Source organism: Felis catus, chromosome X, assembly GCF_018350175.1.
Source record: "Felis catus isolate Fca126 chromosome X, F.catus_Fca126_mat1.0, whole genome shotgun sequence".
Lineage (NCBI taxonomy): Eukaryota > Metazoa > Chordata > Mammalia > Carnivora > Felidae > Felis > Felis catus.
The window spans coordinates 78,669,900-78,814,078 of record NC_058386.1 but is presented as its reverse complement, the minus strand read 5'-3'; positions in this window follow the sequence as shown (position 1 = coordinate 78,814,078).

Here is a 144,179-nt window from a genome sequence, read left to right as displayed (position 1 = left end):
AATTCTGTATGGCTTTTTGTGCTTTTTCCCACAGTTATGATCTCCAATATTTATAATAGGTTCAGATAGACTGCAAGTTGGGAAGTTCAGCATTCATGAGTTGCTAGTACCCAATGGCTGATGATTTGGAGATTCTCTCCTAACTTTAAATTACTACCCAAGGTAACTTCTCTCTTTTCAAAAATTTCAAATCCTTTCATAATTTCATAATTCTGTAAAACACAATTAAGGCACCACCAAGCGACATTTTTTTTTTCAAACCAGAATAACCTCAATTCCCTTAAGCTATCATTATTACATATACCCTTGAACTATTTGGAGACAGAGTGATATATACTAAGTTAAGCATAAGTGTCATTCCCATGGAACAATGTAAGTAGGAACAGAATTTGACAGAGTCTAATTGGTACTTTCCAGAAAGGGAGAATCATATTTGCTATTCTGCTCTTTATTTCCATTGTTTCAATTATTTATGATATTCTAATGTATACAATTTTTATTACTTTTCAAAATGCAGTAGCATTGCTTAGATCATAATCAATTCCATTATTTAAATTCAAAATAGTAGTTTTATAAACTGTATTACTAATATATTAAGGTTACAGGGTATCTAAACATAGGAAACAAGATATGCTTAATACTCAAATTTACTATTAGTATGCAGTAAATTTTCTAAATTCTTTTTAATCAGCTGAAAATGCTAGAATATCGGTCTAAGGGGAACAAACTAATTGGTAATAATAATAGCAGCTGAATGCATAATTTGAAGTTGTTTCTGTTTCTGTCAATACCTTCCCTCCAAAATTATGGTATCTTGATAAAGATAGCTTAGACGGTTTTCATACTCTTTGGACCAGAAGCAAAAAAATATATATTACTAATTGTGTAGTTACAGACAAGAAGCAGTGAATAACTCTTATGAGAAATTTATTTACATGAAATAATTTTCTACTTTTGGTCATGTGTTTGTTAGGCCACATAATTTTGAAGATTGTCACTGATCAACAGCCAACTTTAAAGTGAAAGATCTGTATATGCTAGATAAAAATTTGACAAACCTGAAGAATCATTGTGAATATTTATTTCCATTTATTGTTGGGCAAGATAAATCTTGAAATATCATCCTCCCCCAGAAAAGTGGAGTACATTTTGTAAAAATTAAGCACCATCATTTTAAATGTTATGTAGAGGGAGGGGTCCAAGTTGGCAGCATAGGAATATCCTAAAATCACCTCCTCCCATAGTACACAAAATCCCTAGCTATATATGGATCATTTCTTGAAAAATAATTCTGAAAACCTGAAAAGTAGAACTGATTCTTCACAACAAAGAAGTCCACATCATAACAGGTAGGAGAGGCAGAAATATGGTCCCACCAAAAACCCTACCCCAGATGAAGTGACACACAATAGGTAAGGATCTCACAAGTACAGCACTTCTCTCAGAGGAGTTAAGGGATTTCTGCCCCACATTAACCCCTCCAACCCTTGGGATCTGCACTGAATAGACAAGATCGCCAAAATTCTTCATTTAGAAAAACAATGGGGCTGACATCCATAGGGCCCAAAGTACTATAGGACACTGAAATTCTTCCATTCACCTGACGATGCATCAATTTGAAAAGCTTCTGGACTGTATGTAAAGGAGACTCATTTGGTAGTTTGGGGGCGTATTCCATATGGGCAGATGAAGTTTGAGACTTTCTCTGGAGATGGAGGAACAAGAATATGCCATTTGTGAACTATCCACGAGTACAGGCGGGCATGCTTAGATATGACACCATCTTTCTGCCTTACTGGGACAGGACAAGACAGTCACATCACTGTCTTATTTTTGTGGTGAGGTTGGAGAGCCTGGGAAGTTGCAGAGATTCCCAACTCCCAAGCTGAGGCTGGTGAGTGGTCATGAAATTGTCCCAATCCCTTGCTCAAATTGGGGGCAGAGGGAGTTGTGACACTCTCCCAAACCTTGGCTAGGACTGATAAGCATGAGTGGTCATAGATTTCCCATTTCCCCAACCTGGGACTGGCATACATGCATTGACATGGCACTCTCCTACAGCATTGCTGAAGCCTCTGGATGCTGGTAGTCCAGAAATTTCTTGTTGCTTTTCTAAAACTACTTGTCATGCTCAACCCCCTATACTTGCCAGCTTCCTTGCTAAAGCCAGCAAATGCACACAAACACACAGGAGATGCCTCTTGTTTACCTGACCCTGTGAGTAAGGTGGCTGGCATTCCTGAGATCCAAGGGACTATAACATTTGGAAAGACAGTTCTTGGCAGACCAAAACCCCCAAGGAACTGCACTGAGAGCTGACTGAAATATACACTCAGTCCTCCTGTGAAAAAGCCTATTTACTTATCCTGGAGCTTCAACCTGAGGATAGACTTCAGATTTCCAACACATCTCAAGGCTAAAGAGGTATTCCAGGGAACATAAAGAAGGATACATTTTTGTGTACCCCCTTCACCTTAGCCTTGCTATAGCTTGACAAGCCTTCCCAGAAAAGAGCTTATACATTATCTGAACAACCAATTTTTGCAACTGTTGCTCAAGGAATACCTCTAGATCTCCCAATCTGGAGATCAACAAATTTACAATAGTGACCCCCAAGGGCTGTATATATATTTGCATACTTTAAAAGCTGCTGCCAGGAGACTTTTTTTAATCAGCCTAAAATTAAGTGCTAAATGAAATTCCTTCCTTTGGAACATTGACAGGTCTTGACAAACCCTCAACAATGAGCATACATGAAAAAGGTGTTTAGACAATGACAAACCTTTAAAAGACAACCAAAAACTAGAGCAAAGTGAACAAGAAGTTTCATCACCCACACAACGCCACTCGTTGAAGACTGAAAGAGGTGGCTGTGTTTCAACTAATATGTAAAATACAAGCACAGATAGCCCAGGAAAATAAGGAAACACAGAAATATGTTCCAAATGAAGAACAAGACAAAACGTCAGTAAAAGACCTTAATGATACACAGATGTGCAATCTACCTGATAAATAATTCTAAGTAATTTGTTATTACAAAGATGCTCACTGAAATAAGGAGAACGGAAGTACACAAAGAGAACTTTAACAAAGAAATATAAAGTATAAGAAAGTACCAAACAGAAGTAACAAAGCTGAATAATACAATAACTGAACTGAAAAATACACTAGAGGGGTTTGACAGCAGAATATACGAAACAGAAGAATGGGTTGACAAGTTATAATGCAAAGCATTGGAACTCACACAGAAGCACCAGCAAAATTACAAAAAAATGAAGATAAATGAAGATAATTTTAAAAACCTAAATGTTATGCAGAACAGTATCCACAGTATAGAAGTCCCAGGAGGAGAGAAGAAAGATGAAAATGTATTTGAAGTAATACCTGAAAACTTCCATAACCTGGGTAAAGAAACAGATGTCCAGGTCTAGGAAAGCCAGAAAATTCCAAATAAAATGATTCCCAAGAGAGACACACCAAGAAACCTTATGATTGAAATGTCAACCATTAAATATAAAGAGTCTTAAAGGCAGCAAAGAGAAAAACAACATCCCATACTAGGAAATCCCATAAACCTATCAGCATAATTTTCAGCAGAAACGTTGCAGGCCATAAGGGAGTGAAATGACATAATCAAAGTACTGAAAGGAAAAAGTTCAATCAAGAATACTATGCCCAGCAAGGTTATCTCTCAGAATTAAAGAAGAAGAAAATAAAAGGCTTTCCAGGTAAGCAAAAGCTAAAGGAATTCATCACCATTAAACCAGATTTACAAGTAATGATAAAGAAGTGTTAAGCTGAAAAGGAATGGCACTAGTTAGCAGCAAGAAAACATATGAAAGTAAAAAAAAAAAAAAGTCTCACCAGAAAAGTGTGTGTGTGTGTGTGTGTGTGTGTGTTTGTAAGGGTAGTAAATAAATCATTTATAAAACTAATATGAAGGTTAAAAGACAAAAGTAGTAAAATTCAAAAGATCTACAATAATCAAAGAATAAGTAAAGAGGTAAAATGTGACAGTAAAAATAAAATGTGTGATGAGTAGTAAAATATTAAAGGCTTGGAATGTGTTTTAACTTAAGTTGGTCTAAACCTAAAATATAATATATGTATATGTACATATATATAGTATTATACAATAGTATATATAACATATATTACATAACATATAAATGATGTAGGATTTGTACTTCACAGTAACCACAAAATAAAAACATAGTAAAATACACAAAAGCAAATGAGAAAGAGATAAAAACATAACACTAAAGAAATACACCATACCAAAAGCAAAAGGAAAGGAACAGAAAATAATTACAATAACAGACAGAAAACAACAAACAAAATAACAATAATTACATACCTATAAATAACTACATTAAATGTAAATCAAATACATTGTGCAATCAAAAGACATAGAGTTGAGGAGAACAAGATGGTGGCACAGTATGAGGATCCTAGGCTTGTCTGGTTCCACTAACACAACTAGATCACTATCAAGTCATCATAAATACATGAGATATCAAACTTAAAACTGACGGAACAAACTCAACACCAAAAGGGAGAGAAGAGGCCACATCAAAGAAAGGAGGCATAGAAATGTGGTATAGGGGAGAACAAGATCACAGGTCCTATGGAGGGAAGGGAGCTGTGGTTTCAAAGAAGGGCAAATAAATACGCAGAATAAACACAGCCACCAGATGGAAGCATCACAATGCCAACACAACCTGCTTAACATGCTTAACCAAGCCCCATCCCCTTGCACTTAAGCAGGATTGCCTTTGTTGGTCAAGCCTCCCTCAGTTCTAACATGGTGGGCCTCTCCTCAAGAAGACTAACAAACCCCCTGCCCAAACCACATCTTCCAACGAGAGAGTTCTTCAGGGCTCCAGTTCTGGTGGAAATGGTGTCAAGATTCATTTCACAAGCAGATAAGAGCAAACCTAGTTAAAATTTACCACATCCAAGTGAAGGACCAAACACTGCCACAGAAGATAAGAAAGCCTCTAAAAATTACTGACCTGAAGGGTAGAGCAGCCATGACACAACAGTTCAGTACATGCAGAACACACCAGAGACACTTCCTGGAACATAATGGCCCTGGGCATTACATGACATCTTCTTCATAAGGCTATGATTTTAAGGAACAGGAGATATACCAGACCTTCCTAACACAGAGAAGTTCGAGACTTAGACAAAATGCCAAGATGGGGGAATTTATCCCAAATGAAAAAAAACAAGATCAAGCCATGGTGAGAGATCAAAATGAAATAGATAAAAGTAACATACATAATGGAAAATGTAAAGCAACAATAATAAGAATAATCACAGGGCTTGAGAAAAGAATAGAAGACATCAGTGAGACACTTACCATAGAAATAAAAGAGTTTAAAAAAAGAATCAATAAGAAATGAAGAATACAGTACGTGAGATTAGAAACTGACTTGATGCAATTAACAGCAGACTGGAAAAAGCAGGGGAATGAATTAGGGACATAGAAGACAAAATAATGGAAAAAAATAAAGTCAAACAAAAGAGAGAAAGAATTATGCAACACGAGAATAGATTTAGAGAACAGAGTGACTTCATCATATTTAATAGCATACATATTATAGGAGTCCCAGAAAATGAAGAAAGAGAAAATGAGGCAGAAAATTTATTTCATGAAGTGATAGCAGAAAACTTCCCTAATCTGGGGAAGGAAACAGACCCCAAATCCAGGAGTCACAGAGAAATCCCATCAAAATTAACAAAAGCAGGCCAACACCAAGACATATTTCAATTAAATTTATAAAATATAGTGATGAACAGAAACATATTAAAATTATCAGGACAAAAGAAGTCCTTAACTTACAAGGGAAAACCTAAAAGACTAGTGGGGGATTTCTCAACAGGAACTTGGCAAGCCAGAGGGGGATAAGTATGATATATTCAAAGTGATAAATGGGGAAAATGTTCAACCAAGAACATTCTATCCAGCAAGGCTATAATTCAGTAAAAGGGGAGATGAAGTTTCCCAGAAAAAAAAAAAACAACACAAAAACTAAAGGAGTTGATGACCACTAAAGCAGCCCTGAAATAAATAGTAAAGGGAAGTCTTTGAGTGCAATGGAGAGGCGAAAAGTGACAAAGACAAGAAAGTATCACAGAAAATCTCCAAAAACGATAGCAAAACCTGTAATAAAATGGCACTAACTACATATCTAACAATAATTTCTTTGAATTTAAATGGACTAAAAGCTCCAATTAAAAGACATAGGGTCAGGGCACCTGGGTGGCTCAGTCGCTTAAGTATCCAACTCTTAAATTTGATTCAGGTCATTATCTCATGGTTCATGAGTTTGAGCCCTGTGTCAGGCTCCAAACTGAGAGTGGGATTCTCTCCCTCTCTCTCTGCCCCTCCCCTGTTCACTCTCTCTCTCTATGAAAATAAATGAACTTAAAAAAAAAAAGACATAATATGTCAGAATGGATAAAAAAAAACAAAACCCATCTATATGCTGTCTACAAGAGACTCATTTTAGACCTAAAGAAACTTGCATATGGAAAATAAAGGGATGGAGAAAATATTTATCATGAAAATGGGTGTCAAAAGAAAGCTGGCGAAGCAATACTTATATCAGAGAACCTCGATTTTGAAAGAAAGACTATACAAAGAGACAAAGAAGGCCATTATATAATAAAGGATGACAACCAAGCAAGAAAATATAACAATTTCAGATATTTATGCACCCAACATAGAAACACACAAATATTTAACATAATTAACAAGAAATATAAAGAGCTCATTGATAATAATACAATAATAGTAGGGGACACTAACAGTCCACTTAAATCAATGGACAGATCATTTGAACAGAAAATCAACAAGGAAATAATGGCTTTCAATGGCAAACTGGAACATATGGACTTCACAGATATAATCAGAACAATCCATCATAAAACAGCAGAATGCATATTCTTTTCGGGTGCACATGGGACATTCTCCAGAATAGATTACATATCAGGTCACAAAACAGGCAACACAAATACAAAAAGATTATAATTATATCATACAACTTTTCAGACTACAAGACTATGAAACTAGAAGTAAAACAAAAGAAAAAAAATTGGAGGTTAAACAAGATGCTATTAAACAATGAATATGTCAACAAAGAAATAAAGGAAGAGATAAAAAATATCCATGGGAAAATGAACATGAAAACACAACAGTGAAAAACCTTTGGGATGAGGCAAAAAAAATGATCCTAAGATGGAAGTATATACAGAAGATCCTAAGATGGAAGTATATACAGGCCTAACTCAAGAGCAAGAAAAATCTCAGATAAACAACCTGACTTTACATGTAAAGGGACTAGAAAAAGAAAAATAAACAAAGCCTAAAACCACAGAAGGAAAGAAAAAATAATGATTAGAACAGAAAGAAATAATAAAGAAACTAGCAAAACAATTGAGTATGTCAATGAAACCAAGAGATGCTTTCTTTAAATAGTTAATAAAATTTATAAGCCTATAGCCAGACGTACCAAAAAGAAAAAAAGAAAAGCCCCAATAAATAAAATCACAAGAATTAGAAGATAAATAACAACCAACATCACAGAAATATAAACAATTATAAGAGAATATTATGAAAAAAATATGCTTACTAATTGGAAAACCTGGAAGAAATGTGCAAATTCTTAGAAACATATAAACTACCAAAAACCAAAACAGGAAGAAATACAAAATCGAAGAGACCGATAACCAGCAAAGAAATTGTGGTGTACCCAGAAGATGGCGGCGTAGGAGGACACTGGGCTCACCGCGCATCCTGCTGATCACTTAGATTCCACCTACATCTGCCTAAATAACCCAGAAAACTGCCAGGAGACTAGAAGAACGTATTCTCTGGAGCCAAGCATAGACAAGAGGCCCAGGGAAGAGGGTAGGAAGGGCAGAGAGGCAGTGCAAGCTACACGGACTGGCGGGAGGGAGCTGGTGTGGTGGAGGGGTAGCCTGCCCAGCAAAGCAGAGCCCCTGAAGTCTAGTTTGCAAAAAGCAGAGGGGCCGGACTGAGGGAGTTCTGACAGCCAGCGGGACTCGACATCTGGAATGTTAAAAGTCAACAGCTCTGCTCTCAGACAGCAGCGAAGGTGAGAGGACGCTGGGAGAGAGAATTGTTAAGCTCCAGAAGATAGAGTTCAGCTCAGCAGGGGAACAAAGGAGCTGGCGAGTGCCATCTCCCTCTCCCATCCCCCAGCCAAAATGGGAACCAGTTACCATCACTGAACTTGCTTGTACCATGCAAATGCCCAACGCTGTGCTTCTGTGGACCCATCCCTCTGACAGGTCTGCCTCCCTTCTGGTGCTGCAAGGCCTCTCCCACAGGGGACCACTGACTGCAAACTGAGCTAAGCCTACCCTTCCCACCCTTGTGCACCTTGCATATCCACCCTGGCTAATATGCCAAATGACATCAAAGCAGCACCACAAGCCTAGCAGTGTGCAAGTAGCCCAGACAGGGGCCACCCACAGTGAGTCCTGCCCCTGGGAGAGGGGAAGATGAGGTACACACCAATCTGACTGTGGCCCCAGTGGTGGGCTGGGGGCAGACATCGGGTCTGACTGAGGCCCCGCCCACCAACACAAGTTACTGAGGCCCCTCCCACCAACACAAGACAGCACAGGGAAAGTGGCCTGCAGTTTGGAGCCACTGCAGGGACTACCCAAAATGATGAAACGGAAGAATTCTCCTCAAAAGAATCTCCAGGAAGTAACAACAGCTAACAAACTGATCAAAAACTATTTAAGCAATATAATGGAATAAGGATTTAGAATAATAGTCATAAAATTAATCACTGGAGTTGAAAAAAGCATAGAGGACAGGAGAGAATCTATTGCTACAGAGAAAAAGAGATTAAGAAATAGTCATGAGGAAATAAAAAATGCTATAAATGAGATGCAAAATAAAATGGAGGCGGCCATAGCACGGATTGCACTGGCAGAGAATAGGTGAAGTAGAAGATAAAATTATGGAAAAAGAGGAAGCTGAGAAAAAGAGAGATAAGAACATCCAGGAGTATAAGGGGAGAATTACAGAACTAAGTGATGCAATCAAACAGAACAATATCCGTATCATAGGAATTCCAGAAGAAGAAGAGAGAGAGAAAGGGAATGAAGGTGTACTTCAACAAATCATAGCTAGGAACGTCCCTGATCTGGAGAAGGAAAAAGGCATTGAAATCCAAGAGGCACAGAAAACTCCCTTCATCCCTAACTTGAATCGATCTTCTGCATGACGTATCATAGTGAAACTGGTAAAATACAAGGAAAAAGAGAAAATTCTGAAATCAGCTAGGGATAAACATGCTCTAACTTATAAAGGGAGACCCATAAGACTAGTGGCAGTCTTATCTATTGAAACTTGCCAGGCCAGAAAGGAATGGCAGGAAATCTTCAATGTGATGAACAGAAAAAATATGCACCCAAGAATCCTTTATCCAGCAAGTCTGTCATTCAAAATAGAAGGAGAGATAAAGATCTTCCCAAACAAAAACTGAAGGAATTCATCACCGCTAAACCAGCCCTACAAGAGATCCTAAGGGGGATTCTGTCAGTGAAATGTTGCAAGGACCACAAAGTAACAGAGACATCACTACAAGCATGAAACCTACAGATATCACAATGTCTCTAAACCCATATCTTTCCATAATAACACTGAATGTAAATGGACTAAATGCTCCAACCAAATGACATAGGGTATCAGAATGGATTAAAAAAAAAAAAGACCCATCTATTTGCTGTCTACAAGAGACTCATTTTAGACCTGAGGACACTTTCGGATCAAAAGTGAGGGGATGGAGAACTATTTATCATGCTACTGGAAGTCAAAAGAAAGCTGGAGTAGCCATACTTATATCAGACAAACTAGACTTTAAATTAAAGGCTGTAACAAGAGATGAAGAAGGGCATTAAATAATAATTACAGGGTCTATCCAATAGGAAGAGCTAACAATTATAAATGTCTATGTGTCGAATACAGGAGCCCCCAAATATTTAAAACAATCACAAACATATGCAACCTATTGATAAGAAGGTGGTAACTGCAGGGGACCTTAATACCCCACTTTAATATCCACAACAATGGATAGATCATTGAGACACAGGATCAATAAAGAAATAAGGGCCCTGAATGATACATTGGATCAGATGCACTTGACAGATATATTTAGAACTCTGCATCCCAAAGCAACAGAATATACTTTCTTCTCAAGTGCACATGGAACCTTGTCCAAGATAGATCACGTACTGGGTCACAAAACAGCCCTTCATAAGTATACAAGAATTGAAATCATACCATGCATACTTTCAGACCACAATACTATGAAGCTTGAAATCAACCACAGGAAAAAGTCTGGAAAACCTCCAAATGCATGGAGGTTAAAGAACACCCTACTAAAGAGTGAATGGGTCAACCAGGCAATTAGAGAAGAAATTTAAAAAAATATATGGAAAGAAATGAAAATGAAAAGACAACAATCCAAATGCTGTGGGATGCAACGAAGGAAGTCCTGAGAGGAAAGTACATTGCAATCCAGGCCTATCTAAAAAACAAGAAAAATCTCAAATACAAAATCGAACAGCACACCTAAAGGAAATAGAAGCAGAGCAGCAAAGACACCCCAAACCCAGCAGAAGAGAAATAAGAAAGATCAGAGCAGTAATAAACAATATAGAATCTAAAAAAAACTGTAGAGCAGATCAATGAAACCAAGAGATTTTTTTTTAAATAAACAAAATGGATAAACCTCTATCCAGGCTTCTCAAAAAGAAAAGGGAGAGGACTGAAATAGATAAAATCATGAATGAAAATGGAATTATTACAACCAATCCTTCAGAAATACAAGCAATTGTCATGGAATACTATGAAAAATTACATGCCAACAAACTGGACAACCTGGAAGAAATGGACAAATTCCTAAGCACCCCCTCCTTCCAAATCACAAACAGGAAGAAATAGAAAACTTGAACAGACCCATAACCAACGAAGAAATTGAATCAGTTACCAAAAATCTCCCAACAAATAAGAGTCCAGGGCCATATGGCTTCCCTGAGGAATACTACCAGACATTTAAAGCAGAGATAATATCTATCCTTCTCAAGCTGTTCCAAAAAATAGAAAGGGAAGGAAAACTTCCAGACTCATTCTACGAAGCCAGCATTACTTTGATTCCTAAACCAGAGACCCAGCAAAGAAAAAAGAGAACTACAGGCAAATATCCCTGATCAATATGGATGCAAAAGTCTCAATAAGACACTAGGAAATCACATTCAACAGCATATAAAAAGAATTATCCACCATGATCAAGTGCAATTCATTCCTGGGCTGCAGGCCTGGTTCAACATTTGCAAATCAATCAACATGATACATCACATTAATAAAAGAAAAGAACAATATGATCCTGTCAAACGGTGCAGAAAAAGCATCTGACAAAATTCATCATCCTTTCTTAATAAAAACCCTTGAGAAAGTCGGGATAGAAGGAACATACTTAAACATCATAAAAACCACTTACAAAAAGCCCACAGCTAACATCATCCTCAATGGGGAAAACTTAAGAGCTTTCCCCTGAGATCAGGAACACGACAAGGATGTCCACTCCCACACTGTTGTTTAACATAGTGTTGGTAGTTCCATCATCAGCAATCAGACAACAAAAGGAAATCAAAGGCATCAAAATAGGCAAAGATGAAGTCAAGCTTTCACTTTTTGCAGATGACATGATATTATACATGGAAATTCCGATAGACACCACCAAAAGTCTGCGAGAACTGATACATGAATTTAGCAAAGTTGCAGGACACAAAATCAATGTACAGAAATCAGTTGCATTCTTATACACTAATAATGAAGCAACAGAAAGACAAATAAAGAAACTGATCGAATTCACAATTGCACCAAGAAGCATAAAATACCTAGGAATAAATCTAACCAAAGATGTAAAAGATCTGAATGCTGAAGACTATAGAAAGCTTATGAAGGAGATCAAAGAAGATACAGAAGAAATGGAAAAGCATTCCGTGGTCATGGATTGAAAGAATAAATATTGTTAAAATGTCAATACTACCCAAAACAATCTACACATTCAATGTAATCCCAACCAAAATTGCACCAGCATTCTTCTCAAAGCTAGAACAAGCAATCCTACAATTTGTATGGAATCACAAAATACACAAAGAGCCAACGTAATGAAGAAGACCAATGCGGGAGCCATCATAATCCTAGATTTTAGCCTCTACTACAAAGCTGAAATCATCAAGACAGCATGGTATTGGCACAAAAACAGACAGACCAGTGGAATACAATAGAGTATCCACAATTGGACCCACAACAGTATGGCCAACTAATCTTTGACAAAGCAGGAAAGAATATCCAATGGAAAAAAAAACCAGTCTCTTTAACAAATGGTGCTGGGAGAACTGGACAGCAACATGAAGAAGATTGAAACTAGACCACTTTCTTACACCATACACAAAAATAAACTCAAATATGGAAAAAGGACCTGGATGGGAGACAGAAAACCACCAAAACCCTAGAGGAGAAAGCAGGAAAAGACCTCTCTGCCCTCAGCTGCAGCAATTTCTTACGTGACACATCCCCAAAGGCAAGGGAGTTAAAAGCAAAAATGAACTATTGGGACCTCATGAAGATAAAAACTTCTGCACTGCAAAGGAAACAATCAAAAAAACTAAAAGGCAACCGGGGCGCCTGGGTGGCGCAGTCGGTTAGGCATCCGACTTCAGCCAGGTCACGATCTTGCGGTCCGGGAGTTCGAGCCCCGCATCAGGCTCTGGGCTGATGGCTCTTAGCCTGGAGCCTGTTTCCGATTCTGTGTCTCCCTCTCTCTCTGCCCCTCCCCCGTTCAGGCTCTGTCTCTCTCTGTCCCAAAAATAAATAAACGTTGAAAAAAAAATTTTTTTTTTAAAATAAAAAAAAAAACTAAAAGGCAACCAATGGAATGGGAAAAGATATTGGCAAATGACATATCAGGGCTAGTATCCAAATCTATAAAGAACTCACCAAACTCCATACCTGAAATACAAATAATACAGTGAAGAAATGGGCAGAAGACATGAATAGACACTTCTGTAAGGAAGACATCCAGATGGCCAACAGGCACACGAAAAGATGCTCAACATCACTTCTCATCAGGGAAATACAAATCAAAACCACACTGAGATACCACCTCACTCCAGTCAGAGTGGCTAAAATGAACAAATTAGGAGACTATAGATGCTGGAGAGGATGTGGAGAAATGGGAACACTCTTGCACTGTTGGTAGGAATTAAATCTGGTGTAGCCACTCTGTAAAACAGTGTGGAGGTTCTTCAAAAAATTAAAAATAGATCTACCCTATGACCCAACAATAGCACTTCTAGGAATTTACCCAAGGGATACAGGACTGCTGATGCATAAGGGCACTTGTACCCCAATGCTTATAGCAGCACTTTCAACAATAGCTAAATTATGGAAAGAGCCTAAGTGTCCATCAACTGATGAATGGGTAAAGAAATTGTGGTTTATATACACAATGGAATACTACTTGGCAATGAGAAAGAATGAAATATGGCCTTTTGTAGCAATGTGGATGGAACTGGAGAGTGTAATGCTAAGTGAAATAAGTCATACAGAGAAATAAAGATACCATATGTTTTCACTCCTATGTGGATCCTGAGAAACTTAACAGAAGACCATGGGGGAGGTGAAGGAAAAAAAAGTTGGAGAGGGAGGGAGCCAAACCATAAGAGCCTCTTAAAAACTGAGAATAAACTGAGGTTTGATGGGGAGTGGGAGGGAGGGGAGGGTGGTTGATGGGTATTGAGGAGGGCACCTGTTGGAAGGAGCACTGAGTGTTGTATGGAAACCAATTTGACAGCAAATTTCATATTAAAAAAAAGAATTTGAATCAGTTACCAAAAATCCTACCTCCCCCACAATACTTCTGGTACAGATGGCTTCACAGAGAAATTTTACCAAATGTTTAAAGAAGTAATACTTATTTTCCTTACACTACTCCAAATTCATTCTATGAAGCCAACATTACCCTGATACCAAAACCAGATAAGGACTGCCTTAAAATAGAGAACTACAGGGCAATATCCCTAAAGACAGGGAAGCAAAATTCTCAACAAAATAAGACCAAACTGAATCCAACAATACATTAAAAGAATCATTCACTATAATCATGTTGGAGTTATTACTGAATAGCCAGAGGGGATATATATTTGCAAATCAATGTAATACCACACATTAATAAAAGAAAGTTTAAGAACCAAACGATCCTCTCAGTAGAGACACAAAAAACATTTGACAAAGTATAATATCCATATGTGATAAAAACCCTCAACAATGTATGTTAAGAGTGTACATATCTCAAAAAAGTATACAGACCATATACAAAAAACCCACAGGTAATATCATCCTTAATGGAGAAAATATGAGAACCTTTCCTCTCTGGTCAGGAACAAGACAGGGAAGTCCATTCTCACACCTGTTATTTAACATACTACTGGAAATCCTAGACACAATAATTACACAAGTAAAAAGAATCAATGCCATCCAAATTGTCAAGGAAGAAATCTAACTTTCACTATTTACATATTACATGATACTCTATATAGAACCCCAAGAATCCACACAAAAAAACTGCTTGAACTCATACACACATTGCTTAAAGTCACAGGCTACAAATTCAACATACAAAAATCTGTTGGATTTCTATACACCAGTAATGAAGAAGCAGAAAATGAAATCAAGAAACTGATCCCATTTACAATTGCATTAAATGCCATAAGATACCTAGAAATAAACCTAACCAAAGAAGGAAAATATCTGCACTCTGAAAACTGCAAACAAGGATGAAAGATATTGAAGATGACACAAATAAATGGAAAAATATTCCATGCTCTTGGATTGGAAGAACAAATGTGTTAAAATGCATATATTACCCCAAAATATCTATACATTCAATGCAATCCCAAAGAAATACCACCAGCATTTTTCACAGAGCAAGAACCAATAATCCAAAAATTTGTATGGAAAAACATAAAACCATGAATAACCAAAGCCATCTTGAAAATAAAAGCAAAGCTGGAGGCATCACAGAGCTGGACTGCAAGTTATATTACAAAATTATAGTGATCAAGATGGTGTGGTACTAGCACAAAAATAGATATAAATCAATAGAACAAACTAGAAAACCCAGACATGCACACAGAACTATATGGTCAACTAATCTTTGACAAAGGACAAAAGAATATGCAATGCAAAAAAGACAGTCTCTTCAACAAATGGTGTTGGGACAACTGAACAGCAACATGGAAATAATGAAACTGGACCACTTTCATACACCATACACATAAATTCAAAATGGATGAAAGGCCTAAATGTGAAAAAAGAAATTATCAAAATCCTAGAGAACAGGGACAGCAACCTCTTAATTATTTTTCTCCCCATCACCAAGAAGGAAGGGCTTCAGGGAACAGAACAACAAACACCAGTAGAGGCAGGACCTGCTTACACAAAACCCCGCCATTCTGTACCTTGCAACTGCTTATCTACTGGATTGAGACTGACACTGAGAGAACCACATGACCTCTGCTCCAGACCAGCAGAGCCACTGGTTCCAGGCACCAACAGACAATTGCCCAGTGTTTTTGTAATTTAGTCTCTCTTTTTTCTCTTTTCCTTTCTTTTTTTCTCTTTTGTTTTGTTTTATTTTCTTTTATTTACCTTTTCTTTTCTTCTTTTCTTTTCTTTTTTTTAAATTTCTTTTCCCTCTTCTCTTCACTCCTCTTTTTATTTCTACCCAAAACTTTTTTTATTCTTCTCTTTCCTTAGTAATCAGGCTCACATTTTCTGATTTGCTTTTTGGTCAAGTCTTATTATATACAATATAATAGATAGATTACATATTAGGTCACAAAACAGACCTCACAAATACATATACACACATATATATATTATATATATATATTATATATTATATATATATATTATATATTATATATATATGTATACTTCTCTGTTTTGCTTGTTTGTTTAATCAAAATTTTACTCTTTTTTTATGATTTTTCTGTATATCATTTTTATTTGCTTCCCTTTTCCTCACTCTGGATGAAGGCTTCTAGTTACTTTGATGCTCTGCAGGACTTTTTCTTTTTCATTTCTTTCATTTTTCTCTTTGTACAGGACCATATACGTTGCCCTTTCCTTTTCTTCAGGGTTACTCCACGGAACAAATAAAAACACACTTGGTGGAAGGTCCAAGCACTCCACCACTATGAGCAAAGATGATGTTTACAGAGGACTGACCAGTGGGATAGAGCAGCCAAATATGCAACAACAGAGAGCATGAAACACACTCCAAAACACCTCCTGTAGTGCCAATCCCTGGGCAGTGTATGATCATTTTTAATATAGTAGTACTCACAGGTGCAGGACACATAAAAAGCTATCAAAAACAAGTAAAAGACAGAAATGTAGCCAAAATGATGAAACGGAAGAATTCTCCTCAAAGGAAAATCCAGGGAAGAAATGATAGTCAGAGAATTGCTCAAAAGAGATATAAACAATATATGTGAACAAGAATTTAGAATAACAGTCACAAGACTAATAGCTGGGCTTGAAAAAAGACTACAAGACAGCCTAAAATCTATTTCTGCAGGGATCAAAGATCTAAGAAATAGTCATGATGAATTAAGAAATGATACAAACGGGATATAAAATAAACTAGATACAGTGAGAGTAGGATGGAAAGAGAGGAGAGCATAGGTGAAATACAAGATAAAATTATAGAAAATGATAAAGCTGAAAAAAAAAGAGGGAAAAGAAATTACTACACCATGAGGGGAGAATTAGAGACCTCAGCGATTCCAAGAAATGAAACGATATCTGTATCATAGGAGTTCCAGAAGAAGAAGAAGACAAAGAAAGGAGCAGAAGGCTTATTTGAATAAATTATAGCTGAGAACTTCCCTAACTTGGGGAAGGAAACAGAGATCCAAGTCCAAGAGAAACAGAGAACTCACTTCAGAATCAACAAAAACAGATCATTACCACGAGATATAATGAAACCGGCAAAATACAAGGATAAAGACAGAATTCTGAAAGCAGCTAGGGGAAAATATGCCTTAACCTACAGGGGTGGACACATGAGGGTAGTAGCAGACCTTTGCACTGAAACTTGGCAGGCCTGACAGGAGTGGCAGGAAATATTCAATGTACTGAATAGGAAAAATATGCAGCCAAGAATCCTTTAGCCAGAAAAGCTGACACTCAGAATAGAAGGACAGATAAAGGCTTTCCAAGACAGACAAAAACTAAAGGAAATCATGACCACTAAACCAGCTTTGCAGAGGATCCTAAGGGGGACTCTGTGAGTGGGAAGTAGAAAAGACTACAAAGGGCCAGAGACATCACCAAAAACACAAAACCTACAGATAACACAATGATTCTAAATCCATATCTTTCAATAATCACTCTGAATGTGAATGGACTAAATGCCCCAGTCGAAAGACATAGAGTATCAGAATGGATGGGAAAAAGAAAAGAAAGAAAAGAAAAGAAAAGAAAAGAAAAGAAAAGAAAAGAAAAGAAAAGAAAAGAAAAGAAAAGCACAAGGTCCTTCTATATGCTGCCTACAAGAGACTCATTTTAGACCTGAGGACACCTGCAGACTGAGAGTGAGGTGATGGAGGACCACCTATCATGTTAATGGACGTCAAAGGAAAGCCAGAGTAGCCATACTTATATCAGACAAACAATATTTTAAAACAAAGACTGTAACAAGAGATGAAGAAGGGCATTATGTCATAATTAAGGGGTCTATCCATTAAGAAGAGCTAACAAGTGCAAATGTTTATGCCCCCAATGTGAAGAAACTGAAATCTATAAATCAATTAATCACAAACGTAAATAAATGTATAGACAATAATACCGTGATTGTAGGGGAATTTAATACACTGACAGCAAAGGACAGATCATCTAGGCATAAAATCAATAAGGAAACAACGGCTCTGAATGACACATTGGACCAGATGGACTTAATAGCTATATTCAGAACTTTACATCCAAGAGCAGCAGAATACACATTCTTCTTGAGTGCACATGGAACATTTTCCAAACTATATCACATACTGGGTCACAAAACAGCCCTCAACAAGTATAAAAGGATTGAGATCATGCCATGCATATTTTCAGATCACAATGCTATGAAACTTGAAATCAACCACAAGAACAAATTTGGAAAGCCCCCAAATACATGGAGGTTAAAGAACATCCTACTAGAGAATGAATGGGCCAACCTGGAAATTAAAGAAGAAATTTAAAAATATATGCAAGCAAATGAAAATGTAAGCACTACAGTCCAAACCCTATGGGATGCAGCAACGGCTGTCCTAAGAGGAAAATACCTTGCAATTCAGGCCTGTGTCAAGAAGCAAGAAAGGTCGCAAATACACAACCTAATGTCACACCTAAAGGAGCTAGAAAGACAGCAGCAAAGAAAGCCCAAAGCGAGGAGAAGAACAGAAATAATAAAGATTAGAGCAGAGGTAAACACTAAAGAATCCAAAAGAAACAGTAGAACAGATCAATGAATCTAAGCGTTGTTTTTTTGAAAGAAGAAACAATTAATAACCCCATAACCAGACTTCCCAAAAGAAAAGCGAGAGGACCCAAAGAGATAAAATCACGAATGAAAGAGGAGAGATCACAACCGACACCACAGAAATACACACAATTATTAGAGAATACTATGAAAAATCATATGCCAACAAACTAGACGATCTAGAAGAAATGGACAAACTCCTAGACACTCACACACTGCCAAAACTCAAATGCAAAGAAATGGAAAATATGAACAGAACTAAAACCAGGGAAGAAATTGAATCGGTTATCAAAAGTCTCCCAGCAAATAAGAGTCCTGGGCCAGATGGCTTCCCAGCGGAATTCTACCAGACATTTAAAGCAGAGTTAATACCTATTCTTCTCAAGCTGTTTCAAACAATAGAAACAGAAGGAAAGCTTCCAGTCTCATTCTATGAATCCAGCATTATCTTGATTCCCAAACCAAAGACCCCCACTAAAAAGGAGAATTACAGGCCAATATGCCTGATGAACATGGATGCAAAACTTCTCAACAAGATACTAGCAAATCGAATTCAAGAGTATATTAAAAGAATTATTCACTATGATCAAGTGGGATACATTCCTGGGCGTCAGGGCTGGTTCTATTCACAAATCAATCAACATGACACATCACATTAGTAGAAGAAAGAATAAGAACTGTATGGTCCTGTCAATTCATGCAGAAAAAGCTTTTGACAAAATACAGCATTCTTTATTAGTAATCAAGAAAGTCTGCATAGAAGGAACATAGTCTAACATTGTAAAAACCATATATGAAAGGTCCACAGCGAATATTATCCTCAATGGGGAAAAACAGAGCTTCCTCCCTGAGATCAGGAATAGGACAGTGATGTCCAATTTCACCACTGTTGGTTAACATAGTTTTGGAAGTCCCAGCCTCAGCAATCAGATAACAAAACAAAATAAAAGGCACCAAATGGCCAAGAAGAAGTCACACTTTTACTCTTTGCAGATGACATGATACTCTACATGGAAAACCCAAAAGATCCCATGCAAAAAAACCTGGCTAGAATTAATACATGAATTCAGCAAAGTCACTGGATACAAAATCAATGTTCAGAAATTGGTTGTATTTCTACACACCGTAGTGAAGTAGCAGAAAGAGAAATCAAGGAGTCGATCCCATTTACAATTGCAGCCAATGGGTAAGATACCTTGGAATAAACCTATCAAATTGGTAAAAGACCTGTACACTGAAAACAATAGAAAGTTTGGAAAGAAATTTAAGACACAAAGAAATGCAAAAACATCCCATGCTCATGGATTGGAAAGCAATTATTGTTAGTAGATCAATACTACCCCAAGCAATCTTCACATTCAAAGCATTCCCTACCAAAATAGCCCTAGCATCCTTCACAGAGCTAGACCAAACAATCCTAAAATTTGTATGGAATCATAAAGACTCCAAATAGCCAAGGTAATGTTGAAAAAGAAAACCAAAACTGGAGACATCACAATCCTGGACGTTAGCCTGTATTACAAAGCTGCAACCATCAAGACAATATGGTATAGGCACAAAAACACACACAGAGACCAACTGAATAGAATAGAGAGCCCAGAAATGGATGGCCAACTTATCTTCGACAAATCAGGAATGAGTATCCAATGGAAAAGAAGAAAGTCTCTGTAGCAAATGATGCTGGGAGAACTGGACAGCGGCATGCAAAGGAATGAACCTAGACCACTTTCATAAACCATACACAAAATAAATTAAAAATGGATGGGAGACCTAAGTGTGAGACAGGAAACCATCAAAATACTAGAGGACAATACAGGCAGCAACCTCTTTGACCTCTATTGCAGCAACTTCTTACTTGACATGTCTCTGAATGCAATGGAAATAAAAGAACATATAAACTATTGAAACACCATCAAGATAAAAGTCTTCTGCACAGCAAAGAGGAAAAAATAAACTTTTGCTTCTGCACAGCAAAAAAGGAAACAATCAACAAAACTAAAAGACAGTCTAAGGAATGGGAGAAGACCTTTGGAAATGATATACCTAATAAAAATTTAGTATCCAAAACATATGAAGAACCTATAAAAGTGAATAACCAAAATCACATAATGCACCTTAAAAATGGGAAAAATAAATGAATCGACGTTTTTCCAAAATAGAAATCCAAACAGCTAACAGATCAATGAAAAGATGTCCACCATCACTCATCATCTAGGAAATACAAATCAAAACCACAATGAAATACCACCTCCCGTCTGTCAGAATGGCTAAAATTAACAACTCAGGAAACAACAGATGTTGGTGATGATGTGGAAAAAGGGAACCCTCTTACATTGTTGGTGGGAATGCAAACTGGTGCAGTACTCTTTTTTTTAACTTTTTTTTAAAATTTTTTTTCAACGTTTATTTATTTTTGGGACAGAGAGAGACAGAGCATGAACGGGGGAGGGGCAGAGAGAGAGGGAGACACAGAATCAGAAACAGGCTCCAGGCTCTGAGCCATCAGCCCAGAGCCCGACGCGGGGCTCGAACTCACGGACCGCGAGATCGTGACCTGGCTGAAGTCGGACGCTTAACCGACTGCGCCACCCAGGTGCCCCAGTACTCTTGAAACAGTATGGAGTTTCATGAAAATTTTAAAAATAGACTACCCTATGACCCAGAAATGGCACTATTAGGTATTTATCCAGCAGATGCAAAAATTATAATTCAAAAGGATACATGCACTCTTATGTTTAGAGCAGTATTGTCAATAATAGCCAAATTATGTGAAGGGCCAAAATGTCCATCAACTGATGAATGGATAAAGAGAAGTGGAGTTAAGATAGTGACTTAGTAGGGCGACCCTGGGCTTTTCTGGTCCCTCTAACACAGCTAGATCAACATCAAATAATTTTGAACACCTACAAAATATATCTGAAGATTAAGAGATAAGTGTGCATAACTTGAAAGAGAGAACATGGAAGGTAAGTAGTGCAAAGTGGAGATTTTTGGGATAGAAAATCTTCAGTGCTGCATAGGTTTGGGAGCCCGTTTCACAGAGAGGTTAGAGAAGGCAGTGCATTGGGTTCACACAAGAAAAGCACTCCCCCCAAACCATTGATGGGGGAATCGTAAGGAACTGAATATCGCAAGCTTTTGCAAATAGTGGGGCTGAAATTCTGAGTTCCTGGAAGTCTGCACATTTACCCAAGTAGACCCAGGTGGGCGTCAATGCTCCTTGGGAGAAGAAGGAGAAGCCTGGGAGCACACAGTGGGAAGTATGGGGCAGGAAACCCCTGGGTTGCACTGGGAGAGAAAGTTTCCTTCCCTGAGTGCATTTGGAAGAGGGTATATTGCCTCTCCTAGGATAAAAGACCTACCTGGTGGATTTGAGCAGCAGCAGTTCAATAGCAGGGGATAGAGGCAAGAGCAGAGGGTAGATAAAGTGGTTACAGCTTTCTACTGTGCTTCACCATAAATTATAGACACCTTTGTAGACAAGGGACTGCTTTTCTGGGGAAGAATGGCTCCAGGCTCAATGCTATGATGCTCTCCTCCAGAGTGAGTGGAGCATGTCAACACATTCCCAGGTCCTTTAAGATTTGGAATTTTGAATCCCAATAATGCACCAGAGATAAAACACAGGATAGCTGTGGCACCAGGTGAGTTGACAGTCCTGGGCACAGAAGGGTCAAGGGAAGGCATCTGACAGAAACTTGGGACACAGAATGGGAGAATGTTTGCTTGTCTATCTGAACAGCAGCAGGTACCAGTTCCCCTACCCAGGGATGAGACAGCGGGTTGATGCCACCTTCCCCTGACTAGCCCTACCTCAGTGAGTAACACTGACCCCAGTTGAGTCTGGAGCCACTTACACCAAACCCTGCTCCCATATACCCTAGATGATCATCTTGACAAGGGCATGTCTGATTGTGAGCTAGCACTAAGGACTTCTTCCCCAAAGGACCAACACAGTCCTCCACCCCCCACATGCATCAAATCTACTGATCAGAGAGTGCTCCAAAGCGTTAGCTTCAGTTCTTCAGTTCTGATGGAAATAGGACCAGGATTTTTTTTTTAAATCAGGCTTACAGTTTATTTTTGTTTCTTTTTTTTTAATTTCCTTTTATCATTTTTTGAATAGGCTTCTTTTCCTTTATTTTTTTCTTCATTTTTTCCTTCTTTTTCTTTGGAATCAGGCGTATAGATTTTGTTTCTGTTTGGTTTTTGTTCTTGTTATTGTTGTCATTGTTCCTTCAACTTTTTTCCCTTTTTGGATAAGGCTTTTTTTTTAATAGGTCTTATTTTAACAAAAAAAATCAAAGCACATGTAGTTAAATGTCCAAACACTCCTCACTGCAAGTGAGGAGGAGCTCTACAGACTACTGACCTAGGGACACAGCAGCCAAATCACAACAACAAAGTGCCTACAGCATACACCAGAAACACTTCCTGAAGTGCCAGGCCCTGGAAAGTTTAAAACACCTTCTTGATATATCATTACTCTCAGGAACAGGAAAAATAATAAGCTTTTATAACAGGCAAAACACAGAAACCTAGAAAAAAATAACAAGGCAAAGGAATTCACCAAAGAAAGATCAAGAAGAAACCCCAACCAGGCATTTGCTCAAAACAGATAGAAGTAATATATCTGAACAAGAATTTAGAACAACAGTCATAAGACTACTAACTGGGATTAGAAAAAAGAAAAAGCATAAAAGACTCCAGAGAAACCCTTGCTGCAGAAATAAAAGACCTAAAAATTAGTGAGGCCAAAATTTTAAAAAAATGGTATAACTGAGATGCAAAATTGGATGTAATTTTACAATAAGGACGGAGGAAGCAGAGGATCAAATAGGTGATATAGAAGACAAAATTATGGAAAATAATTAAGCTGAAAAGGAGACAGAAAACTATTATATAACAACATAGACTTTGGAAAAAAAAATCAGTGATTCTATAAAGCATAATAGTTTCTATATCAGGAGTCCTAGAGGAAGAGTGGTAAAGAGGGACAGAAGGTTAATTTGAAAAAAATATAGCTGAGAATTTCCTTAATCTTGGGAAGAGAACAGGAATTAAAGTCCAACAGGCACAGAGAACAGCTCAAAAGATCAATAAAAAGAGGTCATCACCAAGGCATAGCATAGTGAACCTTGCAAAATACAAAGATGAAGACAGAATTCTGAAAGCAGCTAGGGACAAAAGGTCCTTACAAGGGTAGACACATAAGGTTAGCAGCAGACCTCTCCACAGAAACTTGATAGGCCAGAAGAGAGTGGCATGATAGATTTAACATGCTAAACAGGAAAAAAAAATGTAGCCATGAATACTTTACCTAGTAAGGCTGTCATACAGAAGAGAAGGAAACACAGTTTCCAAGGCAAACAAAAACTAAAGAAGTCTGTGAACACTACATCAGCACCTCAAGAATTATTGAAGGGGACACTTTTAGTGTGAAAGAAGATCCAAGAGCAAAAAGACTAAAAGGAAACAGTGGCAAAGTTTAGGAACAGCAATTTTACAAGTAATACAATGGCACTAAATTCATATCTATCAATAATTAATCTGAGGGGCGCCTGGGTGGCGCAGTTGGTTGGGCGTCCGACTTCAGCCAGGTCACGATCTCGCGGTCCGTGAGTTCGAGCCCCGCATCGGGCTCTGGGCTGATGGCTCAGAGCCTGGAGCCTGTTTCAGATTCTGTGTCTCCCTCTCTCTCTGCCCCTCCTCTGTTCATGCTCTGTCTCTCTCTGTCCCAAAAATAAATTTAAAAAAACGTTTAAAAAATTTTAAAATAAAAAAAAATAATAATAAATCTGAATGTAAATGACCTAAGTGCTCCAATCAAAAGACATAAGGTATTAGAATAAATGAAAAAAATCATCAATATGTTGCTTACAAGAGAAGCATTTTAGACACAAATCACCTCCAGATTGAAAATGAAGGATTGGAGAACAATGTATCATGCTAATTGATATAAAAAGAAAGCTGGAGTAGCCATTCATATATCAGACAAACTAGATTTTAAACCAAAGTCTGTAATAAGAGATGAAGAAGGACACTATATCATCATAAAGGGGTCCATCCAAAAAGAAGATCTAATGATTATAATAATCTAGGCCACAACCTGGGAGCAGCCAAGTATATAAATCTAATAATAATACACTTAAAGAAACTCAATGATAATAGTACAAAAATAGTAAAAGATTATGCATTTTTAAAGTTTATTTATTGATTTCAAGAAGGAGAGAGACAAACAGAGAACAAAGGCAGGGGAGGGGCAGAGAGAGAGGGAGAGTGAGAATCCCAAGCAGGCTCCATCCTGGCCTGATATGGGGCTAGAATTCACAAACTGTGAGATCATGACCTGAGCTGAAGTCAAGAGTTGGATGTTCAACCGACTTAGCCACCCAGATGCACCATAATAGGGGACTTTAACACCCAACTTACACCAATGGACAGATCATCTAAGCAGAAAATCAGCATGAAAACAATGGCTTTGAATGAAACACTGGACCAGGAAAGATGAACTTAACAGATATATTCAGAGCATTTCACCCTAAAGCATCAGAATACACATCTTTTCGAGTACACATGGAATATTCTCCAGAATAGATCACATACTGGATCACAAACCAGGACTCAACCAATACAAAAGACTGAAATCATACCATGCATATTTTCAGAAGACAATACTAGAAATTTGAAGTAAATCACAAGAAAAAAATTGGAAAGCCCACAAATATATAGAGATTAAAGAACATCCAACTAAAGAATGAGTGAGATAACCAAGAAATTACATAATAAATTTTAAAAAAATACACGGAAGCCAAGCAAAATGAAAACATGACAGACCAGAACCTTTGGAATGTAGGAAAGGCAGTCATAAGAGGGAAGCACATAGCAATATAGGCCTTCCTAATGAAGGTTGAAATGTCTCAGAAATACAACCTAAGCTTACATCTTAAGAAGCTGGAAAAATAACAGTAAATAAAGCCCAAAATAAGCAGAAGAGGGAAATAATGGAGGTTACAGCAGAATTAATGATATAGAAATAAAACGGATGGTGGAACAGATAAAAGAAAGTAGGAGCCAGTTCTTTGAAAGAATTAATAATTCTTTCTAGCCAAACTAATCAAAGGAAAAATGAGTGGTACTTAGATGGGTCAGTAGGTTAATAATCTGACTCTTGATTTCAGCTCAGGTCAAGATCTCATGGTTCGTGAGATCTAACCCCACATCAGGCACTCTGCTGACAGCATGAATCTTGCTTTGAATCCTCCCTCTCCCTTTTTCCTCTTCCCCCCACCTCACTTGCTTTCTCTCTCTCAAAACAAATAAATAAACTTAAAAAAATAAATCTCACTTAAAATAAGAAAAAGGAAAGGACTCAACTAAATAAACTCATGAATGAAAGAGTTGAGATCAAAACCAACAATGCAAAATTCAAAAAATTATGAGATATTATGAGCAAGTATATACCAACAAATTGGGAAATTGGAAGAAATGAATAAATTCATATAAACATATAAACTACCAAAACTGAAACAGGAAGAAATAGAAAATTCGAACAGACCCATAACATATAAAGAAATTGAATCAGGAATAAAAAAATCTCCCAACAAAGAATAATGCAAGGCCAGGTGGCTTCCCAGAGGAATTCTACAAAGCATCTAGAGAAGAATTAAGCCTATTCTTTCGAAAATAGAGAGAGAGAGAGAGAGAGAGAGAGAGAGAGAAATGGTAATAAAACTTCCAAATTTATTCTTTTTTATTTTATTTATTTATTTATTTATTTATTTATTTATTTATTTTTCAATGTACGAATTTAATTGTCAAATTGGTTTCCATACAACACCCAGTGCTCATCCCAAAAGATGCCCTCCTCAATACCCATCACCCACCCTCCCCTCCCTCCCACACCTCATCAACTCTCGGTTTGTTCTCAGTTTTTAAGAGTCTCTTATGCTTTGGCTCTCTTCCACTCTAACCTCTTTTGTTTTCCTTCCCCTCCCCCATGGGTTTCTGTTAAGTTTCTCAGGATCCACATAAGAGTCAAAACATATGGTATCTGTCTTTCTCTGTATGGCTTATTCCACTTAGCATCACACTCTCCAGTTCCATCCATGTTGCTAAAAAGGGCCATATTTCATTCTTTCTCATTGTCACGTAGTACTCCATTGTGTATATAAAGCACAATATTTAATCCATTCATCAGTTGATGCACATTTAGGCTCTTTCCATAATTTGGCTATTGTTGAGAGTGCTGCTATAAACATTGGGGTATAAGTGCCCCTATGCATCAGTACTCCTGTATCCCTTGGATAAATCCTTAGCAGTGCTATTGCTGGGTCATAGGATAGGTCTATTTTTAATTTTTTGAGGAACCTCTACACTGTTTTCCAGAGTGGCTGCACCAATTTGCATTAGCACCAACAGTGCAAGAGGGTTGGTTCCCTGTTCTCCAGATCCTCGCCAGCATCCATAGTCTCCTGATTTGTTCATTTTGGCCACTCTGACTGGCGTGAGGTGATACCCGAGTGTGGTTTTGATATGTATTTCCCTGATGAGGAGCAACGTTGAGCATCTTTTTGTGTGCCTGTTGGCCATCCAGATGTCTTCTTTAGAGAAGTGTCTATTCATGTTTTCTGCCCATTTCTTCACTGGGTTATTTGTTTTTCGGGTGTGGAGTTTGGTGAGCTTTTTATGGATTTTGGATACTAGCCCTTTGTCCGATATGTCATTTGCAAATATCTTTTCCCATTCCTTTGGTGCCTTTTAGTTTTGTTGGTTGTTTCCTTTGCTGTGCAGAAGCTTTTTATCCTCATAAGGCCCCAGCAATTCATTTTACTTTTAATTCCCTTGCCTTTGGGGATGTGTCGAGTAAGAGATTGCTACGGCTGAGGTCAGAGAAGTCTTTTCCTGCTTTCTCCTCTAGGGTTTTGATGGTTTCCTGTCTCACATTCAGGTCCTTGATCCATTTTGAGTTTATTTTTGTGAATGGTGTGAGAAAGTGGTCTAGTTTCAACCTTCTGCATGTTGCCGTCCAGTTCTCCCAGCACCATTTGTTAAAGAGACTGTCTTTTTTCCACTGGATGTCCTTTCCTGCTTTGTCCAAAATTAGTTGGCCATACATTTGTGGGTCTACTTCTGGGGTTTCTATTCTATTCCATTGGTCTATGTGTCTGTTTTTGTGCCAATACCATGCTGTCTTGTTGATTACAGCTTTGGAGTAGAAGCTAAAGTCTGGGATGGGGATGCCTCCTGCTTTGGTCTTCTTCAAAATTCCTTTGGCTATTCGGGGCCTTTTGTGGTTCCATATGAATTTTAGGATTGCTTGTTCTAGTTTCGAGAAGAATGCTGGTGCAATTTTGATTGGGATTGCATCGAATGTGTAGATAGCTTTGGGTAGTATTGACATTTTGACAATATTTATTCTTCCAATCCATGAGCACGGAATGTTTTTCCATTTCTTTACATCTTCTTCAATTTCCTTCATAAGCTTTTATAGTTTTAGGCATACAGATCTTTTACAACTTTGGTTAGATTTATTCCTAGGCATTTTATGCTTCTTTATGCAATTGTGAATGGGATCAGTTTCTTTATTTGTCTTTCTGTTGCTTCATTGTTAGTGTATAAGAATGCAACTGATTTCTGTACATTGATTTTGTATCCTGCAACTTTCCTAAATTCATATATCAGTTCTAGCATGTAGCAGTTCTAGTTCGGATTTTCCATGTATAATATCATGTCATCTGCAAAAAGTGAAAGCTTAACTTCATCTTTGTCAATTTTGATGCCTTTGATTTCCTTTTGTTGTCTGATTGCTGATACTAGAACTTTCAACACTATGTTAAACAACAGCAGTGAGAGTGGACATCCCTGTCGTGTTCCTGATCTCAGGGAAAAAGCTCTCAGTTTTTCCTCATTGAGGATGATGTTAGCTGTGGGTTTTTTATAAATGTCTTTTCTGATGTTTAAGTATGTTCCTTCTATCCCGACTTTCTCGATGGTTTTTATTAAGAGAGGATGCTGAATTTTGTCAAAGGACTTTTCTTCATCGATTGACAGGATCATACGGTTCTTATCTTTTCTTTTATTAATGTGATGTATCACATTGATTGATTTGCGAATGTTGAACCAGCCCTGCATCCCAGGAATGAATCCCACTTGATCATGGTGAATAATTCTTTTTATATGCTGTTGAATTCGATTTGCTAGTATCTTATTGAGAATTTTTGCATCCATATTCATCAGGGATATTGGCCTGTAGTTCTCTTTTTTTACTAGGTCTCTGTCTGGTTTCGGAATGAAAGTAATCCTGGCTTCCTAGAATGAGTCTGGACGTTTTCCTTCCCTTTCTATTTCTTGGAATAGCTTGAGAAGGATAAGTATTATCTCTGCTTTAAATGTCTGGTAGAACTCCCCTGGGAAGCCATCTGGTCCTGGACTCTTATTTGTTAGGAGATTTTTGATGACTGATTCAATTTATTCTCTGGTTATGGGTCTGTTCAAGCTTCCTATTTCCTCCTGATTGAGTTTTGGAAGAGTGTGGGTGTTCAGGAATTTGTCCATTTCTTCCAGGTTGTCCAATTTGTTGGCATATAATTTTTCATAGTATTCCCTGATAATTGTTTGTATCTCTGAGGGATTGGTTGTAATAATTCCATTTTCATTCATGATTTTATCTATTTGGGTCATCTCCCTTTTCTTTTTGAGAAGCCTGGCTAGAGGTTTGTCAATTTTGTTTGTTTTTTCAAAAAACCAACTCTTGGTTTTGTTGATCTGCTCTACAGTTTTTTAGATTCTATATTGTTTATTTCTGCTCTGATCTTTATTATTTTTCTTCTTCTGCTGGATATAGGCTGTCTTTTCTGTTCTACTTCTATTTCCTTTAGGTGTGCTGTTAGATTTTGTATTTGGGATTTTTCTTGTTTCTTGAGATAGGCCTGGATTGCAATGTATTTTCCTCTCAGGACTGCCTTCACTGCATCCCAAAGAGTTTGGATTGTTGTATTTTAACTTTCTTTTGTTTCCATATATTTTTTTAATTTCTTCTCTAATTGCCTGGTTGACCCACTCATTCGTTAGTAGGGTGTTCTTTAACCTCCATGCTTTTGGAGGTTTTCCAGACTTTTTCCTGTGGTTGATTTCAAGCTTCATAACATTGTGGTCTCAAAGTATGCAAGGTATGATTTCAATTCTTGTATACTTACGAAGGGCTGTTTTGTGACCCAGTATATGATCTATCTTGGATCTATGTTCCATGTGCACTCGAGAAGAAAGTATATTCTATTGCTTTGGGGTGCAGAGTTCTAAATATATCTGTCAAGTCCACCTGGTCCAATGTGTCATTCAAGGCCCTTGTTTCTTTATTGAACGTATGTCTAGATGATCTATCCATTTCTGTAAGTGGAGTGTTAAAGTCCCCTGCAATTACCACATTCTTATCAATAATCTTGCTTATGTTTGGGACTAATTGTTTTATACATTTGGGGGCTCCCGTATTTGGCGCATAGACATTTATAATTGTTAACTCTTCCTCATGGATAGATGCATGATTATTATTTAATGCCCTTCTTCATCTCTTGTTACAGCCTTTAATTTAAGTCTAGTTTGTCTGATATAAGTATGTCTACTCCAGCTTTCTTTTGACTTCCAGTGTCATGATTAATAGTTCTCCATCCCCTCACTCTCAATCTGAAGGTGTCCTCAGGTCTAAAATGAGTCTCTTGTAGACAGCAAATAGATGGGTCTTGTTTTTTTTTATCCATTCTGATAACCTATGTCTTTTGGTTGGTGCATTTAGTCCATTTACATTCAGTGTTATTATAGAAAGATATTGGTTTAGAGTCATTGTGATGTCCGTAGGTTTCATGCTTGTAGTGATGTCTCTGGTACTTTGTCTCACTGGATCCCCCTTAGGATCTCTTGTAGGGCTGGTTTAGTGGTAATGAATTCCTTCAGTTTTTGTTTGTTTGGGAAGACCTTTACCTCTCCTTCTATTCTAAATGACAGACTTGCTGGATAAAGGATTCTTGACTGCATAATTTTTCTGTTCTTCACATTGAAGATCTCCTGCCATTACTTTCTGGCCTGCCAACTTTCAGTAGAGAGATCAGTCTCGAGTCTTATAGGTCTCCCTTTATATGTTAGAGCACGATTATCTCTAGCTGCTTTCAGAATTTTCTCTTTATCCTTGTATTTTGACAGTTTCACTATGATATGTCATGCAGAAGATCGATTCAAGTTACTTCTGAAGGGAGTTCTCTGTGTCTCTTGGATTTCAATGCCTTTTTCCTTCCCCAGATCCGGGAAGTTCTCAGCTATGATTTCTTCAAGTTCACCTTCAGCACCTTTCCCTCTCTGTTCCTCCTCTGGAATACCAATTATGCGTAGATTATTTCTCTTTAGTGCATCACTTAGTTCTCTAATTTTCCCCTTATACTCCTGGAATTTTTTTTAACTCTCTTTTTCTCAGCTTCTTCTTTTTCCATACTTTTACCTTCTAGTTCACCTATTCTCTCCTCTGCCTCTTCAATCCGAGCCGTAGTTGTCTCCATTTTATTTTGCAGCTCATAGATAGCACTTTTTAGCTCTTCTTGGCTGTTCCTTAGTCCCTTGATCCCTGTAGCAAGAGATTCTCTGCTCTCCTTTATACTGTTTTCAAGCCCAGCGATTAATTTTGTGACTATTATTCTAAATTCACTTTCTGTTATTTTGTTGAAGTCATTTTTGATCAGTTCATTAGCTGTTGTTATTTCCTGGACATTTTTCTGAGGGGAATTCTTCCATTTGGTCGTTTTCGACAGTCCCTGGAGTGGTGAGGCACTGCGCGGCCCTTCCCCTGTGCTGTCTGGAATAACTGCGTTGGTGGGCCAGGCCACAGTCAGAACTGATGTCTGCCCCCAGCCCACCACTGGGGCCACAGTCATACTGGTGTGTGCCTTCTCTTCCCCTCTCCTAGGGGCAGGATTCACTGTGGGGTGGCGTGGGCCGTCTGGGCTACTTGCACACTGCCATTCTTGTGGTGCTGGGGATCTGGCATATTAGCTGGGGTGGATGGGCAAGTTGCACGGGGGCGGGAGGGCAAGCTCAGGTCGCTTCTCCTTTGTTCATCCGCTTTGGGAGGGTCCCTGTGGCACCAGGAATGAGTCAGACCCACCACAGAGATGGATCCACAGAAGCACAGCTTTGGGTGTTTGCGTGGTGCAAGCAAGTTCACTGGCAGGGACTGGTTCCTTTTGGGATTTTGGCTGGGGTATGGGGGAGGGAGATGGCGCTGGTGAGCGCCTTTGTTTTCTGCCAAGCTGAGCTCTGTCATCCGGGGCTCAACAACTCTCCCTCCCGTTGTCCTCCAGCCCTCCCATTCTCCGAGCAGAGCTGTTAGCTTATAACCTTCCAGATGTCTATTCCCGCTTGCTGTCGGAACACAATCCATGGGCCCCTCCGCTTTTGCAAGCCAGACTCGGGGACTCTGCATGGCAGCTGGGCCGCCCCTCCATCCCAGCTCCCTCCCACCAGTCAGTGGAATGCGCACCGCCTCTCGCCCTTCCTACCCTCTTCCGTGGGCCTCTTGTCTGCGCTTGGCTCTGGAGACTCTGTTCTGTTAGTCTTCTGGCAGTTTTCTGGGTTATTTAGGCAGGTGTAGGTGGAATCTAAGTGATCAGCAGGATGGGCGGTGAGCCCAACATCCTCCTACGCCACTATCTTCCCAGACTTCCAAATTTATTCCAAGAGGCCAGCATTGATTTCAAAACCAGACAAACAACCCACTAAAAATGAAATATAGAGACCAATTTCCCTGTGAAATTCCCTGATCCAGTGGAACAGTATATTAAAATAATTATTCATCAAGTGGGATTTATTCCTGGTCGGCAGGGGTGGTTTATATATATGCAAATCAATCAACATGATGCACCATATTAATAAAAGAAAGGGTAAGAATCATATGATCCTCTCAATAGATGCAGAAAAATCATTTAGCAAAATACAGCATCCTTTCTTGATACAAATCCTCAAAATATTAGAGATAGAAGAAACATACCTCAATATCATAAAGGTCCACAGTTAATATCATCCTCAATGGTGAAAACCTGAGGACTTTTCCCCTAAGTTCAGGGACACAACACAATGTCCACTCTCATTATTGTTGTTCAAGACACTACTGGGTGTCCTAGCCTCAGCAATCAGAAAACAAAAAGAAATAAAAGACATCCAAATCGCCAAGGAAGGAGTTAAAATTTCACTCTTCACAGATGACATAATACTCTATTTGGAAAACCTAAAAGACTCCACCAAAAAAATCTAAAGTGATACATGTATTCAGCAAAGTCACAGGATATAAAATCAATGTACATAAATTGGTTGCATTTTTATACACCAATAATGCAGTAGAAGAAAGAGAAATCAAGGAGTCAATCCCATTTACAATTGCAGCGAAAACCATAAGATACCTAGGAAGAAACCTAACCAAAGAGGTAAATGACTTGTGGTCTGAACTCTATAAAACTGTATAAAACTCAATCCATGTCTTTGCAAATGTCAAGCTTTCATTCTTTTATAGAGCTCAGTAATATTCCCTTGAATATACCACATCTTTTTCTTTTTATTTTTTATTTACTAATTTTTACATTTATTTTTTTCAAAGTTTTCATTTAAATTAAATTCATTTAACATATAGTGTGGTATTGGTTTTAGAAGTAGATTATATCACTTACATATAACAAGCACCCAGTGCTCACTCATCCCAACAAGTGCCTTCCTTAATGCCCATCACCCATTTAGCCCATGCTCCCATACAATACCCCACCAGTAACCCTCAGTTTGTTCTCTGTATTTAAGAGTCTCTTATGGTTTGCCTCTCTCTTTGTTTTTATCTCATTTTATTTTTCCTTCCCTTCCACTATGTTCATCTGTTTTGTTCTCAAATTCCACATATGAGTGAAATAATATTGTATTTGTCTTTCTCTGTCTTACTTATTTCACTTAGCATAATACATTCTAGTTCCATCCATGTTGCACAAATGGCAAAACTTCCTTATTTTTCATTGCTGAATGATATCCTATTGTACATATTTACCACCTCGTCTTTATCTATTTGTCAGTTGATGGACTTTGGGATCTTTCCATAGTTTGGCCATTGTTGATAGTGCTGCTACAAACAATGGGGTACATGTGTCATGTCAAATCAGCATTTTTGTATCCTTTAGATAAATACCTAGTAGTACAAGGGGGTCATAGGATAGCTCTATTTTTTTTTAATTTTTGAGGAACCTCCATACTGTTTTCTAGAGTGGCTGAACCAGTTCGCATTCCCACCAACATCTGTTGTTTCTTGAGTTATTAATTTTAGCTACTCTGACAGGTGTGAGGTGTACTTTCATTTGGTTTTGATTTGTATTTCCCTGATGATGAGTGATGTTGAGCATTTTTTCATGTGTCTGTTAGCCATATGGATATCTTCTTTGTAAAAGAGTCTGTTCATGTCTTTTGCCCATTGCTTTACTGGATTATTTGGTTTTTGGGTGTTGAATTTGGTAAGTTATTTTTTGATTTTGGATATTCACCCTTTATCCAATATGTCACATGAAAATATCTCATCCCATTAGATATATTGTCTTTTAGTATTGTTGATTGTTTCCTTCACTGTGCAGAAGATTTTTATCTTTATGAGTTCACAATAGTTCATTTTTTTCCTTTTGTTTCCCTTGCCTCCTGAGATAGGTCTAGTAAGAATTTCCTGCAGCAGAGGTCAAAAAGTTATTGTCTGTTTTCTCCCCTAGGATTTTGATGGCTTCCTGTCTTACATTTAGGTCTTTAATCCATTTTGAGTTTATTTTTGTGTATGGTGTAAGAAAATGGTCCAGGTTCATTTTTCTTCATGTTGCTGTCCTGTTTTCCCAAGAACACTTGTTTAAGAGAATATTCTTTCCTGCTTAGTCAACAATTACTTGGTCATCCATTTGTGGACCCATGCATTCTCTGTTCTTTTCCATAGACATGTGTCTGTTTTTTGTGCCAGTAACATAGTGTCGATGATTACAGCTTTTTAATACAGCTTGAAATCCAGAATTGTGATACCTCCAGCTTTGCCCTTTTTTTAACATTACTTTGGCTATTTGGGGTATTTTCTGGTTTCACACAAATTTTAGAGTTATTTGTTCTAGCTCTGAAAAAATGTTGTTGTAATTTCCATGGTGATTGCAGGGAATGTGTAGATTGCTTTGGGTAATATAGACATTTTAACAATATTTTTTCTTCAAATCCATGAGCATGGAGTATGTTTCCATTTATTTGTGTCTTCTTCCTTTTCTTTCATAAACATTCTATAATTTTCAGCATACAGATCGTTTACCTCTTTGGTTAGGCTTCTTTCTAGGTATATTATGGTTTCTGGTGCAATTGTAAATGGGCTCGGTCCCTTGATTTCTGTTTCTGCTACTTCCTTATTGGTGTATAGAAATTCAACCGATTTCTATACACTGATTTTATATTCTGTGACTTTGCTGAATTCATATGTCAGTTCTAGCAGGTTTTCGTGGAGTCTTGGGTTTTCCACGAAGAGTATCATGTCATCTGTAAAGAGTGAAAGTTTGATTGCTTCCTTGCCACTTTGTGTTGCAGATTTTGAGTCTGGAGTTCTCTCTTGTACAGTAAGAGAGTGGACACAGAGTTGAATACAAGAGAAGCTGATGTCCAGGAGGAGACAAGAGTCCCAAGCAAGTGTTCTTGCTCCATATTTATTAGGATTAGAAGGCTAAAAATGTGATGAACGTGCAGAAAGAGACAATAAAATAGTGATCATTAACTCATCTGTGTGAAATAAAAGGGAGTTTTGAAGGTATGTAGTATTAGGGGTTTGGGTCAATACAAAACAAAATCCTAGCACTGAACAGATGGACATTTACTGCAGGCACCAGGCGCTGTGTCTGTTTATCTTGTCTAGGTGAAAAGACAGATATAGCATGCTACCTCAGGGTAACGAGGTTTTCAAGGTTTTTGGGGGTTTTTTCTTCCAATTAGCTCTGAGCAATTTCTCCCTAATGCAGTGGTCTTTCACCCTGTTTACTTGTTTACCTATTCTCAGGTTTCGTACTGTGGAAGCATTCCACTATACACTTTGTTCTATGCTGAGGGCGCTTCCACCCTGTTTACCTATTCTTACTTATTTCATCCTGTGGAAGGGGCTTTCTGCTCTGTGCTATGCTCTATGCTGGAGGCGCTTTCACCCTGTGGCCGCATTCCATTCTAAGCCTTGTTAAACCATTGTTGCAAGTTCAGGAAATCCTTAAAATTATTTCCCACAATTTTGGATTCCTTTGATTTCTTTTTGTTATCTGATTGCTGAGGCTAGGACTTCCAAAACTATGTTAAACAACAGTGTTGAGAGTGGACATTCTGCCCTGTTCCTGAACTTAGGAGGAAAGCTCTGTTTTTTCCCCATTGAGGATGGTATTAGCCATGTGTCCTTCATATATGGCATTTATGATGTTGAGGTATGTTCATTCTATCCCATTTTCTTGAAGGTGTTTATCAAGAAAGTATGATGTATTTTGTCAAATGCCATTTCTGCATCTATTGAGAGGATCATGAGTTTCTTATCCTTTATTTTATTAAGGTGATGTATAATGATTCACTTGCAGATATTGAACCAGTCCTGTAGCCCAGGAATAAATCCCGCTGGATCATGGTGAATAATTCCTTTAATATAATGTTGGATTCATTTTTCTAGTATCTTGTTGAGAATTTTTGCATCCATTTTTATCAGAGAAATTGGTCTCTACTTCTCCTTTTTGTGTGGTCTTTGTCTGGCTTTGGAATCAAGGTAATGCTGGCCTCATAGAATCAGTTTAGAAGTTTTCCTTCCATTTATATTTTTGGAACATATTTAAAGGAATAGTTATTAACTCTTCTCTAAATGTTTGGTATAATTGCCCTGGAAAGACATCCAACCATGGACTTTTGTTTGTTGGGAGATTTTTGATTATTGACTCAATTTCTTTCATAGTTATGGTTATGTTCAAATTTTCTATTTCTTCTTTTTTAAGTTTTGGTAGTTTATATGTTTCTAAGAATTCATCCATTTCTTCCAGATGGCCCAATTTGTTAGCATAGAATTGCTCATAATATTCTCTTATTATTGTTTGTATTTCTATGGTGTTGTTTGTGATCTCTCCTCCTTAATTCGTGATTTTATTTATTTGGATACTTTTCTTTTTCTTTTTGATAAATCTGGCTAGGGGGTTATCAATTTTGTTAATTCTTCCAGTGAACCAGCTCCTGGTTCCCTTGATATGTTCTACTGTTCGTATGTGTGTGTGTGTGTGTTTGTGTGTGTGTGTGTGTGTGTGTGTGTGTTTATTTCAATATCATTGATTTCTGCTCTAATATTTATTATTTCCAGTCTTCTACTGTTTTGGGGTTTTATATGTTGTTCATTTTTCCAGCTCCTTTAAGTCTAAGATTAGGTTCTGTATTGGAGACATTTCATCCTTTTTTTAGGAAGGCCTGGCTTGCTATAAACTTTCCTTTTATGACCGGCTTTGCTGCATCCCAGAGGTTTTAGATTGTCGTGTTTTCATTTCATTGGCTTTCATGTACTTTTTAATTTCCTCTTTAATTCCCTGGTTAACCCATTCATTGTTTAGTAAGATGTTCTTTAATCTCCAAGTATTCATGGTCTTTACAATTTTTTTCTTGTGGTTGATTTCAAGTTTCATAGCATTTTGATCTGAAAGTATGCATGGTATGATATCTTTTTATACTTCTTGAAGGTTGATTTGTGACCCAATATGTGACTTATTCTAAAGAATGTTCCATGTGCACTTGAGATCTAGAGAATGTTCCATGTGCACTTGACAAGATGTGTGCTCTGCTGCTTAGGATGAAATGTTATGAATGCATCTCTGTTATGTCCATCTGGTCCAGTGAGTCATTCAAAGCCATTGTTTCCTTGTTGATTTCCTGCTTAGATGATCTGTCCATTTCTGTAAGTGGAGTGTAAAGGTCCCCTACTATTATGGTATTATTATCAATGATTATTAATATTATGCTATTATTATCAATGATTATTAACTCTTTTTTATTTGTTTAGTTTTAATTTAAGTTATGGTTAGTTAACCTACAGTGTAATATTAGTTTGATGTATACAATATAGTGATTCAACTCTGCCATATAACACATGGTATTCATCATAACAAATGCCCTCCTTAATCCCAATAACCTATTTATTTAACCCATACTCTCTTCCACCTTCCCTTTGGTGACCATCAGTTTGTGCTCTATTATTAAGTCTTCTTTAAGTGTTTCATAAAAATCACTTATAAAGCCACCTGGTCCTGGACTTTTGTTTGTTGGGAGTGTTTTGATTACTGACTCAATTTCTTTGCTGTTTATCAGTCTGTTCAAATATTCTATTTCTTCCTGTTTCAGTTTTTGTAGTTTAAATGTTTTCAGGAATTTAACCATTTCTTCTAGGTTGTCTAATTTGTTGGTATATAGTTTTTCATAATATTTTCTTATGAGTATATTACAATGGTGTTGGCTGTTAATTCTCCTCTCTCATTTAAATTTTATTTATTTGAGCCTTTTTTCTTTCTTGATAGGTATGGCAAGAGGTTTATCAATCTCATTGATTTTTTTTCAAAGAATCATCTCTTGGTTTCATTGATCTGTTTTATTGTTTTGTTGTTGTTATTGTTGTTTCCAAATCATTTATTTCTACTCTAATCTTTATTATTTCCTTTCTTCTGCTGGTTGTAGATTTTGTTTGTTTTTCTTTCTAGTTCCTTTTAGGTGCAGATCTAGGTTGTTTATTTGAAATTTTTCTTGCTTTCTGAGGTAGAACTGATTTTGATGCATCAGAGAGGTTTTGAACCATTATGTTTTCATTTTCATTCCCGCCCCCTTTTTAAATTATTTCTTTGGTTTTCTGGTTGATCCTTTCAGTATTTTAGTAGCATGTCATTTAATCTCCATGTCTTTGTGGTCTTTCCACGTATGTGTGTGTGTGTGTGTGTGTGTGTGTGTGTGTGTTTGACTTCTAGTTTTATAGTATTCTGATCAGAAAAGCTGCATGGTATGATTTCAATCTTCTTGAATTCATTGAGTTGGATTTAGGGGGCTGATATATGATCTATTCTGGAGAATGTTCCATGTACACTTACAAAGAATGCGTGTTCTTTTTTTTTTTTTTAATATAGAATGTTCTGCATATGTCTTTTATGTCCATGTGTTCCAGTGTGTCATTCAAAGTTAACGTTCTGTTTAGATGGTTTCCAATGATGTAAGTGGGTATTAAGGTCGCCTACTATTATTGTTTTATTATTGATTTTTTTTCCTTTATATTTGTTATTAACAGTTTCATATATTTGGGTGCTCCTGTTTTGGATACATAAATATTAACAATTGTTATAAACTTTTGTTAGATTATCCCCTTCATTATTTTGTAGGGTCCTTATTTGTCGATTGTTACAGTTTTGTCATAAAGTCTATTTTATCCAAAATTACTATTGCTACTCTCGCTTTCTTTTGACATCTATTTGCATGATAGATGTTTCTTCATCCTCTCACTTTCAACCTAAATGTGTTTTTAAGTCTAAAATTAGTCTCTTTTAGGCACAATATAGATGTATCTTGGTTTTTTTTTTCATCTATTCTGTCACCCAATGTCTTCTGATTGGATTAAGTACATTTACATTTCAAGTCATTATTGACAGATATATATATATATATATATATATATAGCCACATTTAGTATTTGTTTTGTTATTGTTGTTGAAGTTTTGCTCTGATTATTTATTGTCTTTCATGTTTTTCTGATTTTCCTTAGTGATATATTTGGATTATTTCTCCATATTATTTTCATATATATTAGTGGTTTTTGATATATGGCTATCATTAGGTTTGTATATAACTATCTCTGCATATAGCAGTCTATATTAAGTTGATGGTTGTTAAAGTTTGAACTCATTATTTTATCTTCTCCTCCCTATGTTTTAGGTGTATATTATTATATTTTACATACTTTTTTGGGGGGTCCTTTGACTGATTTCTTTAGGAAATACATATATTACTGCTTTTGTGTTTTCTACTTCTCTACTGTCATTTTTGTTCTCTCCTTTCCCCTCAAAGAGACCCTTTAATATTTCTTCCAGAGCTGGTTTAGTGGTCACAGACTCCTTTAGTTTTTGCTTGTCTGGGAAACACTTTATCTCTCCTTCTGTTCTGAATGGCATCTTAGCTGGATAGCGTATTCTAGTCTATAGATTTTTTTTTCCATTCAGCACTTTGAATGGAACATGCCACACTAGATGATTAGTTAAAAGTAAAGTATGCAAATTTCCAGCCATAAAAATTATTTTCCTCGGATTCTACCATCTTATACAAGATGTTCAGTTTCAAAAAAACTGCAAAGCATAAGAAATGGCAAGAAAACATACACTCGTGTAAGGCAGAATGTTATAACCAGACCTAGAGATGACACTAATGTTGGAACTTACAGAGAATTTCAAATACCTATGATTGGGGTGCCTGGGCGGCACAGCTGGTTAAGTGTCCAACTTTAGCTAAGGTCATGATCTCATGGTTCATGGGTTCGAGTCCCAGGTCTGGCTCTGTGCTGACAGCTCAGAGCCTGGAGCCTGCTTTGTATTCTTTGTTTCCTTCTCTCTCTGCCCCTCTCCTGCTTGAGCTCTGTTTCTCTCTGTCTCTCAAACATAAATTTAAAAATAAATAGATAAATAAGTAAATAAATAAATAAATAAAATACCTATGATTACTATATTAAGACTTTAATGGAAAATATTGAAAACATGTAACCAGATGGGTAATTTCAGCAGAAAGATGGAAACTATAATAGTCAAAAGAAAGTGTTACAAATGAAAAACATTGTGACAGAGATGAAGAATGTCTTCAATGGACTTGTCTGCAGACTTGACAATGAACAAGGAATCAATCAATGAATTTGACAATAGGTTTGTAGAAAAGAAGGAAAGAAAAAAAATAATGATAAAAACAAATCCAAGTATCCATGAGCAGAGAGATGTTACCAAATAATCTGTGATACAAGTAATTAGAATCTCAAAGAAGGGAAAAAGAATGGAGGAAAAAAAAAGTTTTGAAAAAAATAATGGCCAAGAGTTTTCCAAAATTAATGACATACATCAGACCACATATCCAAGAAGTCCAGAAAACATGAAGAAAGAAAAATTCCCCCCAAAAAGAAAAAGAAGAATAAAAATGCACCAGAGTATATCATATTCAAACTGCTGAAAACAAAATGATACATGGTGATTGGACCTTGCCAAAAGAGGTACTTTGGGTAAAGTCTACCTTTGTTTATTTTCAGTGATAACATATGCACCCTTTTTATTCACATAAAGTTATTCACATCCAGTCCCCAAAGCCTGTGAATATGTTACCTTATAGGGAAAAAGGGACTTTGCAGTGTCATCAAGTTAAAGATTTTTGAGATAGGAAGATGATCCCCGATTATCCGGGTGCACCCAGAATACAATCACAAGATTTTTACAAGTGAAAAAAGGAGGGAGGAAGGTCAGAGTCAGATAAAGATTTGAGATGCCACACCGCTGGCTTTGAAGATGGAGGGAGGGGCCATGAGCTAAGAAATGCTGTGTCTATTGAACCTAGAAAATACAAACGGAAAGGATTCTCCCCAGAAATGCCAGAAGCGCTGCTGGCACCTTGATTTTAGTCCAGCACAAACCCAGTCAGTATTCTCTACTCACTAACATTGGCTTGGAAAGAGTATCTCAGAACTAATTAATATTTCACACCTGAATATAATTCCTGTTCATATTTAATTCTCCAAAGTCCCATGTAAGGGTCATATCCTTAAAAAAGTCTTCTTAAGTATCCTCCAATATCTTACTGTGTAGTTGATGTGATAGGCAGAATAATGTCCTGCATGTTCTAATCCCCAGAAGCTGTGAATATTTTAGGTTACATGCCAAAAGGGAATTAAGATTGTAGATGGAATCAAGGTTGCTGATCAACTGATCATAAAATAGGGAGATTATCTTCTATTATTTGAGTAGGTCCACAGTAATCACAATGGTCCTTAAAGTGGAAGAAGAGGTCAGGCAGAGGAAAATATGATAATGGAAGACAGGCACTGAGACATTTAAAATTTCTGGTTATAAAGGTGAAGTAAAGGGTCCATGAGCCAAGGAATGCATGCAGGCTGAGAGACTGGAATAGGTAAGAAAATTGTACCCCAGAGCCTCCAGAAAAGGGAAAAGCCCTAGCAATACCTTGATTTTATCCCACTGAGACTACTGTTGGATTTATAATCTACAAGCCTGTAGAATAATACATTTTTTCTTGTTCTAAGCCACCAAGTTTGTGGTGATTTCTTACAACAGTAATAGGAAACTAATGCTTTTTCTGTAACCCTTTTCTAACCTAATAGTTTATTTTTTATCAGATGTGATTTCTAAATTGGAAAAATCTAGCAGTCTTTAATGAATTTGTAACTAATGATCAAGCATTTTATTTTTCTAGCATGTCTAAAAATGTAGTCCTCATCCTCACCCAAAATTTAAAGGCTGTTTGATATTTCTCTTATTTAATGTAGGTGTAGCTTTAATTTAAGAAATAATTTAAAATAATTATCAGGATTGGGGTGTCTGGGTGGCTCAGTTAAGCATTCGACTTCAGCTCAGGTCATATATACTTCGCGTTGGGCTCTGTGCTGACAACTCAGACTCTGGAGACTGCTTCAGATTCTAGGTGACCTTCTTTCTCTGCCCCACCACCTCTCATGCTCTCTCTCTCTCTCTCTCTCTCAAAACTAAATAAACTTTAAAAAAATTAAAATAATTGCCAGGATTACATTCAATGGCTTATAGTTTCCTTTATTAAAATGAACTTCCTTATTTATGTATGTATTATCAGAAGCTAGAAAATAATCTTTGTCTAGCTATTTAGTCATCATCCAGCTTGTTACCCTTTGTTTGTTTGATTCCATGTTTTTTAAAAGTAAATTGAAATAAACAAGATAAAATTTAATAACAGCAAGTCAGATGATTTAAATATTTATGCAACAGTAGTATCAATGATCAGGGATTGACATTTTAGTTTTGCTGCACTTACAACCAGCTTTAGTGGCTGCTTTTTTTTTTTGGCAATAGAATAGCTGGACTTCCTTATTTAAAGTTGTGAAAAGAAGAAATTGCCTTCCCAGCATGACACTAAAAAAATTGTAATTAGAATAAATTCTCCTCTGAGGTTATATGTTTGGTTGTTAAATTTTTTTTCAGGCAGAAACAAGTGACCCAATGGTTATTTTATTAGGTATATAAAAAGTTAGGAATATGAGAGTTTTCTACATCTATCGTATAATTTTGTGTAAGTAAAGAAAATAAAATTATTCCATGAAAGATGACATTTGCGTAGGGTCTTTCCATAAGTTTCAATCCATAGAAACATACGGAGCACTTTTGTTTATGTACTTGTTAGCAAAAGCAATAATAATTCAGGAAATCAGATCCTTGAATTATTTTTAAGGAAGAGAGTTCAAATTTGGAAGAAGATACTTGCACTGGATTATTTTTTCCCTTTTTCATGTCTTTTAACCTAAAAGCAGTGCCCAATATGTGCAATATTTGGTGATTAAGATTCTGGCAGAAAACTTGAAGTCTTTCTAGCTTGAAAAACTAGAATACAGAATTTGGGACAGATAATAAATATTAGGGAGACCCATAACAACAACAACAACAACAACAACAACAACAAAATTATTTAGAGGGGAATCTTCAAAATCTGTCTACAAAGTCTATGTATGAAGAAAAACTATAAAGACTACTGTTGAAATAACAGGATGTTGTAATTATCACAGGAAAATTTAAAGCAGCTATTTTATTTTTTTTTATTAAAATTTTTTTTCAACTTTTTTTTTAATTTATTTTTGGGACAGAGAGAGACAGAGCATGAATGGGGGAGGGGCAGAGAGAGAGGGAGACACAGAATCGGAAACAGGCTTCAGGCTCCGAGCCATCAGCCCAGAGCCTGACGCGGGGCTCGAACTCACGGACTGCGAGATCGTGACCTGGCTGAAGTCAGACGCTTAACCGACTGCGCCACCCAGGCGCCCCTAAAGCAGCTATTTTAAATATTTTCCAGGTCATGTAGGACAATAGGCCTATAATGAGCAAAGAAAAAATAGGACATATCATCAGAATTAAAAAAAAAAAGTCAAGTAGAAATTCTAAAACCAAAATATTTAATATTTCAAATATTAAAAAATATAATATTGGCTCAAACAACAGTTGGTGATGACAGAAGAAACTGTGAGTGAATTTTAAGACAAAGAAATGTAAACTATCCAATGTAAAGAACTAAGAGGAAAAATATAAAAAAGGAGGGTTTTGGAAAATTGTGGGACAATATTAAATGGGTCTAACATACATGTGATTGGAGACTTAGAATGAGAGAGAAGAGAAATTTGAGGGAAAATATTTGAAGATACAAATTTACCAAATTTAGTGAAAAACATAAATTTATAGATTCAAGAAACTAAGTGAACTCATAGAGAAAATATGCTAAACAAACAAACAAAAAAACATACCATACTCAAACTGTTAAAAGCCAAAGAGCAAACCTTGAAAGCCCTCCAAAAAAGACAGTTAAAAATAAAAAATTACATATTCTGAAAAATTGATTCCAATGACTGTTGACCACTCATCAGAAACAAGGGAGCCCAAAAGTCAGTAGGGCAATAACTTTTTTAAATTGTTTTATTATAATATACTTGACACACAGTTACCTTAGTTTCTGATGTACAACATAGTGATTCAACCAATTTCTGTATATGCTATGCTATGCTCACCACAAGTGTGCTACCATCAGTGCTATTACAATTTCATTGACTATTTTACCTATACTGTACCTTGTATTCTCATGACTTATTTATTCCATAATTGGAAACCTATATCTCTCAATCCTGTTCACATATTTTGCCCACACCCCATCCCACTCCCCTCTGGAAACTATCAGTTTATTCTCTGTAATTATAGGTCTGATTTTGCTTTTTGTTTGTTTATTCATTTGTTTTGTTAGATGTGGTGTATATTTACACAATAGAATATCATGCAGCCATAAAACGATAAGATCTTGCTATTTGCAACAACATGAATTGATCTGGAGAGTATTATGTTAAGTGAAATAAGTCAGACTGGAAAAGACAAATACTGTATGAAAATACCACATGATTTCACTTATATGAGGAATCTAAAAAGCAAAACAAATAAATAGACCAATACTTAAAAAAAAAATCTGGGAAGAAAAAAGTAATCTAGAATCCTATATAAAACAAAAAATACATAAAAAATGTAGACAAACTGAAGAGATATTCATATAAATTACAATAAAAATAATATGTTTCTACCAGAATGGCACTATAAGAAATGCTAAAATATTTTTTTCTGGATGAAGGGAAATTACCCCAGATAGAAATTTATAACATCAGACAGGAATGCAGGGTACCAGAAATGCAAAATATGTAGGTAAATATGAAAGAATTATTGTTTCCTTTTAATTTTCTTCATGTACATATGACTAAAGCAAGACTTTCTACAACATTTTATTGTGAGTTTTATTATTATGTTGATGCAGTGCACAAATTAGAGCTTACCAAAATATAGCCCAGGAGCCAAATGCATTCTGATAACCATTTTTGAATAGCCTATAAACTAAGAATACTTTTTACATTTTATTTTAATTGTTGAAAAAATAGAATATCTCATGATGACAATTTCATGAAATTCAAATTTCATTGTACCTAAATAAAGTTTTACTGGAACATAATCATATGCACTTATTTACATATTGTGTATGGCTTTTGGATTATTATATCACATCATATGCAAAAATTAACTAAAAATGGATCATAAAACTAAACGTAAAACCTGAAATGCCAAAACATCTGGAAGAAAACAGTAGAATATCTTTGTCACTTTGAGGTTGACAAAGACTGGCTAGACAAAGAATAGAAACAAAAATCATAAAAGAAAATGGACTTCATCAAATTTAACTTCCATTTCTCAATAATAAAAAATGCAAGCAAAAGAGTAGTAAAAGGCAGCCACAGACTATGGAGTTTGTACTACATATATCTGACATGACTCTTATCCAGAATATATAAAGAGCTCTTAAAATTCAATAAGACATATTATGTTTTTGTGGGTTTTTTATGCTATAATAAATTGCTAAAAACTTAGTGGCAGAAAAACAACAAAAATTTTTTCTTACAGCTCTGAGGGTCAAAAGTCCTAAAATCATGGTGTCATTGGGGCTGCATTCCTTCTGAAGGTGCTAGAGGAGAATCTGTTTCTTTGTTGTTGTTGTTGTTGTTGTTGTTGTTGTTTTCAGTTTATAGAGTTCACAGGCATTCCTTGTCTCTTGAGCATTTTCTCCACCTTAACGGAAAACAACATAGCATATTAAAATCTCTCTTTCCCTCTCTACCTGTCTCTCTGAAAATCTCTATTTTCTCTGTCTCTCTCACTCCTATTTCCATGGTCACATTTCTCACTCTAACTTGGACCCTCCTTCTTACCTTTTATTAAGACCCTTGTGATTAGATTGGTCCCACTGGGATAATTTAGAGTAATTTCTTCACCTCAAAATTTTTAATTTAATCACAGATGTAAAGTCCCTTTTGCTATGTAAAGTAGACACAGGTTTTGGTAATAAAGATGTAGAAATGGGGGGAGGGGATGATTCTGTCTTCCATAAAAGACAAGCAGTCCAATATACTAAAAGGCAACAATTTGAACAGACACCTTACAAATAAAAATGCAAAAGTTAATGTTCAATTAGCACATGAAAATGGTAAACATCTTTATTCATTAAGAAAATTCAAAACAAAACCACAATAAACTACACTACACACTGGAATGGATAAAATTTTAAACTCTGACAATACAATGTGGTATTGAGAACACGTAACAAATGGAACCCTCATGCATTGTTGATAGGATGAAAATGGTCCAGCCACATTGGAAAAGAATTTGAAAACTTCCTACTAGACAATACATTAAATCTATTCCTATGAATTTAAATAAGGGAATAAAAATCTGTACCCACAAAAAATTTTTACATCAATGTTCACAGCAGCTTTCTTCATAATAGCCCAAGTTAGAAGAAATTGTGGTATATTTTTACAATGGAATGCTACTCAGCAACAAGAGAAACAAGGAACCAATATGTGTAACATTGAACAATTATGAGTCTCAAAAACATTATACTTATGAAAATAAATCAGATACAAAAGAACACATTTTATAATATGAAGTTCTTTTTTAAATTTTTTTGTAAGTGTATTTATTTTTGAGAGAGAGAAAGATAGTACAATCAGGGGAAGTGCAGAGATAGAGAGAGAGAGAGGTTGAGAGAGAGAGAGAGAGAGAGAGAGAGAGAGAGAGAAAATCCCAAGCAGGCTCTACAGTGCAGAGCCCTTTGTGGGGCTTGATCCCATGATCCATGAGATCATGACTTGAGCTGAAATCAAGAATCCATCGCTCAACCAAATGAGCCACCATGGTGCCCCCATAATATGAAGTTCTAAACACAGCAAAATTAATCTATATTATAAAAAACATATCACTTGTTAACTATATAGGCATAAGTTGATTTCAAAATGCTATGGTTGTTTTGGTGTTTACACAATGTATACATATGTCAAAATATATGGAATGAAACAATTAAAATGGGATAATTTTTGTATTCCAATTACACTTCAATAAAGTTGAAAAATATGTTATGGAGCTTTAAGAAACATCAAAGAATAAGAATATAATTGAAGGTCAAAGACAATTTATTAATTTGGTTTTAATCAGAATTTATTTGATGGTTATTCAATTTGAGTATTTCATAACTCATTAGAGTATATGATTCTTGTATTGAGCACATACGATGTGTAATATATTCTATTGCTGAAAAACAAGGAAAATAAAAAGATAAATACAGCCCTAGCTCTCATGTTCCAGTGGGACCAATAAATGATAAACACTGATAATTTCCAAGAATAAGTATTATAAAGAAAATAAAATAAGGTGATAAAATAATGACCTGTGGGCTCATGGCTACTTAAGTTAGGATGGTTAGGAAGACCTCTATGAAGAAATGACATTTAAGCTGAGCTTTATGTTGTGAGCACTAGTGTGTCAAAGGCACAATGTAAGGCAATGTTTATTGTCAAATAAGTGTTATAGACATCAAAAATAAAGACATAAGTATATTATAGCCTAGATTTGATTGAAAAGTAAACTTCACCTAGGTCCTAAAACTGGCAGAATCATTATAAAGGAACAAATACAGGAACTATTTCATAAGATTTGCTTCAGTCTTTTCTTTTTATTATCAGCTGTATAATACTCTAATTCAACCCCAATATTATATTCCCATGTCACCTTTAACATCTATACTAGTTACCACTGTATTTATTTGTTGCCATATTTGCCTCTCCAGTTAAATTAACATTGTCTTCAAAATCTAAGCTTCTATTACTGAGCACCAGGCATATTAGTGAGACTCAAAATGTGTTTGAGTAAATGACGACAACATAGTCACCACACTATCTTTCTGCCTTTATCTTTACCTCATTTTCATCTCTTCTGAAAAAAGTAACTAGATTAAACTTTATAAGACAAAATACCCAGGAAACTCCATGTGTTCATACTGTATACTGCCTTCACAATACAAGTTCCTGGAAAACATAGCTTTTTTCATATAATTGTTTGTTCCTTGAAACATTCACCATAAAAGCAACAGGCATATAGACTAAAAATAGGAGACACAGCAATTAATGGTAAACCCTACTGGCTCTGAGTTATACTGCGTATGTTCAAATCCTGATCTAGGTTCAAATCCCAGCTCTGCCACTTAGGCAAACCACTGAACCTTTCTTTGCCTCAGTTTCTACATCTGTAAAATTAAGACAAAATAGTGTCTATCTTATAAGATGGTTATAAATATTAAAAATCTAATACTTTAAAATGTAGAAGTATCTTGAGGATAGTATGCATGGATTAGAAGTAGCTATTATCATTATTATTATTACTACTGTTATAATTACTGAGGTGAGATTATGTAAAATGGAGTTATCTAAGTCTGATATTAGAAAAAAATAAAGAAAATAAGATACATTTCTATGAAGATGATAGTGGTTTGCTTTATTTGACTACAATCTTTTCTTCATCCCTTCCATTGAGTCACGTCCTTTGTTTAAACCCATTTTTAAACTTTCCTTTTCAGCATTCCTTTTATGATTGAGTTTCATTGTGAATTTGAGTTGTAATGTGCTGTATTTGATAGTGCTAGTATAAAAATAAATTGAATTGTTTTTCACTTAAGTCTTAATTTATGTAAACAATTTCTTTACTTGATATTCCAAAGATATGTTAAGATTAAAAACTGTATTAGCCCTACATGTATAATGAGAACTGAATTTTTAAAACAAGTTTCTCATTTCAAGGAGATATTTTTACTTGAATCTTAAAATCATTCCTAAGCTATTTTGAGCAAATTAGTTTACATTCAGATATAATAAAGCAGAGTGTACATTTGAAGGAACAAAAGAGCACAACCCTTATGATAACCATTTGATTTTATAGTCTACCAAATCAAGTGTGTTCCAAACTAGTCTCTTGTGAGCATATACAGACAGAATTTTATATTTCAGTAGATGATTTTTCATTGATTTGCCTGGAGCAAAACAAAACGTTCAGCTAAAAAGATGATGGAAAAATCATCTAAGTTGTAAAATCCTAACAAGTTTACATTCATTTAGAGAATGACCTTAAAAATTTATTGGAATTGTTGAACGCCTAATGCTTTGTATAATGATAATATGTTGATATCATTTGTGCTGCTCTACCCTATTTAGATAATGAGATAACAATAGAGACGGAATTTGCTAAACCATCATTGTAAACAAAAAGTAGAAGAAAATATTTTGTCTTTAAAATCTATTTCAGTACATCCTATAGTGTTTTGTAGACTTTCCAAATAATCATAAACTTAGCTAGTGAGTGTAAAACAGTGGAGCTTCATTTGCAAACACTTTAAATCAAGGCCTCATGAAGCATATGGACTTTACATTGTTCTCTGCATGAAAAGAAACACATTACATTCCAAAGTAGGTGTGTCCCCTCCTAATCAAACTAACACTAATAATTGAATATTAGCACTGACCTGAAGTAACAATCCTTGATGTATAGGGACATGCCAAACTCTAAGATAACCAACTCCCATAGCAAAAATAGCTTTTATAGATTAAAATAAACACACTGGATTGCAACCAGAACTGAATAGGTAGTCAATGCCCAGAATTAAGAGCAAAGGTAAAAGTGTTCCATAGAGCTAATACCACTAAATAGCTTTGGGCCAACATTCAGTTTGGTCTTGCATTTAGCCATATATAAAACAAGTTTACATTAACCAGTTGTAAATCATGATTTCAGTTCTTTAGTCTAAACATAAAGGTCCTTTCTTATCATTATTCTCTTTCTAAATCATGAAAAGGACATTATTATTACACATTGGTTCTTTTCTAGAGCTCAGTGCTGTGTTTTGCTAACACATGGGTATTTAATCAATGCTTGTTGATAATTTACTCTCCTGTAATATTTCATTTATTGGCAATTTTCTTAGTAAGGCAAAGGCCATTCTGCTATGATCAACAGTAGGTAAAAAGACATTATTCAAGCAACTACTAGAACCAGAAAAATTAGTGCTCATTTCTGTGTTTACAGAGATGTGCTTTTATGTCCTAATCAATTTAATTTTACGATTATGGCAGATTAATCTAAAGCTTAGCAGAGACTATATTTGATAGCTATTGTTGACAAAGCAAAAAGCACCATTGGAATCTGTTACATAAATGTATAATTATGCAAACTTAATTCATAGCTCAAAAAATGTTAACCATGGTTGATGTGTGTGTGTGTGTGTGTGTGTGTGTGTTTACCAGAGTGACAAACAGTAAAAAGAAAGTAAATCTGATTCATGATAGTTTAAAAAAGCTTTCATTTAAAAAAAGAATGTGTTCTATCTCCTATGAGACCTGGTAATTTAAACAATTTAAACACAATTTTCATAGTAGTTTGTAATTGCTCTCCCAATGGTTAACCTCTTCGATAGCAGTTTGTGTATGTTGCAACAGTAAACTTTTATCCACAGTTGCGATCTCCTTTCTTGACATTATCTTTTAATTCCATTTTATAAAAAATCAACACATAAAACCTAGTCTCAATGTTTTTCTTGTTCTAAATTAAATCAACATTAAAGATACAGAAGTTTTTTTTTCAAGAAAATAGAGAAATGTTTATGTGAAGTAATAAAAATCATAACCCAATGTCAGTAATTAAACACAGATAATTGTTTTGACCAATCATTTGCAAATAATTGGCAGAGTAGATTAGATAGACTAATCTATCTAGAATAATTGATAGACTAATCATTTTATATTTAATTATCATATTAATAACAGCCATAAACCCTCAGAAAAAATTGATAGTTATTATACCCACTAATTAAAACCAGGGTTAAAAGATAGCTTGATAAATGTTTTATTTATGAAATGCAAATTAGAGAAAAAATAAACAAAAATGGGTCTTAATGGGTCATTTTTAAAGTTTTATTTTTTTATTTCAAATCTAGTTAGCATATATAATAATATTGGTTTCAGGTCTAGAATTTAGTGACTCATCACTAAAATATAATACCCACTGCTCATCACAAGTGCCCTCCTCAATACCTATCACCAATTTAGCCCATCCCCGGCCCACCTCCTTCCATCAACCCTCATGTTGTTCTCTATAGTTAAGAGTCTCTTATTATTTCCTTTTCTCTCTCTCTGTCTCTGTCTCTCTCTCTATCTCTTATTTTCCCTTCCCCTGTGTTCTCTCTTTTGTTTCTATAATTCCACATATGAATGAAACCATGTGGTATTTGTCATTCCCTGACTGACTTAATTAACTTAGCATAATACACTTTAGCTCCATCCATGTCATTGAAAATGGCAAGATTTCATTCTTTATATGGTTGAGTAAAAACCATATTGTATAGATATACCACATCTTCAGCCATTCATCTATTGATGGACATTTGGGCCCTTTCCATTATTTATCTATTACTGATAATGTTGCTGTAAACATTGGGGTGCATGTGCCCTTTTGAATCAGTATTTTTGTGTCCTTTGGGTAAATGCCTAGTATTTGGGTAGTGCAATTGCTGGGTCATAGTGTAATTCTATTTTTAACTTTTGGAAGAATCTCTACACTGTTTTTCAGTGTGGCTGCACCAGTTTGCATTTTCACCAACAGAGTAAGACAGTTCTGTCTCTGCATGCTCACCAACATTTGTTGTTTCTGTTGTTAATTTTAGCCATTCTGACAGATGTGATGTGGTAGCTCATCATGGTTTTGATTTGTATTTCCTTGTTAATGAGTGATGTTGAGCAACTTTTCATGTGTCTGTTAGCCAGCTGGATGTCTTGTTTGGAAAAATGTCTGTTCATGTCTTCTGACCATTTCCTAACTGGATTATTTATTTTTTGGATGCTAAGTTTGATAAGTCCTTTATAGATTTTGGATACTATCCCTTTATCAGATATGTCATTTGCAAATATCATCTCCCATTCCATAGGTTGTCTATGGTGTTGTTATTTCCTTTGCTGTGCAGGATCTTTTTGCATTGATCAAGTCTCAATGGTTCATTTTTTGCTTTAGTTTCCCTTGCCTCCAAAGATGTGACTTGTAAGTAGGTGCTACAGCTGAGGTCAAAGAGGTTGCTGCATGTTTTCTCCTCTAGGATTTTGATGATTTTGAGTCTCACATTTAGGTCTTTCATCCATTTTGAGTTTATTTTTGTGTGAATAGTATAAGAAAGTGATCCATTTTCATTCTGCATTTTGCTGTCCAGTTTTCCCACCATCATTTCTTCAAGAGATTGTCTTTTTTTTTTCTTTTGATATTCTTTCCTGCTTTGTCGAAGATTAATTGAACATATAGTTATGACTCCATTTCTGGGTTTTCTATTCTGCCCCATTGATCTTTGTGTCTGTTTTTGTGCCAGTGCCATACTGTGTTGATGACAACAGATTTGTAATATAGCTTGAAGTCAGGAATTGTGATGTCCCCAGCTTTGCTATGCTTTTTCAGGATTGTGTTGGCTTCAAGGTCTTTGTGGTTCCATACAAATTTTTAGAGTGTTTGTTCTAGCTCTGTGAAAAATGCTTGTGTTATTTTGATAGGGATTGCATTAACTGTGTAGATTGCTTTGGATAATATGGGCATTTCAACAATATTTGTTCTTCCAATACATTAGCATGAAACGTTTTTCCATATTTTGTGTGTCCTCAGTTTCTTTCATAAGTGCTGTATAGTTTTCAGAGTACATACATTTTACCTCTTTGATTAGGTTTATTCCTAGGTATCTTATGATTTTGGTGCAATTTTAAATGGTATTGACTTCCTGAATTCTCTTTCTACTGCTTCATTATTGGTGTATAGAAATGCATCAGATTTCTGAACATTAATTTTATATCCTGCAACTGTGTTGAATTCTTGTATCAGTTCCAGTAATTTTTGATGGACAGACTCTTTCAGGTTTTCTACATAGAGTATTATGTCCTCTGCAAATAGCAAAAGTTTGACTTCTTCCGTGACAATCTGGATGGATGCCTTTTATTTTTGTTGTCTGATTACTGAGGCTAGGACTTCCAGTACTCTGTGAAATAACAATGATGACAGTGGACATCCCAGTATTGTTCTTGACCATAGAAGAATATTTCTCAGTTTTTCCCCATTGAGGATGATATTAGCTGTGGGTCTTTTGTATATGGCATTTATGATGTTGAGCTATATTCCCTATACTGTATTTGTTGAGATTTTATCAAGAATGTATCATGTATTTTATCAAATGCTTTTTCTGTACCTATTGAGAGGATCATATCGTTCTTATCCTTTATTTTGTTAACATGAGGTATCACATTGATTCATTTGCAGATATAGAACCATCCCTGAGCCCAGGAATAAATCTCACTTAATGGTGGTGAATAATTCTTTTAATGTACTGTTGCATTCGACTCGTTAGTCTTTTTGAGAATTTTCACATCCATGTTCATTGGAGATATTGGCCTATAATTATTTTATTTTTTGAGGTATTTGGTTTTAGAATCCAGTTAATGCTGGTTTCATAGAAGTAGTTTTGAAGTTTTCCTTCCATTTCTATTTTAAAGAACAGTTTGAGAAGAATAGGTATAAACTTTTTTTTTTTTAATGTTTGGTAGAAGTCTTCTGGAAAGCCATCTGGCCCTGGACTTTTGTTTGTTGGGAGATTTTTGATTACTGATTCAATTTATTTGCTGGTTTGGGGTCTATTCAAATTTTCGATTTCTTCTCATTTCAGTGTTGGTAATTTATATGTTTTTTGTAGAAATTTGTCAATTTTTCCCAAATTGCCTATTTTTTGGCATATAATTTTTCATCATGTTCTCTTATAATTGTTTGTATTTTTGTGGTGTTGGTTGTATTCTCTCCTCTCTAGTTCATGATTTTATTTATTTGGGTCCTTTAGGATGAAATGTTCTGAATATATCTGTTAAATCCATCTGTTCCAGTGTGTCATTCAAAGCCATTGTTTCCTTGTTTACTTTTTGCTTAGATGATCTGTCTGTTGCTGTAAGTGGAGTGTTAAAGTCCCTTACTATTATTGTATTATTATCACTGAGTTTCCTTATGTTTGTTATTAATTGATTTATATATTCAGGTGTTTCAGGTTGGGGGCATAACTATTTACAATTGCTAGATCTTCTTGATAGATAGATTTCTTTATCATGATATTGTGCCCCCCTTCAACTCTTGTTACAGTCTTTGTTTTAAATTTTTTTTCAACGTTTATTTATTTTTGGGACAGAGAGAGACAGAGCATGAACGGGGGAGGGGCAGAGAGAGAGGGAGACACAGAATCGGAAATAGGCTCCAGGCTCTGAGCCATCAGCCCAGAGCCTGACGCGGGGCTCGAACTCACGGACCGCGAGATCGTGACCTGGCTGAAGTCGGACGCTTAACCGACTGTGCCACCCAGGCGCCCCACAGTCTTTGTTTTACAATCTAGCTTGTCTGATGTAAGTATGACTACTCCAGCTCTTTTTTGATGTCTGTTAGCATGATAGATGTTTCTCTATGCCCTGACTTTCAATCTGCAGGTGTCTTTAAGGTCTAAAATGAGTCTCTTGTAAGCATCATATAGATGGGTCTTATTCTTTATCCATACCCTATGTCTTGTGATTAGAGCATTTAGTCCATTTATATTCAGAGAAATTATTGACAGATAAGAATTTAGTTCTACTGTAATCTTTAAAGTCACTGATTCTGGAAATTTCATCTGTTCCTTTATAATCTTTGTTCCTTTAGGTGTATCTGTCCCACTTAGAGGCCCCTTTAATATTTCTTACAGGATTGGTTTAGTAGTCACATACACCTCTAGGTTTTTTTTTGTTTGTTTGTTTTTGTTTTTTGTTTTTTGTCTGGGAAACTATTTCTCCTTCTATTCTGAATGATAGCCTTGCTTGATAAAATGTTCTTGACTGCATATTTTCCCATTTCTGTATGTTGAATATATCATGCAACTCTTTTATAGCCAGCCAGGTTTCTGTGGAGGCATTTGCTGTGAACATGATTTGTCTTTCCTTGTAGGTTAGGAATTTCTTTCCCCTTGATGCTTTCCCAATTCTTATCTCTATATTTTAAATTTTTACTACATTATATCTTGGTGTTGACCAGTTTTTCTTTAATTTGATGGGGATTCTCTGTGCCTCCTGCATTTTGATGTCTGTTTCCTTACCCAGATTAGGGAAGTTTTCAGCTATAATTTGTTCAATTAAACCTGCCTCTTTTTCTTTCTCTTTTGTCTTTTTATACTCCTATGATACAAATTTTATTACTCTTTAAGAAGTTCTGAGCTTTCCAGGTCTACATTTTGGATCCAATGCCTTTCTTCTTTTCTACCTTCTCTTCTTTTCAACTTCATTATTTTTCACAATTTTATCTTCTGTATCACTGATTAGCTTTCTGCTTTGACCATTCTCATCATTACATCCAGCTAGTTTTGCATCTTAGAAATAGTATTTTTTTTTAAATTTCATTCTGACCAGTTTTTATTTCTTTTACCTCTGCAGTAATGGATTCTCTAGTGTCTTGTATGTCTTTCTCAAGCCCAGTTAGGATCTTTATGATAGTTGTTTTAAATTCTGGTTCAAGTATATTACTTATAACTGCTTTGACTATATCCCTGGATATGACCTTGTTATTACTTTTTGGATGACATCCTCCATCTTGGCACTTGGTCTCGGTATCTGTCTTCTTGTCTGTGTTGGGAAGCCTGTTATGTTTCCTGATAGTGAGACTAATGGCTATATTAAGAAATCCTATATTTTCCAGGGCCTGGTACTTCAGTAAATGTCGCTGGTGTCTGTTGTGTGCACTCTGCTGTTGTGCTTTGGCTACTCTTTCCCTCAGGTCAGTCTTCTGCAGAGTTTCTTCTTGCCTGAATTTTGGAGTGTTTGAACCTTGTCCACTGTGTGGCAAGTTTCAACTAGATGTATGTTGATCTGTTTATTAAAAGAGGCTAGATTCTATTTCTCCTATAACTAAAGCTTTCCAGCCTTCTATTATCAGTATAATTGGTTGGTGCAGGGTTTTTTTGCTGGTCTTCTGTGGGAGGAACCCACTGTTACTCTGACTCTCAGGCACACTTGCCCTGGTAAAAAAGCACCTGCAGAGGTCAGGAGAATGAGAATTCATCTAAGCAGCTTAAACCCACACTGTGTGTGCTGCACTGCTCACTGAAGTCACTCTGTGCTGATGGAGGGGGGTGGGAAGTGGTGTCAGCTGTCTCTTTCATCCCTGGTGATGAGAATTTGCACTCATCACCCTTCAGGAAGCCCACACAGAAGAGCAATCTCCCTTCATTTGTTCCAGGCTTCCCTCAGATCCCTGCCTTCATACTGTTTGTGTCTGGGATGCCTGCCCACCTGGCATGCAGTGCTCCTGTGTCTTGTCTCAGGTATGCCAGATGGGTTTCCAAACTCCAAATTTTAGGGACCTGGCATGGCACAGACCAGCACTGATCCTCTGGAGGAGGGGGCTGTTGCACAAATCTACATAGGCTTGGAGTTTATGGTAAAATATAGCAAAAAGCCTATCTCCAGGTTAGCTTCTTTCAACAGCTGCCTCTGCTCCTATGCTAATGAATGGAGCTGCTCAATGTCATCTGACATCCCTTTTGTCCTAGGAGAGGCAGTGCCACCTCTCCCAGATGTGCTCCAAGAAGGGAAACTCTCTCCCAGTGTGACCTAGGGGATCCTCAGACCATGCTGTCAACTCCCAGGCCTCTGCCTTCCTTCTCCACAGGAATACCTCTAAGCCCACCTGGCTCTACTCAGGCAATGGCACAGACTTCTAAAACTACAAATTTTGAGATCTCCTGCTTGTAAAAAACTTGCAATTATGAGTCCCTGTTGTTTTCTTTCTCAGTAGTTTTGGGGATATGTTTTTCTTGTGCAATGCCCTGTGCCCTGCTCTCTCTCTCTCTTTTTCTCTCTCCCTGACCAGGGCTCCCTCACCTCCACAGCACCAGCGATTCTTTTCTCCCCCAAATCATGTCTCTGCATCCTACCTTCCACAATGTGCTCTCTTTTCTCCCTCTACTTGCGCAGTTTGTTCTCTCAGTCCTCAGATTGACTTCCTGGGTGTTTAGAATGAGTTGATATTTATCTAGTGGTGTTCAAGGGATGAGGCAAACATAAAGTCCTCCTACTACTCCACCATCTTAATTCTTCTTCCACTGGGAGTTTTTTGATTACTGATTTAATTTCCTTGCTGGTAATAGGTCTGTTACAATTTTCTTTCTCCTTCTGTTTTGATACGTTACATATTTCAAAGAATTAATGAATTTATTTTAGGTTATCCAATTTGGTAACATAATTTTGCATAATATTCTCTTGAAATCTTTTCTGTTTCTGTATTTTTCATTGTCATTTCAATCCTTTTTTTATTTTGTTTATTTGTTTATTTTCTCTCTCCCCCTCTCCTTTTATTTTTTTGATAAATTCAGCTAGAGGTTTATCAATTTTGGTCATCTTTTCAAAGAATCCATTCCTGGTTTTATTTATTCATTTACTTTTTGTTTTGTTTTTTGTTTTTTATTTTTTTATTTTATTTTATTATTTTTTTAATATATGAAATTTATTGTCAAATTGGTTTCCATACAACACCCAGTGCTCATCCCAAAAGGGGCCCTCCGCAATACCCATCACACACCCTCCCCTCCCTCTCACCCCCCCATCAACCCTCAGTTTGTTCTCAGTTTTTAAGAGTCTCTTATGCTTTGGCTCTCTCCCACTCTAACCTCTTTTTTTATTCCTTCCCCTCCCCCAAGGGTTTCTGTTAAGTTTCTCAGGATCCACATAAGAGTGAAACCATATGGTATCTGTCTTTCTCTGTATGGCTTATTTCACTTAGCATCACACTCTCTAGTTCCATCCATGTTGCTACAAAAGGCCATATTTCATTTTTTCTCATTGCCACGTAGTATTCCATTGTGTATATGAACCACAAATTCTTTATCCATTCATCAGTGGATGGACATTTAGGCTCTTTCCATAATTTGGCTATTGTTGAGAGTGCTGCTATAAACATTGGAGTACAAGTGCTCCTATGCATCAGTACTCCTGTATCCCTTGGGTAAATTCCTAGCAGTGCTATTGCTGGGTCATAGGGTAGGTCTATTTTTAATTTTCTGAGGAACCTCCACACTGCTTTCCAGAGCGGCTACACCAATTTGCATTCCCACCAACAGGGCCAGAGGGTTCCTGTTTCTCCACATCCTCTCCAGCATCTATAGTCTCCTGATTTGTTCACTTTGGCCACTCGGACTGGCGTGAGGTGATATCTGAGTGTGGTTTCGATTTGTATTTCCCTGATAAGGAGCGACGTTGAACATCTTTTCATGTGCCTGTTGGCCATCCGGATGTCTTCTTTAGAGAAGTGTCTATTCATGTTTTCTGCCCATTTGTTCACTGGGTTATTTGTTTTTCGGGTGTGGAGATTGGTGAGCTCTTTATAGATTTTGGATACTAGCCCTTTGTCCGATATGTCATTTGCAAATATCTTTTCCCATTCCGTTGGTTGCCTTTTAGTTTTGTTGGTTGTTTCCTTTGCTGTGCAGAAGCTTTTTATCTTCATAAGGTCCCAGTAATTCACTTTTGCTTTTAATTCCCTTGCCTTTGGGGATGTGTCCAGTAAGAGATTGCTACGGCTGAGGTCAGAGAGGTCTTTGCCTGCTTTCTCCTCTAGGGTTTTGATGGTTTCCTGTCTCACATTCAGGTCCTTGATCCATTTTGAGTTTATTTTTGTGAATGGTGTGAGAAAGTGGTCTAGTTTCAACCTTCTGCATGTTGCTGTCCAGTTCTCCCAGCACCATTTGTTAAAGAGGCTGTCTTTTTTCCACTGGATGTTCTTTCTTGCTTTGTGAAAGATGAGTTGGCCATACATTTGTGGGTCTAGTTCTGGGGTTTCTATTCTATTCCATTGGTCTATGTGTCTGTTTTTGTGCCAACACCATGCTCTCTTGATGAGTACAGCTTTGTAGTAGAGGCAAAAGTCTGGGATTGTGATGCCTCCGGCTTTGATCTGCTTCTTCAAAATTACTTTGGCTGTTCTGGGCCTTTTGTGGTTCCATATGAATTTTAGGATTGCTTGTTCTAGTTTCGAGAAGAATGCTGGTGCAATTTTGATTGGGATTGCATTGAATGTGTAGATAGCTTTGGGTAGTATTGACATTTTGACAATACTTATTTTTCCAATCCATGAGCAGGGAATGTCTTTCCATTTCTTTAAATCTTCTTCAATTACCTTCATCAGCTTTCTATAGTTTTCAGCATACAGATCTTTTACATCTTTGGTTAGATTTATTCCTAGGTATTTTATGCTTCTTGGTGCAATTGTTAATGGGATCAGTTTCTTTATTTGTCTTTCTGTTGCTTCATTGTTAGTGTATAAGAATGCAACTGATTTCTGTACATTGATTTTGTATCCTGCAACTTTGCTGAATTCCCGTATCAGTTCTAGCAGACTTTTGGTGGAGTCTATCGGATTTCCCATGTATAATATCATGTCATCTGCAAAAAGCGAAAGCTTGATTTCATCTTTGCCAATTTGGATGCCTTTGATTTCCTTTTGTTCTCTGATAACTGATGCTAGAACTTCCAGCACTATGTTAAACAACAGTGGTGAGAGTGGGCATCCCTGTCATGTTCCTGATCTCAGGGAAAAAGCTCTCAGTTTTTCCCCATTGAGGATGATGTTAGGTGTGGGCTTTTCATAAATGGCTTTTATGATCTTTAAGTATGTTCCTTCTATTCTGACTTTCTCAAGGGTTTTTATTAAGAAAGGGTGCTGAACTTTGTCAAAGGCCTTTTCTGCATCGATTGACAGGATCCTATGGTTCTTATCTTCTTTGTTGTTAATGTGATGTATCACGTTGATTGATTTGCGAATGTTGAACCAGCCCTGCATCCCAGGAAGGAATCCCACTTGGTCATGGTGAATCATTCTTTTTATATGCCGTTGAATTCGATTTGCTAGTATCTTATTGAGAATTTTTGCATCCATATTCATTGAGGATATTGGCCTGTAGTTCTCTTTTTTTACTGGGTCTCGGTCTGGTTTAGGAATCAAAGTAATCCTGGCTTCCTAGAATGAGTCTGGAAGTTTTCTTTCCCTTTCTATTTCTTGGAATAGCTTGAGAAGGATAGGTATTATCTCTGCTTTAAACGTCTGGTAGAACTCCCCTGGGAAGCCATCTGGTCCTGGACTCTTATTTGTTGGGAGATTTTTGATAACCGATTCAATTTCTTCACTGGTTATGGGTCTGTTCAAGCTTTCTATTTCCTCCTGATTGAGTTTTGGAAGAGTGTGGGTGTTTAGGAATTTGTCCATTTCTTCCAGGTTGTCCAATTTGTTGGCATATAATTTTTCATAGTATTCCCTGATAATTGTTTGTATCTCTGAGGGATTGGTTGTAATAATTCCATTTTCATGCATGATTTTATCTATTTGGGTCCTCTCCCTTTTCTTTTTGAGAAGCCTGGCTAGACGTTTGTCAATTTTGTTTATTTTTTCAAAAAAACAACTCTTGGTTTCATTGATCTGCTCTACAGGTTTTTTAGATTCTATATTGTTTATTTCTGCTCTGATCTTTATTATTTCTCTTCTTCTGCTGGGTTTAGGCTGCCTTTGCTGTTCTGCTTCTAGTTCCTTTAGGTGTGCTGTTAGATTTTGTATTTGGGATTTTTCTTGTTTCTTGAGATAGGCCTGGATTGCAATGTATTTTCCTCTCAGGACTGCCTTCGCTGCATCCCAAAGCTTTTGGATTGTTGTATTTTCATTTTCGTTTGTTTCCATATATTTTTTAATTTCTTCTCTAATTGCCTGGTTGACCCACTCATTCGTTACTAGGGTGTTCTTTAACCTCCATGCTTTTGGAGGTTTTCCAGACTTTTTCCTGTGGTTGATTTCAAGCTTCATGGCATTGTGGTCTGAAAGTATGCATGGTATAATTTCAATTCTTGTAAACTTATGAAGGGCTGTTTTGTGACCCAGTATGTGATCTATCTTGGAGAATGTTCCATGTGCACTCGAGAAGAAAATATATTCTGTTGCTTTGGGATGCAGAGTTCTAAATATATCTGTCAAGTCCATCTGATCCAATGTCTCATTCAGGGCCCTTGTTTCTTTATTGACCGTGTGTCTAGATGATCTGTCCATTTCTGTAAGTGGGGTGTTAAAGTCCCCTGCAATTACCACATTCTTATCAATAAGGTTGCTTATGTTTATGAGTAATTGTTTTATATATTTGGGGGCTCCGGTATTCGGCGCATAGACATTTATAATTGTTAGCTCTTCTGATGGATAGACCCTGTAACTATTATATAATGTCCTTCTTCATCTCTTGTTACAGCCTTTAATTTAAAGTCTAGTTTGTCTGATATAAGTATGGCTACTCCAGCTTTCTTTTGGCTTCCAGTCGCATGATAAATAGTTCTCCATCCCCTCACTCTCAAACTAAAGGTGTCCTCAGGTCTAAAATGAGTCTCTTGTAGACAGCAAATAGATGGGTCTTGTTTTTTTATCCATTCTGATACCCTATGTCTTTTGGTTGGAGCATTTTGTCCATTTACATTCAGTGTTATTATAGAAAGATACGGGTGTAGAATCATTGTGATGTCTGTATGTTTTATTTTTGTAATGATGTCTCTGGTACTTTGTCTCACAGGGTCCCCCTTAGGATCTCTTGTAGGGCTGGTTTAGTGGTGACAAATTCCTTCAGTTTTTGTTTGTTTGGGAAGACCTTTATCTCTCCTTCTATTCTAAATGACACACTTGCTGGATAAAGGATTCTCGGCTGCATATTTTTTCTGTTTAGCACACTGAAGATCTCGTGCCAATTCTTTCTGGCCTGCCAAGTTTCAAAAGAGAGATCAGTCACGAGTCTTATAGGTCTCCCTTTATATGTGAGGGCACGTTTATCCATTGCTGCTTTCAGAATTTTCTCTTTATCCTTGTATTTTGCCAGTTTCACTATGATATGTCGTGCAGAAGATCGATTCAAGTTCTGTCTGAAGGGAGTTTTCTGTGCCTCTTGGATTTCAATGCCTTTTTCCTTCCCCAGTTCAGGGAAGTTCTCAGCTATGATTTCTTCAAGTACACCTTCAGCACCTTTCCCTCTCTCTTCCTCCTCTGGGATACCAATTATGCGTATATTATTTCTTTTTAGTGTATCCCTTAGTTCTCTAATTTTCCCCTCATACTCCTGGATTTTTTTATCTCTCTTTCTCTCAGCTTCCTCTTTTTCCATAACTTGATCTTCTAGTTCACCTATTCTCTCCTCTGCCTCTTCAATCCGAGCTGTCGTCGTTTCCATTTTGTTTTGCATTTTGGTTAAAGCACTTTTCAGCTCCTTGTGACTGTTCCTTAGTCCCTTGATCTCTGTATCAAGAGATTCTCTGCTGTCCTCTATAGTCTTTTCAAACCCAGCGATTAATTTTATGACTATTATCCTAAATTCACTTTCTGTTATATTATTTAAATCCTTTTTGATCAGTCATTACCTGTTGTTATTTCCTGGAGATTCTTCTGAGGGGAATTCTTCCACTTGGTCATTTTGGATAGTCCCTGGAGTGGTGAGGACCTGCAGGGCACTTCCCCTGTGCTGTGGTGTATAACTGGAGTTGGTGGGCGGAGCTGCAGTCCGACCTGATGTCTGCCCCCAGCCCACTGCTGGGGCCACAGTCAGACTGGTGTGTGCCTTCTCTTCCCCTCTCCTAGGGGCGGGATTCACTGTGGGGTGGCGTGGCCTGTCTGGGCTACTTGCACACTGCCAGGCTTGTGATGCTGGGCATCTGGCATATTAGCTGGGGTGGGTAGGCAAGGTGCACGGGGGCAGGAGGGGCAGGCTTAGCTGGCTTCTCCTTAGGTGATCCACTTCAGGAGGGGCCCTGTGGCAGCAGGAGGGAGTCAGATCTGCTGTGGGAGGTTTGGCTCCGCAGAAGCACAGAGTTGGGTGTTTGCGCGGAGGGAGCAAGTTCCCTGGCAGGAACTGGTTCTCTTTGGGATTTTGGCTGGGGGATGGGCGGGGGAGATGGCGCTGGCGAGCGCCTTTGTTCCCCACCAAACTGAGCTCTGTCATCAGGGGGCTCAGCAGCTCTCCCTCCCTTTGTCCTCCAGCCTTCCTGCTTTCGGAGCAGAGCTGTTAACTTATGACCTCCCAGACGCTAAGTCGCGCTTGCTGTCTGAACACAGTCCGTCCAGCCCCTCCACTTTTGCAAGCCAGACTCGGGGGCTCTGCTTAGCTGGCGAGCCGCCCCCCCACCCCGCTCCCTCCCACCAGTCCGTGTAGCGTGCACCTCCTCACAGTCCTTCCTACCCTCTTCCGTTGGCCTCTTGTCTGCGCTTGGCTCCGGAGACTCTGTTCTGCTAATCCTCTGGCGGTTTTCTGGGTTATTTAGGCAGGTGTAGGTGGAATCTAAGTGATCAGCAGGACGCGGGGTGAGCCCAGCGTCCTCCTACACTGCCATCTTCCCTCTCTCCTCGCCAAAATAATTTCATTGAAAAGAGGATTATTTTCAGTTCCCCATATAGGGCAATCTGGAGAGGAGAGCTTGATCCAGCGAGACCAGATAGAATGTTCTAACAAAACCTCCAGAGTAATTAACAGGCGTTATCTACCCAAGGAATGGAACAAATAGGAAGTTCAGGTTCTAAGGAGCTGCCTTGTTTGTGCCAGTGGCCCCATGCTAGCTCTTTATTCATTGCACCACCTGGGATGCTGATAGGAACCGAGCTTTGGAACATTTCAGGCCTGGCATGGAATGCAGTTTTTACACAAGCTGCCACAGGGCACTGCTCTCCATGTGCTTTCTTTCCTGACCACTCTTCAATTAAGAAGTGTGTTATTCCCTTTCAGCCGGAAAATTCTGTGATTTCTTGTCTTGTGGTTCAGAAATATGATTTCACAGCTTATCTTCCGTTAGATGAAAGTGTTTATGGTGTGTCTGAAGCTGGAGTAAGTTCCTGCGGGTGCCCAAGAGCAGGGGCCTCCTCTCTCCTCTCATTAATTTGCTGATGCCTAACTGCACTGATGCAGCGGTGAGACACCGGGGAGAGAGGTGTTTTTTGTTTTTTAGTCTCTATATCATTTATTTCTGCTCTAATCATTATTATTTCCCTCTTTCTACTGGTTTTGGGCTTTATTTGTTCTTTTTCTAGTTCTCTTAAGCATAAAATTAGGTTGTTTATCTGAGATTTGTCTTGTTTTTTGATGTAAGCCTATATTGCTATAAAATTCCCTCTTAAATCAAATTTAGCTATATCCCAAAGATTTGAACCATTGTTTTTCTTTTCATTTATCTCCATGTAATTTTTGATGTCTTCTTTGATTTCTTGGTTAAACCATTCATTGTTTAGTAGCATGTTATTTATTTGTTTGTTTGTTTGTTTTTGAAGGAGAGAGAGCACACACAAGCAGGGGAGCAGCAGAGGGAGACATAGAGACAATCTTAGGCAGGCTCCATGTACAGTGCAGACCCAGAGACAGGGCTCAATCTCATGACCATGAGATCTTGACCTGTGCTAAAATCAAGAATTGGATATGGAGAACAAAAAGAGGATTAATAGAGGGGTTGTAAAAGGGGGGATGGGCTAAATGGGTAAGCGGCATTAAGGAATCCACTCCTGACATCATTGTTGCACCATATGCTAACTAATTTGGATGTAAATTAAAAAAAATAATTTTCTTTAAAAAATTGGAAACTTAACTGACTGAGCTACCCAGGAGTCCTAGTAGCATGTTATTTAATCTCCATGTTTTTTAGTCTTTCCAGATTATTTTTTTTTCTTGTGATTGACTTCTAGTTTCATAGTGTTGTGATCAGAAATGTTGCATGGTATGACTTTGATCATCCTGAATTTGTTGAGGCTTGTGTTGTGGCCTAATGTGTGATCTATTTTGGAAAGAGTCCCATGAATACTTGAAGGGAATGTGTATTCTGCTGTTTTAGAATGGAATGTTCTGAATATATCTGTTAAATTCATTTGGTTCAGTGTGTCCTTTCAACCCACTCTTTCTTTGTTGTTTTTTGTTTGGATGATCTATCCATAGATACAAGTCTGGTGTTAATGTCCCCTGTTATTATTCTATTACTATGTATTGGTTCCTTTGTTTTTTATTAACTGTCTTATGTATTTGCATTCCTTCATGTTGGGTGCATAAATATTTACATTTTTTAAAATTTCTTCTTCGATTGTCTCCTTTATTTTCATATAGTTTCTTTTTCTCTTCTTACATACAGTCTGTTTTAAAGGCTATTTTGTCCAATATAACTATTGTTAAGGCACCTTTCTTTTGACATCTGTCTGCATGATAAATACTTCTTTATCCCCTCACTTTCAATCTGCAGATGTCTTTAGATCTGAAATTAATCTCATGTAGGAGTATATATATGGATCTTGTTTTCTTTTATCTACTCTGTCACCCTATGTCTTCTTATTGGAGCATTTAGTCCATTTACATTCAGAGTATTGGTAGCTATGTATTTGTTGTCATTTTGTTACTTGACTTGTGGTTGTTTTTGTAGCTTTTCTCTGATTCTTTCTTCTCTTGCTCTCTTGCATGTTTTTTTGGCCTTCTTCAGTGATATGCTTGGGTTCTTTTCTCTTTGTTCTTTGAATATCTATTGCTGGTTTTTGATCCGTATTTACAATTAATTTCTATATAACATTTTTCTGTCTGTACATAAGAATTTTTATAGTGAATGAGTGTTTAATTTCATCCAATGGTTTTCCTTCATCTATTGACATAATTGTGATTTTTTTCTTTAATCTATTGATATGGATTGATTTTCAAGTGATGAACTAGTCTTACATAATTGAAATTAATCTCACTTGGATATGATTCATTATTATTATTATTATTATTTAAAAATTGTTTAAGTTAACTAATATATTATTGTGGACCTTTTTTTTTTTTTTTCTGCCGTAATTCATGAGAGGTCTGTGGTTTTCTTGTTTGGTGCTGTATCTTCTGGATTTGATATGCTAATAATACTGACCTCATAAAATGCACTAAGAGGTTTTTCATCTTTATTGAATTTTAGTAGTTTGTGATTTTTGAGAAGTTGGTCCATTTCTGTAAGTTGTCAATTTTGTACGTATAGAGTTGCTTTATAATCCTTTATAGTCTTTTTAATGGCTTCAGCATCTGTAATGATTCTTCATGTTTCATTCTTGATATTGTAACTTGTGTATCCTCTTTTTTTAATTTTTGTCAGACTTACTAAAGGATTAACCATTTTATTTTTTATTATTTAAAAAAACAACAGTTTGTGTCATTGATTTTTTCTATTGTTTTCCTATTTTCAATGTTACTGATTTCTGCTTCTTGTCTTTACTATTTCCACCTCTTGCTTGCTTTGCATTGATTTTTTTTTTTCTTTTTCTAGTTTCTTGAGGTAAGAACTTAGATTTGAATTGGGATATATCCTTTTTAATGATGCAAAGATGTAGTGCTGTAAATATCCCACCCAGCCATGTTTTATTTGTGTTCCACACATTTTGATATGTTTTATTTTATTTACTTCAATATATATTCTTAAATTTCCTTATGACTTCTTCTTTGACCCATGGATTATTTAGAAATGTGCTGAGTAATTCCCATGTGTTTTGTGATTTCCCTATTGTCTCTGTTATTTATTTCTAGTTAAATTTCACTATGGTCAGAGAGCATACCCTAGGTGATTTTAATTCTTTTAAATTTGTTGATGTTTCCTTGTGCCTGGGATATGATTTTTCCTGGTGAACAGTCCATAGGCACCTAAAAAATGTGTATTTTGCTGTTAATATTTTGAGTATTTTACTACAGTTGGCCCTTGAACAACCCAGAGGTTAGGGACACTGACCCTATACATAAGAAAATTCATGTATAACTTTTAACTCCTCCAAAATGTATATACTGCTGACTAGAAGCCTTACTGATAGCATAAACAGTTGATTGGCATATATTCCATATGTTGTATATATATTTCACTGCATTCTTACAATAAAGTAAGCAAGAGAAAATAAAATGTTATTAAGAAAATCAAAAAGAAAATACATTTATTGTACTTTATTGTATTTATCAATACCATAAGTTCATGTCATCTGTTTATAAGATAAATCATCTGTCAGTTCCTACATCAATATTGTCTTATATGATATAAAACACTGTAGATATTATACATATTACTAACAGTGGACATCAAAAGTAAAAAGATAATGTGAGAAAGAAATTCATATTTATTTGAAGTTATATGCAGTGATAATGAAAAATAAAACGTATGATTGCTTTATGGCAGCCTAGTATAATCAATACAATTTCTTCATCATAACCTAGCCTATACATTGATGAATGAATCATTATAAAAATTTTATGGAATGCAGAGCAAGTTTATGGGGGCTCAGTAGGTCAAATGTCCAAGTCTTGATTTCAGCTCAGTCATGATCTCGCAGTTTGTGAGTTTGAGGCCCGCATTGGGCTCCGATGCTCATACGCTCTCTCTCTCAAAATAAATAAATAAGCCTTAAAAATTATGTCATACAGTATTACAGTCATATTCATAATACCATATTAGAAAGGTTGTTATTTTTTAAATTAATATTTATTTATTTTTCAGAAAGAGAGAGAGAGAGTAAGGGGCAGAGAGGGAGACACAGAATCCGAAGTGGGCTCTAGGCCCTGGGCTGTCAGCACAGCTGGGCTACAACCCATGAACTGTGAGATCATGACCTGAGCCAAAGTCAGACATTTAACCGACTGAGCCACCCAGGTGTCCTGAAAGGTTGTTAAATTTTTTAAAGTTTATTCATTTATTTTGAGAGAGAGAGTGTGTGTGTATGTGTGAGTGTGGGAGGGCCAGCGAGAGAAGGAGGGGCAGAGAGAGAGTGAGGGAATCCCATTGAGGCTCCACGTGAACAGCACAGAGACTAACATAGGGCACCAACTCACAATCAGGAGATCAGGGCCTGAGCTAAAACCAGGAGTGGTATACTTAACCAACTGAGCCACCCAGGCACCCCAAAATGTTGCTACATTAAAAAAAAACATTTACCTGTGATAGTAAGCTGATACAAAATTTCTTCAATTATGAGAGGGATATTTATACATGGGGGACATACTGTACAGTAATGTAATTCTTTAAAAACAAAGTTACAAAAACAGTAATAAATCTAGCACATTATTAACTTTATAATAAATATCACTCACCTTATGCCATGTATGGACTCTCTATGAGTCATGAGAATTGACTATATATAGCTAATCTTAGGGTTATAATTAGACTTATGTGTATTATATATTCATGTATATCCCATTCATTTATATATTAAAATTCACATTATTATAATTATTATTATCAGTAATCATTTTTATTAACCCACATATTATCTTTTATGTTGTTTTTTTATTTCCATCTTTCTGACTGGAATCATTTTCCTTCTTGAAGATCTCTATTATTTGTTTAGTAAGATTCTATTTTTGTTTGTCTGGAAATATCTTTATATTGCAATAATCTTTTTGTTTCTTTGCTTAAGGTAGAATTCTAAGTTGTTAGGTTTTTTTTGGCACTTTAAATATGTCATTGTGTTATTTTCTAACTTCCATTGTGTTTATTGAGAAATCTTAGTTCTCCCTGAAGAGCTGTTTTTTTTATTCTTATTGCTTTTAATATGTTCTTTTTATTATTGATTTTCAACAAACTTACTTTGATAAATCTAGGTACAGCTTTTGTTTGCTTATCTTGTTTTGGGTTGGTAGGATTTCTTGAACCCAGAGCCTGAAATATTCAATGGATTCTTCTTCCAGCTTTAAGCCTTAATTGATATATAACATATCTAAGTTTAAAGTATATAATGTGATGGTGATAGATAGATGATAGATAGATACATAGATACATAGATCGTTTACCACAATAGGAACACCTCCATCCCTTCACATATTTACCATCTTTGTCTCTGTGTGTGTGTGTGTGCGTGTGTGATAATAATATTTAAGACCCACTGTCTTAGCAACTTGTTAAGTATTTAATACAAAATTCTTAATTGTAGTCATTATGCTGTACATCATAGCCCCTGAACATACTCATACTAAAACTGGAAGTTTGTGCCCTTTGACCAACATTCATTTCTCCCACCATTCAGCTCCTGGAAACCACCATTCTACTCTCTGTTTCTGTAAGTTTGTTTTGTTGTTTTGTTGTTGTTGGTTTTTTTTTTTTTTAGATTCTCCCATATAACTGATAACATATAATATTTGTCTTTCACTGTCTGACTTAGCATAATACACTTAGGATGCATTAGTATTGTTGCAAAAGGCAGAATTTCCTTCTTTTTCCTCAATCCATTTTGGAAAATTCTTGGACTTTATTTATTTCTCCCTCTCTTGCTTCCATCTGCCCCTTCTGTGACTGTAACTATACATACACCAAATATTTTCTATTTTCCCTGCATGCCTCTTATGATCTCATCTGTATTTCCTGTGCTTTTGTTTCCTTGTGCTTCAGTATGTATATTTTCTATTATTTTTCAGTTCATTATTTGTCTATGATGCTGTACCTAACCTGCTGTTTTACTTTGTTATTATTTTTTTTTAATTTGAGAATTTCTACATTTTAAAATTTCAGTTCTCTGGGGAAATTTCTATTTTGTCATCTGTTGTCTTGAATATACTAATCACAGGTATTTCATATTCTACCTGATAACTCCAATATCAGTTACTGAGGTCACTTGTGAATCTATTCATATTCTTATGATCATATTTTTGGCGTGTCTGTTTTTAGTTTTGAATATTAATGTGTATGATAAATATTTGAGACACCATATGATTTTCTCTTGCTCCAGAGAAGGTTTCATTTATTTTCTGATAAGCAGACATAACAGTAACAGATCATCTCAAGCCAATCAGGGACTGAGATTACTGAAGTTTTGGTGCCAGCTTTGTAAGGCATTCCCTAACTCTGGTCCATCTATAATTCTATGGTGAAGTCCTCCCTAGGGATCTGTTAATATGCTGAGGTTTCAATGGGGCATTTCCTCCTTGGTGGAGGGTATACTTCAGTGTATACTTTTTTAAAACCCTCTGGGAGTTTTTATTCTGCCATTCAGAACTTTCTTCTTGCCCTTCCCCCTGCTTTGCACAGTTCAAGAATTTGGCCAAATGCTTACAAGGGAAAACTGGAAGTATGTCAGGCACAGTTTGATGCACCTCTCTTCTCACTGGGTTTTTATTGGTTGTTCAAAGCAAACTTGAACTCCAATTTTTGTGTCTCTTGACCCATAAGATTGCCAAATTTGTACTTGTTTATTTGTCTATTGGCAGTAGCCCTATGTTCTGGTTCTCTGCTGGAACAGCAGACTAAGACCAAGCAAATGCTATATAATTCTTGCTCACTACTCCATGACTTTCTTTTCTCTGCTACCTATTGAGTACTTTTGCTTAGCAGTTGTTAGACACTTTAAAATGTATTTTTAATACTTCATGCATTGGATTTTTACTAAGAGGATTCGTCTATCTCAAGCTATCTTATCAAAGCCTGAGGGAATTTCATAACTTGTTTAATTTTTATATAGTTTTAAAAGGGTCCTCTGCTATTATCCATTACTAAATAATGCCTCATTCTTTGTAATAAATTTTCAAACCAATGAAACCATTTTATGCCCATATGACAGTAATATTTATTAGCTATGTATTTTAAATGTTTTGTAAGGACAAGCATTTTTTAATTTGTTGGACTTTTAAAAATTATTTCACTTATATAAAAAGAAATTCCAAGTATAGCTTTTAGAGGGAAAGTCCACAATTTATTCCTTTGCTTTTTATCAGATATATATGTACATTAAGTGTTACTGTAAGAATACATAGTGACTAGTTATAGCACAAGCTCTCCTTATATATGGACCATTAACCATACACTGAAGTAATTGACCTAATTGAAGAATTATCAAGTGATGTAAATTTCATAGATCTTCATATACCATGGATTTATCATTGGTGGCAGTTCTGAAATGAATTTGTTAAGCAGGCAGATATGATAGTAGTGCCGGTTTTTCTTTCCCAAACACTCTATTAGTTTTAATTATGATGAAAACTGGAAACTGAGAAGGTTAATAGAAAATATTTCACATTTGAGGAGGATCCCAATGAATAGCCAAAAGACAAAGTTTTAAGATGTGCTCAAATTAAGTCAAAATTGCTGGTGAAAACATGAGTAAATGAATAAATGAGGGGCCAAACTGTAATAATCAGGTAATAAAGACCCATTCCTCATCCTTATAATATTTACTCTTGTAAAAATTTAATTTTCATTTTTTTATGTTTATTTTATTTTTGTGAGAGAGACAAAGCGTGAGTGGTGGAGGGGCAGAGAGAGAGGGACACCCATAATCTGAAGCAGGCACCAGGCTCAGCACAGAGCCCCGACGCCAGGCTTGAACCCACAAACTGTGATATCATGACCTGAGCTGAGGTTGTACACGTAAATGAGTCACCCTAGCACCCCAAGATTTAATTTTCTTAAGTGGATGTCAATCAAGTCTCATATATGGTCTTTTACTTTGACATCTCATGCTACCTGAATTATAAAGAAGCTGGTAACGTCAAAGGTATCATTCTGGAAAATAATGTAAATATTTTATTTAAATTTTTTTTCTCCTAGGGGCACCTGGATGGCTCAGTCAGTTAAGCTTCAAACTTCGGTTCAGGTGATGATCTCCTGGTTTGGGAGTTTGAGCCCCATGTTGGGCTCTGTGCTGACAGGTCAGAGCCTGGAGCCTGCTTTGGATTCTGTGTCTCCCCTCTCTCTGTCCCACCCATGCTCATGCTCTGTCTCTTTCTGTGTCTCAATATAAATAAACATTTTAAAAAATTAAATTTTTTCTCCTATACTCATTTTCTCCACCATCTCTAAAAAATTGTATTGTCAGCAAGAAATTCTGATCATATCATTAAAAGCTTGATTCTGTCTCCCATTGCATAAATATGGATATATACATATATCTCTATGTATTATGTATACAGTATATAGTATAGTTTTTATGTAAGTCTATATAATCTATATATAGATTATATATTATTAATATGTATATACACATATCATTTTTATTCCTGTTAAAACTACCTAAATTTAAGCCAAGTCTTCCTATAGTGGTTACTTTTTGTGATAGAACTATTATAGCAACAAAACAAAACAAAACACAGTGTCATTGGTAAAAGGAATGTCAAGCTGCTTTTGAATTGACTAAACACAACTGATGTCCTCGAGGATTCTAGTATATTAAGACCCTGCCCTGTCAATCTGTTTAGCTACTGACGCTTCACCATATGGGGTCAGAGTGGTTTCCCACATAATGCCAAATGACCTAGAAAACCCTGTAGCATTTGTATTGTGAATACTTGCTAAAGAATTAGGCACAGATGGGGAGGTTTTAGTTTGTATGTTTGGATTTGTTGTCATTAAATTACTGAATGTCACTTATATGTATATTCCAGTCATCATGGAAAGATCCATGGTGGTGAGACTCTACCTTCTGCTGGGGTCCTTCTCAATGTTAAATGCTCCATTTTCATTTGAACTTAGCAGTTTATAGTGGTGCACATGATTCTATAAATCTAAAGAAGAAGAAAAAACAACACCTTGAGAGAATTATTAGCCAAAGATGTCCTAAGAGACATCTTCCTCAAAGAAAGAGAGAGATCTTGGATACAAATTTGGTAGTGGAAAAAGAAATAAATAATTTGATAGGCCGTAATCACTTTTATACATGATGGTTCATATAGAATACTTATTTCACAATACCATGTGAAAACACATCTGATATAAAAGCAAGTGGTATAGAGGATGCCAAAGGGCATGTGCAAGACATCAGGACAAAACAGTTTCAGAGTGTTTACAGGATTGTCAGTGAGGGCAATGTCGTTAGACACAGTGAATAATGTTTGACCTTATAGACAACTAAGGACAAATGTTGAGGACAATGCACAGAAAAGTAGATACCTAGTTTCAGTGAAGGAGAACAGAAATTGTTCTAGTTAATACTACATATCATGTTGAAAATAAAAATATTAAAATATAGGTAAAAAAAGAGAGTGCTGCTGACATTGAAGAGATTTTTTTCATAGGGTCAGAAAGGGCATGAAAATGTAGATGGCAATTAACAGACATGATCTTTATTTTACTTTAATGAAAATAAAGGGTGGGGGAGAAGTGAGTGATTCTGAACGGTGCAAGGAGGACAACTAAATGCAAGAGTCACAAGGCATATTATCTAACGTTGATGGAGAAGCCATAGACATTCTTTCATCCATTGCCCCATGCTCTCCCCTGTTAATTTTCTTTTATTTTTATATTGGTTTGCTGATGAATGTATTTTTTCCTATTTTATCATCTGTCTCTTAATGATCCACAACCACCTGACCTTGGTCTCTCCTCATGAATAAACCACCACTACAACAAATGTTCACAATAAAATTATAACCTTAAAAAATGTATCCTTTATGGAAAGATGACCTGTATTCTGCATTTTCAAGAATCCTGAAATCTGTTTAGAATATGAGAGTTTTTTTTCAAAGATTATCCTGAACTATTACACTCAGTTCACAAATGCTGCCAAAACCCTAGTGATGAGTAAACCATTTAATTTCAAATAGCTTGGTGATGTCATGTTCTACATGATTTTGCAACTAGTGAGCCTGAAAAATACATGTGTTCCAGTTAAATACACACTAAATCTTATTCTGCCGTCTGATGGGTTATTGGATAATTTGTATTTGGCCTTGGGTTAATGTCTTACTCTTTTTCACTGATGAGAATATTATCTGTTGAATTCTGATTATGCATTAAATTCCCCCCAAATTTTCCAACAAAGATTGCAATTCTTAATTGAACAATTTTAGCATAAACAAAATATTATCTTAAAACTTTATGTTGTAGCCTGGATTAACACAAACACTAATAAACAGTGTTGTCTTCATTTCTGAAATAAATTAAACCATAAGAGTACATGCAGCTCTCACTATCACTAAACCCCAGAAGCCATTGTATGCTGCCTTTTCTGGAGTGAAAGAAATTAGCCTTTTTTTCTAAGCTTGCCTGATAGTTTGTAATTCTCTTAGAATGCTGTCCTATGATGCTTTCTTGGATGAAAGAAAATGCTGTACATGAACAAGCTAAAACTTATTTAAGCTTAAAGAAACTGCTCTAAAGAGCAAACTGCCTTCTGGAAACACTTTCTTGAAAAGGAAATTTAGAAGGCCTTATGAGAATGAGAAATCTGCTCAAATGGAAATTATTATATAAAGACGGTTTGCAGAAACATAGAGCAAAAGGAAAAAAAAACTCATGTACTTTAAATTGAACAGTATCCCTTACAAAAGGGGGTCTGTGAAGGTAAGAAAAAAAATCAGAAGAAACAAACTGTACTTTGCATATATGTATGCTACCTTGCATATTCTTTTATAATGGCTCACTAAGAGATAAAGGTATGTGTTTCCAGTGCCTACCTCCATGTAAATATTTCAGCATGTAGTATAGAATAAAATTATAAATTTATGTGCTAAGGAGATAACTGCATGCCTCTTAGCATGCAAAAGAACAACTTGGGTTTAGAATTAAACATCTGTGTGCAAACTGTTACCTCTTGAATTTACATTACACAATTTAAGGAAACACATTTTTCCAACACATCAGCCAAGGTTAAACTTCCCAGTCCCCACTACTCATACTCACACAAAGTGTTTTTGATGTGTAGATACAGCAGTCACATTGAACTTCTGTAAATGACATAGAGACATCTTAGTTGCAACCTCCTTCTGATCTATTAGGCATCCCAAGGAAAATTATTAGAATATAACAAACTTTCTTCTTTGGCACGCACAAGAAGAAGAGTTTGTGAAGAGTAAGCTATGACATAAGGTTCCTGAGTAAACATAGGCCAATGAGGAAGTCTTTGGCCAAGCAATCTGGTCAAAAGCCCCAACTGCCCCGTGCTGTATGTGTGTGTGTGTGTGTGTACATTCATTTTTAACTATACTTTATCAGACTTATTTATAGAATTTTTCTGGATCACTTTAATTATGTGATTGATTCATGAAAATCCTTCCTGAGATGCTAAGGATCTGAGTGGGGTTTTATAAATTGAATCATATCTAGAGGGTTTTTTTTTTGGAATGGTTGTCAATTATATATTTGTCAATCATATACCAAATATATCTTTGAGGAACACATTCTTCTGAAATTATGGTTGTATGTGTGTGTTTAGAATAATCATCCAATCAGAGAATGGTTTATATAATGGACTTTCCCACACTTTATGATATAAAGTAGACCATTCAATCATTTGGGGCGTATTTAAGCCAAATATATACATGTACATCTTCCTAGTAGCAAGGTAAGAGAATTAATGTTTATAAAGCACACCAGGATTCTAAGATGTAAGGTCTTAAAGAAACACAAATTATTAAACATCCCAAAAAACATTTTCATCATGATTTAAGACTAATGAGCAGCAGAAAGTTTATTCTTTGAGGTCTTTCTCAGCTTTAGTTATTAAGGTGAGAAACAAATGTTACTGGCAGAGTCAGATAGTTAGCCTTCTAAATACCAGCAATTATAATTGCAATTTCTCTTTCTTCTTTCTTTTTTTTCTTTCTTTCTTTGTTTCTTTCTTCTTTCTTTCTTTCTTTCTTTCTTTCTTTCTTTCTCCTCTCTCTCTCTCTCTCATGCATGCACACACACACACACACACACACACACAAATTAAGGAAAATGATTCAATTTTTCATTAATAAATAACAATAATTGGGTGCCTGGGTGGTTCAGTTGGTTGAGCATCCAAGTCTTGATTTCAGCTCAGGTCATGGTCTCACAGTTTGTGAGACTGAGACCCGCATTGGGCTCTGTGCTGATGGCATGGAGCCTGTTTGGGATTCTGTCTCTCCCTCTGTCGCTGCCCCTCCCCCCTCTCTTTCTCAAAATAAATATACTTAAAAAAATAAATAATAGTATGCCTCAAACTCAGCAATTTCATTCTGTTTAATACTATCTCTAACTCATGACTTGTTACACAACATAGTCTTTTTTACTTCTTAGAAAGACTTAATTTTGAAATGCATGAGTTATTAAAACTGCACCTTTTGGGGGTGCATGGGTGGCTCAGTCAGTTAAGAATCCAAATTCAGCTCAGGTCACAATCTCACTGCTCTTGAGTTTGAGCCCTGCATCAGGCTCTGTGCTGACAGCTCAGAGCCTGGAGGCTGTTTCAGATTCTGTCTCCATCCCTCTGCCCCTCCGCTGTTGGTGCTCTGTCTCTATCTCTCTCAAATATAAAAAATACAACATAAAAAATAAAAAAAATGCACCTTTTGAATGGTATTTTGAGAAATAAGTAACTGCAAAAATTCCCCTTGTTATTTTCTGCAACTACATAATCAATACAAACAAAATAGCTGAAATGGAATTGTACCCATTTTCACATCTGTAGCATTTAGTATATGAATGCACTGGGACTAATCCCAGTTTGGTTACTTACTAGGTATATAACCACGGAGACGTTTTTTAATGTTCCATTTCCTTATCTGTAAAAGTGGTTAAAAAACATTTCTCAGAGGCTGTCAGCATGAAGAGGCAACTTGTTTAAAGTACTTATCATAGCTGCTAAATAGCACTTAACAAAGTAAAACATCCATTTGTGATAAAAACCCTCAACAAAGTAGGTTTAGAGGGAACATACCTCGACATAATAAAGGCCATAGCTGACAAAGTCACAGCTAATATAATCTTCAATGGGGGAAAACTGAGAGTTTTTCCTCTAGGGTCACGAACAAGACAGGAATGTACACTCTCACGACTGTTATTTAACATAGTTCTGGAAGCCCTAGCCACAGTAATCAGAAAACAATAAATAAATAAATAAATAAATGGCACCCAAATCAGCAAGAAAGAAATAAAACTTTCACTAATTGCAGATGACAGGATACTCTATTTAGAAAACCTGAAAGACTCCACCAAAAAATTGATAGAACTGATACACAAATTCAGTAAAGTCACAGGATACAAAAGCAACCGAAATCTGTTGCATTTCTATACACCAATGGTGAAGCAGCAGAAAAGGAAATTAAGAAATAAATCCTATTTGGAATTACACCAAAACTCATAAGATACTTAGGAATAAACCAAACCAAAGATGTAAAAACCTGTGCTGTGAAAACTATAACACACTGATAAAAGAAATTGAAGATGACACAAAGAATAGGAAAGATATTCTATTCTTATTAATTGGAAGAACAGATATTCTTAAATTGTCTATACTACCCAAAGCATCTACACATTTAATGTAATCTCCATCAAAAAACCACCAGCAGTTTTCACAGAGCTAGAACAAACAATCCTAAAATTTGTATGGAACTACAAAAGGCCCCAAATAGCCAAAGCAACCTTGAAAAACAAAAGCAAAGCTGGAGGCATCACAATTTCAGACTTCAAGATATATTACAAAGCTATAGTGATCAAAACAGCACAGAACTGGCATAAAAATAGACACATAGGTCAATAGAACAGAAGAGAAAATCACAAAATGAATCCACAACTATACGGTCAATTAATCTTTGATAAAGCAAGAAACACTATCCAATGGGGGGAAAAAACAGTGTCTTCAACAAATGATGTTGGGAAACTGGATAGCAACATGCAAAAGAATGAAATGGGACCACTTTCTTACACCATACACAAAAATAAATCTAAAATGGATTCAAGACCTAAATGTGAGAAAGGAAATCATTACAAATCTAGAGGAGAACACAGGAAATAACCTCTTTGACATGGGTCTTAGTAACTTCTTTGTAGATAGTCTCCTAAGGCAAGGGAAACAAAAGGAAAAATAAATTATTGGTAACACATCAAAATAAAAAATCTTCTGCACTGCAAAAGAAACAGCCAATAAAACTAAAAGGTGCCTATGGAATGGGAGAAGACATTTCCAAATGACATATCTGATAAAAGGTTAGTATCCAAAATATATAAAGTAAGTATAAAATTCAACACCTAAGGAACAAATAATACAATTAAAAAATGGGCAGAAGACATGAATAGGCATTTTTTCCAAAGAAGACATACAGATGGCCAACAGACCCATGAAAAAAATCTCAACATAACTTTTCATCAGGGAAATAGAAATCAAAATTACAGTGGTATACTACCTCACACCTGTCAGAATGGCTAAAATCAACAACACACAAAAAAATAAAAAAACAACAGGTGTTGGTGAGGATGTGGAGATAGTGGGACTTTCTTATACTGTTGTTCAGAATACAAACTGGTGCAGCCATTCTGGAAAACAGTATGAAGTTTCCTCAAAAATTTCAAAATATAACTACCCTATGATCCAACAATTGCACTACTAGGTATTTACCCAAAGAATACAGAAATACTAATTCAAAGAGATACATGCACCCTGATGTTTGTAGCAGCATTATTTACAATAACCAAATTATGGAAACATCCCAATTGTCCATCACCTGAAGAATGGACGAAGATGTGTGTGTGTGTGTGTGTATGTATGTGTGTGTGTGTGTGTGTAATGGAATATTACTCAGCCATAAAAAAAGAATGAAATCTTGCCATTTGCAATGACATGGATGGAGCTAGAACATCTTATGCTAACTGAAATAAATCAGTCAGAGAAAGACAAATACCATTTGATTTCACTCATATGTGGAATATAAGAAACAAAACAAATAAGCATAGGGACAAGAGACAAAAAAAGACAATCCAAGAAATAGACTCTTAACTGTAGAGAACAAACTGATGGTTACCAGAGGGGAAGTAGGTTGGGGGATGGGTTAAATTGGTCATGGGGGTTAAGGAGTGCTCTTGTGATGAACACCGAATGTTGTATGGAAATGTTGAATCACTATATTGTACACTTGAAACTAATATTATTCTGTATGTTAACTAACTGGTTTTAAATAAAAATCCGAGATGCCTGGGTGGCTCAGTTGGTTGAGCATCTGACTCTTGGCTTTGGTTCAGGTCATGATCTCATGGTTCATGAGTTCAAGTCCCATGTTGGGCTCTGCACTGACTGTGCAGAGCCTGTTCGGTACTCTTTTTCTCTCCCTGTGTCTCTCTGTCCCTCCCATGTGCTCTCCTTCTCTCTCCTAAAATAAATGGATAAAGTTTAAAAAAATAAATAAAGTACCTATCATAGTGCTTGGTACATGGTAAGTAGTCACAAACACGTTAGGTATTTCTGTTTCTATTATTAGCAGTATTGCTCCTACTTCTACTGCTATGATTTCTGTTATTCCTGTTATGCTGCTACTATTACTACTATACCACTATTACTACTGCTATCACTACTACTCCTACTGTACTCCTACTACCCAGTAATACTTCAATTAAAGGTCATCTCAAAATATTTTAATTTGTCTTGGTATAAGCAACTTATAGTTCTCAGGTAAAGTTGCTGCCACATTGTGATCTCTGTGTAGTAGGTGCCGACTGGAATTTTTTTTTTCCTTGCAGGTACGGATTGCATTATTTTCTTCTCTGGAACAAGTTGAGCTTTCTGCCTCTGCAATTCTGTCAGCACAGACTGCACAATGACATGGTAGACAGGTAGCAAGTCAAGTAGGAATAGGAAAGGGCACATAAGTTAACTGTAACAACAACAACAACAACAACAAACACTCAAAAGTGTCTTATTTCCCCGTTATCAAAACCACAAAGAATCCTGCTTTCAGCTTTGTGAGAAAGCCACATGTGTAACCATAAACTTCAGGCTGTTATCAGTCAAATAAACCTCTTTCATCAGATTTCTGAGAAACATGCTACAAACCTAAAGACACAATTTATTTCCATGAAGTGAGTGAATGTTTTATTCTCTCATTTTGACAATGACATAGGGATTTCCCAAATGAACAAGTCCTCCTATTAAAACTTGCTGTCTTGGGGCGCCTGGGTGGCACAGTCGGTTAAGCGTCTGACTTCAGCCAGGTCGCGATCTCACGGTCCGTGAGTTCGAGCCCCGCGTCAGGCTCTGGGCTGTTGGCTCAGAGCCTGGAGCCTGTTTCCGATTCTGTGTCTCCCTCTTTCTCTGCCCCTCCCCCGTTCATACTCTGTCTCTCTCTGTCCCAAAAATAAATGAACGTTGAAAACAAAAACAAAAACAAAAACAAAACTTGCTGTCTTACCTGATCTATGCTTGAAGAAGGGAACAGTGCAAGCTTTTTGTCAGAGCAGAAATGTGAATAAACTTTGGCTTAGTTGGACGACAAGGAAAGAAACTTTGTGTTTATGCTCAAATGCTTTGCCATTTGCAAAAACTGTTCTTTTGGATTTGCATTTGTGCAGGCAGATGGCAAGTAGATTCTAGGGAACTATTTGTCAGGAAGCCTAAATGGAAAGTGGTTAATATATAGAGAAGTTAAACTTCTTTGTCTTGATTTCTTTATTTCTAAAATGAGGTCGTCATAATATTTAGCATCCATAGACAATAGTGCTCTTGGGAAGATTGGGTTAATAATTTAACATATTTTGAGATCCTTGATTAAAAGGTATGATGTAAGGAAAAGTAATGAGTGCAATTACACTATCAAACAGGAAGAATCTCAATTTTCTTCTGTGCAATAAGCCTGCAATATGGACCACATTTTCAAAGGAAAGTGTAATGGGTATGCTTACCAATTTCATGTATATGCGTTATACCCTCAAAAGCATATAATTGCGTATGCAAAATGGATAATTGCATACAAAATTGCCCATTTGTGTGTGCGATTATCCATTTTATGAACACAAATGCTTGTTTGAAAATCTGGCCCTAAAACTCTAGCAGTAGAGGAAAATTCAGCTTGCACACATGCTTTCTGAAACAGAAATTACGGCATGGCTTGACTATATAACTGCTGTCAAGTATTTAAGCTGTCTTCTTTTCAGAGTTGAATCAGAATGTATTTCCAGACTGCATAACATGATAGTCGCTGGAAAGATAATTTTAAAAGATAAACATTGTAACTTCTTATCCAGCTGCCAGTGAAGATGCTGATACAGCTTGTGGTACTAGCAGCCAGTGAGGCTGTGTAATCACTACTAGGTATAAGAGGCTATTGTACATAAAGGAAAGGGAATCATATTTGATCAAAAGTATGAAGCATTATGTTTTAAAGATCCTCACTTTTCTATGGTATAAGATGACTGAAAACAGTCGGTTAAATATTGGTCTCTTTAAAGGTAAACTGCTTTTTTTGTTGTTGTTGTTGACTAAGAACTGGCATTTACATAACCCTTGAGATTTCTTCATTATAAAAGATCCATCTATGACCTAACTATCTTCTGTAGTATTTAGGAACTTAAGAAAAGAAAATCATAGTGGTGGGGTGGGGGTACTTTATAAGATTAATTTATAAACTTAGAACTTGAATTTAAGCCATTATTTATTCTAGGTATTTCTTTCAACAGAATAATCATTGTTATAGAAGCTAATCTACAAAATTCTCATCACAGGCCTGGTTATTTCTCTTTCAGAGACCTCTGGTTATACTGTTCTTTTCCTAATTAATAATACATCCTGTCTTCAACTCTATAGTGGCTTATCCTTGTTTCCCCTACTCAGACCACACTTGCTCTCTACTAAAACAAAACAAAACAACAACAACAACAACAAAAACTTTCATTAGGCTATGTCAAACTTCCTTAAGTGCTCCTTTTCATGGTTTCCTTTTGGCCTGCTATCTCAGCTCATTCTTTAGTCAATCTCACTGTGTCTTGCATCCAGTTGTCTTATTTTTAACTTCCTGTGTTTTATCAGAAAATCCCTATCATCTCAAACTGGCAATCATTCTTATTCTTTCTTTTCAAAACCTCTACTATGTCACTAAAAAATACTTCCATCCAACCTGTTTTATTTGTTGGAATAAACTTCATTTCACAAAAATCACAAACATAAAAAATAGTGTAGCCAGTATGGCTGTAGATTCTTGCTGCTAAATTATCACCTCGTAAATCATATGTGCAAAAGAGTTCAACTTGTTTTAATGAAAACTCCTGTAAAGGAATAGAGGTGAGGAAATGGGAAGACTTAGTACCATATATGTAGTGAGCATATTACCTGTCTCAAAAAATACTTTAGTTTCAAAATCATTTTACCAATTCTAGTGAGCTTCTAAATATATGGTGCCATTACTTTTTCTTAACAATTCCAGAAGAGGGTAGATGAAGTAGTCAGAGTCATCTTTAGACATGGTAAGTTGAACTTCAGCAAGAGTTTTACTTGACCAAGAGATTGTGGCTTATTACTGGTGGGTCCATGATTCTGATCCAGATTTTGTGAACTGCAACACCTTTTTTCTCCTCCACAGCACTACCAACATTTCAATAATTATATATGCACAGAATGAGTAACAGACAATAGCATACTCTCACCCTCTATCAGCAACACCACAAGTCCCTGGTGAATAAAATTACTAAAGCTGCAGGACTATCTGGAAATGAATTAATATTTACTCTTTAAAAGAAAAAGCTTTATCCAAAAAAGACACCTTGCCTTTATTTGCTAGAGATTCTCTCACAAGCAGAGATATGGACTTAATTTCTATATGTTCTCTTACTCTCAAGTATAATTTTTTCCAGTCAGATAACAAATCTCAAACTACAAGTAATAGTGAATGAGGCAAGAAACCACACATTCAATCAATATTTTAGTATTGTAAGGTGGGAGAAAATATGCTACTATCTTGGTAACTTCAACTGTAGTTGAAATGGTTTCTACAGATATGATAAGAACATTTATTCTTGGGAAATCCAAAATCTAATAGTCCATTGGTAAAGCAGAAATCACTGGTAGATGTGAACACTGACTTAGGAGCCATTTTCAAGTTTAAGGCACAAATTCATTCAAAGTATGGAAAAAAAATCAACTGTGTACAAAATAGAGCACTTAAGATCTGAAGAATATTCTCTAGTGGGATTTAAACATAAAAGTTTTTTTTTTCAATATATGAAATTTATTGTCAAACTGGTTTCCATACAACACCCAGTGCTCATCCCAAAAGGTGCCCTCCTAAAATCCCATCACACATCCTCCCCTACCTCCCACCCCCCATCAATCCTCAGTTTGTTCTCAGTTTTTAACAGTCTCTTATGCTTTGGCTCTCTCCCACTCTAACCTCTTTTTTTTTCCTTCCCCTCCGCCATGGGTTTCTGCTAAGTTTCTCAGGATCCACATAAGAGTGAAACCATATGGTATCTGTCTTTCTCTGTATGGCTTATTTCACTTAGTATCACACTCTCCAGTTCCATCCACGTTGCTACAAAGCGCCATATTTCGTTCTTTCTCATTGCCCTGTAGTACTCCACTGTGTATATAAACCACAATTTCTTTATCCATTCATCAGTTGATGGACATTTAGGCTCTTTCCATAATTTGGCTATTGTTGAGAGTGCTGCTATAAACATTGGGGTAAAAGTGCCCCTATGCATCAGTACTCCTGTATCCCTTGGATACATTCCTAGCAGTGCTATTGCTGGGTCATAGGGTAGGTCTATTTTTAATTTTCTGAGGAACCTCCACACTGTTTTCCAGAGTGGCTGCACCAATTTGCATTCCCAACAACAATGCAAGAGGGTTCCCGTTTCTCCACATCCTTTCCAGCATCTACAGTCTCCTGATTTGTTCATTTTGGCCACTCTGACTGGCGTGAGGTGATATCTCAGTGTGGTTTTGATTTGTATTTCCCTGATGAGGAGCGATGTTGAGCATCTTTTCATGTGCCTGTTGGCCATCCGGATGTCTTCTTTAGAGAAATGTCTATTCATGTTTTCTGCCCATTTCTTCACTGGGTTATTTGTTTTTCAGGTGTGGAGTTTGGTGAGCTCTTTATAGATTTTGGATACTAGCCCTTTGTCCGATATGTCATTTGCGAATATCTTTTCCCATTCCATTGGTGCCTTTGGTTTTGTTGGTTGTTTCCTTTGCTGTGCACAAGCTTTTTATCTTCATAAGGTCCCAGCAATTCATTTTGCTTTTAATTCCCTTGCCTTTGGGGATGTGTCCAGTAAGAGATTGCTACGGCTGAGGTCAGAGAGGTCTTTTCCTGCTTTCTCCTCTAGGGTTTTGATGGTTTCCTGTCTCACATTCAGGTCCTTGATCCATTTTGAGTTTATTTTTGTGAATGGTGTGAGAAAGTGATCTAGTTTCAACCTTCTGCATGTTGCTGTCCAGTTCTCCCAGCACCATTTGTTAAAGAGGCTGTCTTTTTTCCACTGGATGTTCTTTCCTGCTTTGTGAAAGATGAGTTGGCCATACATTTGTGGGTCTAGTTCTGGGGTTTCTATTCTATTCCATTGGTCTATGTGTCTGTTTTTGTGCCAATACCATGCTGTCTTGATGATGACAGCTTTATAGTAGAGGGTAAATTCTGGGATTGTGATGCCTCCTGCTTTGGTCTGCTTCTTCAAAATTACTTTGGCTCTTCAGGGCTTTTTGTGGTTCCATATGAATTTTAGGATTGCTTGTTCTAGTTTCGAGAAGAATGCTGGTGCAATTTTGATTGGGATTGCATTGAATGTGTAGATCGCTTTGGGTAGTATTGACATTTTGACAATATTTATTCTTCCAATCCATGAGCATGGAATGTCTTTCCATTTCTTTAAATCTACTTCAATTACCTTCATAAGCTTTCTATAGTTTTCAGCATACAGATCTTTTACATCTTTAGTTAGATTTATTACTAGTCATTTTATGCTTCTTGGTGCAATTGTGAATGGGACCAGTTTCTTTATTTGTCTTTCTGTTGCTTCATTGTTAGGGTATAAGAATGCAACTGATTTCTGTACATTGATTTTGTATCCTGCAACTTTGCTAAATTCATGTATCAGTTCTAGGAGACTTTTGGTGGTGTCTATCGGATTTTCCATGTATAGTGTCATGTCATCTGCAAAAAGCGAAAGCCTGACTTCATCTTTGCCAATTTGGATGCCTTGATTTCCTTTTGTTGTCTGATTGCTGATACTAGCACTTCCAACACTATGTTAAACAACAGCGGTGAGAGTGGACATCCCTGTCGTGTTCCTGATCTCAGGGAAAAAGCTCTCAGTTTTTCCCCATTGAGGATGATGTTAGCTGTGAGCTTTTCATAAATGTCTTTTATGATCTTTAAGTATGTTCCTTCTATCCCGACTTTCTCAAGGGTTTTTATTAAGAAAGATTGCTGAATTTTGTCAAAGGCCTTTTCTGCATCAATTGACAGGATCATATGGTTCTTCTCTTTTCTTTCATTAATGTGATGTATCACGTTGATTGATTTGCGAATGTTGAACCAGCCCTGCATCCCAGGAATGAATCCCACTTGATCATGGTGAATCATTCTTTTTATATGCTGTTGAATTCGATTTGCTAGTATCTTATTGAGAATTTTTGCATCCATATTCATCATGGATATTGGCCTGTAGTTCTCTCTTTTTACTGGGTCTCGGTCTGGTTTAGGAATCAAAGTAATCCTGGCTTCCTAGAATGAGTCTGGAAGTTTTCCTTCCCTTTCTATTTCTTGGAATAGCTTGAGAAGGATAGGTATTATCTCTGCTTTAAACGTCTGGTAGAACTCCCCTGGGAAGCCATCTGGTCCTGGACTCTTATTTGTTGGGAGATTTTTGATAACCAATTCAATTTCTTCGCTGGTTATGGGTCTGTTCAAGCTTTCTATTTCCTTCTGATTGAGTTTTGGAAGAGTGTGGGTCTTCAGGAATTTGTCCATTTCTTCCAGGTTGTCCAATTTGTTGGCATATAATTTTTCATAGTATTCCCTGATAATTGTTTGTATCTCTGAGGGATTGGTTGTAATAATTCCATTTTCATTCATGATTTTATCTATTTGGGTCATCTCCCTTTTCTTTTTGAGAAGCCTGGCTACAGGTTTGTCAATTTTGTTTATTTTTTCAAAAAACCAACTCTTGGTTTCGTTGATCTGCTCTACAGTTTTTTTAGATTCTATATTGTTTATTTCTGCTCTGATCTTTATTATTTCTCTTCTTCTGCTGGGTTTAGGCTGCCTTTGCTGTTCTGCTTCTAGTTCCTTTAGGTGTGCTGTTAGATTTTGTATTTGGGATTTTTCTTGTTTCTTGAGATAGGCCTGGATTGCAATGTATTTTCCTCTCAGGCCTGCCTTCGCTGTGGCCCAAAGCATTTGGATTGTTGTATTTTCATTTTCTTTTGTTTCCATATATTTTTTAAATTCTTCTCTAATTTCCTGGTTGACCCATTCATTCTTTAGTAGGGTGTTTTTTAACCTCCATGCTTTTGGAGGTTTTCCAGACTTTTTCCTGTGGTTGATTTCAAGCTTCATGGCATTGTGGTCTGAAAGTATGCATGGTATAATTTCAATTCTGGTATACTTATGAAGGGCTGTTTTGTGACCCAGTATGTGATCTATCTTGGAGAAGGTTCCATTTGCAGTCGAGAAGAAAGTATATTCTGTTGCTTTGGGATGCAGAGTTCTAAATATATCTGTCAAGTCCATCTGATCCAATGTCTCATTCAGGGCCTTTGTTTCTTTATTGACCGTGTGTCTAGATGATCTATCCATTTCTGTAAGTGGAGTGTTAAAGTCCCCTGCAATGACCACATTCTTATCAATAAGCTTGCTTATGTTTGTGAGTAATTTGGGGCCTCCTGTATTCAGCGCATAGACATTTATAACTGTTAGCTCTTTCTGATGGATAGACCCTGTAATTATTATATAATGCCCTTCTTCATCTCTTGTTACAGCCTTTATTTTAAAGTCTAGTTTGTCTGATATAAGTATGGCTATTCCAGCTTTCTTTTGGCTTCCAGTAGCATGATAAATAGTTTTCCATCCCCTCAGTCTCAAACTAAAGGTGTCCTCAGGTCTAAAATGAGTCTATTGTAGACAGAAAATAGATGGTTTTGTGGTTTTTTTTTAGTCATTCTGATATCCTATGTCTTTTGGTTGGAGCATTTAGTCCATTTCCATTCAGTGTTATTATAGAAAGATACGGGTTTAGAGTCATTGTGATGTCTGTATGTTTTATGCTTGTAGTGATGTCTCTGGTACTTTGTCTCACAGGATTCCCCTTAGGATCTCTTGTAGGGCTGGTTTAGTGGTGTCGAATTCCTTCAGTTTTTGTTTGTTTGGGAACACCTTTATCTCTCCTTCTATACTAAATGACCGACTTGCTGGATAAAGGATTCTCGGCTGCATATTTTTTCTGTTCATCACATTGAAGATCTCCTACCATGCCTTTCTGGCCTGGCAAGTTTCAGTAGAGAGATGGGTCACGAGTCTTATAGGTCTCCCTTTATATGTGAGGGCACGTTTATCCCTTGCTGCTTTCAGAATTTTCTCTTTATCCTTGTATTTTGCCAGTTTCACTATGATATGTCGTGCAGAAGATCAATTCAAGTTACGTCTGAAGGGAGATCTCTGTGCCTCTTGGATTTCAATGTCTTTTTCCTTCCCCAGTTCAGGGAAGTTCTCAGGTACTATTTCTTCAAGTACACCTTCAGCACCTTTCCCTCTCTCTTCCTCCTCTGGGATACCAATTATGTGTATATTATTTCTTTTTAGTGTATCACTTAGTTCTCTAATTTTCCCTTTATACTCCTGGATTTTTTTATCTCTTTCTCAGCTTCCTCTTTTTCCATAACTTTATCTTCTAGTTCAATTATTCTCTCCTCTGCGTCTTCAATCCAAGCTGTCGTCGTTTCCATTTTATTTTGCATCTTGTTTAAAGCACTTTTCAGCTCCTTGTGACTGTTCCTTAGTCCCGTGATCTCTGTATCAAGAGATTCTCTGCTGTCCTCTATAGTGTTTTCAAGCCCAGCGATTAATTTTATGACTATTATTCTAAATTCACTTTCTGTTATATCTTTTAAATCCTTTTCGATCAGTTCATTAGCTGTTGTTATTTCCTGGAGATTCTTTTGAAGGGAATTCTTCCGTTTGGTCATTTTGGATAGTCCCTGGAGTGGTGTGGACCTGCAGGGCACTTCCTCTGTGCTGTGGTGTATAACTGGAGTTGGTGGGCGGGGCCGCAGTCCGACCTGATGTCTGCCCCCAGCCCACCGCTGGGGCCACAGTCAGACTGGTGTGTGCTTTCTCTTCCCCTTTCCTAGGGGCAGGATTCACTGTGGGGTGGCATGGCCCGTCTGGGCTACTTGCACACTGCCAGGCTTGTGATGCTGGGTATCTGGCATATTAGCTGGGGTGGGTAGGCAAGGTGCATGGGGGCAGGAGGGGCAGGCTTAGCTGGCTTCTCCTTAGGTGATCCACTTCAGGAGGGGCCCTGTGGCAGTGGGAGGGAGTCAGACCAGCTGCTGGAGGGGTGGCTCTGCAGAAGCACAGTGTTGGGTGTTTGTGCGGAGCCAGCAAGTTCCCTGGCAGGTACTGGTTCCCTTTGGGATTTTGGCTGGGGGATGGGCGAGGGAGATGGTGCTGGTGTGCGCCTTTGTTCCCTGCCAAACTGAGCTCTGTTGTCCAGGGGCTCAGCAACTCTCCCTTCCTTTGTCCTCCAGCCTTCCTGCTTTTGCTTTCCGAGCAGAGCTGTTAACTTATGACCTCCCAGACACTAAGTCACGCTTGTTGTTGGAACACAGTCCGTCAGGCCCCTCCGCTTTTGCAAGCCAGACTCGGGGGCTCTGCTTGGCCGGTGAGCCGCCCCTCCGCCCCGGCTCCCTCCCGCCAGTCCGTGGAACGCACACCGCCTTGCTGCCCTTCCTACCCTCTTCTGTGGGCCTCTCTTCTGCATTTGGCTCTGGAGACTCCGTTCTGCTAATCCTTTGGTGGTTTTCTGGGTTATTTAGGCAGGTGTATGTGGAATCTAAGTGTCAGCAGGATGCGGGGTGAGCCCAGAGTCCTCCTATGCTGCCATCTTCCTTGTCCTAAACATAAAAGTTTTAATGTTCATAGTATATAGATAATAATTCTCTGATCCAAAACATAAAGTTTTTATACATATGAACACTTTATCCTAGAAATTTTATAAAAATTGCTACTTAAATGGTAAACTGACACATATTTAGTATATCAATTACAATTAAGAAGACTAAATTAGCCATGTCTATACATTTTTTTAATTGACAACAGAAACACTTTAAAAATTTGCATAGTGTTTTTAACCAGATTCTTTATGTAAACATTTATACATTTCTCAACGGGTGTTATAATTAGTGACAATATATGGTATTTTCTTAATTTCACTTTTAAAATTTATCAGATCTCAAGAGAACATCTTTTTAAGGAGTAAATATTTATGAAATAAGTATTATTCAAATATTGTCATATTTATCTTTTAATTATACAATGTTGCCTCCTGATTTTGTATTTGTATTTTGTATTTGTAAATAAAAACATTTAAATAATGTATTTTTGTTTAAATAAGTACATTTAAATAATTGCATTTGTATTTTGTAATTGTAAGTAAATACGATTAAATAATAAGTAAAATATATATGCCAAGATTGCTATATTCATCTATTGTTTGGTGAAAATTTAACTAAGACCAATGTCAATGACTAATTTGTTAATATAAGTAATATTAATTACACACAGTGTAGTTTATTTCACTTTATAAATTTTATTCTTAAAATAATTGCAAGCTATTACATTTGTAGTTTTTATACAATATGCTTATTCACCGAGAGAAAAGTAGTTGAAGATAATACCAACTATTGTTGAAGAAAGTGCTCATGTGAGCTTGATGAAACATGCTTTCAGTAATTTTTCTTTAGGGAGTTTAAAATAATATGCCAAAAATATCAATTATAAATTAGAACATGATAATAATTGGGAAATAATGATGCCACATCAAGAGGTTCTATTGAAATTAAAGCCAGGACTTAACTGAACTTGATTGCCGAGGACACAGTTCTAATATGGGTGGGATTAAATTTTATTCTATTTCCATGATTACAGTAAGCTGTCCTCACCAGCAAAATTGGGCTCTGGGTGTAAAGGGAAGGATGATCAATATAAATCCACTCCAACAACTGAAAAACTAGCTCAAAGTATACATTGTATTGATGGTTCAGAAGCATTTGTTCTTACACAAAGCATGATGCTATTATTTGAATAAACAGAAATATAAGAAGCCTACTGAAAAACACATTACAAAGATGACAAGTTTAGGACATTTTTAGTGTTTTTATAAAATATAATTTGAATTATTTTCTACAAGAGAGATTACAACAGGCATAGAGAAGATTGATAGGGTGAAAGTGAAAGCTGTAATTTAGCTCTTGTCATCTTCCAAATGTGTTTTGTAGAGCATAACACATTTGGTTTCCAGCTATATTGTTTAAAATGAGAATGTATAGACTTTAGATTGTGGGGGCACTATTAGTAACAAGGGTACAGTCTAAATGAAAGAACACAAGAATGCTCCTAAAATGCCTGTCACATTCCACCAAATTGTGTTTATGGATCTACACATATACTGGTTTTATCACATCATAATCTTTGCACATGTAATGAGAAGATCTATTTCAAATTTGCATATCTGGCAAATGATAAACTTGCCTTGATCCTCTCAATATTGTGTCTAACCCTTTCTTCCTCACCATTCAATGGATGACACATACACTTTGAACACACACACAAACACACACACGTTCACATGGAACATCACAACTGGAGATAGTACTCAGGGCTGAGTTGTAAGTATACATTCCAAATCTGAGCAATCATGATCCCCTAACTCCTAAGCATTACCATTCTTTGGGAAAACAAAAAGCATAAGTTATCTGTTACCATAATAATGTTAATAATGTTACAAAACAAACTATTCCAAAGCTCAACAGCCTAAGCTGGTAACCTTATAATATTGTTTGTAAGTCACTGTGTTGGTTAGTAAGTTTCTCTTGTATCTGTTGAGCTTGATAAGGCTTATTCATGTATCTTCAGGTCAGCTGAGAAACTTTACTGATCTTTGCTCTCTCTCATAGCTGAGACCTCATCTGGGGCCACTTGGCTGAAAAGTTTCCACTCCACATGGTTTTCATGTTTTCCAGCAGGAAACCCTAAATTTGTTCTTATGGAAAAAACAGGGATCCTAAAAAAATAATAATAAAAATAAAAAATAAAAAAGGTAGAAGTGTGTGAAGCTTCTTGAGGCCTAGACTCAGAACAGGCCCATTATCTGCTACATTCTTTTGACCAGAAAAAGTAACAAGATTAGCCCAGATTTAAGGGGTGGGAAAATAGCCTCTTAACTATCGATGGGAGGTACTATAAAATCACATTGCTAAGGGCCTAGATACAAAGAGAAGTGGAGAATTGGGCCATTTTTGCTATCAATATACCACAAGAATATTTCAACTATGGAAGATCTGAAAAATTGAAATTCACCGATTTACAAAAGTTCTGAATACCAATTAGGCAGGCTTTCAAATGGAAGGCCAGGGCATATCTGCCCCCAGATATCTGCATGACTTCTTGTCTCAAATTGTTTACTTTCTCCATAAACCTCATCTTTTCATAGAGGCCTTCCCCAACTACCCTTCATCCTAAATAAAATTGTGGACCCTATTCATACTCTCTTTACAGTGCTTAAGTTTTTTTTTCCCTAAAACTCATCAAACCCTGACACGCTATTTATTTGTTTGTTTGTTTATCTGTCTGTCCTAACTAGGATGTAAGTTCCTTGAGTCCAGGAATTTTGTCCACCTTGTCCATTTCTGTATTACCAGCACTTTTAGATCATTCCTGGCAGAATAGATGCTCAATCAGTGTTGAATAAATGAATGTCTTAATATACCAGGACTATTGAAGTCCCACAGCCACTGCCTCAAAAGTTAGGCATAAAAGCCACAAATCCTACTGGTAGCTATATTTGGTTCTGACTTGGGCACTTGCATATGATCAAGCCATATCTCTATTTCTCACTTCTCTTCAATAAGTCTCATCTGATTCTGTAGTGATCTGTTTTGATCCCGAAGCATTATATCATCTCAATACATTCTATTTTGACTCCTGTCCCAGCATAGCCCTTAATTTTATATAACTGTAAATCCATATGGTTCTCATTTTGTGAAACAATGCTTCTTGCTTTAGGAACATGTTATAGAATGGTGAAAAAGACTGACTTCTGAGCATAAGGACCTGGGTTAAAAAACCATTTCTGCTATGATGGTGACTTTGGAGGGGTTACTTACTCTACTGAGACTCATATTTATTGCATCTATAAAATAAATTATAATACATACTATAGCTAAGCTTATACTGATCCCTTTAATAGAAACTCTGGTCCAAGTAAGTGGACCACCAGTAGCCATGTTTTTACTAGATGAACCTCCCCAGTCATATATGATTGGGTTGAATCTAGCCCACGTTGAACCTATTAGCCTCTTCCTATGTACCCCCATGCTTGGAATTGGAAATGAAGTTTATGAACTTGGGATCTGTGGAATGCCATGAAGACTGAGTAAAAGAACTATTCTAAAAAGTGATAAAGATAATGCAGGCCTGCAGAAAAAAATCAGAGGCAAGAAATGGAGTGAAAATATACCCTTATTTCCCAACAACTTCCAATTTTCTCATTCCAATTTTTTCCAATTCTTTTCTATGTACATCTTTGGGTGTCATGAAATATTCCTGTTTCCAAACAATGAAAATCCCATTTCCTTGTGAATCTAGTTAGTTTATTTCAGTTACTTAGAACCAAAAAATCCAAATAAATATACCTACTGTTTTTTTTCCTTTAATTTTTTTTGTTGTATCTTTTGATTTTCTACTTTTTTTCAATTTTTTAAAAAATTATAGTTAGATAACATATAGTTTAATATTGATTTCAGGAGTAGAATTTAGTGACTCATTTCTTACATATAACACTCAGTGCTCAATACCACAAGTGCCTGCCTGAATACCCATCACTATTTAGCCCATTCCCCAACCACCATTCTCCATCAACCCTGTTTGCTCTCTATCATAAAGAGACTTATGGTTTGTTTCCCTCTGTCTTTTTTACCCTTCCCATGTGTTCATCTGTTTTGTTTCTTAAGTTCCACATGAGTGAAATCATATAGTATATGCATTTGCCTGACTGACTTATTTCACTTAACATAATATACTCTAGCTCCATCTACATCATTGCAAATGGAAAAATTTCATTTTATTTTTAATTTTTATTAAATTTTGAGAGAGATAGAGAGCATGAGTGGGGAAGGGACAGAAAGAAAGGGAGACAGAGGATCTGAAGCAGGTTCTGTGATGGCAGCAGAGAGCCAAACATGGGGCTCAAACCCACAAACTGCTAGATCATGAAGTTTAGCCAACTGAACCATCCAGACACCCAAGATTTAATTATTTTTGATTGCTGAGAAATATTACATTGTATATAATATATGTACCATGTCTTTTTTATCCATTCATCAACGAATGGACATTTGGGCTCTTTCCATAGTTTGACTATTATTGATAATGTTGCTATAAACATCAGAGTGCAGGGGTGCCTGACTCTATTTTGGCTCAGGTCATGATCCCAGGGTCGTAGGATTGAGCCCCACATTGGGCTCTGCACTGAGCATGGAGCCTGTTTAAGATTCTCTCTCTCTCTCTCTCTCTCTCTCTCTCTCTCTCTCTTTCTCTCTCTGTCCCTATGCCCCCTCTCCCTTATTCATGCTCTGTCTCTCTCTAAACAAATAGACAAACAAACAAAATATCAGGGTGCATGTACCCTTTCAAATCTGTATTTTTGCATCCTTTGGGTAAATACTTAATAGTGCAATTGCTGGTTGTAGCATAGTTCAATCTTTAACTTTGTGAGGAACCTCCATACTGTTTGCCAGAGTGGCTGCACCAGTTTGCATTCCCACCAACAGTGCAAGAGGGTTACCCTTTCTGTGCATCCTTACCAACACTTGCTGTTTCTGTATTTTTTTTTATTTTAGCCATTCTGACAGGTGTGAGGTAGTATCTTATCATAGTTTTGATTTCTATTTCCCTTATGATGAGTGATATTGAGCATTTTTCCATATGTCTGTTAGTCGTCTAGATATCTTCTTTGCAAAAGTGTCTATTCATGCCTTCTGCCCATTTCTTCACTGGATTATTTGGTTTTTGGGTGTTGAATTTGATAAATTCTTTATAGATTTTGTATACTAGCCCTTTATCTGATACGTCATTTGCAAATATCTTCTCCCATTCCATAGGCTGCCTTTTAGTTTTCTTGATTGTTTTGTTCACTCTGAAGAAAATTTTATCTTGATGAAGTCCCAATAGTTCAGTTTTGATTTTGGCAAATATTTCTGGCAACATGTCTAGTAAGAAGTTGCTCCAGCCAAGGACAAAGGGGTTATTACCTGTGTCCTCCTCTAGTATTTTGATGGTTTCTTGTCGCACATTTAGGTCTTTCATCAATTTTGAATTTATTTTTGTGTATGGTGTAAGAAAGTGATCCAATTTCATTCTTCTGCATGTCATTGTCCAGTTTTCCCAACACCATTTGTTGAAAAGGCTATGTTTTTTCAATTAGATACTATTTCTTGCTGTGTCAAACATTGGTTGACCATATAGTGGTGAGTAAATTTAGGGGTTTCCTGTTTTGTTCCGTTGATCTATGTGTCTGTGTTTGTGCACATACTGTACTTTATTAACAACTACAGCTTTGTAATAAAGCTTGAAGTCTGGAATCATGATGCTTCAGCCTTGTGTTTCTATTTCAGGATTGCTTTGGCTACTTAGGGTCTTTTCTGGTTTCATACAAAATTAAGGATTGTTTTTTTCTAGCTCTCTGAAAAATGCTGGTGTTATTTCGATAGCGATTGCATTAAATGTGTAGAATTCTTTGGGTAGTATATATAATTTAACAATGTTAAAATAAATTTAACAATTCAACAATGTTCTCCCAATCCATGTGTTTGGAATATCTTTCCATTTCTTTGTGTTCTCTTCAATTTCTTGTATCATTGTTCTATAGTTTTTTCAGAGTACCGATCTTTGGTTAGGTTTATTCCTAGGTATCTTATTCTTTTTGGTGCAATTGTAAATGAGTTTGATTCCGTGATTTCTTTTTCTGCTGCTTCATTATTGGTGTATAAAAATGCAACAGATTTCTGTACAGTAATTTTGTATCCTGTGACTATGCTGAATTCATGTATTATTTCTAGCATTTTTTTTGGTGGAATCTTTCATATTCAGGTTTTCTGCATAGAATAGCATGTCCTCTGCAAATGGTGAAAGTTTGACTTCTTCCTTGCTGATTTGGATGCCTTTGATTTATTTTTGTTGTTTGGTTGCTGAGGCTAAGACTTATAATACTATCTGAAATAGTAACGGTGAGAGTGGGCATCTCTGTCCTGTTCCTGATCACAGAGTAAAAGCTTTCAGTTTTTCCCCCATTGAGGATAATATTAGCTGCGGGTCTTTTGTATGTGACCTTTATGATGTTGAGGTATATTTCATCTATCCCTACTTTGTTGAGGGTTTCATCAAGAACAGATGCTATATTTTGTCAAATGCTTTTTTCTGCATCTATTGAGAGGATAATATGGTTCTTATCCTTTCTTTTATTAATGTGGCTTATCATGGTGATTGATTTGCAAATATCAAACCACCCTTTTAGCCCAGGAATAAATCCCACTTGATTGTGGTGGATAATTCTTTTAAAGTATGGTTGTATTCAATTTGCTAGTATTATTTTGATAAATTTTGTGTTTACGTTCATCAGGGATATTGGCCTGTAGCTCTCCTCTCTAGTGGGGTATTTTTCTGGTTTTTGAATCAAGTTAGTGCTGGCATCATAAGAATAGTTTGGATGTTTTGCTTCCATTTCTATTTTTTGGAACAGTTTGAGAAGAATAGGTATTAACTTTTCTTTAAATGTCTATTAGAATTCCCCTGGGAAGCCATCTGGCCCTGGACTTTTCTTTCTTGGGAGATTTTTGACTACTGATTCAATTCCTTTGTTGGTTATGGGTCTATTCAAATTATTTCTTCCATTTTCAGTTTTGGTAGTTTGTATGTTTCTAGGAATTTGTCCCTTTCTTCCAGATTGTCCCATATGTTGGCATATAGTTTTTCATAATATTCTGTTTTAATTGTTTGTATTTCTGTGGTGTTGGTTGTGATCTCTCCTCTTTTATTTATGATTTTATTTATTTGGGTCATTTCTCTTTTTTTAATCTGGCTAGGAGTTTATCAATTGTATTAATTTCTTTAAAGAACCATGTCTTAGTTTTATTCAACTATTCTGTTTATTTTGTTTCCATGTCATTTATTTTAGCTGCAACCTTTATTATTTCATTTTTTCTGCTGGCTTTAGACTTTATTTGCTGTTACTTTTACAGCTCCTGTAGGTGGAAGGCTAGGTTTTGTATTCGAGACTCTTCTTGCTTCTTGAGGTGGGCATGTATTGCAATATGCTTTCTTCTTAGGCCTGCCTTTGCTGCATCCTAAAGGTTTTGGACTGTTGTGTTTTCAATTTAATTTGCTTTCATGTACTTTTTTAAAAATTCTTCCTTAATTTCTTAGTTAACCCATTCATTCTTCAATAGGATATTCTGTAACCTCCATATATTTGTGGTTTTTCCTCTTTTTCTTGTTGACTTCAAGTTTCATAGCATTGTGGTCTGAAAATATGCCTGGTAGGTCTTAACATTTTTGTACTTGTTGAGGGCTGATTTTTGACCAAGTATGTGATCTATTCTGGAGAATGTTCTATACGAACTCAAAAGGAATGTGTATTCTGCTGCTTTAAGATAAAATGTTCTGAATATATCTGTTAAATCTATCTGGTCCAGTGTGTCATTCAAAGCCATTGTTTCCTTGTTGATTTTCTGCTTTGATGATCTGTCCTTTACTGTAAGTGGGGTGTTAAAGTCTCCTACTTTTTTTTTCAAAGTTTTAAATGTTTATTTATTTTTGAAGGAGAGAGAGATAGACTGTCCACAGAATATGAAGTGGACTCCAGGCTCTGAGCTGTCATCACAGAGCCCAACAAAGGGCTCAAACTCACGAATTGTGAGATCACAACCTCAGCTGATGTTGGATGCTTAACTGACTGAGCCACCCCAAGTGCCCCTAAGTCCCCTACTATTAATGTGTTATTATTATTATTACTGAGTTTCTTTATGTTCATTATTAATTGATTTATATATTTGGCTGCCTTCAAGTTGGGGTCATAGATATTTACAATTCTTGGATCTCCTTGAAGGATAAATCCCTTAATTATGATGTAATGACCTTCTTCAACTTTTGTTACAGTGTTTGGTTTAAAATGTAGTTTGTCTGATATAAGTAAGGCTACTGTGGTTTTCTTTTGACATCCATTAGCATGATAAATGGTTGTTTATCTCTTCATTTTCAATCTGCAGGTATCTAAGGTCTAAAAAGAGTCTCTTATAAGCAGAATATATATGGGTCTTGTGGGGTTTTTTAATCCATTCTGAGACACTATATCTTTTTATTGGAGTATTTAGTCCATTTACATTCAGAGTGATTATTGATATATATGAGTTTAGTGCCTTTATTGCCTTTAAAGTTGGTGTTTCTGGTGATGTTCTCTGTTCCTTTCTACTCTTCTTGCTCTTGGTCCTTTTTTTCCCTTCAAAGAGTCCTGTTTAATATTTCTTGGGCTGGTTTAGTGGTCACAAACTCTTTTAGTGTTTCTTTTTCTTTTTCTTTTTTTTATCTGGGAAACTTTTTATCTTTCTTTCTATTCTGAATGACAGCCTCACTAGATAAATAATTCTTGGCTGCATATTTTCCCATTCAGCATGTTGAGTATATCATGCCATTCTTTTCTGGTCTGTTATGTTTTTGTGGACAGATATGCTCTGAAACTGACTTTTCTTCCCTTGTATACAGCGTAAAGACTTTTTTCCTTTGCTGCTTTCAGGTTTCTTTCCTTGTCTGTGTATTTTTGAATTTTACTTTGATATGTCTTGGTAATTGCTGGCTTTTTAAAAATTTAATATGGATTCTTTGTGTTTCTTGGATTTTGATGTCTGTATCCTCCCTCAGTTTAGGGAAGTGTTCGGTTATAATTTGCTCAAATAAACTTTCTGCCCCCTTTTCTCTCTCATCTTCTGAGACTCCTATGATACAAATATTATTACATTTTAAAAAGTAACTGAGCTTACCAAGTCTACATTCATGATCCAATTACCTTCTTTCCCTCTTCTTTCCAGTTTCTTTATTTTCCATAATTATGTCTTCTATATAACTGACTTGTTCTCTGCTTCATCCATCCTTGTCATTACAACCAGTTAGCTTTGCACCTCTACTATAGCATTTTATATTTCAGTCTGATCAGTTTTTAGATCTTTTATCTCTATAGTAAGGGATTCCCTAGTGTCTTCTATACAGTTCTCAAGCCAAGTCTGTATCCTTATAATTATTGTTTTAAATTCTAGTTCAGACATCTTACTTATTTCTGTATTAATTAAATCACTGTTACTTGTTCCTGTTTTTTTTTCTTCTATTGGGGTGAATTCCTTCCTTTTTTTATATTGCCAAAGTCAAATATATATATTATATATATAATATAGTATATTATATAATATATATATAAATTATATATATATAATAAAATTTAAAAATTGCTTTTTTATGTATCCCATTAAAAAAATAACAAAACAACAAAAACAGAGGAAGATAGATCCAACTTCCCCTACAGCTAAAGCTTTTAGCACCTTATGATCAATAGACTTGGTGTGTTTAAGGAGTTTGTGCTAATCTGGGTTTGAGGCCTGATTCTCAGGTGGACTTGCCCTAGTGGAGATGCACCTATAGGGTATGTGTGGGTGGGGCTTGGTGTAAGCGGCTCAGGCTTCCACTTGGTAGCACTGTTTTGCTCATTGAAGTTGGTCAGTGCTGATGGGAGGGGTGAAAATGGCATTGCCCCACTCTCTTGTCCCCAGAGAGGTGAGCTCATGTCTGCCACTCTTCAGGAAGCCCTCACAGAAGAGCAAACAATCAGCTGTCTTGTGTTCCAGTCTTCCACCAGGTCCCTGCCTTCACCCTGCTTGCATCCAAGCTGTCAGTCTGCCAGACAGCACAGCACTCCTATGTTTATAGCACTCCTGTGTTTATTTCAGGCCTGCAGGTAGGTTTCAAAACTCCAAAATTTAGGAGCGCCTGGCTGGCTCAGTTAGTTAAGTGTCTGATTTCAGCTCAGGTCATGATGTCACGGTTGGTCAGTTCAAGCCCCACCTCGGGCTCTGTGCTAACATCTCAGAGCCTGGAGCCTGCTTCACATTCTGTTTCTCCCTTTTTCTCTTCCCCTCTCTCACTTGCTCTCTCTCTCTCTCTCTCTCTCTCTCTCTCTCAAAAATAAACATTAAAAAACAAACTCAAAAATTTAGAGATCTGCATGGCCCAGACCCATGCTGATGCTCTGTGGGAAGATCTCCCTCTGCTCTGGCTGATGCTGGCTTGTACCAGAAATTGGTTGCATGACTGCACAGCAGTTTGGAGTTAATAGTAAATCACTGCAGAAAGACATCATAAAGTCTCATTGCCGAAGCCCTCATCCTCGTTCTGTGTTAGAGATAGAGGCAGCTCAATGGCTCCTGCTTGGTCTTTTGCCTCTGGAGAGGCTGTGCCACCTTTCCCAAGTACACTCCAAGCTGGAGAACTGCTTCTCCCCCATGTGATCCAGGGAATCCTAAGACCACTTCTCCTGTTCATGAGTCTCTGCCAACCTTCCCCACAGCACTGCTAAACCCTCCAAGGAACTACTGTGGCAATGGAGTGGACTCTGAAACTTCAGACACTGTGTTCTGCTGTTTATAAACAATTGGAGTATTCAGCTCCACACATCTCCCCAGTCAATGGTTTTGGTGAAGAGTTTTTCTTGTAAATTCCCCACACACACTTTCATTCTTTCTCTCTCTTTCTGTCTCTCACTCCTCTTTCTGTGATCAGAGCTCCCTCCCTAGCACAGTATCCACAGCTCTTCTCTCCCCCAAGTCAACTCTCAATAGCTTCTACTTTCCATGATATACCTTTTTTTTTAACTCTAGTTATGCGTTTTCACTCTTTCAGTCCTCTTATCAATTTCTTGGGTGTTCAAAATGATTTGATATTTATCTAGCTGTGTTCAAGGAATGAAGCAAGCCTAGGGTCTTCCTACTCTTCAGCCATCTTGAATCTTAATATACCTACTCTTTGAGTTGTTGCAAATATTAAAAGATATAAGGCCTGGGGCACCTGGGTGGCTCGGTCGGTTAAGCGTCCGACTTCGGCTCAGGTCATGATCTCACGGTCTGTGAGTTCGAGCCCCACGTCGGGCTCTGTGCCTACCGCTCAGAGCCTGGAGCCTGTTTCAGATTCTGTGTCTCCCTCTTTCTCTGCCCCTCCACTGTTCATGCTCTGTCTCTCTCTGTGTCAAAAATAAATAAACGTTAAAAAAATTTTAAAAAGATATAAGGCCTGAAAAAGGTCTTTGAGTTGTTGCAAAGATTAAAAGATTAAAAGATATAATTAATCGTACCTCAACTGTTATCATTTAACTCTACTGGAACTATGCCTATCCCTAACCCCAGTCAGTCCATTGCTCCTACCTGTATCCTCAATGACCTTTCTCACTGCTGATTTAGTGAGACTGAGCAGATTCGTGTAATGAACTTTTTTCAGGTTTATTTAATAGTGTATTTATGCACCTATGCTTTGATCCATGCATTTTTAAAGGAAATATACTTACTTTGTTTCCCCAGGAAGATATACCTCAGAGATAGATTACATGTGTTCTCACTTCCCTAGAGATCTTACTCCTATCTTCATAGCATCCAAACTGGTTGAAACTGCTAGCTATGTAGATGTGTATAAAATACTTAACCCATATTGCCTCTGTTTCTCCTTCTGTAAAATGGGATCAACAATAGTACCCACTAATTAAACTGTTATAAGGCTTTAATGATATAACATGATATAATGATATATATATAATGATATAATGATATATAATGATATAATGATATAACATTTAATGAAAAACATTTTAGAACAGCTCTTTGATAGTGAATTAAGTTACTCCTAGAACACTTTGGGTCTTTCTCAGTTAACAGATGCCCCTGAACAGAGTTAACAGACTGCCTTTAAAATATAATTCATTATTTCTTGATAATAACTAAAATCCACACATATGAAGACTTCTATTCTTATTATTACTGTTATTTGTGATCACATTATTGTCTAGACCAGGTTAAAAGAAAAAAGAAAAAGAGAGAATTACTTACTAAATTAGTTATTTCCCCATCCAGTATTGACAATTTTCTAAAGGAAGAATAGTAGAGATAAATTGTTGGATTTATTGATGCATCTTTGCACTTAAAATCCCCAAAACACACAAAAAATTAACAAAACAAGTCCTGTTATCATTTATGTTTTCTGTTTTTGAATGACCAAGGGTACTTGGAATGAAAAGTTTTTTTTTTTAAATTGGGGACCTCAATTTCAATGAATTACATATAAAACAAGAAATGTGAATGCTAATAAATGTTATGGTAAATGGGGTATAGGAGAATGTGTTACATGTTAATAAAAACACAATTTCTGACTTTTTTTTTAATTGATTGAAAATTGTAACTTTGCAAATTGCACCAGGATAAACTTCAAGCAGTTGCATTTTTTATGAAATACTATTTCATCAGTGCAGTCTGGACTCTTTTATATGTATGATTCTCAGCCCACTACATACTATATATTCCCTTTTCCAAGAAGTGATTACTGCATCTTAAGAAAAAAGAAAATTAATTCTTATATGTATGCAACACTGCTTTAAAGAAGAGTAGTTCAAGGTTTGAAAATTATAAAGTCTCTTAGATTCTGGTTAAGAGTGGTGGAGCAATATTGGGACATGTGGGCTGTTCAGTCAATTAAACGTCTCACTCTTGATTTCAGCTCAGGTCTTGATCTCAGTGTCGTGAGTTCAAGCCCCACATTAGGCTTCACATTGGGCTTGAAGCCTACTTAAAAGTGCTGGAGCAATATAAATATTAAGGAGAAATGCTTTGAAAATTACTCTGGTGGTGCCTGGGTGACTCAGTCCGTTAAGCATCTGACTTCGGCTCAGGTCATGGTCTCACAGTTCGTGAGTTCAAGCCCTGCGTCATGTTCTGTGCTGACAGCTCAGAGCCCAGAGCCTGCTTTGGATTAATGTGTCTCCCTTTCTCTCTCTGTCCCACCCCTGTTTGCACTCCGTCTCTCTCTGTCTCTCAAAAATGAATAAACGTTAAAAAAATTAAAAAAAAAAAAACAAAAGATAACTACTCTGGATTAGTGTCTTAGTTTTCAGTTCATTTATTTTAATAAGACTTGCAATTTCTACATTGCATCTGTGTAGATGTTTTCTTTTGGCTATCTGCCACACTAGAATATATCACTCTGTAATAGAATGATGGCTTTAATACAAAATCTTGGAACTCAAGAGGGTGAATATTTTACTTCTGTGGTATGTGCATATCTTTAGAGTGCAACATTTATTTGTATATTTAATAACTTTATTAAATAACTACAGTATGTGGACCCACCTCTAACACTTGTGGGGTCTAGAGCAAGAGTATAAATATGTTTAAATATTTAAAATTTATATTAACAAATACACTATCATAATGAAAAAATTGTAAATGTGTAAAGCTATAATTTTCATATAACTGAAAGTAGGAAAAATATAAAATCTTGCCACATTAATCATTATTCTCATGTTGGGTCATCATTATTTTGTTTGAATTAGTAATGTATATATAATACATGAACTATATTTTCTTCCATAAAATTGATTTTTCTTAACTTTTAGTATAATCATTTTGTTGTAATTAAATTTTCACATAACTGGTTACTGACACTTATGATCTAAAGAGTCAAAAAATAAAATGTTATTTTATTCAAAGTGTACAAAATTGCATCTATTTTATCAAAATGTAAATAAGTAATGTATAAAATAAAAAATTAAATTTAGTTTTCATACATATGGCAATAAATTATTTTTGATCTAAAATATTCAAAATATTTATTATATTTAAATAACAAAACAAATTATATTTAATGAATAGTAAAATTTTAAAGTGATTTTGTATGAGTAAAACTGAAATTCTATCACTTTTGAAAATATGAATTTTATTACATACCTTTGTGAGTAAAACTCTTCATAATTAATTATTCAATGTAAATCAACATCACATTTAATATGTGTTATATCTCTACCTCGTAATTACAAATTTAAGAATTATACGAATTATTTAATATTGCAAAATATTCCTGAGCTGCCATGTGCGAATGTCACGCTAATACACGAATATCCCCAAAGCACTGAAACAGCAAATTGGACACAGACTACTGGGAATTTATATTTCATTTTGCAAGAATCTATTATATTTATGATACCTGAGAGGATGGATTTTATTGTTTACTTTTCATTGAGTTTATTCAAATAAGATCAGCACCAAGATCCTAATAGATATATTTGACAGAGGCAAAAGTTCTGAAAAGTTGTTTCACCCATACGGAAATAGATAAAACAAAATAATATACGGAAATCTGTTCATTTGACTAGTAACAAAAGTAATAATAATTACAATAAAAGCAAAGTCTTAGTCTACTCCTACTAAATTAGAAAATAATTCTATATTTTTAAAAAAGCCAGATAATGGGAGAACATAGGAAAGCTGGCATATCACACTTTTCTGGTGATGAGGTAAATTAGGATGATTATTCTGACTAACAATTTGAAATTTAATCAACATATCAAGAGACATAAAATTGCTTAAGCTTTTTCTTTTGATAATCTACTCTCAAATAATTACTCTAGGAAATCTATTCCAAAAAAAGGAAAAAATCCCTATATACAAATGTATTTATGTTTATATTAGAAAACATTTATGTTTATATTAGAAAACAGAGACGGCATAATAATTCCACATAAGGGAAGTATTAAGTAGATTATGCTACATCAAATGAGCAAAGCATCTATTGAAAATGGTGAACAAAATTGTAACAAATGAAATAAAAAATACTAAGTAAACAAACCAAAGAAATGAAGGCACAGTATGGTTAAATAATGTAAAATATACATACATACGGCTAAAGACTTGCCAAGGAACAGAGACTTAAAAATAGTTGTTAGAATATGCACATTTTTTCTTTTCTAACTTTCTTGACAATATAAGTAATTTTATTTTAATTTTCATTTATACTCAGTTTACATGGCATCGCCTATCATTTCAATATATCTAGTGCCAACCCAGAAAATGTCCTGCTCCCTTATGTTCTCTTCATAACTACCCAGACAAAATCCCAACCCTAGATAAAACCAAATATCTACTATCCCTGCACTTACATACAGGCAACAAATCACTGCTAGGGGAAACAATATGACTAGGATTTTGGTAGGAATGTAATGATTACCAACCTCCATTTGGCCTCCAACCACTCTGGCCATTTTAATGATGTGTTTTTTTTTTCTCAGCTGGCCTTTCTATGCTCTATAAAAAATTATTTCCAAATTAGCTGCATTGACTTCAAATATCTGACCTCTCCCTCTCACTTTCAGCAGATTATTTCTCAGGGGTAAAACAAGCCATCTAATGGGAATTATCTCAATTTCCATACATCACATTTAAAAGCCTACCTGAATGTAAGATATAGCATAGCATAATGATTAAGAACATAAGGTCAGAAGGTGGAACTTCTGAGTCTAAAGCTACTTACTAGGTGTATGATTAGGGGAATGTTATTTAACCTTTCTGTATTTCTATCTCCTCACCAGTAAGATAGGGATAATAATATCATATATAGGGTTGTTATAATGCAAGAATTTAGTCTTGTGAATATATTAGAATGGTATATGGTGTATAATAAAACTTCAATACATATTAGCTATTTTTATCTGAACCCATTCTTCTTTCCTTTTGATTTTTACAATGCATAAATAACCCTCTGTTTTGAATTGTGATTAAATTCCATCATCTCATAACTCTTTAAGAACATTACCCAGTGGAATTTCCTTTTTACTGATATATTTTCAATAATTTCTGCAGTACAGACTATTTTCTATAAGTATTTAAATATGATTAGGCATCTTCACCTCACGACTAAATTTCTCAAAATAATTTTCTCTACCATTTGTTCTCATACTTGAACATATATCAAAATCAACTGGAGGGCTTGATAAAACAGATTTCTGGGCCCTCCCTCAGTGGACCCAGAGAATTTGCATTTCTAACTAGATTTTACATGGTGTGTCTGCTACTGGCCCAGACACCACACTTTGATAACTTCTGAACTACACTGACCACCCACATACTTTTACCTCACAAATTTCACTTATACACATCTCTAGAACTGGTCTATATAAGATCAGCAAAGACTTCCAGGTTGCCTTTATTTACTTACTTTTGCAACAATTATTACTCACTCTTCTTCTTTTTGTCCTAGAGAATATGTATTGTGAATTTCACCCTAAACATTGTTAGACATGATTAAAAAAAAAAACAACCATAACTTCCAAATTATGTTGACTTTAACAATGCAAAAAAATGGGCTCCTGGGTGGCTCAGTCATTTAAGCATCTGACTCTTGAGTTTGGCTTAGGTCATGATCTCACAGTTTGTGGGTTCACTACCTCTGTTGATCTGTATGCTGTCATTCTCTATCTGCCTCTCTCTCTCTCTCTCTCTCAAAAATAAATAAATCAGCTTTTAAAAAATAAAAATGCAAAAATAGCAACAGCCTTTCAAGGATTTAGAAGAACAAATCAATTAATCAATTATACCTAACAATCACACAAAAGACATCAAAAACTATGGTGTTCTCAGTGATGTGAGCACCATACCCATAGAGTGGGAATCAAAATTATTCTTTGTTCATAAGACTACCAGGTTACATTGATGCAAGTGGACCTTGAACCATACTTTGAAAAATTATGACTGTCAAAATAAAAACAAACGTGTTAATTTGGGTTAAAAGTCTGTAAAAGGTACAGCTCTAGCAGATTGATGATTTTGTAAAGTGTGTGTTCAAAGTTTTGCCCATTTTCCTACTGTGTGCTTTTGTTCTCATGAAGTAGTAATAGTTTCATATATTCTGGGTATGAGTGCTTTGTTGCAGGTATATGCTATGAATATTTCCCACACTGTGAATGGGTTGCCTTTTCACTTTCTTAACGGTGACTTTGATGAAGTTCTTTCTTGTATTACAGACAAATTTGGTATTTTTTTTTCCATTTAAGATTAGTACTTTCTGCTATGAACATTGGGGTAAAAGTGCCCCTATGCATCAGTACTCCTGTATCCCTTGGATAAATTCCTAGCAGTCCTATTGCTGGGTCATAGCAGCACTCTCAACAATAGCCAAATTATGGAAAGAGCCTAAATGTCCATCAACTGATGAATGGATAAAGAAATTGTGGTTTATATACACAATGGAATACTACGTGGCAATGAGAAAAAATGAAATATGGCCTTTTGTAGCAACGTGGATGGAACTGGAGAGTGTGATGCTAAGTGAAATAAGCCATACAGAGAAAGACAGATACCATATGGTTTCACTCTTATGTGGATCCTGAGAAACTTAACAGGAACCCATGGGGGAGGGGAAGGAAAAAAAAAAAGAGGTTAGAGTGGGAGAGAGCCAAAGCATAAGAGACTGTTAAAAACTGAGAACAAACTGAGGGTTGATGGGGGGTGGGAGGGAGGAGAGGGTGGGTGATGGGTATTGAAGAGGGCACCTTTTGGGATGAGCACTGGGTGTTGTATGGAAACCAATTTGACAATAAATTTCATATATAAAATAAAAAAAATAATAAAAAAAGATTAGTACTTTCTGTATATTAAGAAATATTTACTTTTTCTAATGTCACAAAGATGTTCTATGTTTTCTTCTGAAAGAATTATGAATTTATTATTCATAATTATATATTAAGTCATTAGGAATGGATTTTGTTGTATGGAAGTGATTCTCAGGTTTTAGTTTCAAAAGTCCTTTAAAGTCTTAAAATTAGTGAGGACTTCAAAGTGATTTTGTTTATGTGATATATACCTATTGATACTTATCCATAATAGAGAATAATAATGAGAAAATTTTAACATATTTATTAATTTTATTACAAATAATAAAATTTACATGTTAATAACATTAGCATATCTTATAAAAAATAATTATATTTTCCAAAGCAGGACACCTATTTAGTGAGAGGAGTAGCATCATTTTTTTTTACATTTTTGTAAAACTCTTCAATAAATGACTTAATAGGAACAGTTAGATTCTCATATTTGCTTTCCCAGTCTGTTACACTATGCTGTTTTCGTTGCAGCTTATGATGAAAATTTAGTCTCACACAGATTATAGTTGGAAAAGGGAAGAGTATTATAATATCTTTCAAGATAACTATACAAATTCTTTGATACTACTCTTGACAAGTGGTAGTTCCTTAATTTTTTTTTAATGTTTATTTTTGAGAGAGACACAGAGCATGAGAGGGTGGGGGATGGAGCAGGGACAGATGGAGACACAGAATCTGAAGCAGGCTCCAGACTCTGAGCTGTTAACATAGAGCCCAATGCAGGGTTCGAACTCATGTACTGCAAGATCATGACCTGAGCCGAAGTTGGACACTTAACCGTCTGAGCCACCGAGGCTGCCCAACAAGTTTCTTAAAGTTTCTTAAAGGTTAGTTGTATACAGAATACAAAAATATAGTCATAAACATTTTGTACTCTGCTATTTATTTATTTATTTGTTTAATTTTTGGGGGGAGAGAGAGAGTGCACAAGGAGGGGAGGAACACAGAGGGAGGGAGAGAGAATCCCAAGTAGGATCCACAATATCAGCATACAGCCTGACATGGGGCTCAATTCCAAGATCTATGAGATCATGATCAGAGCTGAAATCAAAAGTTGTATGCTTAACCAACTGAGCCACCCAGGTGCTCCAGTACTCTGTTATTATAAAGATAATTGATGTATCTTTCATGTTGGATGAATATTTGACAAATGAATAATATTGTAACATATTGATCATTTGGAAAATATTTGTTGATTAATTTATGCATATCTTTCAAATGTTGACACATTTTGCTATATAGCATTTAAAATATCACATTAGTTAATGTTACCACAGATCTCAACAAAGAAATATTTAAGTACCTGGATGATATCAGGTTCACAGTGGAAGATACAAGTTTTCCATAATTCCAATTTTTACTTGAAGGTCACATTTTATCATAGGCAATAAATATTATGAATTGTTTATCTTTAAGTGACAGGCTGACTTCATTCATTTTTCTGGAATATTGTCCACCAAATAAGAAAGTCTCAAAAAACATAGTTTGACACTCATTCCCTCAAGTAAATTTACATGGCATCCCATGTAAAAAGTGACTAGTTCAGCTGACAACTCAATCACTCAACTGTTTTGCCTTCAGAGAATCATCATAAGTACACAGCAGTCATTTTTTTTTAATTTTTTAGCGGTTTTTTTATTTATTTTTGAGACAGAGACAGATCATGAACGGGGGAGGGGCAGAGAGAGAGGGAGACACAGAATCGGAAGCAGGCTCCAGGCTCTGAGCCATCACCCCAGAGCCCGACGCAGGACTCGAACTCACGGACTGCGAGATCGTGACCTGAGCCGAAGTCGGATGCTCAACCGACTGAGCCACCCAGGCGCCCCTTCACAGCAGTAATTTTTATATACTTTCTGCGTCATCATATAAAATATTACAAAGATGTATATTAAAATTTAAGATTTAATAAAGGTAATAATTTTTGCTACTTCATCAAAAACATTCTTAAGTGAAATTAGCTTTTGTTTTTATTGGGAGTGTATGGTGACAAACAATACAATGAATACTAGTATAGTTTTCTGCCATTAATTTAATTGGTGCTAATACACCATAAGTTTACCTCTTACTTCTCTTTGTGCCACCATGTCAAATGTCAACACAGTGAAAAAGGTAAAGAATGTCTCAATATAGTTATTAAAAGAGTTTTTAACTCAAAGATTCTCTGAAAAGAACTTGGGACTATTAAGGGTTCATGGACCACACTTTGAGAATCATTAGTGATTGTCCTAGATAATTGTTTTTTCCATATGGATTTCCAATTTACCAATCATAATTTACTGAAATGTTACTTCTTTTCCAATTGCATTACTATATCATCTCTACCATAAATCAGGTGACTGTCTATATGTAAGTCCATTTCTTGCCTCTTTTCTCTGATCTATTGGTCAGTTTATCTATGCATGTGTCAGTATCACACAGCGTTAATTCCTACTTTTATAATACATCTTGATATCTGATAGTTTATATCCTCAAGCTTTGTTTTCTTCTCCAAAATACCTTTGGCTACTCTTGGTTTTGTCTATTTCTGTTTTATTATTTTTTATTGTTTTTTTTTAACTTTTAGTGTTTATTCATTTTTGAGAGAGAGACGGACAGAGCATAAGCAGGGGAGGGGCAGAGAGAAAGGGAGACACAGAATCTGAAGCAGGCTCCAGGCTCCAAGTTGTCAGCACAGAGCCCAATGTGGGGCTCTAAGTCATGCACTGCGAGATCATGACCCGAACTGAAGTTGGACACCCAACCTATTGAGCCACCTAGGTGCCCCGCCATTTCACTTTTAGAATCAGCTTAATAATTTCCTCAAAAAAAAAAACTGCCAATATTTTTCTTGTGATTATATTGAATTTATGGAATAATTTGGAAGAATTGACATATTTATTGTTTGGGATTTGTATTTCTCTACAGATCTTCCTTGACTTATGATAGGGTAATCCAATAAAACCCATTATGAGTTTAAAAATTGTAAGTTGAAAATGCTTTCAATGCACTTAACCTACTAAACATCACAGCTTAGCCTAACCTACCTTAAACATGCTTAGAACATTTACATTAGCATATAATTGGGCAAAATCATCTAGCACAAAACCCATTTTATAAAGTGTTGAATATCTTATAATTTATTGAATACTGTACTGAAAGTGAAAAACAGAATGATTTCATGGATACAGAATGGTTTTAAGAGTATCAGTTGTTTACTTTTGTGATCCCATGGCTAACTGGGAACTGTACCTTACTGGCATTGCCCAGGATCACAAGAGTATTGCATTGCATATCATTAGCCCAGAAAAGATCAAAATTCAAAATTCTAAATAAAGTTTTTTTTTAATTTTTAATGTTTATTCATTTTTGAGAGAGAGAGAGAGAGAGAGAGAGAGAGAGAGAGCGCATATGTGGGGGAGGGGCAGAGAGAGAAGGAGACACAGAATCCGAATGGGCTCCAGGCTCTGAGATGTAAGCACAGAGCCCAATGTGGGGCTTGAACTCACAGACATGAGATCATGACCTGAGCTGAAGCTGGGTGCTTAACCGACTGAGACACCCAGGTGCTCCTAAGTACAGTTTCTATTAAATGCATATTACTTTAACACCATCGTAAAACTGAAATATTCTAAGTTGTAATAACTTACTATTGTAAGTTGGAGGCCATCTGTAGATATTTCTTAGTTTCTCATATATATATATATATATATATATATTTAGTTTTTAATGTAGAAATCTTATACATCTGTCATTTAATGGAGTCCTAGATATATGATTTTTTAATGTTTTGGGGTACTATTTTCATTAGTTTTTATCTTTTTTATTGGTGTAAAACATACATAACATTAAATTTACCATCTTAGTCATTTTAACTGTACAGTTTAGTAGTGCTATATATATTTACATTGCTGTGCAACTTGTCTGTAGAACTTCTTCATCTTGCAAAACTGCCCATTAAATACCCTCCCATGAGCTATTCTTCCCAGCCCCTAGTACCACTGTTACAAATTCTGTCTCAATAAATTTGACTATTCTAGATAAGTCACATTAGTGCCCTCATTCAATATTCGTCCTTTTGTGTCTGGTTTATTTCACTTAGCATAATGTCTTCAATGGTCATCCAGATTGTGACACACCAACATTTCATATCTTTTTGTGAATTAATTTACATTTTATGCATATTCCATTTTTGCTTATCCATTAACCTGATGGATGCAGGTTGTTTCTACATTTTGGCTATTGTGAATACGCTGCTATGAATACTGCTATACAAGTAATCTGAGTCCCTGCTTTCAATTCTTTTGAGTATATAGCTAGGAGTAAAATAACTGGCTCTTAAGGCACTTCTCTGTTTAACTTTTTGAGGAACTATCAAAAAGCTTTCCATAATGACTTCAGTATTTAAATTCCCACAAGCAATATTGGATACAACTTTTTTAAAATTGAAAAAAAATTAATTTTAATCCAAGTGTATGTGATGTAGTGTGTTGTAGTAGTTTCAGGTGTACTATATACTGATTCAACAATTCCATATGTAGTGCTCAACCAAAGTAGTGTACTCTTTTTTTTAATTTTTTTAATGTTTATTTATTTCCGAAGGAGAGAGAGACAGAGTGTAAGTAAAGAAGGGGCACAGAGAGAGAGAGAGAGAGAGAGAGAGAGAGAGAGAATCCAAAGCAGGCTCCAGACTCTGAGCTGTCAGCACAGAGCCAGATGCGGGGCTCAAACCCACAAACCGCGAGATCATGACCTGAGCCGAAGTCCAACGCTCAACCTACTGAGCTACCCAGCGCCCCCAAAGTAAGTGTACTCTTAATTTCCTTCACCTATTTCACCCATCTCTAGCCCCCTCCCTTCTGGTAACCCTGTTTTTTCTCTTAACCCAGTTAAGAGAATGTTTGTTGGTCTCTCTTTTTTTCCCCTTTGTTCATTTTATTTGCTTCATAAATTCCAAATATGAATTAAATTATATGGTATTTGACTTCCTCTGGCTTCTTTTGCTTAACATTATAATCTCTAGATCCATCCATATTATTGCAACTGGCAAGATTTCATTCTTTTTTTTGTGGCTGAATAATATTTCATTGTATTCATGTAACACATCTTTTTAAATTTTAATTCCAGTATTATTAACATACAGGGTTACATTAGTTTCAGGTGTGCAATATAGTGATTCAACAATTCCATACATCACCCAGGTCGCATCACAACAAGTGCATGCCTTAATCCCTATCACCCTTTTTCACCCATCCACCTACCCACCACTCCTATGGTAACTAACCATCAGTTTGTTCTCTATACTTAAGAGTGTGTTTCTTGGTTTGTCTCCCTCTTTCTCTCATTTTTTTCCTTTGCTCATTTGTTTTCTTTTTTATTATGTTTTAATTTAAATTCCAGTTAATTAACATAAAGTGTAATATGAGTTTCAGGTGTACAAATTAGTGTACAACACTTACATGCAACACGTGATGCTCATCACAAGCACACTCCTTAATCCCCATCACCTATTTCACCCATACTCCCACCCCGCTCCCCTCTGGTAACCATGTTTGTTCTCTACAGTTAAGAGTCAGTTTCTTGATTTTCCTCTCTCTTAGTTTCCCCTATTATCATTTTTTTTTAATTTTTAGGTTTTTTTTTCATTCCAAGCTTTTATTTAAATTCCAGTTAACATACAGTAATATAAGTTTCAGGTGTAGAATTTAGTGAGTGATCACTTACATACAACACCCGGTGCTCATCACAAATGCTCTCCTTATTACTCATCAACTCTTTAATCCATCCTCCCCCCAATTCCCCTCCAGTAACCATCAGTTTTTTCTCTACAGTTAAGAGTCTGTTTCTTTATTTGCCTCTCCCCATGCCCGTGTTCATTTGTTTTGTTTCTTAAATTCCACATATTAGTGAAACCATATGGTATTTGTTATTCTCTGACTGACTTATCTTTCTTAGCATAATACTCCCTAGCTCCATCCATGTCATTGCAAATCTTAAGATTTCATTATTTTTTCTGGCTAAGTAATATTTTGTTTATATATACCACAACTTCTTTTTCTATTCATCAGACAATGGACATTGGGGTTCTTTCTGTGATTTGGCTATTTCTTGATAATGCTGCTATAAACATTGGTGTGCATGCATCCCTTTGAATTAATATTTTCATATGGCTTGGGTAAATACCTAGTAATGCAATTACTTAAAATTAGGGTAGCTTGATTTTTAGTTTTTCTGAGGAAACTCCATCATGTTTTACAAAGTGGCAGCACCAGTTTTCATTCCTACCAACAGTGTAAGAGGGTTCCCCTTCCTCCACATCTTCACCAACACCTGTGGTTTCCTGTGTTGTTAATTTTCACCATTCTAATTGGTGTGAAGTGATATCTCATTATACTTGTGATTTGTATTTTCCGATGGTGAGTGACATTGAGCATTTTTTCATGCATCTGTTGGCCATGTGTGTGTCTTCCTTGGAAAAATATCTATTCATATCTTTGGCCCATTACTTAACTGGACTATTTTGGGGGAGGGTGTTGAGTTTTATAAGTTCTTCATATATTTTGGATACTAACACTTTATCAGATATGTGATTTACAAATGTCTTCTCCCATTCTTGTAGGTTGTCTTTTAGTTTTGTTGATGGTTTCCTTCACTGTACAGAAGCTTTTTATCTTGATGAAGTGCCAATAAGTTTTTCAGCTTTTGTTTCTCTTGCCTAAGGAGACATATCTAGTAAGAAGTTGCTAGGGCCTATGTGAAAGTGGTTACTGCCTGTGTTCTCTTCTAGGATGTTAATGGTTTTCTGTATCACATTTAGGTCTTGATTCAATTTTGAATTTATTTTTGTGTATGGAGTAAGAAAGTGGTCCAGTTTTATTTCATTATTTCATTTCATTTCATTTCATTTCATTTCATTTCATTTCATTATTTCATGTTGCTGTCCAACACTGTTGAATAGACTTACTTTTTACATTAGATATTATTTCCTGCTGTGTCAAAGATTAATTGACCCTATAGTTTTGGGTTCATTTCTGTATTTTTTATTCTGTTCCATTGATCTATGTGTCTGTTTTTCTGCCAGTAGCATATTGTTTTTATCACTACCCTTTTGTAATATAACTTGACGCCCAGAACTGTGATGCCTCGAGCTTTGCTTTTCTTTTTAAAGATTGCTTTGGCTATTTGTTGTATTTTAAGATTTAATTTTAGGATTGTTTTTTTCTAGCTCTGTGAAAAATGCTGGTGGTGTTTTGATAGGAATCAAATTAAATGTGTAGATTGTTTTGGGTAATCTAGACATTTTAACAATATTTGTTTTTCCAATCCATGTTCATGGAATGTTTTCCCATTTCTTTGTGTCGTCTTTAATTTGTTTCATCAATGTTTTATAGTTTTCAGAGTACCGGTCTTTTACCCCCTTGGTTATGTTTATTCCTAGATGTCTTATGGTTTTTAGTGACATTGCAAATGGGATTGATTCCTTGATTTCTTTTTCTGCTGCTTCATTATTGGTATATAAAATGCAACAGGTTTTTGTAGGTTGATTTTATCACCTGTGACTACGAAATTCATGTATCAGTTCTACCATTATTTTGGTGGAGTCTTTTTGGTTTTCTATATAGAGTATCATATCATCTGCAAATAGTGAAAGTCTGACTTCTTCCTTGCTGATTTGGATTTGTTGTCTGTTTGCTGTGGCTAGAACTTCCAGTATTATGTTAAATAACAGTGGTGGGGTGCCTGGGTGGCTCAGTCAGTTAAGCTTCCTACTCTGGATTTCGGCTTGGGCCATGATCTTATGGTTCTTAGGTTCAAGCCTTGCATTGGGCTCTGCACTGATGGTGTGGAGCCTGCTTGGGATTCTGTCTCCCTCTGTCTCTGTCCCTCCCCCACTTGCTATCTGTCTCTCAAAATAAATAAAAAATAAACTTAAAAAATAAATAATAGTGGTGAGAGGGGAAATCTCTCTTATTCCTGAATGTAGAGGAAAAGCTCTAAATTTTCCCCATTGATGATATTAGCTGTAGGTTTTTTTGTATATGGCCTTTCTATGTTAAGGTATGTACCCTCTATCCCTACTTTGTTGAGGGTTTTTACCAGGAATGGGTACTGTACTTTGTCAAATGCTTTTTCTGCATCATATAGTTCTTATCCTTTATTTTATTAATGTGGTGTATCACCTTGATTGATTTGTGAACATTGAACCATGCCTGCAGTCCAGGAATAAATCCCACTTGATTCTGGTGAATGATTCTTTGAATGTACTATTGGATTCAGTTTGCTAGTATTTTATTGAGAATCATTGCATCCATGTTTGCCAAGAATATTGGCCTGTAGTTCTCCTTTTTAGTGGGGTCTTTGTATGGTTTTGGAATCAATGTAATGCTGGCCTCATAGAATGAGTTTGGAAGTTTTCCTTCCATCTATTTTTTTGGGAACAGTTTCAAAAGAATCACTATTAATTCTTTAATTATTTGGTAGAATTCCCCTGGGAAGCCATCTGGTCATGGACTTTTGTTTGTTAGGAGATTTTTTTTCTTTACTACTGATTCAATTTCTTTACTGGTTATGGGTCTGTTAAGATGTTCTATTTCTTCTGTTTCAGTGTTGGTATTTTACATTCTTCTAGGAATTAGTCAATTTCTTGCAGGTTGCCCCATATGTTGGCATATGCTTTTTCATAATATTCTCATAATTGTTTGTATTTCTGTGGTGTTAGTTGTTACTTCTCCTCTCTTAGTTGTGTTTTTACTTATTTGAATCCTTTTTTGTTTTGATGAGTCTCATTAGAATTTTATTGATTTTTTAACATTTTCAAAGAAACAGATTCTTATTTTCTATTGTTTTTTTTATTATCTATATCATTTATCTCTAATCTTTATTATCTCCCTTCTTCTGCTTGCTTTAGGCTTCATTTAATTTTTACTTTTTTGGCACCTTTAAGTGTAAGGTTAGGTTGTTTATTTGAGATTTTTTCCTGATTCTTGAGGTAGACCTGTATTGCTGTATACTTCCCTGCTATGACTGCTTTTGTTGCATCCCAAAAGTTTTGGAAAGTTATGTTTTTATTTTCATTTGTTTCCATGTACTTGTAAATTTCTTATTTCATTTCCTGGTTCACCCATTCATTGTTTAGCAGCATGTTGTTTAACTTCCATGTATTTGTGATCTTTCCATTTTTTTTTTCTTGTGGTTAACTTCAAGTTTCATAGTGTTATAGTCAGAAAACATGCATGGTATTTTAAAAATATTTTTGTACTTATTGAGGCCTCACTAATGATCTAGTATGTGATCAATTCCAGAGAATGCCCCATATGCACTTGAAAAGAATGTGTATTCTGCTGTTTTAGAATATAATGTCTGAATACATTTGTTAAGTCCATCTGGTCCAGTGTGTCATTCTAGCCATCGTTTCCTTGTTGATTTTCTGTTTCGATGATCTGTCCATCTATGTAAATGTGGTGTTAATATCCCCTACTTATGGTATCACTGTTGGCTAGTTCCTTTGTATTTATTATTAGCTGTTTTATGTATTAGGTGCTCTCATGTTGGGTGCATAAATATTTACAATTGTTATGTCTTATATGATTGTCCCCTTAATGAGTATATAGAGCTTTTCTTTCAGTCTTATAACAGTGTTTGTTTTAAGACCTTTTTTGTCTGTTATATGTATTCCTATCTTGACTTTCTTTTGACTCCATTTGCATGATAAATGATTCTCCATCCCTTCACTTTAAATCTGAATGTGTCTTTAAGTCTTAAATTAATCTATTTTAGGCAGCATATAGATGGATTTTGGTTTTTTTTTTATACATTTCATCACCCTTGTCTTTTGGTTGGAGCACTTAGTGCATATACTCTCAAAGTAGTTATTGATAGGCATGTATTTATTGCCATATTGTTATTTGTTTTGTGGTTGTTTTTGTAGTTCCTTTCTTCCCTTTTTCTCTTGTTTCACCAAGAGTTGGCTTTCTTTATTTGTGTTCTTTTCTCTTTATTTTTTGTATATTTATTACTGTTTTTTTATTTGTGGTTACCATTAGGCTTGTATATAGCATCCTTGGCATATAGGAATATATAATAAGTTGATGGCACTTTTAACACATTATTTTCCTTTCTCTTCCCCTCGTTTAGGTATATGGTATGATACTTTAATCCTTTTATTTTGTGAGTCCATTGAGTGATTTTTACAGATATACTTGTTATTGTTTGTGCGGTTCCTACTTTTCTTAATCTTACTTATGGTCTTTCCTTTCTACTGAAAGTGCCCTTTAACATTTCTTGCAGGGCTGGTTTAGTGGTCGTGAATGCTTTTAGCTTTTATTTTGCCGAGAAACTCTTTATCTCTACTTCTTTTCTGAATGATAGCCATGCTGGATGCAGATGTTTTTCCCCTTTTGGTACTTTGAATATATCATGCCACTAACTTCTGGCCTGTAAGTATTCTGTTGAAAAATATGCTGATACCTTTATGAGTTTTCCCTGTATGTAACTGTTTTCTTTATTCTTGCTGCTTTTAAAATTCTCTCCACATCACTACTTTTTGCCATTTTAATTACTATGTATTTTGGTGTGGTTCTCTTTGGGTTGATTTTGTTGAGGGATCTCTTCACCTTGGGTGTGGATATCTATTTCTTTACCCAAATTAAGGAAGTTTTCAGCTATACATTTTCTGTCCCCATTCATCTCTCTTTTTATTCTGGGAACCCTATAATGGAAATGTGATTATGCTTGGATGGAGTCGTTGAGTTTCCTAAGTATTTTCTCATTTTGCATATTTTTTCTCTTATTTATTCACCTTTATTACTTTCTATTACTCTGTCCTCCAGGTCATTAATTCATTCTTCTGCTTCCTCCAGCCTGCTATTTATCAAGTGAATTTTTATTTTATTAATTGTGTAGTTAATCTCTGATTGGTTCTTTCTTATGTTTTTTTTTTCTTTTTTGCCTGTTTGTTAAGGGTGTCACTGATGTCCTCCACTCTTCTCTTAAGTCCAGTTTGTATCTTTGACTGTTACTTTAAATCCTATACCAGTCATATTATTTATATCTGTTTCACTTAGGTCTCTTTCTGTTGTTTGGTCCTGTTCTTTCATTTAGGACATATTTCTCTCCTTCCTGATTTTGTTTAGCTCTTTCTGTCTCTTTCTGCTCATTGAAAAAGTCATTTATATCTCCTACTCTTGAAAGCAGTGGGCAGGGCATTCACTTTTAACAAGGTTGTGGTGGTACTTTGCCAGAGGTGACATACAGCTTCTGCAGAGAGCAGGGCCTACCAGGGCCACTCCACGAATTGCATGGGCATGGCACTCAGTGTCCACAAGTTGTATGCACTGATCATCTTCCACTAGTACAGCCACCTCTAAGACGGGGATGGACAGGGCATGATCCACAAAGTGCATGGGGTAGGTTGTGCAGTTCTAGAAAGATGCAAGGTTTCTCTTCAGGAGTTAATTGACTAGCTGCCACACCTCCAGGACTGAGTCAAGATTGGCTGGAGGGTGCAGCACACAGTATAAGCAAGTTATGTGGTGTATGCTGGCAGTGTGCTGGTTTCCACAGTTGGCTGTGTTTTATGCTAGGGGTTGGGAAGGAAATGGCACCTGTCAGCTCCTCTGTTCCTGGAAAACTCTACCAGTAAAATCTGTCCTTCTGAGACACATTGTGTATTAGTAAATAAATCTCCCTCCCCTACAACCCAGGTGTTTTCAAAATACTGCTTATATGCTGTCTCTCTGCCAGCTGTTTCTTCTGCTATCTCTATAAGGGCAGGTAATCAGTTTTCTATCACCTGCCAGGCTCTCCCAAAGCTGAGTCCATTAATTTTTAATGTTCTAGGGTTTAAGTCCTGCTGTTTGTAAGAACTCATGAAATTTGGCCCCTTTGGCTTTCAAAGCCAAATGCTATGGGGATTGATCTTCCTGTATGGGATCTCTGGTGTGAGGGACCTTGTAAATGGCCCTCATCATGCCCATTTCTCCCTCCTGTGGATGTCCTGACAGTCTGTTTAGCTCCTGACTGCATGCCCACCCTTCTTACCTTCTTTGGTGTGGCTTGTTTTCTACATTTAGTTGTGGAGTTTGTTCTTCCAGTCTTTGGAACACATTCTGGGTTATTTAAACCTATGTTAGTGTTATCTAGTTGTATCCATGGGATGAGGTGAGATCAGGGTCCTTCTCCTATGTAATTTTACCCACAAGTCATTTGGATGTTATTTTTTTAAGAAATGTATTTCTGGACACCTGAGTCGCTCAGTTGGTTAAGCATCCAACTTCAGCTCAGGTCATGATCTCATGGTTCATGAGCCTGAGCCCCATGTTCGGTTCTGTGCTGACAGCTCAGAGCCTGGAGCCTGCTTCAGATTCTGTGTCTCCTTTTCTCTCTGTTTCTCCTCCACTTGCACTCTGTCTCTCTCAAAAATAAATAAAACGTTTTAAAAAGTAAAGAAATGTATTTCATTTTATATGATGCTGGTACATAGCCACTTTTGGATTTTCTAGGTATAAAACTAATGAGGGTTTTATTTGCTTTCCAAACCTTATACCTTTTTATTTATTTCTCTAGCGTTCTCAAACAGACTGGATTCTTTAGTAGAGTACTGAATAAAATCAGTGGTAGTGGGTAGTCTTGTCTCATTTCTGAGTTCAGTAAAAATGTTTCCAATATTTCCTGATTACCATGTTTTTTTAGATGTCTTGCAGTGACCAGCACAATCCTCCATAAATGTCCATGCCTTATCTCTGGAATGAATGAATATATTAGATTATATTGACAAAGGGACTTTGTAACTATAATTAAGACTACATACCTTAAAATAGTGAGATTATCCAGGTGGGCCCAATCTGATCTCATGAGTCTTTAATAGCAGAGCAATTTCTCTACCTAGAGTTATAGAGAGGAAGTGAAAGAGAAAGTAGGAGAAATGCAACAGAGGAACTCAGATGCTAAGCATGAGAAGGGTTCACCACATCATTGCATTGGAGTCATTTACAGGGGCCAAGAAGAGACCTCTAGAAGGTAAGGCCAGCCCCCAGGTGATAGCTTTCAAGGAAACAGAAACTTGTTTCTGCAGTACTGAGAAACAATTTCTTGCTATTGCAATACTGAATTCTTTCAAAAACCTGAATAAGGTTGGAGGCAGATCCTTTCCCAGAGCTTTCAGTAAGAAAAGCAGACTGACCAAGTATTAATGTCAGCCAAATCCAACTAGACTTCTGATCACAGAACATATGAGATAATAAATTTGTGTTATTTTAGGCTGCTAAATTTATAGTAATTTGTTTTTGCAGTAGTAGATAAATAAAACATGGTCTTTACCATATTAAGAAAGCTTCTGTCTATTCTTAATTTGCTTAGAGTTTTATCATGGATAGTGCTGAATTTCTTCAAATATTTTGTCTGCATCAATCAGGATGATCATATGAATTGCCTGAATTTTTTTTTTCTGTTAATGTAACTGATTGACTGTAAAGCACTTTTAAATACACATATGATACAACATAACTAAAATAAAATTCAGTTTGATACAATGCATTATTATTTTAATATATCAATGATTTTAATTTGCTAATATTTTATTATTTTGGCATATATGTAGGTAAGAGAGACTGATCTGTAATTTTTCTATCCTGCCATGCTGTCAGACTATAGAATTAGGTTATGGTGTCCTTAAATAGATTAAAGAAGTGTTCCTTCTTCTCTTTTCTGGAAGAGTTTATACAAAATTGGTGATATTTATTTCCTAAATATTTGAAGAATTTATTAGTAAAACTATGTGACTGTGTGTGTGTGCTTGTATGTGTGCTTGTGTATGCATGTGTTTGTGTGTGCATGTGCATGTGTAAGAATTTAACAGAATTATTTTCTTTAATAGAAGTCATTGTATGAATATATAAATTTTTTATTTTTAAATATGTTTATTTATTTTGAGAGAGGGTGCACAAGTTGTGGAGGAGCAGAGAGAGAGGGAGAGAGAAAATCTAAAGCAGGCTCCATGCTGTCAGCACTGAGACCAATGAGAGGCTTGAACTCACAACCCGTGAGATCATGACCTGAGCTGAAATAGTCAGACACTTAACTGAGCCACCCAGGTGCCCCTAGAAGTCAGTGTATAAATATTTCTAATATTCTCTGTCAGTTTTGATGGTTGATGCTTTTTGAGGAGTATTCCATTTCATGCAAACTGTTAAAAGCATCTACATAAAGTAATTCTAATTACCTCTCATTATTTTGAAATATCTGTAGAATCTGTAATGTCCTTGTTCTCCCTTTCATTTTCTTGACCAATCTTTCTAGACATTTATCATTTCTATTAGTGTAAAAAACCAATATTTGGCTTCACTGATTTTTCTCTCTTTTATGTCTGCTTTCCAATTAATTGATTTCTACTTTAATCTATTTTTTTCTTCCTTATGCCTAATATTTCCCCTAGATTCTTGAGATAGAAACTTAAATCATTTAGTTTTAGTTTTTTTTTTCTTTTCTGATATATCACTTAAAGTAATGAATTTCCCTCTAGACACTTGATTAGGCTGCGTCCCCCAAGTTTTGTTTTGTCATACCATATTGTTATTTCTTCCAAAATATTTTATAACTTTTGTTTGAATTCTTTTTTCACCCATGAATTATTTAGTAATGGGTTGCCTGGAGCACCTGGGTGGCTTAGTCAGTTGGATATCCAACTCTTGATTTTGGCTCAGGTCATGATCCCGGGGTCATGGAATCAAGCTCCACATTGGGCTCCATGCTCAACATGGAGACTGCTTGAGATTCTCTCTCTCCCACTGCCCCTTTCCCATGCTCATGCTCTCTCTCTCTCTCTCTCTCTCTCTCTCAAATAAAAAAAAAACTGGATTGCATAATTTCCAGCAGTGGAATTTTATATAATTTTTACTTTCTTTCTGAGTTTTAGTTTAATTCAATTATGGTCAGAAAACAAAATCTGAGTGACTTGGTACTTTGAAGTGTATTGAGACTTTATGGATTAGTCTATGGTTTATGTTAATACACATTGGGAAAGAAACTGAAGTCTGTCATTGTTAGGCACATGTTCTATATGTCAATTAGGTCAACTTAACTGTATAGTTCAAATCCCTGTATCATCATTTTTTCCTTGGTGTTCTACTATGAATTGAAAGAAATATGATAAAGACTATTACTATATTTGTGAGTTTTTACATCTGTTTTTATTTTTGTTAATTTCTGCTTTATATAATTTTAGCTATGGTGCTAGTTAAAGAAAGATGTGGAGTTATGTTATTTTGCTGTTAGACTAACACCTTTCTATTATGAATGCCCCTGTATATCCCCAGTAATGTTTTCCTCTAACATTTACTCTGTCTGATGCTAATAGAGCTATACCAGGTAACTTTTGATTAGTTGTTTATATGGAGTATGTTTCTTTTTTATTTTTCTTTTAAGCTTGTTCTCTTTTCTTATTTAATTTTTTTTTTATTTTTTAAAATAACATATGACTGAGTCTTATTTTTTAATAAACTATGATAATCTTTTAACTTGGATTATTTTGCCCATTTTCATTTAATGTAGCTTTTTATATAGTTAGGTATATTTACTTTCTTTAACTTTATAGCTCATATTATTTTAGTATTATAGTAACTAACCCAAAGACTATAATTCATATGCCTTACTTATCATACTGTGTAAAAATTATTATTTTAACCACTTCTTTGATACTTAACAGAAACTTAGAATATTTAAGCAAATTATGTCCACCCCCTTGTTATATAATCTTATACACATATTTAAAATTCTTTATAACATTGTGGTTGTCTATTCAAGAATCAATATTCATTTATATTTATTCACATATTTGCCCTTCTTGGTGTTAAACATTTCTTTCTGCATTTTCAATTTCCATTTGAGATCATTTTCCTTCTTTCTAGTTACCTTTAATTTTTCTTTTAGTATGGAATTACTGTCAAAAATTATTTGTTTTTATCTCTGAAAAAATGAAATTATTTGACCTTTACTTTTATGATTTGTATTTAAACTAATTTTATGTTTTATATTTTTATTTTAAAATTAATTAAAGAAAATAACATTAAATAAATATATACTATAAAACAAATATCCTCTTATAACCATCACCATAGCTCAAGAAATAGAATTTGTTCAGTTATCCAAGAGTTCCTATCATGTGCTTTATTTTTATCACAGTCGTTACTCTCTCTCAAAAAATACCACTATTTTGACTTTTACAGTAATTTCTTATTTGCTTTTCTTGAGTTTTATTACCCAAGTTTGAATCCCTAGATATTATAGTTTAGTCTTGCCATTTTTAAAAGTATGTGATATGTGATAAATTATGTGAAATAATTTGTCACTTACAATCAATGTATCCCCCCATCCTTCATTTCTCTTTTATAATTTACTTGCTAAAAACATGAGCTATTAAAAGTGTAGACTTTCCCATAGTAAAGATTCTATTGATTTAACACACATGGTGTAGCTTAAAAAATTATTTTGTATTTCCTGAAGATTGGCAACTAGATCCAAGGTCTGATCAAACTCAGGTTCAAACCCTTCATCAAGAATGGAGGCAATATTTTGTTATTTTATCAGGAGTCACATAATTCTTGATGTTCTCTCAAGTTTTCTCTCTCTCTCTGTCTGTCTCTCTCTCTCTCTCCCCCACCATGTCCCACTCCCTGTCCCTCATATAAGCAACCAATGATATTCAAAGCATGCATCTATTAAATAATTTGAGAGGTAAAATTTGATATATATTAATTCAATTATTTTATATTCACTTATTCACTGGAAGAATTTTATAAGGAGACAATTCCTCTCATATAGTATTCTGTTATCAATTGTTAGATTTTACATGGGAAAAGCAGTATAAGCACATTTCATTCCATTTATCCAACCAATTTCCAAGATAATGAATCAGTTCTGTCATCCTCAGATGGATTTCACCCTCTGAAACCCATCATCATTTTCTTGTTCAATATAATTTAAAACTCAAGAGATGAAACACAATTCTTAGATTTCAATCTTGCAATACTTACCTATTGAAGCTAAAAGTTTTCTTATTTTTGACCACTGGGGCCTCGCCAAAGTTATCTTTTGAGTCCTTTTGACATGACCCTTATAATAACTGATAGCTTCCTATCTAATATCTCAGAATGTCCCAGCTCCAGTATCTATATTCCCTCCCTTAGTCCTGGAATCAGTAATTTCCCCAAGAAGTCCTGGTTTCTTTGAATGGAAACTATATTTCAAAGTTGCAAACTGAGTGCACTAGTGACATTACTACTGGTTTGTAATTATTTCTAAGACTTTTCAGGGAACAAAGATAGGATTATAAGGGAATTATTATTATTATTATTATTATTATTATTATATAGATTATAGGTACATAGGTAAATAGATAGATAGATGATTTAAAAAAAAAACATAAAACATAGAATACCAAAAGTGTCTCTCATATACTTTCCAATTTATATCATTCAAGAGGTAGTCACTGTTCTGCTGTCAATCCCCATATGTACTAATTTATGTCTTATTTCTCTGTCATCATTATATCTGTGAGGGTCATCCATGTTGTGTATAGCATTACTTCATTTTATTGCTGTGTAATATTCCATTGTATAAATATACTGCAATGTATTCTACTATTATTAAACATTAAGGTTATTTAAAATTTTTGGCTCTTACAGATGATACTGCTTCAAACATATCTACATTTTTGGTGAACATAAACACTCCTTCTATGGTTATTCGCCCAAGAATGGCATTTCTAGTCTAAATGGTTATTTGCCCAAGAATGGCATTGCTGGTCTATATGATAGATATGTTTATCTTTGATAGATTCTTCCAGTTTTTTCACACTTCTACCAGCAATGTATGAATGTTCAACTTGAGTCACATTTTTGACAATACTTGATATTTTCAGTCATTCTAATTTTATCCATTCTGGTATGTGTGTGTGTGTACATGCGCATGTATGTGTTTGAGTGTGTATATATGTATGTGATCATATTCTGTTTAAAATTCCATTTTTTTAAGTTTATTTATTTATTTTTAGAGAGATAGCATGAGAGGGGGAGAGGGGAAGATGGAGGGAGGGAGAGAGAAAATCACAAGCAGGCTCTGAGCTGTCAGCACAAAGCCTGATGTGGAGCTCTATCCTATGAACCCTGAGATCATGACTGGAGCCGAAATTAAGAGTCAAACACTTAACTGACTGAGCCACCAAGGCACCCCCTAAATTTCATTTTCTTAATGAACAATAATGTTGAGCATTTTTTCATATGTTTGTTGGCCATATGGACTATGGATTTTAACAGCTGGAATTTTCTGGCTTTTTTGCCACCTTCCTTGTCTTTTCACTCTCCATTCTCTCTATAGTTTATCTCATCTAGTCCCATATATTTATTACTATCCATACATCCCTGACTCTTAAATCCATAGTTATATCCAAAACCTTTCTACTGGGTCCTAAATTCTTATAATTTCCCTCTATACAATTACCATAACTTCTTCACCTTTCTCTTTTTGCCTCTTTACTTGTCTTCCATCTTGACAGTAACGTTGATGTGAAGCCTGGACACACAGCAGTTATTTTGCAACCATGAGACAATAAACACAAGAACAAAAACCAACACACTAAGAATGGTAGAAGACAATGATGAAAAAAAAAGGCCACTTCTGGCACTGTGGAACTGCAGAAACCTAGGCATCTTACTGTAAGAGACAAACCACAATATTGTTAGGCCACGTTGATAAGATTTCCTGTTTTTTAAGTATGATAAAGTGTTGACACAAGTGGGACCTCAGTAATTATGATTGAAATTTGATTCCGTTACATTTGAAAAGAAACTGAAAAATTTGCTCTACAGATTGAGATTACTTGTATAATCTAATAGGAAAATTTAGATTTAAGGAGTTTGTCAGTTTTGTTTTGTCATATCTTTAACAGTCATGATTTCTTATAATTCCTAATGTACACATTTTTATCAATATGTGTGTGCATACACAAATATGTATATGTATATGATCTTTTTATGTCTTTGCAGTTATAATGTATGTACACATATGATGTATTAGTCAAGGCTCTTTCAATTGAAGTGAGACAAAGCCAACCCAAACAATTTTAAGGAGAAAGGGGATTTATGGATTCCTATATATAGAAAGGTCAGACTTATATCTAGCCTCAGAAAAAACAATATTCAGAGTCTCAAACAATATTACTAATTCTCTCTCTCTCTCTCTCACTCAATTTGTTTCTCTCTCTTTTCATCTCTTGATCTCTCTCCATTTCCTTTCTGTTTCTCTTCACTTAATGAAGGAAACATAGAACATTTCTATGTGTTAGCTTACTTCTTTCCTACCATCTGGGAGCTTCCTGTACCCAGAGGTAGCTTCAGGTTTATATCATATCAGCTTATGATATAGAGAAAAAATATATTTCTTACTCTTAGCTACAGAAAATATATCACATGGCAAGTCTCTATTTGACCCAGTGTTAGTGATTCACCTAAGTTTTGGGTTCATGGGAGTAAATATTATGTGTGTTGGAGTGTGGGAGAAGAAATTCACAAAAAGAAACATGATGTCTGATACTGTTTGAAGGAGTGAAAAAATGCTGAGCAAATAATATCTGCTAAGTATACTATAATGTGTAATATCTGCTAATTATACTATAATGTGTATGTTTAAATATATGTTTGTGTTTGTGTCACATAAATAAGCATAAACCTTGATTGATTTATCTTTCAAAAAATAATAATGTCATCCAAGAAATACATTTTATAGATAATATAAGTATAGACCAAACAAAATAAGTAATCACTGGCCTGACAAGTCAATACAAACGAACAGTGATTCTCATGTTGAACATTAATTAGCTTATGTTTTTTTTAGAAGGAAAGAAGTTACAAATATGGAATGGCAACATGAGGAGCTCCATGAACCTGCTCCCTAATAAAACAATAATATTGGGTAAAACGATAGACAAATAGATAAGATAGACAAAGGTATAGATTAGATATAGCTATACATAAATATATACATACAAATATGTACATATCTATATATTATCTATACATCTATAGATTAGATATAGATATAGACATATCTCCATATCTATATGTAATCTATACCTATCTATCTATATAGATCTGTGAGGAATAAGTTTAGGGATTTCCTGAGCTTGCATCAATGGGTTAACAAGGTTTAGGACAAAAACTCTGAGAATAGGTAAACAGGGCTAAAGCACCCCCAGTATAGCATAAAAACTTAGAGCAGAAATCTGCTTTCACAGGACAAAAGCATCCAGAATAGGCAAAGAGGGTGATACACTACTGCAGCAGGGTGAAATTGCCTGGAGCTATTTATTTTAGCTATTAGCTAAAAAAAAAAAAAAAAAAAAAAAAAAAAAAAATGACCTGAGATAGCATGCTCTGTCTTACCCCCTAGGCAAATTGGTGCCTGTTGAAAACAGCCATCTACTTGGCACCAGAATTTTGTTTTGTATTGACCCAACCCCTAACACTGCATATCTTTGAAACCCCTTTCTCTCACACGCTTGAGTTAATGATCACTGTTTCATTGTCTCTTTCTACAGGTCGATCACGTTTGTAAGCCTTTTGATCCTAATAAATATGGAGCAAGGACCCTTACTTGGGGCTCTTGTCTCCTCCTGGACATTAGCTTTTCTCATATTCTATTCTGCATCCGCTCTCTTGCTGGACAATAGAGAACTCCAGACTCAAAGTCTGCAGCAGATGGTGGTTATGATGTGACTAGAAGTCGAGATGACTAGAAGCCGACGTGGCCAAAGAGCGGTAAGACTCAAGGACCTCAGAATGCCACAGAAGGACTAAAGAGCTCCACAAAAAATGCACTGGACTTCAATCTCTTCCCGATGAAGTAAGAGAAAAGTGAAACTATATTAAGATTCATTGCCATGGAACTCTTGAGAGACTTATTATGGGAGACTCCCTATCCCCAGAGCAGAAACAATACATTCGTATTTTATAATCATTGGGAAAGGTGGCCAGCACTATCCTCAATCAGAAAGCACTCCTTAAATTATTAATTATTACCTAGCAACACTTTCCTTAGTTCCCAAAACAAGGGACTTGTGATCTTGATATTTGGGAACAAGTAGGGAAAACATTAAAAGTTTGGCATTCTGAGGGGGCTAATGTCCCCCCTGATGTAGTCCTCGATTGGTCCATTGTCCGTACTGCCCTTCTCCCCTTAACTTCAGATGATGTATATAAAGATGTAGAATTACCCAAAATAGGGGAAAAACACGAGCTTTTTTATAGTCAGCCTGTGACTTCCGTGCCTTTACAGCTGAAAGATACTCTCCCTCCCTCAAAAAGGTAGGACGATATGGAGCCTCTAAAAACCTCACCAGCTGGTTGTAATAAGGTCCTCACCCCAATGCAAAAGTACATTAAGGAAGTCCATAAGGCCAGTGAATTCCAGCTGTTTCCCGTTATTAGGCAAAATGGGTAATATGTCCATAAAGGCTTGCCCATTCAAATAGTAAAAGAATTTCAGAAATCAGCTCATCTGTATGGCCTCCACAACCCTTTTGCAATTAGCATTTTATAAACTATTTGTGGCAATTATTCTATGTGTGTCTGGGTCTGGGGCTCTCTTATAAAAAATATTTTGACCCCAGCCCAATATGCTATCTATGCCCAAGAGTTTCATGATGCTTGCTTGATTTGTACTATGCAAAACTTTGACGCTGCTGTTCCAGTGTCTTTTGAACAACTGTCCAGCACAGGGCAATATATCCAATCAAAGCAGCAATCCCAGCTTCCAGTCATTGTCAGTAAAATAAGGGACTAAAATAGTGTGGTGTGTTTTACACAGGCCATCCCTATTGAGGGGGACTCTGACTCTCTCTCTCACCGTTTCTCCCAATACACTCTGGTTATTCTAACTACATGTGGGGGCTTCTCCCTTATTCATTTCTTGGGTTAATAACTATGATGATTAGAGCCAATTGTCTCTGGTTAGCCTATCTCAGGATGGAGACTTTAAGGAATATTCCCAAGCAGCTGCCCAAACTCCTTTTGCTTAGGGGAACTTCCCTCTCTTCTCTGTCCTGATAGGGATTGCCTAATTCCACTAGTGGAAAGCAAAACCAAACCAAAGAAAACAAAAATGTGTATCTGTTCATCTGTCTAAGCTGACAGGCTCTGGAACCAGGAGAACTCTTTCTCTGCCTTCTGCACCTTTATCTGCCTCCAGGCCTCTTGGTGGTACCTCACCTTTTCTGCCTTCCTTTCCCCCTCCTCCTGTTTCTGCACAACCTGGGGTGTGGCCTGCATATCTCACTCTCCAATGCCTCATTCAGCATCAGCTCCTCCTTCCCACATTGTCTAGGAGCAAAATATATTCTCTTAGACTTATGCCGTCCACTTCAGATTTCCTTACTGGCTTCCTGGGAAAAAAATTGACACTGGTAAACTTTTGAGGAGACACAGATGAAATGTAAGTGAGATAAACATGTCTTTTAAATTATCAGAATTAAATAAAACTTTATTCTACTAAGGTTTACTGAAGGTCAAATAAGCTCATGTTATTTCTGTTCCCATTTGTTAGCAAAAGGATGACTTAAAGTAATGGTTAACTTTATCTGTCTCATAGTTTTCATGGGTAATTGTTAAAATAGCTTTCAGGGTCCTGGGTAATCTGAAACTTTAACATTTTTCTTGAATTATAAGTTGAATTAAGTTCATTGGACATTTAGGCATGTTCTAAATCACACGGAATGCTGAATCATTGCTTATTAAACATAGGCTTGTGCTCCTGGGTTTCTATGGCAAAATAAACCTAAGGATATTTAAATCTATTAAAAAACATGCTGTATGCTTAATGAATCCATAAGTCTGCCACCTAAAAAAAAATTATGTTGTAATGGTTCACAATTGGTTACTACTTAGTTTTCACTGGAGACTAAGGTTTCTAAGAGTTAAAATTCTGCTAAATGTAATTAAGGCTAATGGAAATAAGGAAAGTAACTCTGTATTAAAAAAGTAGGAGATATTAAGAAAGATATTAAAAAATGAGAATAAATTTTTAAAGGTAATAAATAAATAAATAAATAAATAAATATGATTTTAACAAAAAAGGTACAACACACCCTTTTGAGCTGTTTTACTCAAGCCTTGGTTGGAATTACCCACTCCTTATAATCCACAAAGCCAAGAAATTATAAAATTAGCACTTAATAGTCTCAAAAATATGTTAAAAAAAAAACAAAAAAAGGGAAATACCCATAGCTGTCTACATTACAAATTCAACTTCTCAATTGTGCTAGGATTACTTTTAACTTTTTAAATCTTGACCCTCAAAGACTAATTGAATTTGAAAGTCATTTTTCAAAATCTGATAAATCTTCTCACCCTATGGTGCTATACAAAACCCCTGAATGGGGGGACCACATGGAACGGGCCCACTAAACTTGTAACCTGGGGTTGAGGATATGCTTGTATTCTTTCAGATTTCGGACTTCTGTGGATTTACTCTCATTTGGTGAAGCCATTCCATGGCATGGTGAAGACTCCCAGGATATCTTACAATGAATCAGAACATCCAGAGAATGACTGAATAAGCAGCCACTTCCTCCCCCCTTTTTCAAGATGAAGAAGGCCCTTCATTGACTCCTCACCCTGAAGCCCCTCCACAAATGCAAATCCTTGCCTCTGATATAACATGGAGAAGCATTAACCACCTGTCTAGCCAGGCCAGCATCCTCTTATAATACAATGGTATTGCATATACCCCTGATTCACATCTGATGGCCATGATTTCCATCATTGACAGAAATTCAATATGTGTAACCATGATTCTTCTGTTTGCCCTCATTTGTCCAGGCCAAGCTCAATATTCATATTGGGCTCGTCTCCTTAACCCACCTATATTTGACAGCTTAACACTCCTAGACCAGGATATTCTTATTAGCAATAATGACACTGAGTTCATAGGAGGAGCCAATCTTAACCTGCCCTTCCAAACTGAACAAGAGCATTGGCTTTATATGCCCAGACCTTACTGGTGGCTTACTCCAGCACTTCCCATGTGTGTTACCAAACATAGCAACTCATCTGCTTGTCTAAAACCAGGAATCAACTGGCTTTTACATGTACAGTCAAAAACCTCTACAAGGCCAGACAGTTTTACTTTTTTCTCAGCGACAAGCTTTGATATACCTCAAAAAACAAACATATCTCACACTCCTAATGTTCTGGTTTGCCCTAGTCTCAAGTATTCAGACCACCCTGGAATAATATTCCTTGGACAACCTGTTATAGAGAGACTGAGCATAATCTTCACTGGGGCAATTGGACTATTACTGACAGGGGTCCTAAAGGACATCTTGAAAGCAAAATATTCAAATAAGACCATATTGTTTGACCAATCTACTTGGAGAATATTTTTTGGAAAGACAGAGGCTTGTCAGGCCCTATAATTTCTGCACATAAAGGGAAATTAAAAGGACCTTGGTTTGTTAATATTTGGAAGCTATGCCTTCCCTTTATTTGTACTATTAGCCACAGTGAAATTTATATAAATTGACATATTAACCTATTTTGGGTCTCCCTACACAATGATAAATTTGCATGGACCACTATTTGTGTCCCTTCTTCCTACCTTCTCTTTGCTACCTCCATCTTGCAGATCAAATAGAAGATAATTACAACATTTCTACCTCCCAGGGATGGTTCATGTCCTGAGTAAATAATGATAATATTACCCAATTAAATATCTCCTCTTTATTAGTACTTAGCGTGTCTCAGCTTGGGTTCCTGTTAATAGCTCTGAGGCCTATATGCATCCATTGGGACTAGGCACACTTTACAAGATTGCTCAACACTAGTACTCAGCTGTAAGAAAAAAAGATTTGTTGGCCTGTTAATTATAGGCATCCTAGCAGCAGTAGGTGTTATCACCTCTGCCACTGTCGCTGGAGTCAGCCTGAATTATACTATCCAGACAGCCCATGTCCTTAATAAATTTATGGTCAACACTACCAAAGAATAAGCCAAACTTCTATTGATAGGCAAGTTTTGGCTCACCTCGAAGCTCTTGAGGCTACAGTGGAATTTATTGGAAAAAGTCTGGAGGCCTTGTTCCTCCACTCTAAACTGCCCTGAGACCCTAACTACCAGCATATTTGCATGACTGGCAGTCCTTACAATCACTCCCAATCTTGGGATGCTGTACAGACACACCTTCACAGTGGTTTTTTTTTTTTCTTCCTACTGCTCTAACAATAGAGAAAATTTAGATGTGACATTGCACCAACAGCTACAATATGCAGAAGATCAACTTAGAAATGAATGAACTGATTCCTGGGCAGTGTGGCATGACCTAAATACTTTATCACTTATAGCCAACACCCATCTAAATTTCTGGTTAACTCTGGGAAGTGGAATGCTTTTACTGTTTCTCTTTTTATGTCTTTGAGAATCATCCTCCAAACCACCTGAAAACAAAAGAAGGACCAAGAGCTCATCATGATGGTCCTTGAACACAAAACTAGAAAAAACAAAACAAAACAAAACAAAATGCGGGGGGAACTGTGGGGAATAAATTTAGGAATTCCCAGATCTTGTACCAATGGTTTAACAAGGCTTAGGACAAAAGTGTCTGAGAATACGTAAACAGGGCAAAAGTGCCCCCAGCATAGAACAAAAGCATAGAGCAGAAATCTGCTTCCACAGAATGAAAACATCCAGAATAGGTAAGCAGAGCTATAGACCACTACAGCAGGGTGAAATTTCCAGGAGCTAATTACAAAAAAAAAAAAAAAAAGTGTTTTGTTGACCCTGAGGTAGCATACTCTGTCTTATCCCCTAGGCAAGTTAAGATAAATAGACATGGTGCCTGGCGCCTGCTGTAAATACCCATCTGCTTGGCTCCAATTTTGTTTTGTAATGACCCAAACCCTTAACCTGCATATCTTCGAAACCCCTTTTTCTTCACCCACATGAGTTAGTAAACACTGTTTCCTTGTGTCTTTCTGTACGTTGATCACGTTTGTAAGTTTTTTGATCCTAATAAATATGGAGCAAGGACCCTTACTCGAGACTCGTGTTTCCTCCTGGATATTAGCTTCTCTCATATTCAATTTTGTGCCCACTTTCTTGCTGGGCAAGAGAGATAGTTCCAGACTCAAAGTCTGAGACATAGATCTATATATCTATAAATCTATATCAAATTTATATCTAGCTATATTTCTATTTATCTATCATCTATCTATGTTCAATCTCTATAAATCGGTCTAGGGGTATATTGCAAGTGAAGAAATTTTTCAAGAAAATATACTAAAACTTGATAAGAACAACACGAGTCTTTAACATTTAAACCATTACTCCATCTCTTATCCCTCCCAGCTCAGTATCATAGAAACTACATCTCCCCTCCAGGTGAATGTAACCAAGACCACAGGGCTAATTCTCTTCCTATCTCTCAGTCAAGGGCTATAACATCATCTGGTAAGAACAGACTACTTAATTTCTCATCCTCCTCCAAGCTACTCATTGCAGAAGTTAAATTCTAGGTGAATGTGGTAGAGAGGTTGGAGGTTCATTCCTCCTCCAAGTCCCCATTCATAGAGTAAAGGCTCTATTCCAGTTGTTACAGGCAGAAAGCCCTGGGATCCTGATCCTGGGGTATTCAACCCAGCTCACTCAGAGAACCCAGGTTAAACACTGAGTAGCAAGCAGGGTAAAAAAGGAAGCAATCACAGAAGGCTTGAGGCTACCAGCATGTCCAGCATCTAGAATAGTTTTCCAGAATTTTTTTTTTCCAGGGGTAGAGAAAGTTCATAAGAGCAGAGAGCTCTGAAGAACTCCATAGATGAACCAACGGTATTTGAAACAGAGTGGGGGAAAGTTCAAGCCTAAGAGCCCTCTTGAAAACAATGGGCATTTTGGTGGTAAACAAATAAAAGGAGACTGACTGGTAGCTCCTTGAGACCAACAATCTAACAGGTCGGATGCTTTATCAGAGAAAACCAGGAAAGGAGGTCACTAAGAGCTGTCCTGGCATAGGAAGAAACCTCAAATACCTTCCTCAACAACCATCCTTGCAAAGGGGGTCCCAATGTAATTGGATCAGTGGAGCAATTTAGGGTCCAGGGCATTTTCAAGAAAATAGAACAATGAAGGGGCACTTGGGTGACTCAGTCAATTAAGCATCTGACTTTGGCTTAGGTCATGATCTCATGGTCCGTGGGTTCGAGCCCTATGTCAGGCTCTGTGCTGACAGCTTGGAGCCTGGAGCCTGATTTGGATTCTGTGTCTCCCTCTCTCTCTGCCCCTTTCTGGCTTGTTCTCTCTCTCTCTGTTTTTCTCTCTCTCAAAAATAGAACGATGAATCAGCAATTAGTAAAGCCTAACAGCTGGATAAAGGGAGAGTCAAGCAATGACTGCTAAAATGCCATGCTAATGACACTTGGCTAAATTACTGCTGAAAACACTATAATTCCAGAGTGACTGCACATGCCCAAGCAACGCTCTCTGAGGATTGATATAAGATAATTCACACTTCTGGGGAAATAGACGTCATTAAAATAGTCCAGATAGCCAAGCAAACAACAAAAAATGCCCTGGAATGTGGTTCTCATTATCCAGATTTGCTACAATATATAATATAAAACTCTTTTTTTATATTTATTTGTTTATTTTTTAACGTATATTTATTATTGAAAGACAGAGAGAGAGCATGAGCATGGGAGGGTCAGAGAGGAGGAGACACAGAATCCGAAGCAGGCTCCAGGCTCTGAGCTATCAGCACAGAGCCCGATGCGGGGCTCGAACTCACGAACTGTGAGATCATGACCTGAGTCGAAGTCGGACGCTTAACCGACTGAGCCACCCAGGCGCCCCTATTATATAAAACTCTTAAAAAATGCATGTAAATCCTCAAGATCTTGAATTAGGCAATGATACCTTGAATTAGATATGATACCTAAAGCACAAGTTACAAAAGGAAAAAAATAAATTGGGCATAAAATTGAAAATGGGTTTCAAAAAGCATTATCAAGAAAGTAAAAATCTCCCATATAATTGGAGAAAATATTAGCAAAACATATATAATAAGGGATTAAGGGATTATAGCCAGGATATAAAAATAAGTCTTACAACTAAACAATATAAACACAAATGATTAACAAATAGGCAAAATAATAATAATAATAATAATAATAATAAAGCCTGAAGACCCATTTTTCCAAAGAATATGTGAAAATAGTCAATAAGCACATGATGAGATGCTCAGCATCATTAGTCAGTAGGGAAATGCAAATCAAAAGCACAATGAGATACATACTCCCACTAAGATGTTTTTAACGAAAAAATATAAAGTAACTGTTGATACAGATGTGGAAAAATTGGAATTATCTTACACTGCTAGTAGAAGTATAAAATGGAGTGGCTACTATGAAAAACGTCTAGCAGTCCTCAAAATTAAACATAAAGCTTCCATATGACACAGTAATTCTACCCAGCAAATCCACCAAAAGAATTGAAATGATATGTCCATGCACATACTTCTTCATGGATATTTATAATAGCATTATTCATAATAGCCAAAAAATGGAAATATCTCAAATATCCATCCACTGGTGAATGTATAGACAAAATGCTATATATCCTTACAAGAGAATATTATCTGGTTAAAAAATAAACAATGATGTCCTGACACATGCTACAACATGGATGAACCTTGAAAATATGGTAGGTGACAGAAGCCAATCACAAAAGACCACATTGTGTATGATCCCATTTATGTCAAATTTTTATAAAAGCATGTATATGAGATAAAATATATACTAGTTGTTGTATAGGATATGCGGGAGGGGAGGATTGAGTATTAATGCCTATATTCATGCAGGGTTTTGGGGAGGGTGATGAAAATGTTCTATAACTGATTATGGTTGTGGTTTTACAACTCTGAATATACTAAAAATCATTGAATAATACACTTTATTTTTTCCCTTTCATCCCACCCCAACCTCTTCAAATGGTGAATTATATGTTAATTATATCTCAATACAGTGATTAACAACAAAAAGTAAACTTTCAATTATGACACTAATATATGCTCTGTAATATTAACTTTTTACAACATTTTATAGTGGAATTTTTAATAATCTAAATACTATTTTAGTCTTTACAGTCTCATGAAGAAATACATTTTGTATGTACATACTATTTGTGTGACTTATTCCATACTTGAAAAAGAGGAATCAAATAGTTTGTGTGAAACTATATCCTGTGAGGCTATAATGTAATAATTTTATTAATTTCAGTATATCAGGTGATTCTGGGCTGAATTTTAACTACCATTCATTGATACCATGGTATATAATTACTTCAACAAGTAGAAGCTGAATTACAAAGGCTATTTTGCTGTAAACAAATCCTAATCTACACTGAGAAGTTTAATGTATCCAGAAACCCCCTTCTCCCCAAAGAGGTATTGTGTTGTGTTTAGATTACTATGAGAAAATAATTACAAATATACTAATAATAGGTATAACTAATCTAAAATATTTACTTTCAAGATATAACTATTCAATTTTACATTTTTTATGTGTTTACATAATACAATGCATGTTTAAAGCTCAAAATGAAAGAATCTGAATGCCTGGATCAAAACAATAACTTTGAAATTAACAATTCTGAAGAAGAATGCCATGTTCATTTAAAGAATAAATTTGGCTATGCCAATTTTGTTTTCCAAAGTTAGCCCAACTACACTGAAGAGATTTTCAAAAGTGCTTAAAACAATCAGCTCTTCACTCTCTTTATGAAGATTGTGTATCTCAGGCAGCTGTCCTAACTTAGACTGGAATAAAATTCTTCCTTTCTCTTAAAAAAAAAAAAAGAAAAAGAAAAAGAAAGCATTCAGCTCTTAATCTATGTGTCAGGTCAATTAATGTTTTTGGCACTGAAAGGCACCTTACTTTAGGCTGCTCCCATCCTTCAATTAACCACTTGTCACTTTAAATTTAAGTTAGAAAACTATGCATCTTGTGTATGATTAGCTTAGGTTGCTCAGGTTTTTATGTCTTTGTTTTCTACCTTTTTGTGTATTTTCAAAATGGTTATGAAGCCTACAAAAGATAAATAAGGTAATAGGAGCAATACGCAAAACTAAGAAAATGTTTATTTTTGTGTTTCTTTACATTATCTAAGATTTCAAATAGTTCATTCTCTACTTGAAAGTACCTAACAAATTTATTCCAACATGTGACCTAACATATACACCAATTGCCTATCAGTAAGAAAAAATGAGAGAGGGAGAGAGCATTTTGAAAATACCTAAATTTTACAGGAAAATTAATACTCTTTTTGAGAAATAAGACATCCATTCTTATACACCGAACACTCAGTATACAACTTGCTCAGAATCTTCTTCAGGTTGTAATGGGATGGTATATACAAAGCTGAGATGTTTTATTAATTTCTAAATGGAAAGCTGTGACTGTCTACAAGCTGCTACAAATAAGTTGGTGACAAGTAAATTTATTTTGTTTACAATATACCCAAAGTAAGCATAACTGATTTTTTTCTTATTGAATTGCCAAAATTGTCTAATTGCTTGGACAATATATGCACATATATATTATATATAGTATTATATATAGTATAGTATATATGTTATACTATATAATATATGCTATTATATACTATATCAATACATAACTATATGTATAATACATGTTTGTATATTAATATGTGCACATATAAACTTTTTGGAACTCAAGGAATTATTCTTGGATCTTTTGTTAGTTTAACAAATATAGCATATTTTCCTTAATACTTACCATAGACTTGAACAGGATACTGATTCAAATTAAACACAATATTTTGTACAGGCACTATTACAGTAACCTAAAGAACAGAGGAGTCAAGAAGTCCATTTTCTAGAATCAGGAAATTTCTATCCAGGGTCAGTCTTCCAAAGCCATGTTAGATGTTAGGAAATGTCATAGTGATGGAATACTTAGCTAATTTTAAAAATATCAGACACATAAATAAGATTTTATTTATTGTCCTGATATTTCTTTTAGACAATGTTTATAATAAAATTGCAACAACCAAAGGTTTGAATCAGACCGTGTCACAGATGTTTTTCCATAGCACTGTAATTAATTCTCTTGGCCCATCTCTGATTTCAGCTTCAGTTTCAGTGGACAGTTCCTAGTGAGCTCACTTTCAGCTCACACTTACAATATCTGTTTTTTATTTTTTCTTCTTGTCTTTCCCACAGGTCTTTCTCTGAAGTCATTGAAGGAAAGAAAACTACAACTGGTTCAACTCCTATCTTACACAATATATTTCTTTGTGGTCACCAAACATCATGGAACAATGCTTTGGACAAATTCACAACATCATACAGTGCAGGTTAGGAACAGAGTATTGGAAAAAAAATTACAACCAAAAGTGCAATACAATTATTCATTCCCAAACATTCATTTTCTTTTTTTTTAATTTTTTAAAACATTTATTTTTGAGAGACAGAGAGAGACAGCATGAGCAGGGGAGGGGGTGAGAAAGAGAGGGAGACACAGAATCCGAAGCCATCTCCAGGCTCTGAAATGTTTGTCAGCACAGAGCCTGATGTAGGGCTTGAACCTATGAACTATGAGACCATGACCCGAGCCGAAGTCAGAAGCTCAACTGACTGAGCCACCCAGGCACCCCCTTATTTTCTGATAATTGAATTCATTGTACAACTCCTAAATTTTAGATGGAGAAATCTTAACATCAGAAATCTTGACCAATTTATGCCAACTCACCCAATATGTTAATGGTAGAATCCAGTTTAGAAGCAAGTCTTCTAATTCCAAATAAATGTTTATTTCTTATACCATTGGTTCTGAATGGACCACCCAATTGCCAGTAAAAATGCAGATGCCTGAGTCCCATTCCAGCTTTTTCTCTGCTTTTCTGCTCCACATATTTGAAAACATTAATGTCATAAGCTCTTGGGTTTTACAATCTCCTAGGGAGAAACAACTGGGGAAAAATTCTGACTGACCTAACTTAAATCATGTATAAACCTTGGCATCAATTATTTGGCAGATAGAAAAAAGACATTTCCACATATAAGGATAAACCTCTCCAAAGGCCTAGAGGATACAGAGGTATGAGACATTTATGAGGAAGGAATAATTCAATTTGAAAAGAATGAAAGGTTTATGTAGCTGGAAAATAATGAAAAAGTGCCTTGGAATAGATCATAACAGGCTTTGTATGCCAGACTGACTTATTTGAACTTTATTCAGTAGGTAAGGGGAAATCATTAAAGATTGTTTTAGCACAAAGCAACATGTCAGAGTTAGATTAAGGTTAATCTACCAGTAACTAAAGTGAATTTGAGTAGGGATGGCCAAGAACAGTGGCCCTCAAACTTACGTGTATGTAATAAATGATTTACTACTCTAAAAATGATATTTCAGTCAACTGGCCTCAGAGATTATAGTTCTAGAATATATTACAGGAAACATATATATAATCAGCACCTTAAATATTTCCTACATAACGTACCCTGAGGCCAGGTGTATTATGCATCCATATACATACACACATACATACATAGTCACAGGTTTCATACATACAAATGTTCCTTACACATATAGTATTTGAGAGTTTCTGCTCTGATTTTTGTTCATGCCAATCATCATAACCAATGCACTAGTGATATAATTTGGAGGGGAATATGGTGGACAAAAGAACACAGGCTGTCTTCAAAGCAGGCATCTGTGACTCAGGTCAACCAATTATTGCTATGTAAGAAAGTCAGCCCAGTTTTGTTTGATTATCTGCTTTTTCAGGAAAAATCAGGTATCTGACTTCTTATGGGAATGCTACCAATTTTTAAATGTTCAATGTGATATGTGTGTGTGTGTGTGTGTGTGTGTGTGCAAACCAAAACAAACCAAACCTAAATTTTGGTTGGATTTGGTTCAAAGGAAGCTAATGTGTGACACTGATCTTTCTTGACTAACTCTACTCAGTTCCAGGCTATATATATATATATATATATATATATATATATATATATAATATCATTTATATCATTTACATAATTATATAATTAGTAAATAAAATTTATGATGATGATGATGTGTTCTTGTCCTCATATTTACATGTACTTCTATGGTGTTGTATATGTCAATATGACCTTTTTAGACATTGACTCTGTCTCCCTAAGTCAGCCAATAGTTTGTCAAAGGCAGGGACAACATCTTGTATTTCAACTCTGCTGTAATTACAATAAGCACATCATAAGTAAAGTGGGGGGTTGACTTCTTCTAGGGCAATAGATGTCATTCGTGGTTACTGTGTTTTAGGGATCATGATCTGTACAACCTAGTATTAAATATATATTTGACAAATACTTATGAAGAGGAAAATAGTCAATATGTTATATTTTTACTTAAGTTCCCCTATGTTACATGTATTTATGCATACATATCTTTCTTGCATTATTCTCTTTTCACTTCTTCAGCACAGTGTATGCTGTGTGTTGTGCAAAGGTTTCCCCACACTTACTTTTCAAGTAGTTTTTCAGAGCAGATGTTCTCCCAAGTGTATTTTCTTCCTCTTTCACTAGTATTTCTTTCTATACAAACAACAGATTGCTTTTCAGCTGCCCTTTCAATTTAAGGAGAAAAAAAAATAATTCACCACTACTGAAGTTTGCTTCTCTCTCCCTACCCCAAGATTTTTAGCAAAAATTTATAAAGAAATATGCATCCATCCTTTTCTTTTTCCTTCTCTGCCTCCTTAATATATTATAAAGCTTGGCTTTCAAATCTTTTCCACACAGTTATCTTCTTTGGATTTTCTAAAAAAAATTGCCTTCTTAAAATATTATTAGAAAAAAATGTTGTGTTCAGAGACTCATGAACAAAACTCGCTTGAGGAGCCTGGGTGGCTCGGTGGGTTAAGTGTCCGACTTCGGCTCAGGTCATGATCTCACGGTCTGTGAGTTCGAGCCCCTCTTCGGTCTCTGTGCTGACAGCTCAGAGCCTGGAGCCTGTTTCAGATTCTGTGTCTCCCTCTCTCTCTTCCCCTCCCCTGTTCACGCTCTGTCTCTCTCTGTCTCAAAAATAAATAAACGTTAAAAAAATAAAGAAAAAACTCGCTTGTCTAAGTATCAACCAAATATAATAGAATACATTTACATTCTCTAAAATTAAAAGGGGGTAATTAAGAGAAATTTTCTTCATCTAAAGTTAATTCTTTTGATCATTATCAAAGGAGTTTACAGGACTAAGAATGAAAATACATGTGTCAGGGGCGCCTGGATGACTCAGTCAGTTAAACATCCGACTTCAGCTTAAGTCATGGTTTCATGATTCTTGAGTTTGAGCCCCACGTCGGGCTCTGTGCTGACAGATCAGAGTCTGGAACTTACTTTGGATTCTGTGTCTCTCTCTTTCTGCCCCACCCACCACTTGCATTCTGTGTCTGTCTCTCACAAGTGAATAAACATTAAAAAAATTGAAAAAAAGAAAATACAGGTGTCAAATACTGGAATTCACATACCCACTATATATTGCAATAATTACACAATGCAGTTATGTATTACCTAAATCTAACTAGATCGTATATTTGAATAGTATTTTGTAGGTTGCAAAGCATTTTTACCTACACTATCCCATTTAATACTCACACAAGCTAATATGGGGTGTATTTTTCTTAGTTTTACAGGTATGGGCTGAGAAATGATCTACCCAAGCTCACACAGCCAGCAAGCTAGGATGCCAACAATCCAACCTAAATTCAGTTATCTTTATGCACTGGACTACCCTGCCTCTCTGCCACTTCTATAATGACTTTCAAAGCATCCTCAATTGCATTTTTTTAAGTTTATTTATGAGAGAGAGAGAGAGAGAGAGAGAGAGAGAGAGAGAGAGAGAGAGAATGAGCAGGGAAGAGCCAGAGAGAGGACAGAGTGATAATCCCAAGCAGGCTCTGTGCTGTCAGTACACAGCCTGATGTGGGACTCAAACTCATGAACCATGAGATCATGACCTGAATCAAAGGGAGGATGCTTAACTCACTGAAGCACCCAGACACCCCCTCAATTGCATTTTTAAGTTTTGTTGAAATATAATTCAAACACCATATACTTCATACACTTAAAGCATACAATTTAATGGTTGTTAGTATTCACATAGTTGTGCAACCATCACTAAAATCTAACTTTAAAACATTTTCATCACTCCAAAAATAAACATACTTATTAGCAGTCACTCCCCACTCTCCCGCACTCTGGACTCTGGGAACTACTAATCTACTTTTATGTTTATGGATTTTGCTCTTCTGGACATTTAATATAGATACAATCATACAATGTGTGGCCTTTTGTGTTTGGCTCTTTTCACTTAGCATAATGATGTTTTCAAGGCTCATCTATGTTGTGGCATGTATCAGTACTTCATTATTTTTATGGCTGAATAATATTCCTTTGTATGAACAGTACAGTGTAGGGATAGTAAACTTTTTTGTTTATCCATCAATTAGTTGATGAATGTTAGTGTTTTGTCACTTTCTATTTCAAATAATGCTACTAAGAATATGCAATTGTTTTTTCACATGTAATATATCCTCAGCATTTTTATTTGGTGAGCCTGTTCAAAAGCCTACAGAGGAGTATACTTGTGGCACTTTGGGTTATCTGAAAAAAGTTGAGTATAACTGGAAGCCTAGAATAAATATTTTGAAGCAGAGAGTAGTGAAAGTTGAGGTTAGAGTTTTAGGAAGGTGTCATATCCAGGGAGGCCACAGAGACAATTTTAAGTATTTTATCTTTTTCCAAGGAGCACATTAAAGCCATCAAAGAGTTTTAATCATGCTGGTAGTTATTTGTTTGTAACTTTATAAAGATCACTTTGGTGATACTGTGGAGAAAAGATTGGAGGGAAGTCAGGAGAACTTGTCAGGAGTCTATCTCAGCAATATCTTTAGAAAAATCAAATCTATACATTATCTTCACCTAAAAGGTATTGCTTCATTTCTTTCTAATACTGAGGCTTCTTTACAACTATGGCCAGTATAGTGTCCTATGAAGTAATTATTTAAAATGCTCTTAAAATATTTATCCAGCCTACTTTTATCGTTGAAAGTAAACCTCTGCTTTCCAAATAACAATTATTTGGGCCTTTTGGTGTACATGGCAGTGTCAGAGTGAGAAAGAGTGTCAGAAATCTAATCTGATTCATTAATATAAAAAATAAAATGAAGCTCAGAGAGATTGCTTCCTCAAGATCACAACTGTATCTTATTTCTCTTGACTTCCAGTAGAATATTCTTTCTGCTATAATATGCTTCTTTCATATTTAGTATCTATCATTCAACAAGTATTTGTGGAGTACCTATTTAGGGTCTAAAACTGTGAAAAGTGATGTGCTTTTTTGACCCTGAGAAGCCCTTAAAGAGACGAAGCTTATTTGTCTGCAATTCTGGACAATAGAGTTTACAGATATGGAACAGGGTAAGTTCTAACATGATTTGGATTTTTATCCTTAGGTACAATATCTGTTCAAATACCTGCCTCACAGCTTTTTGTGAGAAATAAATGAGATAATGTGTGTTATGTATTTTTCACAATGTCTGGAAAATAGTAAGTACACAATGATGTTAGGATAGAGAATGCATTGAGGACAAGCTAAATAGAATATCTGAGAAGACAGAGATCAATACAGGCTAGAGTCGCTGGAGAAGGATTCATGGAGGTAAGGGTACTCTGAATTGGGCTTTGATGGAATGGAAAGCACTATTCACTTTTCTAGGCTTGTCACATAGACTAAAGTTGTAGGTAACAAAAGAGTTCAGGTTCACATTGTAGAGTTTGCATTCTTCCTTTACTTAACATGTCCTCCAACAAAACTTTGGAAATAAATGCTACTAAGAACTTGGGATTTAATGGCTTTTTACCTCTAGTGGAAATATGTACTTATTGGAGAATGGGTCATGAAGATTATAAATGTATTTCTTGGTTATATAACATGACTCATATCTTGGAAGATATATAGGTAGATTTTAAAGAAATCTTTTATGTACTTTGAATTCTTGGTTCAAATTTCTTCTTTGTGGCCT